This window comes from Fistularia commersonii, chromosome 22 (assembly GCF_037954325.1).
Source record: "Fistularia commersonii isolate RoL2024-O1a breed Wild chromosome 22, RoL_Fcom_v1.0, whole genome shotgun sequence".
Lineage (NCBI taxonomy): Eukaryota > Metazoa > Chordata > Actinopteri > Syngnathiformes > Fistulariidae > Fistularia > Fistularia commersonii.
In genome coordinates this window covers 10,968,995-11,075,000 of record NC_141305.1, presented here as the reverse complement: position 1 = coordinate 11,075,000, position 106,006 = coordinate 10,968,995, and the positions used below count along the sequence as shown (strand labels likewise).

Below are 106,006 nucleotides of genomic sequence, written 5' to 3'. Positions count from 1 at the left end.
GGGCTGATCCTGCCCTCAGGCCTTGAGTTTGACACCCCTGGTCAAGAGCAATGGAGAAGTTGTAAAATAGGTGAAGAAATATGTGCAAGCAGGTTGGTACGGGTGAAGAAAAGTGTAAGTTGGGATGTGCAGTCAATGAGTATCAACCATAATGAAAAAACGGGTGTACAAGATGGTGGTGAGACTATCGATTTTGTATGGGTTAGAGAGAGTGGTACTACATAGTAAAGTGAAGACGAAGTAAAAGGTAGGAGGCAGAGCTGGAGGTAGAGGAGATGAAAATGTTTAAGTTCTCTTTTGGAGTGAGGACATTTGATAGGACCACAAATTAGTCAATCAGAGGGACAGCACATATTAGCTCTTTTGGAAATAAAGTCAGAGAGGCCAGATTGTGACGGTTTGGACACATACAGAGGAGGGATAGTGAATATACTGGTAGAAAGATACTGAGTTTGGAATTGTCAGGCAGGAGCCCTAGAGGAAGACTGAAGAGGAGATTTATGGACCGAATGAAAGAGGACATGAAGTTAGTTGCTGTGAGAGAAGAGGGCGTTCCATGGTGGGAGGTGATTTACTGTGGCGACTCCCTACGGCCTCACCCAAAATGAAAAGTGATAATGTACCGGTGTATGTGTTGCATTTGTGAGTGTGTGTGTTTTTGTGTGTCTTTTTGAATTATTGGTTAGTTTCTTGTACTGTCAAATACTGACAATTATATTTTCTTTTATTACCTTATAACCCAGATCTGGGCATTTCACGGCCCACGGGCCACATTGGGTGTCCCAGTCCGCCCCGTGTTCCGCAGTCATAAATAAACAAGAATTTTGGTGGCGATGTGACGCAACATTCTTTTATTTTGAGAAGGCTTAAGGCATTGTTTATGAGTGCACATATGTTGATAGTACTATCTGCACAGTGGCAGTTTATGCAAGCATCCAAAAGTCCCTGATCCACTATGATGTTGGCTCATGGTAAAAAAAGAAAAGTTGATTCTTAATGCCGCGTTTTCACCAAGGCAATGACAGAGAAATATTTGTTTACAGAAGTCAAAAGTAAAGGCGTGTGTTTAGGTCGTTTACCAAGTGGAATGTTAAAGGATCACAATCTTCACCCTCACTACAAAATACAAGAACTTTTCAGATAAAGAGTGCACCACTGAGTCGTCTGTATTGCTAGGCAAGTTGCAAACTCAACAGTTTTTACAAAACGCTTGGCATCCAGAGATGCAGCACTCAAGACAAGAAAGAGCAAACCATTTTATGATGGGGAGTTTTTAAGGAGTATTTGGTGGACTCGTCTGCGCTAATATGTCACAAAAAAAGGGACTTTTGAGAAGGTCTCCCTTTCCCTCTGCAATGTAACTCGCACTGTTGCATAATACACACTATTACACTTACGAAGAAATTAACAAGATAAAAATAAAATTAAAATATGATGGTATGATTGTGTTTGTTTTATTTAAACTGTTACTTTTATAGGGTTCTCAGTAATTCCCCCTTCAACCTAAATGGCATTTTATACATATTTACAGAACAGTCTTATTTCTTTTTACCAAAAGAATCTGTTTTAAATGGTGCATGAAAAATTAATGAGAAAATGTGTTTTGAGCAGTATTAAATTGTTAAAGGTTATAGTTGGTTCAGCCCTCCCAACACATTTCAGATTTTTCGGAAAATGGCACTGAACCCTGGGCCATTAGGTTACAACCCACCTGCAATATATAAACCCACAGTCCTCACTTAAAAGTCCTCAATCCAATGTAAATTACCTTCAGGTATAAAGTTAAGGTTTTTAATTAAGAAAACAACAAAGCACCAAAAAGAATAATTCTGTAAACATTATCCTTAGTAAAGAATTTTACAAGTACTTAAGAGGCTTTAACACCATTGCCCTGAAACGTACCAGCAGCATGTGGGTGTAACAAGTAAGAAAGACAGACAACACACCTGAGCAAGTTTTCAAATTCATTCCTCTTAACCTTTTGCATGTTTTTGGACTGTGGGAGAAAAAGATTCTGGAGGCCAATTTGGGGATGAAGCCACAGCAGCCCCATGTCAGATCTTTTGAAAAACAAATTCAACTCGCCAGCCCCATCCAACTCACCCTTCAGCCCCTCTGTCATTGGATCCGGTGATGATCCTCAAGCCACTTCACTTGTTTCTTGAAACACACAAATTCAAGTGTGGAAGTACTTCCAAGGCCGTGGGTCCTTCGCATCAGCGGAACATATGGCCAATTGCTGACATAGTGGCGGGCCATCTTCCTGCACCTGCAATCCTTTTGTCAGGGTTGAAATGTAGCATTGAAATTTGCATTATAGATGCTCAGATTTAATTTTATTAGAGCCTTGACCTTCTGCAAACAGTGAAACGACAAAAGACTAAAAGAACCTCATATTCCGACTATGCATGGAACTGAAACACATCCCTCCTTGTAAACGTCACGTCTCAGAGCATTTTTCTATCATCCTTTCAACCCCATGTCTTTTTGAAGGCACCTGAATACAGTGCCAATGCTACAATTGACAGCTCATAAGCACACGCAAAAATGAATAGTTGGCTGCAATCTTTGACGCAAACTGTATCACATCTTTTGTCCAAGAATGTCAAACTTAATAAATAGTAGACTTTGATGAACTTTATTCAAGAGCAGATAGATTTATTACCAAATAACATTTTGCCCACCACTTTTCTTTTTTCTCTCTTTCATAGAGGGAATCAAAGTGATTTTATAAAAGTTTTTAAATCCCTCACAAGGTAAAGTAAAGCTTGTGCTGATGAGAAAATACAGCTGTAGTATATTTCCCTGTATGATTTAAAAATGCAGCTTGGGAAAGTATGAGATTTTGGAAAATGTGGTCTAATTGCTCTGTAAACAACATTACATCTCTGCAGTGTAATGCTTGTTTTATTAATATCAGTGGCCATGAGATCTCAGTGCAATGTTGCAATGAATCAACAGATGATATATTCATTTTAAATAAATGACAGGGGTCACATCACATAAATCTTCAGATGTCATCAGATGTCATGTTGGGAGGTCTCCTGTCTCCAGTGGGCTCATGTTCTATTCTCAAAACAACAATTATAGTTTTAGATTTTTAACATTCCATATCTGAAGTCCTGTTTTGAATTTTTTTATTATCATTTAAGCAAGTTAAACAGAAGATCTGACCACCAGAGCAAAATTCGGATTGGTATTGTAAATATTATTGTTATCATCATTTTTATTATTGTTGTTGTTGTTGTTGTTGTTGTCGTCATCATTATTATTCCCTTACCATGTTATTATCATTGTCACAATTTCGTTAAATTAATTACATAACTCTTCATTAGAGCTATCAATAGAAAAATCAAGCATAATTAGCACACAGTAATATGCTATATAAATGAAGTAAATTATTACCATTAAAGATGTCATTCATTCATTCATTCATTCATTCATGTGGGGATACTTGAGCCTGATGCCAGCTGGTATTGGGAGCAATTTTAGAAGGTCCACCTTGGACCGCTCGCCGGTTGATCACATAGAGACATATAACCATTCAATCTCTCATTCACAAGTCTAAAATAGAATAATAGAATCTCCACTTGACCTACATGTTTGCATGTAGGTCAAATGAAGATTCTATTGTTTTTTGACTGTGAGAAGCTCCACACAGAAAGTCCCTATTACTGCTATTTGACTAATGACACATGGCTTCTTGTCATCTTTTACTCCTATTTTGCATGATTACTTTGCACTTTGATACTTTGATAATGAAGCCAAACAGAGCAGTTCTCATTTTCCAAATGTTCTTTAATTGGATTCTGTTGAACATGACTGATGCAGAATACTAAATGCATCCAGCAAACCACTCTGACCTAGTGCATTATCAGTTATCTAAAAGTCTCCTAGTTGTAAGAGAAATATCAGCACAACATAAAATGTTCTTCCCTTTTTGAAAAAAATCAAAAAAGTATTTAATAAGAGAGATTTCATTTGATAAGGAAAGCTATTTACTTCGTAGTAATGGTTGTTCCTTTTACTCAGAAGACAAATTGATTATCATTCTTGTCTCTTAGAATGTCATTGTACTGCTTCCATTGAATTTACAATGCATTTAAAAAAATCAAAAAATCTTTCACTGCTACATCAGGCCCGAGTGGGCTGGCCACGCCCGCTCACCAGCCACAGGCCAGGTCCCATACTCCAGCCAAGTAGGACTCATTGTTCAATTGTGTTTTGCTAATTTAATTCCCCTGTTTGGCTCCCTTTAAAAGAACTCCTTCGACGCCACATAAAGTTGTCTGGTCTCCTTGATTCATGTGAGCCATAACACAACACAACACAACACAACACAACACAACACAACACAGGCCTGCAAACAACAAAGGAGAGGACTCAACCATAAAAACCTATCTTTAACCTAAAAACAAACAAGAATGTGCAATATCTCATTTCTGTGCAATATTCAGAAACTGTGCAATATTTCATCTCATAACAGCTACACTGTGCAATATTTCATCTCATCTCATAACAGCTACACTACAACGTGCCCTTCTATCATACTATTGTGCACTCCTTACCTCACTTGTTACTAAGACACTTATAGTTTTATCACTGCTTACTAAGACACTTTATAGTTTCACTGAGACACTTTATAGTTTATAGTTTCTTGTTATTTCTAATTCTGCCTTTCTTTTATTATTTATCACTGTTATATTTTTCTGTAACTCTGGCACAGCAATTTCCTTCGGGATTAATAAAGTTGTTCTTATTCTTATTCTTATTCTTATTCTTATTCTTATTCAAGCTTATAACCCAGATTCATCGGTGAACTGGGGATTAAATTTCGTCGTGCCCTGCTGCCGTCTTTCAATTCGATGAGCCCAATAAGTTGCCCCTCGCCATATTCTGGATCACCCCCAAGTTATAACAGATTTTTACAGCAGTGTTAACTGGTGATTGAGTCGGCCCTGGTCGCACTTGTGTGTGGGACCCAGGTCAAATGGTAACACCGTCATCCTTGTTGTGGTACACCGGTTCACCAAGGCTTGCAAGTTGTTTCCCCTATCGGGACTTCCAGTGGGCTACCCACACCCACTCAACAGCTACAACCCGGGTCCCACTCTCCTGCCAATTCGGACTCATTGTTCAACTGCCCCCACCCATCCTGTGGTTTCCCAAATTAATTTCACCTGTTTTGCTCCCTGTAAAAAGAACACCTTCGACCAGCCATAAGTTGTCTAGTCTCTTTAGTGTCGGGACTCCTTTTATTGTAACAAAACCAACGAGCCTCGAACGACCTTGAGAAGCTTTACTCTCATTAACAACCTCTATGAGTGGATTTTTTTTTTCGCTTTTGGATCAATATTGACACGGGAGAGGAAGGAAGGGTATCCAGTTCGCTGCCAGTGGCTGGTGCTTAAGAAAAAGGTAACTTTGCAGAATAGATCTTAGTAGTGAGACCAGCAGGTTGCGGTAAAAGTAATAATGATATACAACTTGAGCAGGGAATTATGTCACAGACCCAGATATTTCATTTCAATGTTTTTATTTATCGCGCAACATAAAACAATATTGTGGAGTTTTTAACCACATACACTATGTATTCACATAATACACCATACAGCTACAAAGAGAGAGACTGAACAAAAACACTTTTTTACATACTGCATCCTTGACATGAAAAATAAAGAACCAAGAACAATCCTAAAACTCAAAAAGTAATGTAGCTGCCAGTTGTGTAATTTCATTTTTTTCATTTTTTTTTTCTTTTTTTTGTATTGGCCAGGGTCCAAGTCTCCGTCACAAAATTGAAGAGTGTTCATTAAATTACATTTTCAATAGACTTCCAGAGGTGGGCCATACAAAGTGAGATGTATCTATGTGTGTGTGTCAGCAAAAGACAAAATATACAAGGTGTTCAGGAGATAATGTAGGCAGTACACAGTCACTATTCTTATATTGTTCAAATATCATAGCATTCACAACATGAACATGTACAACTTAATCCAAAACAATAATAGTTTTCAAATTCAAATTTAAAAAGCCACTGGTGCCTGCGCTCTACCACAGGTTAAACCCAGATAACAGTCTTTATATAGTACAACTTTATATCCAATCATATAATTAACTTCAAGTACAATACAATGGAATGAATGTTGATAAAGAATGTATTCAATGGTTTTGTTTGCCCTCGTGCTATGAATTATTATGTAATTATTATGTGTAGCATTGTAACAACAGACTTTCCATAATGTCAGCACCAGGGCAGCTTCTGTTCCTGTGAAGCCGCTGCAATCAAAAGTAAAATTATCTTGACATTCTAAAAGCTCAGAAAAATATTTGTAGTTGTCGTTTATCCCCAATATGTTTTTTTTTTCTTTTTTGTTTCGTTTTTTACACAGTGAATTTAAAATGTAGCATTGTAGCACCAGCTTGGCGCTTCTCATGAGAAACATCCACCAAACTTATGAAAATTTACAAGGTACAAGGTTAACCAGATGTCATTTTGTCAGCACCCATTCTTTAGCGTGTGCGCATTTGTGTGTGTGTGTGTGTGTGTGTGTGTGTAAGTGTGTGTGTTTGTGTGTGTGTGTGTGTGTGTGTGTGTGTGTGTGTGTGTGTGTGTGTGTGTGTGTGTGTGTGCATGCGCATGTGTGTTTCATTATGGCAAAAATTAAAATGTGCTCACATGGATATGAAATTGTGTTCAAAAATCGAATAAAAGGCCGTGTTTGGAGGAACTGTACCGGTGCCAGCCACATCAGGTCAGTTACTGTTGGCCATTTGTGTATTGACTAAAATATAATTACAATGAAACTTGGTGTCATACTTTTTTTGCCAAGTGCATATTTACTTCTATGTGAACTAGAGTACATAATAATGACAGAAACATTAAACAAACAGGGAGGCTGCCTCTTGCCCGACAGTCCAAAAAACCACTGACAAAGATTGTTGGGCTAGCACTCACTAAACATCTCCCACTGACTCACTTCAGACTGGACCTGCAAAATACATCATCTTTGTGGAAACACTTCTGCACATAATTAATTTTAAAGGAATCTGTAAGTTGCATATTTGCTCACTTACCACTCAAGATTGAATTTAATCACTTATCCTTAAAAGGGTACTGTTCTCATGTCTATTATGAAGCTACGACAACAGGCAGTTAGTATAGTGTACATGACAGAAAACTGAAAGAAACAGCACCTCAAAACCTCTGTAATTAATATGTTATTGTTGAATCCATAACCAAAAGTAAAAAACAATTTTGCTCAGCACTTAGATTCAACATGTTATTAGTGAGCTCTAGTAAGGGTACTAGCTGGGTTTTAGAAGCTTAAACAAGCAGGCTTCTGTTGGTCAAGTTAAAATAAGCTGATTAAAGCTTTGGAGAAGAACTGTCATGGAAGTGATTTGCAGATAAAGGGTTTGCAAGTTAAGAACGGGTATTCTTCAGGTGTGTTGATGGTCGAAAGTTTGCCACCTGTGGTTATGGGATATATAATCAGGCAAAAGAATTTGGGGAAGCGACAGGAGTCTGTCAGTCACATGCTGACAGGGGGTACAGTACTGATGAGAGCAAAACAGCACACAGGTACACACAACACACCATGACCAAGTGTTGTTTACTGTCTCCATAATACCCCCTAGTCTTCCATGGTTCATCTATTATCCTCACCAGTTAAATAATCTTATCTAAATATTTTAATATTTACACTTTTTAATTTCTCTCTTCAGAAAATAATAAAAGAAAACAAAAAAAAAAACCCTAACCTTCAAGTTGTCAATAATCAGCTAATCAGCTCTCTTTTTGTCCTTTAATCAAGATTAAAAGTGCTTTTATAAATCTTTTCTTCTCTATGTACAATTTGTATTAGCTATATAAAAAGATGAAAAAACAAACATCAAAAGACAATCATTATCATCACCATGTAGTAATAAATAAGAGTAAAAAAAAAAAAAAAAAGATTCAAAAAAAGTTAAAATGACTGTGGAGATCTTGAGCACAAAAGGGACATATGCATGATTCTCTGCCCTCAGTAGCAAGTTGTGATTGTGACCAGTGTCTCTACAACATGAGGTAGAGAGCTGGAGACCCTTTGGGAGAGGTTACAAGTTCTTTCACAGATGAGCAGTGCCTCGACCCAAATATCCCGCCTGCGTCCAGGAGTCCGCCCGTATCCGAGTCAAATGATTCACTCATTTTCATTTTCGCTCTTTTTTTTTTTTTTTTCTGCCACAGAAACATGCTGTCATTTGAATTGTGTGACTAAAATAGCTTGATAGAAAATTGCAATGAGTGATTCAAGAGACTCCGTCAAATAGTCTCTCTCTTTGGCTCTTTTCTCTTTGCACACGCATGCAGTTGTGACACTCACAGACACACACCCGTACACACATTAAGTGAGAGATTCATTGATTAAGTGCGTCTCTGCTTGATGCCGACTCCCAGAGGCAGCTGCAATTTTCCAAGATTTATCATCATTTCTCAGTACAATATTTTCTGTCAAAAGCAGTGCTTCAGAGGAACCGATAACATGATGAACGAAATTTCTGCTCAATACAACGTACTGTGTGTACGAGACTAAAGAATTGCAGCAAGGACTGCGTTTACGCCTCAGTAGGAGCCTCAGTTTTAGAGTCAGCTGACTCTGTGGTGACAAGGTGCACGCAGAAGGGAGCGCTTCGCTCTGCTTGAAGATGACAGCACCATGCGGAGGAAGTGGGCCCTTCAAGTGTAAATCAAGTGTAATAGGAGAGCACCAGAGTGTGTAGGATCACCAAAAGCACCAACACTGTCTCTTCTGCTCTAACCTGGGATGGGATTGCAAAAAGCGTCTCTCGACTTACTTCACATTTGTGCCTCAATTAGACAATGATCAGCTTTGACTTAAACTGCTTCGGCAAGCCGTCCATAATCAGCAAACGGAGTGCACTACCTCCCCCCGCTGGCCATGGATGGGTAAAGCAGCAAGGCAAGACAACCGATTTCTGTATTTTTGTCACGTTAGTGCTTGCAGGTCTGGTTGAACACAGTACAATGAAACAGATGTCTGCTCTGCCCTCCAGAGTTCACACCGGGAAGCGCTCACCCCTACGCAAATGTTACATGAAGATGAGAGTCACCTGTTCCATCTCTGTTAATAGCAAATCTGAGTCTGGATTAGATAGAATTTGTACAGTGCACCTTGTTCTATCCTCTGTGGAGCAAGAGATACATAAACCACAGGAAAATTCAATGAGCAAGGACTAAATTACAAACATTTGTAACATGTTGCTTTGAAAATGACTTCACTCGGTTACTCCACAGAAGTCACATGAGAACTACTTACTCACAAATACTATGAAACCCAGATCAGAAGAAGAGCACCTAAGCACGGAACCAAGTGCCATGAGGAGGAGCAGAATGGAAATTGATCAGATCTGGAAGTTGAGCACCAGTCAAATGCTGCAGGGGTGTAGAAGATGAGGAGGAGGAGCACATTAATGAATGCCAAAAGAAACAGCAAAAGTTTGCTCCTTGAAAAGTTTAAAGGGCATTAACAATGATTTTGAACCAGGGCCTTATTTTCCTTTTGTCTTGTTATGGCTTTTTTTTTTTTTTTTGGTAAAAAACTGAAACTGTCTTAGAGGTCAGTTTTTCTCTCGTGCATCCACGGCGAATTAACACAGCAGCTGAGAAACAAACGGTTTTCAATTATCTCCTTAGTACATTTGAACTTAATTTGTTTAATATGCTCTACTTGAGAAAGTAGCCACATCAAACAAGATAAAGTCTATTGTATCAGAGAAAATTCAAGGGGACATTTTTACATCAAACTTGGATGTCTTTCATCATAATTAACCTTTTCCTAAAATGTCAAAGATTTATATTGAACTTATTAGCCAATAGACAAATCGTGCTAAATCAATAAAAAGAGGATGAAGAGTAAAAATCATTTGGAAGCAAAATATTATAAGAACATTATAATTTAAATTTCAATATTTTCAATGCATGAAGTATTCTTAAATTGTTGATGCATACAAATTCCTTTTTTTTTTGTTAATTCTTTCTGTCGTCTTTTCATTCTTTTTTTCTTGATATCTTTCTTTGTTTTTTTTACTCTTCACACACAGTTTACTTAATGGGATTCATTTAAAATCGATCGTCCCGGCTTCTGGAAAACATCTCACATAACAAATAATCTTACATCTCACGCAACAAAAAGACCAAACCCAGACAATCCCAAAGCAGGTCAATGAGCAGACAATCTGTACTGTGTTACAGAACAGCTGCTGGTAACCTATACAAATGTCCACCTTAAATTAATTTGACTATTTGAGCTCATAATAATTGAAAAAAAATGACTAAGCGAAGCCTGGGTTGATGCAGTTTGAACTGTTCTTCATGACAGGAAAAATAATCAAAAAAACTTTGTTTTTGTTTTTGCTTTTTTAAATAAAACATAAATATCTGTATATTGCCAATATAGAGATGGATATCTAAGGCAAGCTTACAATAAATATATTTTGTATTTATTTGCTGTCTTGCAAGGCAAACAATGGCTCCTCCTCTAATTACAGTTGGAACATTAACAAAAAACAAAGAAAAATATGGTACACATTTCCCAAACATGGAAAAAGGAAATGTCTGAGCGACTCAGACCGATTGATTTAAAAAATATATATATATAACCAAAAACAATCACATCATTAATAACATTAATGAAAACAGCAATAAAAAAAAAAAACGAGTCTTCATTATAATACCTGTAATAACAACATTGACTGTAACGATAGCAATCATAATAATATTGATAATAATAGCAATAATTAGAATCAATAAAATTCTATAAACAAGAAAAAAAGCAATGGAGTTCCTCTCCAGTGACAAGAGAGGAAGAGCACCACAGGCAGTGTGTCTGAAGCCCAAACCACTGCCTGACATGAGGTAAAAAACAATAAAAATATACCCTCCCTCAGGCAGACTGCAGAGGGGGCAGCATGGAGAGATGCCAGACCGCGCGATGGCTGAGAGACATTCATCGTCAGTCTCTGCAGTCCGACCACTGCACCGCTCCCTAGCTATTGGTCTGTTTGTCTGTCTGACCTCACACAAAGTGGCTGTAGGGCCCGGTGAGGCGCGTGAAGGCATAGGGAGACACAGAAACTGTGGAGGTGGTGTGTAAAGTAGGGGCTAGCCGCGTCACCGGCCCCTCCCTCTTGTCTTTAGATTGTCCAGGTCCTGGAATAGCCCCTGCCACCGTAGCTCCCCATTTCCGTTTCTTGCCAAGAGCCTTGATGTCTTCTTGAGAGAGGCCGAGCAGAGCCGCCTCCTGCTGCCTCTGGAGCGCTCGCTCGGCCAAGAGCTTCATTTTTGCCTCCCACAGAGCCAGGCCATGCATGGGCTGGTTGAGGTTCTTGTGCTGGTAGAAGACCAGGGAGATACGAGTGGGGTGGGAGCGATCGGGCCTCTTGAGTGGGGTGGTAGCGTGTAGTTCCCGACGGGCACATTCGATCAGGATAGAGCCATGGGCTGGTGCTACTGCCACACCACCAATGTTGGGATCCAGGAAGTTGTGCTCGCTGTCGGACCACTCCTCGTACTCATCCTCGTCACGATCCTTCGTGCTTTCGACGTCGCTCTCGGCACTCTGGGGTCCCATCATTCTGGGGTCCCAGCAGACCTGACCCGACTGCTGTAGGGATTCGGGGAAGAGTCGGCCCTCGGGGGCTGGGGACGGGGTGCTGCCTGCAACTGAACCTCCACAAGACTTCCACACTTTCTCTTGAAGTCCAAGAGGAGTGGAACAGCGACTCTCGCCAGTTTTGGACCAAATCTTTTCAGGATAGGCTCCTGCGGGGTTGCTGTGCTTCAAACCAGGACTATATGCAGCATGTCCTATGGCCCAAGTGTTGGGTTGGGGACTCGGTGCAGGGCTGGCCCAGTGCCTGGGGTTGCCTGGCTGTGGTGTAAGTGAGCCTGAGTGAGAAGTGCCAGACTGTGGAGTACCAGGGTGAGGGCTGCTCGGACATGAGGCGGGATGGCGCGTTGAGCCTTGGTTTAGGTTACCAGGGAGCACTGTGCCTTGGTGAGGAGAGGTAGATGGAGGGGGAGGTACCTGGAGTGATGGTGATGGGGCAGGGGATGCCATTGCAGTATTTGAGCCGGGATAGGAGGTCCATGGTTGAGGGTAGGGTGAAGGCTGCCGCTGCTGGTGATGCTGGTGCTTGTCTGGATTCACTGATACAGATTCAGAGCCTTGTTTGGGATTTAGATGGCTGTCCCAGTTAATGGACCCAATACCTCCATTGAACTTTTGCCCTGGCCAGGCAGCAGGCTGGGGTGAGGCGCTTGGTGGGGTTTCACAAGCCTGGCCGGGCACCGTTCCTTCAAAAACTGGCACGGCCATGGGTTCCTGTTTGATGACTGGAGTGCCTCTGTTGGAGAGCTCCGAGGAGACGGAGGAGGGACGGGATTGGTCGTAATCTGAAGGCTGGCTGTATATGCTGGGATTGATTTGGTTGTTTGGGTCTGCGAGGCCGGGATAGGACTGAACCAGCCTTGCCTGAAGGGTTTGAATATCAGACTTCTTGTCTAACTGGACAGCCTTACTGCCCGCTTTGGCCAAAGACCCATTCCGACCCTCGTAGGTCCTCATCTTCGGGGGGAAAAGTGCATTGGAAGGGTAGTTATAGAAACCATAGTGCATTGCCTGCAGATTGTGGTTGTAACCATTTACTGGGTCTGCTGCAGAGGGCAGGCCAGCTGTGGGGAGGCCTCCCCTTGCATAGTAAGCAGGATGTGGATAGATGTTGTTTAATGCATCTGCTGCTTGCACTGAGTATCCATCGATTGATCCATTGAGGGGCTCCTTCTTTATGTTAGGTTTAACCTCTTGTTTTATGAATGCTGAATATTTGAAAGAAGAAAAAAACACAGTTAAATTGGGCACAAAATTCAAATTCCATTAGAAGAAGCAGGAAAACAGTGATATAAGAAGCTTTCATTTAGTGTAGTGCTCATTTGTAGAAAGTGAATAGAAGCATATAGTGAGCAAAATTTATGATAACAAAATAAAGACAGACCTTTATTGCCTTCAGGTTGAGGGGAACTAGCCATGCAGACCTCAGTCTTGACTCCTATTTTCTCTGGCGTCTCCCCTGTCTGGTGCAGAAGTTTATTCTTTTTCTTTTCCGAGGCAGCCTTCTTAGCCTCCAGGCGGCGCTGTCGGCAAGATTTGGCCGGTTCAGGCAACTTCCGCACTTCACGTCGGAAGGACTGAAGCACCTGGATGGCTCCGGTTTGCATCTTGAGACGCTGTGCCTCTTCGCTGCCAAACTCATCAGTGACTGCAACCTTATAAAGAGGCAACACGTGGAGCTGTTCATCCTCGGGAATTTCTCCGACTGCGCGGTTGTCCTCCTTGGTCAAAGTACACACCTGACAAAACACACAGACAGAAGAGGAGTTAAAGCTTCACTTGTCCAAGCTTGCTCACAAGTATTTAAACCAGGGGTGTCAAACTCATTTTGGTCCGGGGGCCACATGTGGCCTAATTTGATGTCAAGGGGGCTGGACCAGTAGAATCATTACCAAGAAGTAACACTAAGTTCGATTTTTTCCTTTGTTTTAGTGTAAAGGAAGTAAACAGGTAAATTATAAAAATCTTTGTATGTCATGAACTGTTCCTCTAAAAAAATACATGAAAAATTAATATAAAAAATGAATATTAAAAAAGGAATTGATGAAGTTACATCCTAAAAATAATTGTTGAGTTGAAAGAAAAAAATCTTGTCACTGTGGGAAAATGTGCCACTAGAATTTGTTCAAAAATTGATTGGTAGCATGTATAAGACGAGGTAAATGTTTACAAGGCTAATTTTGGCTATTCTGGTTATTATTAAATCAATCTTTTTTTAATTTTGCCGTTTTTTTTGCTGTCGCTTTTGCGGTTTTTATAGAAATGAGAAAAGAAGAGATCGTTTTAACAATGTCACTCGATGTTTTTTCCCTCTAAAAAATAATTTTGTTTTCAAATTTTGAGGCAAAACATACATTGTAAAGTTACTTTTTCATTCTGTCCTTGCCCATTTTTCTTGGAAACCACTGTATAAAACCCCAGATGCATGTGAGAAAAAATACATGGGCCGCACTAACACAAAGATTTGGTTTCAAGCAGGGGGCCACAAAATATTGTTACATGGGCTGCAATTGGCCCACGGGTCTGAGACCCCAGATTTTAACATTTTCCTACGGTTTGTAAAATTTTAAGAATTGTTATTAGTTTCGCCATGTGTAATCTTACCACTGTGCAACCGTTATAAAGGTTGTGCTGGTCCTTATGAGCGTGGGCACAGAAGTCCATGCAAGCTGTGACTCCAGAGAAAGGCCGGCCCTCGTTCAAACCCAGCCGACAGTCAAGAGCCTTAGACTCTGACTGGCACTGAGGATACAGACAGAGAAAAAGAAAAACCTTAAAAAGGCTTCCGGGAAAGTGATATTCAAAAGCACTTGTATATCTACGGCTTTTGTCAGTATGTTGGGAGACTATATTTCGGTCATATGACAAGTGACTGTCACTGTTTTGAGTGCCGATTTTAAATACAAAATGACAATGAGATCTCGATCAACACTTCACTGATCTCTCATGAGGAAGGAGACACTTTATAAATGGTGGTTGGTGAGTGTCCGTGCACATACCTGGTTAGTATAGGCCTGTGGGGCCAGCTGCTTGTAGAGAGGAGCCACCTCTGTTGCCAGTTGCTGGAAGTTATTCCTGAGTTTTTCCTCCTAGCGTGAAAAAAAACAAAGATTCACACAGATTTGAATAAAACACAGAGCACCTCAGCACCATGTACTCAAGCCTACATGGAGTGAAATGATTGTTGTGAAAATACCGAACAGTTCAGAATAAAAATGTCTTTCAGAGAAGAGAAACAGAAATTGATCGTCAAGGCTGATAAATGGTGTTGAAGAGTATAATAAGTGCTTGAATACATTGTTGTAGAATTATGAAATGATGGTGATAAGAAGGATACCTCTTCAGGGTGCTCTCCTTGTAGCCTGAATTTGCGCGGCATTTTGCTTCGGGCGTACTTGCAGCCATTAAAGTACATACTCCAGGAGCAGCCAAAGGAGAAGGAAGCACCACAAGTGTCAGGGTCTTTGCCTTGGCACGCACAAGTACGACTGCAGGGGGACACAGTGAGCACAACCGTAGACAATTCATTACTTGGGACACAAATGATGAACACCACCCGTTTAATTAAAATTCTGTGTATACTACAAATTGACTGGGACATAGCAAAGGGAACTGTGAATGCAGAGCATTGATAAAGCTATTTGTAACAGTTTAACATATCCGTTTTCACAAGAGAGAAAGGAGGAACATGAGGCAAAATTGTGAGTTTTACAGCACATGACTGTATCTGCTTAGATACATTACAGAACATTGTTAAAATGTTCATTGTAAATGTATAATGCAAAAAATAAGCTTAAAATATTGGACAAATGAAAAATATAAATAAAACAATGTTTTTTTTGTGCATACACAGCACATCAAATCTAGGGCTCCTTTACAAGTGTTTGTTCTATAGACCAGTAGGGGGCAACAATACTGGTCGGAATAACAAATTTAATTGTACATGAGCTGTGAGGAAATGGCCCTACTCCCTAATTATCCCATCAAACTTTTGCCAAGAGAATTTAGATTTAAAGTTCCCTGTCAAAGTCTTTTTCAGCATGACGGTTAGTTATTTTTTTGTCTTGGTTTTTTCCATTCAGTCACATTAAAGTTAAACCCCTGATTAACTATGATCTACTACATCCAGTGGCTGATTTGTGAGAGGCTCATACCCTGTCATAGAATATGGCTTCAGTTGGAAAAATTGCAGAAATAGCAACAGTGATTAGCTTGAGAAAATGACGTGTTTAATTTCGTCTGCATTTGCAAGAAATTATAACCAGTCAACTGTTACTTACTCATCATTGAGCCCACAGCGTCTACTGGTTGGGTTGCCGTATTTCGTGAGGATGTCACTAAGATCACTGTACAGTTTGTCAGCCAGGAGCTTCGGAACACCTTCCCATGCCATGATGAGGATGATGATGACAGCGTTGGCACAGTGGTGACCTGCACGGTGACGCACCAGACACAGCAGCTTCTCTTTCACACTACCGCGGCGAATTACCTGACAGGAAGCAGAGGAGGAAGGGGGAATAAATCCACTGTATTTGACTCAGTGTTTAAAAAGTTGTGAGCGGCTACCAGCAGCATGTTGTGACATTTTAACGGCCACAATCCTTTGCAGAGTTTAAAAACATGCACAAACGCACCCACACGCCCAAACCCTCTTGTGATTCATGGTGTCGTCAGATGAGACAACCACCATAATCACAACAACAGACTTTTTTAAGGATGGGATCTTACTCACCCACTTAGCGATGGGACATCCTCGAGAACTTTTCCCCTCCTTGCCTGTGTACACCACCTTCTCAATCCGGATGGCATCACCTTTTTCTCCATACCTTCAGGGGACATAAACAGCACATTTAGTGAATCTGAAAATTGACAATCTTAGTAGCTTCCAAATCAATTTAAAGGAGTTTTGGCAATCACTGAACAATTTGGCTTTCAGGCCACGCTGCGATATATATCCAGTAAATACAATACCATTTTTTAAAGTATGACTGCTAAGGGTTAGGTCTAAAGACGGCAAGGTAAGATAGCAATGGCATGGATAAGAGAAAAGGAGGCGAAAAAGTGAAATAATTACACTCAAAATCAGCACAAATCCCGATACCAGTACAGGGTCTATAGAGCAGACTTGTTGCACCAACATTTACCATCTAACTGCAATAAGAATTACAAGGAATCGTGGACACCAATAGATACATATATGCACTGAAATACAAATGCTGAGTTACTATACCTATCATACTGGTATTAGCACACTAAACCAAAATTAGAATTACCGGTAGAAAGAATATTCCTCAACATTGCACCACACATTAACATTAGTATATCTATCCTCAGTGACTACTCAGATCCCACTTCCCTGCTCTACACGTGCCTACATTTCATATGAATATATGCATATACACCTATGGTTACAAAATATTTTACGTCAAACGTAAATACACGCTTTAATACATTCTAATAAACAGTTTTGCTTTGTTTTACTACAAAAGCAAACACCAGTTAGACTTAATGTCACTTTTACAAACACCAGCCAACCTCCAAAGTAGTGGCTGGAAAGGTTGGAGGAGTGTTCACAGGCCGCTGCTGAGATTCACACAAGCACGGGAGTGTGAACCATAAACAGTTTACCTCCAGCCAATGCCAGGCTCAGGACTCGTGTCTTGATGATATTTCTATATCACTGTTTGTCACATGTGTGAGAGTCAGAGCAAATTTTGGTTATACATTATTTTTTTTATTTTTTGTTTTGAGTATTTGACATTTTGTTGTTGTGGAATTGAGTGAAAAGCTGTTTGTCTTTCTACAAATTAATTAGAAAAGGTGGGGGTCAGGAACAGGAGACAGTTGGGATTAGAGGTCAGATTAGGTCGGGGGTGGGGTCATTAGAAGATGTGAGTCATTGCTTGATGGCTCAAATAATTTCTCCTGATGGCTTGATGCCTGCCATTGTGAAAACTTCAGCCTTGAGCAAAGTTGACATCATGGTACACATGAGGGGTTCGTGCTGAATAGGAATGTCCCTGAGGTGGCTGACAGTTTGAGGGGGGAGACCTTTCGTCACCACAGGGTGGCCCGCCAGGGTCAGGGGTGGGTCTAAGGTCATCCAGGGACAATGGAGTTGCATCATCTCTTAAACAACAAAAAGGGGGTTGGCCCTTACAACCCCCACTGAACCAATCCTCTTCGGGAACTAATGAGTCATTGGTCCTATTTAAGAGGAGCAGCTCAGTGGGTAGAAGCAAACATAAATCTCTCGGTAATGTGTACTGCTGTACACAGCAAAACATGATACAATCTGTATTATTGTGATTATCATTATCATTATCATTGTTATTATTATTAATAGCAGTAGTAGTAGTAGTAGCAGCAGCAGTAGTAGTAGTAGTAGTATTAGTAGAATTGTTATTGTTGTAATTCATTTGGGATCATTTGTAAAATTGTAAAATAAAACAGCCAGCAGGTTTATTTCCGGTATTTTTTGCTTCTCACAATTGCTCACTTCTCAGGTGCTCTATCTTGTCGAATCGGTATTTATAGATTTCTATCCTTCCACCATTGTTGTAAGATATTTTAGCTGAAGTTGTACCTGTGCTTCACGCTTTGCCCCAGAAATGCTGATTATGCTAGTTCGAGTTAAACCCCAACATGATTCTGGGTCGCTGTCACCCTGAGGACAAATTATAAGGAAGAGAAGAGGCAAGGAGAGGAGAAGAGAGCAGAGGAGCTAACCTTGTCTCCATCAGTTCTCTTATGGCGGCAACAGTGGGTCCAGATCCCAAGTGATTGTAGTAAGGTCCTTCATCTTTCTCCAGGATTTGTTCTAGAAATTATAGGAAGGAAACTCAATTAACAAACAAATAAAAATCACCAGAAATTTCCTGTGGAAATATGTTAGTCTGCATCTATTTCCTGTGTATTTTAGATTAAAGTTTGAATAGCTCTGTAATCTTGACAATGGAAGTTGCACTGACAGGGAGTAATCTCAGACGAGGCTAAAAACACAACGGACGAAAGTCTATATATAAATACATGAAAGAGGGTTCATTCAGATTTACATACAATTTTTACCAATGTCAGAAAAAGACCAAAAATGACAGTGCATTTCTAAATGCAAAGTTGAAATTGGGGGAAAAAAATGAATGAATAAATAAATAAATAAATGAAATCAATTGACTAAAATAAGATTACAAGGACACACACACACACACACACGTAACCAGCAGTGTATTTACTCCATTAGAGTCAAATATTGATAGAAATTTGAGTTTTCCTGTCACCTTTGACTGGTGAACTAAAATAATAACAATAAATAATACAAAAACTAACAATAAATAAAACATTATTTATAATAAAAACTGCCATGTTGTTTTAACGTACAAATTAGAATTAATTTTTACTTGATGAATTTGCTTCCATGCAGATGCATGGAAGTAAATTTATAGCATTATAGAACCTCCTGCGTTGCTCATGGGTCTCAATGCGGCTGAGGCAGCATTTTCACTCCAAATGAGCCTCTTCAAGGTGAATGTAAGCACAGAGCACTTTCTAGGACTGCAGGGATAGTTGCTAGCGAGAAAGTTTATGGAATCCGGCTTAAAATAAATAAATACATACATTAAAAAAAAAAAAAAACTGCTCCAATGACGCGGAAGTAAGAACTTGTAGAGGAAAGAAGCTCTGTTCTTCCGTGTAAAAACATTTTATGAGGAATTCGGTGGTGTGGTGTTTTTTCGATATATTTTTAGGTATTGTCAGTGGAGTCTGTGAATATAACAATTTTCAAGATTCATTTGACACAAACATAAACACATACCCTTAACAAAATGGTCTGTGACTGGAGAGTGTTTATGTGTGTGTGATACACCCATGCATGCTTAAAAATGAAAGATTTAATGTCACAAAAATTAGAGTCATGTCAATAACTCAAAATGAGTGGTGTCTCTTTGTGCACAACATAGATAGACCATTATCCCCATTCATCTGTGGCTGTTAACCATGTCCTATGCCTTCATAGCTTATCTTTGTGATACAGTAACATACAGCCAAATAGACTCTAAAATGAAGTTCTGTCTTTTTTATGTTTCACTAACAATCAAGGCATGATACGCTCAAGGATTTTTTGATTTAAATGCTTGGATTGTAAAATTTCTCAAGCATCACCTGATTATTCTAGTGTGGAGAGCTATAAACTGTTGTTTTTGTGTGTATATGTGAGCCTCCGTCTGGTTTAGAGGCAATAGGGGTTGGTGTAGGGAACCACCGGGTGTGGCTCAGAGCAGGAAGTGAGGGAGTCTGAAGAAAGTCAAGCATAGTAGTTTTGTGTGTGCACCCACATCATTGCGTACTGTCTGTAATAATGGCAATATTCATTCCAAAGCTTTGATATATAAGATGTTGACAGAGAAAGGTTTCTTGGCTGACTTTAACTCTCGTTAACAGCAAAAAAAAAACGGAATCGTTTTGGTGTATAAACTGTGTATCCTATCCAATGTTTGAAGGCAGTGTCAGTTTGTTTACAAGTAATTTAACCTCTATAGGCTTAATTCTCCCCTACAAAAAACAAACCAACTGCAAAGTCTGGAACACCTCACGGAGTCGTTGTCCCATGTCACAGTACATCTGCTAAAAGCACTTAGAATGGTTATGTTGTGACTTTCTAGGTTGGTAGATAAATACTTAAATGGACTTGTACTGCAGCGGGATGGTCATTCTGCTCATAGATACTAAAGGTACTAAATCTGCCACCTCGACTGATGTTAGCAAAATGTCAACTAATCATTTATTGTATTTTAGGGAATAAGCTGACTCCAGCATGAAAATCAATAATTACCAATTAAGCACATAGTAAACAAATAAACCATTTGTAAAGAAATAAAAATGAGCAGTGCATTGAAAAACAACACCGTAAACAGAACAGAAATCCTGCTCTGGTTGCCTGGTGAACTGAAACCCAGACAAAAGGCACCCACTGCAACTGGTGGTATTGTTCTTGCCCACTGACTGTTGTGCCTGACACTAACAGTCTGGATGGTTACAAAGACAAAGTGTTGCAACACTGACTCTTAAAGAGCCTGTAGAAATATCCGCAAAGGCAACTGGAGCAGAGGCAGCTGATAAACTTCACACTGACACCCAGAACTGGTAACTGGTAGTGCTTCACTTTTTAAGATAGAGGTGTCTTCCATAAAATATACACACTCAATGACAACACTTGAGAATATAAGAAAATTAAAGCACAAGGTCTGATGGGAATTCCTTGATACAATTGTCTGTAATAACTGATTAATTTTTTGCTAAGGTTTCTGGGGCGTTTCCTGTAGCATAAACACAGTATCTGTGGATAGTGCTTTTATTCTCTAGATTACAAACTAGCAAACGCAGGAACCGAGACACTGACTTACCCACACAGGTGCAGGTAGGAAACTGGGCCTGTAGATCCTTAGAAGGAGTACCCAACAAACTCTTGGTGGGACTCTCTAGGTAGCGCAATGGGGATTCTAAGAAGCCTCTGAGAGACGGAGAAGAGGGCAGACTCTCTTTGGTGGGCGTATCCTCCTCAGAAAAGCATGTGGTGGACAGCACTGCTACATCACCTGTGGTTTCAATCTTCATGCGTTTGGGTAGTGGGGAAGATGGAATGCTGAATGTGGGCTCCAGTGGACTGTTTTGTAGTTTGTCAAGGAAGGCCGCCTGAGGCTGAGAGAGAGGGCCATGGGTCTCTTGCTGCTCCTCCAGCGGGCTTTCTGTGGGTGCCTCGTTCAGCGTAACTTCACTGTTAGCCCCTGACTCATCATGGGTGACATCAGTTGCTTCATCATTTGTATGAAGGGAGGAGTCGGATTGACAGGCGGGAATTGAGGAAGCAGACTGAGAGGCGAGTGATGATACGTGACTTAGGTCCTTAGGACTGGTCTGGGACTGACTACTCTGTTGGGGAGCAGTAGCTGTCTCTTCCTTGGGTTCAGTGGCAGATACGTCTGCAGCTGAGTCCCCAAATTCAGCCTCAAACTGGCGAATCAGCTCTTCGTACTTCGGGTCTATGTTGATGAGACTCGGTATTTGAGAGGTGCCGGATGGAGATGTGGAGGTCAGATGTGTGGTAGTGCTGGTGTCACTGGAGCCCAGACTGCCCACACCCTCTGACTTAGCACAAGTTACAGAGGTCACAGGTGCAGGCAGAGGACCCATAAGGGCTGGAGTGTTTTCTGACAGAGCAGAACTAGTGGAAGAGGGAGACCTTAAGGGGCTCGAAATGGATACCTGAGATTGGGCTGGAGCAGGGAGGCCTGCAGCCTGAGGGGGGTTACTGTGGATGGACAGAGGGGAAAGAGAACCTGGATGTAGGCTGGTCAGGGGTGAGGCTCTGTCTATCATGAGGACTGGTGTTTTTTGTACGGTGATCTGAGTCTGAGGCAGGAAGGTTGGCACAGAAGCTTTCTGCTTGGTCTTCTTGATAATTATTTGTTTGGGTTTGGGTACGGGGGGCACTGTAAGCATCCCACTCATAGCTTTTATGATGGGGGATCCTTGGGTGCTTTTTTTCTTCTTGGGTTCCTTGGGCTCCTGTTTAATGGACAGATGAGGCAAAACTTCTGCCTCCATTTGTGGCCACCATTTTTTCAGGTTTTGGCAAGCCACAGGGGGATGCGAGCCAGATGGGCCAAATCCAGAGGAGTGGTTAGAGAAGAGGTTCCGCTTGTACTGAAGGTGCTGTTGCAGAGCTGCCTGAGTGGAGTGGCTGATGGCGGCTTGGCCAGGAGAGAGGGGAGTACTAGGGTAGTGCTGACCCTGTTGCTGGCCATTAGCCATGCTGCAATGTCCAATGGAGGCAGTGTGACGGGAATGCTCACCAGAGTCTGGCTCTTGCTTTATCCTGGCAATTGCTGGGTTTCCATGTACCTGAATACCTCCATTCTGGTTGAAGCTGAGCTGCTGCGTGGCTGGAAGCTTGAATGAAGCATTGCGGAACTTGCCACTTGTGTCACCAAGCAGCTGTTTGAGCTCTGACATTGGATCTAAGTTACCGTGAGGGGCAGCAGGGTAGTGGGACTGGGGCTCAGACTTCATACACATCCATGATTTCCGGTGTTCAGAGCCTCTGCCTGACCCCAGCTGCCAAGGTTGGGGATTGTGACTGATGCCTGGATGTTTTCCCTGACTTGGGAAGGGAGAGGTAGAAGAATGGAGAGGGGTAGCATGAGGTGGCTGACCCTGTGACTGGGGCCTGTGGTGCACAGAGGGAATTGGATCTTGCTGGCCTGTGAATAGTCCTGGAGGGACGGATTGCGAGCGGGAGGAAGATGCGTAGTTGTCAGTAGAGGACGGAATTAAGCTTGCTCTGTTTTGGGGCTGGGAAGGAGAGTTTTGGGCGTATCGGTGATGGAGATTACTGTTACCTAGGGCTTGACCTGGTGAGCCAGAACCTTGTGGACCCGTACCAGATAGCTGGGTAAGTGCTTCGATTGCAATGGCAGTCTGAAGACTGACGTTCTTTTCCTTGGCTATAGAGAGCACCTGGGGTGAACAGGGAATTGGGGGTTTGGGACAGGGCAGTTGGTCTGGGTGCGAGTTGGGAATTTTTTGCTGCTCCTGAGAATATGAAACAGATGGGTAGTGGCCACCATTCATCTGGGAATAGGGCTGAGGGTGATGCTGCAGATGTGGTTGCTGATGCTGAGGCTGTGACGGCATCTTAGGGATACCTTGATCCTCACTTGTTGCCATCTTAATCTTCTTTTCAAGCCATTCAAGGTAGTCTGGACAATCAGGCCCATCACAGTTACAGTTTGGAGGCTTATGTCCATGTTTTGCTTGGTTAAGCGCTGTCTGTAGGGTGTTCACATCTTCTGTAGGTTGGCAGCTTCCGTCGGGAGCTCCTGTAGAGTGTCTAGCTAGCGCCCCCTCAGCACCCATTTCCAATGTGAATTTCTCATACAGCTTAGCTGTGTCTGGTTGCACAAGGGGGCAAGAAGAGGAGGAAGTTGGAGGCAAGGAGCCAGCAAGAGCAGAAAATGCCACCAAGTTGTGGGCGTCCTCCATGTTGACATGGCGAACAGGTTCACTCAGAGTTGTATGACTGCTTTTGTTCCAACATGTTTGCTGTTGTTGGGTCTCACTGATCTTCTCATGTCCTGGTGCCCAGCACTGCCCCGAAGGCCCACTTCCTGCCTTCTTCTGCTCTGTTTCCATAGATGCCTCATCATCATTGGGGTAGTGATTCACCCCATTGTCCAGTTCCAGGCTCAGCACGCCTTCCTGGAGGCGGTCATGTGACCCAATTTCCATCTGGCCTCCACTTCTGGGGCCATCCACTGAAGTGACTTTGTGAACAGTCTGAAAGATAAGCAAATAAACAAGTTAGTGGGGTTTTCAAAAAAAAACCATTACGTTATGTCTAGTACAGAAACCAAATCATGCATGAGCTCTCATGACCACTCCAGCATTCTTCTGTCACTGACAAATCCTTTACTGAAATACATAATTCTATAATATTCATTTGAAATACTGATGAATGATAGTCATCCTAGAAATATCCAACGTTCTTCTCTTATTGTCCAGGGATTTCTCTTCCAGCTCTCACACATACAGCGCTGCAAGGTCATAATTGTTAATTAGTAGGGATGATGATGACTGATGTAAATATTACTACAATACGACAAGTTAGGTGCCAGCAGAAATTGTTTTACACAAGTCTTATGAGTGGATTGTGTTTCAGATCAATTTGGTTATGCAACACAAACAGATGGATGTAAACATTTCTCCATGGTTTAATGAAAAATCCAAAACACAACGTTCATGTAAGGTACAAAAATAACCATCTCTACATTTAATCAAAATACCTAACTATTTTAAGAATGTTCTATTACATAATTCTGATATGGCTCACATATCCATTTAAGAAGCTATATTTTGTATCTGATTACCACGTGTATAATTTATTCCACAAAATGAAAAGCTTTCATCTTCTATCATACTATAACCAAAAGAGATTTAAAGTTTCAAAGCGCTCTCTGTAATAATTAGCATAAGCCAAACATATCATGTGTACAATTACTTATAAATGGAATTTAAATGTGTTGGTTTTTTTCGTGTCTAATGTGAAAAAAGGTTTTGTTGGTCAGGACCTATCTTGTTCTTATTCCATGCTGCACTGTATACTGATATCGGCATTCTAGCCTGACATGTGTTTCTACTGATCGTGGAAAAACAACTTTTGGCCATTCTCATCAAAGATTTTGATTCTAAGCTGTGTGTAAACAACGTCAAAATGGTTGACATTTCCCCATCATGGACCAACACTTCTGCTGCTTCAACTGTTTTTTCAGAATGCTGACGAGGGAAATACAGCATGTCACCATTACTTTTTTGAGTATTACTTCATTTCACAGTATCCCGATAAACCACAGAAGAAAATTTAGCATTACTGTCTTATGTGCATGCTCAATCCTCAAATATGCAAGGGCTCACTGGTTTTCGGTTTTTAACTGCAAAACACTTCCTTATCAGTCCACTATCAGTCTAGTCAGAAGGCTTTGCTTCATAGCTCACTTCCTCTGTAATGTTATCACACGGGAGGTTATACTGTAAACATGTCACTTGACTCTGTATCAAATTACATTAACAAAGCAAAGTGTGTATTTCAGTTTTCTTGCTGTACCAGTTGGGTGAGTTTGGACACAAGGTATGCACAAGGTGTGTACAGTTCAAGTTATTTGCTTCATTTGTCTATGGGACTAGTAAACTGCACTATCTGATAAGTACTACTATGATGACCAAATTTACCAAAATCCTCTGACATTAAGATATTTATAATACAAGCAGGCTTAATTAAGCCACTCCTGGATTTTAATGAAATGTGCTTTGAGAGTAAAAGCAAACAACAATATTTCAAGGGCAGACGTAGAAATCATTGACAGAGTTCACACTGTGGCTGAACAGCATAGTCCAAAACATTTACTATCACTAGTCACTTGGGAAAGAAAGCTATGGCAAATTCAATGTCTTTTTTTTTTTGGGGAGTGGGGGGTTACTTAATAAAACTGTATTAAAGTCAAGTATCTGTCTGATGCTGTAGTTGTATTTATGAGAGCCATACATGATAAATGGAAACTCTAGGCAAAAACCTTATTGTGGTACATGGTTTGGAAAATACATTGCCGTACAGAATAACAGAGGAAAAAAATTATGGTCAGCATTAATATCTAACCAAAGTTTGGGGATTCAGGATGAGTAAGAACAACAAACATGAGATTTTAAAATTTACTTTGCGGTTGTATAAGAAATATTATTTTAATTTTGACCAAAATTATAATCCCAGTATTGAAACAGGATGTCCAACAAAGAGCTTTCAACAGTCCAATCTCCAGGAACTGTTCTAGCCTAAACACTTGATTGGCAGCAGCAAAAGAGACATACATTTGTCATTTCGTAATAACAAAACCAGACTAACCTCGAGCAACAGTCCAACATTCATGTGAGCGAGTTAAAACTTTGGTGGCACAAAACCGTACACTATTCTATTATCTCGTGTCATATAAAAGGACGACTTGTAGCACTATCGTTATGATAGTGGAAGTAAGCCTCGTGTCCAACTTCCCAATTATTTGAATATGATTTAAATGAGACTTTGAACTGGCTAATTACTGGACAGGCAGTATGCTCAGGGCCTTTGAATCCACCTTCTGTGCTGTGTGTCTGGTGAAGGTCCCTGGGGGTGTCGGTGGTATTGGAAAGGGGTGGTTTGGGGTTGGAGAAGGGTTGGGGTGGCAGCGAACAGCCGGCAGGCAATACATGAGAGGCCCCATGTCTGCACTATCAGTGGCATCAGACAGGGTTAGGGGGTGGGGGGCGGGGGCACAGCAGTTATGAGAACTGCAGTGTGTTGAAATAGAATGACTGCAACTCCGCACAAACTAAAAAATCCACAATCACAGCACTTGGACACTTTCTTTTCCTCTTTTTGTCACATTAGCTACATACATGTAAAAACTCAACGTGAATGAAACCATTTGTACATGTAAAAAAAAAAAAAAAAAAGGACTGGCTTGATTAAGCTTTGCATATGCACCATCTTTCAAATACTGCAGCATACATAAGGTGGCATCCTTCATATCAAGGGGCCGATTCACCTTGAATGACACTTTTGTGAAATATTGTCCGCCCGGGCCAAAAATGCTGGGTTGCTCAAGTACGAGCCCCACGCTTCGATAGATATTTACACCATGACATCCCTTTGCCATATACTGTATATGAAGAGAGCGAGCGAGCGAGGGAGAGAGAGAGAGAGAGACAGAGAGAGAGAGAGAGAGAGACATAGACAGAGTAGAGGGAGAGCGAGACAGATAGACAGACACAGAGAAATCTGTCTTCAATCTAAGTCCAACAAAAAGTATAACCAAAAGCATCAACCCGGCTAAGCAGTTCAGAGCTTCAAAAAACTGGTGGATCCTGACCCCGTGTAAATCTTTTGTAACAAGCAAGTGGTGTTTAACATTGAAACTGAAAAAAAGAGGGAGGAGACTCTCTCTCTTTTTTTTTTGTTGCTGAGGTGTTTAAGTTCGGCTCGTGAGTAGACAGCTGAAACCAAATTCCCTGATACACAACACTCCCCGTCCTGCTTTTTGTCCGTCTCCGACCCCCCCTCTCTCCCCACATCTTCCTACGCCGATCTGCTGAGCAGGAACATTAAGCAGAGACCATGGCAATATGAAGCCGGTCGAGACCCTCGCCCCCTGTGTCGCATACTTACATGGCCCTAGATGTCCAGACAGAGCTGCCGGTCAGAAAGCAAAGAACAGAAGAGGCCGTGGAGCGGAGCATGAGAATTGTTTGCCGGCAAAGAACCCACAAGCAATCCGGCCTTGTCGGGTTGTATTCCTTTCTTGTTAGTTCTTCCAGCCTGTGCGGTGCACAGACAGAGCGAGCGGCAAAATACACATGCATGCAGTCATGCACATACATAGAGCCAGCCACACGTACACAACACACCTCCCCCCAAAATAGCACACACGTTCCTCATTCTGGTAGCTCCTCTTATGGCCGACCCTTTCTGTTCACCGCTTTTTCCTTTCTCATTATCTCTGTCTGCTCCTCCCTTCCCTTTTTCAATATCCTCTTTCTTTCTCTCGACTGCACATGCAGTCGGCTTCTCTTCGCAGCCCCCACCTCCCCCAAGCGTGCTCCCTCCCTCTATTCCCCTCCCTCTCATGCAGCCTCTCCCTCCATCTCCTCTCCTCTCTCTCTTCAGTGTGTGCAGAGTGAGAGGCCATTATCTGAGCCACAGCGGGCACGTACGTTGGAATGGAGGAGTGTGCACTGAGCAGAAACAGAGGGAGCTGTGGGGGATAGTCGCTGGTAGTGGCAGCCTAGGAAACAGCACAATGCAGCAGAGCCCTCACCAATGAGAGAGCCTCTCTCTGTCTTTATTCACACCCTCAACACCACTTTCTCATCGACTTAAAAATTGCAAAATATGAGGCCGTGTTTTGTTAATTCACGATAACCCGCTATTTCTAATTTTAGCGATGACGGCGATTCTCTGATTTCCGACACAGACGCGTCCGGGGACTGCCGTGCGAATACGTCGCTTCAGCCAGCATCGTGCTCGATGGAAAAGAGGGGAAATGGAACGAAGAAAAAAAAACAACGTTTAAACTGCTTGGTTATGCCTTCAGTTGCCGTCGTCCAATTTCCGTGCCGTTCGACAGCGTCTAGTCTCGGCGTAGCTCCGAGCCAAAGATGAAGACAACACTGGTGATGGTTCCTCCAGCTCCATCTTCCTCATCCATGATGCCTCTTCTTCAAGCACAACAAAAAGGTCCAGTGCTACACCTGTGACTTGAAGTGTCCCCTTATAGCAAGGCATCCCGAACAAAGACGTCGACTTGGTGCAAGGAGAGGTCGCCGGGCTGCTGGTAGTATCGTTGGCACCCCGAACCCCCAACGGGTTAAAAAGATCCAGACAAGGTGGGATTCTTTTAATACAATACGTATAAATTTACCTTAAGAGGAAAGGAGAAGAGGGAGGGGGGAGCTCCAATTGGAAAAACATGAACGTAAGACTTGGTGGTGGAGAGGGAGAGTACGTTCAACGCCAGCAAGTAGAAGCAGGATAAGGAGAATGCAATGAAGGCGGACACTGAGGAATGAGACAACACAAACACGGAAAAAGGAGAAACGGAAGAGAGGACACGTTTATCGAATCTCTCGTTTTAAAACGGCGAAAACCAAGAGCGACTCACTTGGCGGTCGTCGTGACTGATTGGTCGACTTGATGAGACGTACTAAAGAGGAGGTTAAGGGTATTCACGGGAAGAGGACTGTCAGGTAGTTTCCAAACGAAGACAGCAACCACAAGTAATCAACCTGGTACAGTTAGCTTAAAATGCATGTTATTGCCCTCTGTCCTTTCTGCCAGCATAAGATCACATCCACTTGCTCTATCCTCACCATTTTTCGGCCTCGGCATCACTGTCATTATCATCATCGTGATCATCGCAATCGCTGAACGTTCCCTCTCGCCCGCTCGCTGGTTGTTCGGCCTTGTGGAGTCTCTTTTCTTCTCTTCAACATTGCTGGAGTTTGGAGCGGATTTGACAAGGAGGAGGAGGGAAAAACATGGCCGTCTCCCCCATGCAGATCGCTGTCAGCTGCTGCTGCGTAGTAATATTCTCTTATATTACCGAGCATTTGCCGACTTCACTGCGCTATGGCTGGATTAACTTCAGCAGCCTCTCCTGCTTCTTCTACTTTGTCGTTCTCTGCTTCCCTTGGTCGCTCTCGATGTCTCATTTTCTTGGGATTTCTCTATCTGCGTCTGACTCCCTCCCTGTATTTATCTTTCTGTTTTGTTTCCTGAGCATTTTCTCCTTTCGCACATAGCTTATTGCGTTACCGATACAACACTTTCTAACACACACACACACTCTGGCCCTGTCAACTGCGTGCTGTCCGTCTCTCTGTTACCACACGTTTTCGTATATATTTATATATCCACACACACACACACACACACAGATGAGCGTCGCTCGCAAAGAGAAACACAGCGCAGCCAGAGCTGTCTAAGGCAAGGAGAAGAGAAGTAGTCCATTAGGTCACATGACCAGGGAGTGCCAATAAGCAAGAGGGAGAGCAGAGAGTAAGAGAGGTAAGAAGCACATGTGGTGATGACATAGCTGTGTCGTCATTGTTGTCATCATCCTTGTCGTCTGTCACGAGCTCGTGTGGTCGTCAAGAGCTTTTGTCAAAAGTCGCCGGCACCGCCTGCCAATGGCCACGCACAGTCGCCCACGATCCGGGGGCTTCAGTGACACAGCGTTTTCTTGATGAAAGCTTAACCCGGCGATCATATGCTTTCCTCCCAGAAAACGTCATTTTGAAAGCCTATGAAGCCAACCTGCTGAATCACACTCGCAAAAAAGTGTGAAATCCCCTCTCTGAGTCAAACTTTCCACGATACCTTATTCTGACTGAACGTCACATGGCTCTGGGGGATGATACCCTCAGCTTACATTTCCGATAGGGCCATTTTTTTTTTTTTTTATCTAATCGTTATGTCATTTCTTGTGTTTTATTTCTGACTCCCCCCTTAAACAATTTTTCACTGTTTCTTTTTCTCAACTGATTCATTCAGAGCCAGCAGATTAAACATGTGAACTCCGATGTTTCTGAGCCAGACAGAAAAATGGATGTCCCCTCGTGAGTAGAGGGACATGTATTCTTATTCCTCGCCACTAATTGTCAACATAATTACTGGCTTATACTTGGTCTTTTTTTCCAGTGTCCTCCTACGGATGACATTGAGGCTATTATGTTGATTATATACTAGATTCAGCACCAGGTAAATGATGGGTATTTATCCTTTTCACTCCATTACAGGCAGTACTTTGAATATGTTCAGATATGATTTTTGGCACTGATTGCTTGTGTAATTTCAATAATTCGCACAAGCACAAAAATACAACAAAATAAGACAAGTCTTACTTCTTGTTTCAAAAATTCAAAATGAGAGTTAGAAGAAGGAGACAAAGTCACTATTACATTCATATCAGCCCTTACAATAATGTCATTATAGCCTGAACTGCTAAAGAGAAGGTAGATATATAAATAGTAATGACACAGTACCGACAAAATCTAGAAATAGCAGGATGTATAAGCATTAACTACAAACTACTAAAAACCATTTTAGTGAAAATTGATTATCTAGAGGATTTAGGGTCTCTAACTGTCATGTGTTCAGTGACCGCTACAATACGATCATGTGGCAGTAGGCAAACAGAAAGTAACACTGGCTGCAGCACGTTTGCCTAATTTCAGTCATATTAGAGGCGATAACAAATATTGGAAATAGACATTTGTTCTGTACTTTAAGTAAAACCAAGGACTGTGGTTAAATGAAAATAATAATAATAAATATGAGATAGAGAGACCAATATTAGAAGTATAAGATGTATGAGATACAGGCTCTTCACAGTAATCTTTCTTTTTACAATTAGTGTATGTGACTGGATATGGTAAGCAGGCAGATTACAGTTGGACTTTGTTAAAAAAGGAACGATAAAAGAGAATAGGTACTTACAGTTAACCGGCTGTAGCCCGGCATCACTCAAGAGAAAAAGCAGAGACTATAGAGTATCCAACGTTTACAACAGTCCCTTCATCTCTTAATCTTTTCAAATTATCCAAATTAGCTGCTGGCTGACCTCAACTCGTTCATTTTCTCTCCATTTCACTGACTTCTTTGTCTCTCTTGTTTCTCAGCAACTCGGAGGAAAGTTCTTGGTTGTAGGAGGGATGACTGACAATAAAAGTCCATCCTCAGCAGTGAGTGTTGTTTTTACATGCATATGACTAAGACTGAGTCATTTTTGTCTTTTCTTTTCAGCAAGTCCTCACATCCGGGCCTCACACACAAAACCTGAAACGTATTTATATTTTAACCTCATCGGTGCTCATAGATTTCTATATTTTAATACTCCTGTTTTCTCAGCCTGTGATAACCCTTCAAGTAAAAAATTCCATAACTGTAAGTCTGATGATTTGGTTTGAGTTGTATTTCATTGTCATAATACGGCTAATTTCCAGTAATGACACATCATAGCAGTCCGTAACAATAACCTGCACTCATTTAAAATAGAATGGAAGAAAAAAAACACAACCGTTTTCAAAGAAAGTCAATGTGAAAGAAGCATTGTTCAGGCTTTAGCACGTCAGTGTCGAAATCAGACTGTTGATACGAGATGTCTTGACAACAGTATCACAGCCTGCATTCAAGCAAATAACAATGTCTAAACACTGTTGGGTGTCCAGCTGGGGGTCTGCTTGACCTCAATATACCATCAACACACACCACACACACACACACACACACACACACATATACATGGATATATGTATATCATTTTTTGTAATATTTTTAGTATTTAACCATAAATAAAGGTTTCATATTGTAATTACTGTTGGCATATGTGATATGCGTTTAATGTATGATAAAATCAGCTGACTGAAACCGTTCAAGCTCTAGGAAATGGGTTACACAGAACAGAAAATAAGAATCGAGTACATTGTTCTGTCTCGAGGTTGAGATAGGAGGATAAACTTACAAATGACCTATATGATTTCACTATATTTGCATCGATGGCTTTTGGTTAAAAGCATAAAATACGTGTTTTCTCCATCAAGCTTCTCACATGACCAAAAGCGTCACATTCATGTAACAAGGGTCCTCGCCCCTCCTCCAATCTCATCCTGTCAGCTGATTCCCTTCCCTCTGATGCTGATCCTATCGACCTCAATGCACCCCCACCCACATTGCCCCGCAGTCTAATGGTATCAAGGTCATCTGAGCCATTTTTTTTTCCCTTCCCCCTCTTCTTGTCTTTTATGCTGCTGCTTTTTCACTGTCTTCCTCACTTCTAGCACCTGTTTTTCATTACAGACACATGGGTTGAAGCAAAACACACAAAAAGCATCCGAAACTGCAAACAAGACACCAAATGCAGGGGACTTTAAAGATGCACGCACATGACTGCACACACACACGCAAACGCACACACACACGCACACACATATGCACGCTCTTAGTATTCTTACAGTATTGGATTGTTCACTGAGGGTCAGCGGGTTTATTGGTGGGCGGGACAAGAGGCGGCAGTGTTGCACTGAGCACATAATATTTAACAGAATGGAAGCAATACAGTGTTTCCAGTGGTTGAACAAATAAGAGACCATTTCTTCAATCGTTTTGAGAATAATTTCTGGAGCTTTTGCCTGATTTTATCCTTTGTACTCTGCTTGAGATGCCTCTGACAAATTAATGCTGGTGTCCGGTTTCAAATGGGATGTGTCAACTCCTTTTCTATTTCCATATTTAAACCATAGAGCTGTATTAGCCTTTTATTCATCCCTTTCAGAGTCTGTTTTTGTTTTTATGTCTTAACAGCCATCTGACCCACATCCCGATTCAGCAACGAGGCAGAGCGGTGTCATTTTCAGGGTGTGTTTGGGTGTGGATCATAGTATTGAGTGTATGGTATCCAGTCTGAGTCATACCTCCTGACATTCAGCACGTGCAAGTCAGCACGAATAGCCCAGCTGGGGAAGGCCTAACCCACCCTCAACCCACCCCCCACCCCTCGTCACTGCTCCTCACAAAGAGGAAGGCAGAAGTGGTTTGAGAGGGAGGAGAGTGAAAATGGTAAGGGGGTGGAGGGTGAGGGGCTTTTGGGCTGGGTGAAGCCGCTAAAAAATAATGATGAGGGAGGAGAAGGTGGGGAGGAGGGAGCCTGTAAGAGGAACCTCTTTGTGGTCGAGGTACAAAGACACAATGTAAAGAACACAGCGTTTCAAAATATGGCCTGAAAATTTTAGGTTTCAGACAAAGAAATGGATAGCAGACAAAAAAAGAACGCAGTGTACTACCACCCAAGGTGTGTAAAGTCATAAAAGCAAATGATATATTTATTAACAGCGCACGATGGGTTTTTATGCAAAAGGCGTCAGAGATACATCCAGCGAGAGGATTTAGGGGTCAGATCAGAAACTGCTCTAACTTGAAAGACAAAAAAAAACAGAGAGAAACCTTCCTCAGTACTGCAAAGTGGCTGGTTGCCATCCTTGTGTCTCGCAGGACTGAGTCTAAGATTAGCTTTCCATATGTTCAAGTCAAGCGTGGCCAGGCTTAAAGGGCCAGTGCTCTTCTGTGGCGACAGAAAAACACATGCTGTGGTTTCAGACGGGTCCCAAACATACAAAAAAATCGCCTAATTCCGCCAAGATTGACAAGATTTCAGTGAACATGTCTGGTATATTAAAGATGATTTCTGAATAACATTTGGCATTTAACATTTGGCGCATTGGGATTTACTGCCGTACCTCTTATAACACATGTCATACCTTGCCCTGTATACCCAGTGAATGAATAAGAATATACTTTTCTTGCTCTACAAATCAGTATTTTAAGTGTGTTTCAATCAGCTCGTGTGTGATGGAAACTCCAACAGCTGTGGCGCTGCGTTACATAAAACCTGGCTGTAGCATCTGGCAGAAGGAGGATTCAGGACCGTACAAACTGCACGCCCAGTGGGAGTAACTGAGCAGCCGCCAGTGATGTGAGAGTTAAAGAGCTTGAGCAACAGCTGAGGGATCCTCCCCTTTCTCTTTCCATTCATTTTTTATTAACTGCGGCACCAAGCAGCTGAAGCCTCCCTGCAACATCAAACACAGATACCCCCAACGACGACGTCGCACATGCGCATGCACACACACACACACACACACACACACAACTCCTGCCATCCGGGCACACGTGACGTCCAGCCATGTTCACCTGCACAACACGAGCATCAGCGCAGTTGATCAGAGGTTTCAATCTGCCGATCGACATTAATCGTTGATAAATGCCCTAAAAAAAAGTAAAGAGGTCCAAAAAAACCTGATGTATTAATAACTTGAATTCATAAATGAGGCATAGTTGATGGTGATAATTGATAATTCATCTTCAAGGGTCCAAATCCTTGGAGAGCTTGTCATTTTCATGGGAAATGTACATTAAATATTCATGATATTCTGGAGACATCTGCTCATGTGTACCTGAACGAGTTTGACTGCTCAGTATTTTTCAGAAAATGTCTACGTTTGTGTTCTGATTTTTTAAAGCCTGTCCAATACAGTCAAAATGGGGTGCAGATCGGCCAGCTGATGAGTCAGCTGATCTGCACCCAAATCTCATGGATAAATATATACAGTATTTATATAGCATTCAGTGTAAACACTTTCCAGATCAGCATTTAATATGTAAAAGGTTGCATCATCCCACAGGATGTTTTTTTAAAGGACCAATGCAGGCTGTAAAATGTCATATTAATTTTCATTTCCAGGTATGCAGAAGAATCTGTCCTGTGGCTTGGTATATTTTAACATAAATAAATCCTGTGCAATGTGACAAAAATGATTGATTGAAAAATGATTGATTTCAGAGATACAGCTAATATCGGTATTGATAAAAGCTACAGAAATCCGGTATTACTGTCCACTGGTGGCTTTTGAATGTAGTAGAAAAAAAATTATACATATCAATGGTCATAGTACGCTGAAACATGGAGGATAAATATCATTACGAAGGTGAAGTTAAACAATCTGAAGTAGTACTATGAGAAAACCGAATGATGACAAGAGGCACAGTTGCAGTACATAGCGAACAGAGCGGTTTTTCTTTCCTCAGCGGAAACCTTACACGGTGGTAAAGACATCGAGAGCGTTCTGAATGGAACAGGTGATGTCAAATCCTCCACTTCCTGAGTACATATAATATACAAAAACCACTTACTACACCTAATACACACAACTGGTCACGTGACCAACGTCGGACGCTGGACTCAATCTAAAATTAACGCAATGATGTCATCAGACATTCAGTGTTGCCACGGAAACTAGGTCAGCGTTAACCCTTTAAGTACTAGGCTGGGGATTCCACACCAGTGCAAACACATGATTAAGAAGCTTCTGTTCCATCTGCTGTCACGCAGTGGTTTGAATGTCTTTCCCATCAGTTCACCAACTGGAATTCATCAGAAGAAGAAAGAGGAAATCTGGTTTAGAGGCGCGGAAACAAAGTCACACAATGCAATCAAGCCGTCTGGTAACCTGTTGTGTAAACTGAGGAGGGCTTATTTTCAGTTTCCCCTGTTTTGATAAGAAACAAAAAAACTTTGAACATGTGAGAACTAATCTACATTAATAACTCCCTTCTCTGTTATCTTCTGCTGCTGGTTTAGAGAAGGTTTCCAAAAATAGCGTTTGGAAATTAGAACCCCGAAGCTTCGAAACCCACTTTCTCTGGCAAATGGGGGGCTCAAAAGATTTCTATGAGAAAATTTTAATTGAATCTTCATAAGAAATCTCATGGGTTTTTACCTTTAATCAACATAACCATCTATCTTACTGTAATTTAGCACATTTTCATCGCTGTTGCTACTAATTTCAAATTGGTTTAATTCTTTATTCAACATCAGTTTACCAATCATGTTTTATCGATTTAATTAGTCATCTAAAGAGGGGTTTGTACAGAAATATCGTTTTTCATTTCAGTTTATATAATGTGTGTCTCTCTTTATTGTAAAACACAGAGAACCGCAGATAGAACTACAACAAATAAATATCCATGTAATACCATTTTCATTCATGTCTTAGAAATAACAGTGGGACTTGAGAAATCCAAGCCTATCACATGTGATTCATTTGTAATGACATTGCTATGACAATGGGGTTATGAACATCTGGTGATGTTTTTCACATCATTGTTGGACTAAGAACAAAATGTTGCCGCTTTTTACCGACCATCCAAACATCACCAGATGACGGATCAGGAAACGAACCTTTGTTGTGAGCAAAGGGAGCTTCAGCCGATCAAAGCTGACACTGACATTGTCATGAGAACGCTTGGACTTTCTGTCTGAGTAAGTGTAACTGTTATTATTAATCAGTGATTAATTAATATTAATGAATAATCTAATTAACTGGTTTCCTGAGTACACAACGGTCTTCTGTAAATCTTCTCAAGAAAATTTTTCAGGGTCTAAAATTCAAAAGCATCCCCCAAAATGTGTGTGTACATTTTGTACATTGTGCATGTGCTGTATGAGTTTCCTCTGTCAGATATAGGACCTTCGGTTGGTTGTAGACTGTTTGACTTTGCGTCACCGGGGAAATGTTTAACAACAAAGCTGCTCTTCATGAGATAAAGACGATACTAAGACTAGTCTAGCAGCTGTGACCCTCCGTAAAGTGGCACTCCAAGGAGACATAGCACAAACGTGAAAAACAAAGACGACATAGCTTTCAGCTGTAATTTCCCCGCAAAATAGTACGGTTGTGTACTTTGGAAGATAAAATGACAATTTCATCAAGAAAGATTAGTGGGGCTTTAAGAGTAAAGCTGAAGCGTGTCGGCAGTGCCTAATTTTAACCTCCGTTTATTAATAACAATTCAGTGTATCGTCAATTTTATTGTCCTTTGGCCATCGCTATGGCTATCAAGAGTCCTCCTTGAAAACACTTCCAATGGATGGCAGCAGAATCAAAGTAAATGGTTCGCTGCCACTAAAGGAGATCACAAGATTTGTTGGTGTTTAATTTCTGAATGAAGGCTCGCCGCTCCAACTTCCTTTCCACGTAAACACGAGCGTGCCATGATTCTGAACAGCGCGCTCTCAGCGGCTACACGCCACAGGTTACTACACTTGACAGTCGAATGCGTACGCATGCGTGACCCACTAACTTTTACTCCCGTTACCTCATTTGACTCCAGAACCGATGAGACGAAGGACGGCCCCCCAACTCCTGAGCCAGTGCGTACGATTCCTCCTCCTTCTCCCTCCTTCCCTCCCTGATCTCTTGTATCTACACATGCCGGGCTCTGGCACCAATCAGCGGGCAGCGTGGGACGCTTTAAACTGAGGACGCTGCCACTTTTTCCGCTAAGGTGCTCCGCTCATTCTGGCTTCAAGGTACAATTGCAAAAGCGGGTCTAACGCGTCACCCTTTGAGCGGGACGGTTCCGTGAGTGGTATAATTCCGGGACCAAGATGGAACAACGACCGACACATGGAGCTCGTGCGATTGTCGGGTGATATCAGCAAAACGGATAACGGCCGTCACGCCGCGAAGCAACCGTAGTTTTGCATCCCAATCATAGTTTGTAAATGGATACCAATGAGCAACGCAACACGTACACAACTGAATGGGTACAGTCGCAAACAGAGTCACTACTAGTCACGTTTATCAGGTTCTAACTAACCACGAGCACGTTACAGCACCACGGATGGTCCACAAATTCATACACGATGACCAAAAACATGGTGGCAGAAGCCTAATGCCCTCTTACCTCAGCTGCCAGTTCAGGGTTTCCCAAACAGTGTCGGCTGTTGTCTTCAAAATGCTCCACCTTTACAGCAAGCGAGGGGGTGGAGGGTTGGGTGAAGAGAGAATAACAATCAATAGAATAATGCGACAAGGACTTGTCATTAGAGACAGCAGGTGCAGCAAATGCTGCACAAAATCCGAGTATTGTTCCTGTCAACTTCAAAAAGCACAAATCTCTTTTCTTTGATTTTCGTTCAAACAGTAAGCCGCCACTTCCCTCTACTGCCGGGGTCGAGAATGAAAGCGCGAGGATTCAATTTCAATTACGGAATTATGTAATGTCTGTATCTCAAACTAGCGCAGCCTTCCCAATCCATGCATTTGGCAAGTCTGTACGATTCAGGTTTTTGCATGCATTACAGGGAGGAGAATAGCAGAGACAAAGATGGAAGTCTCCATCAATGCCAGGCTGTTCATTTAGAAACAATAGCATCCTCTGATATGGCATGCAGGACATCTACATGGCGCTTGTTGTAGACGTTAAACGGTGTGTTTTGTCACAAGCATTTCCCTGGTCCCACACATTTCCCACCCCCCTCCGTTCCCACCCACACACTTATCAATCTTAAAATAGTCTGGACTCTGTGGTGATGAATATTTACCCTCCAAGTCTCTCAGCTTCCTTGGTTTGTACTCCTCCGTCCGCTGGCCAAAACCCCATCAGAAGACACCGGCTCCCTTTCGTCTCCACCTCTACCCCCCTATCCCTTTCTTCTTGCTCAGTCTCTCCGCTCTCCTTTCTCAGCCCCTCTTTCGTCCAACAACCCATTCAGGAAGCCATCTTGTGTTTTTAATCTGGTTTTACAGAAGCCCTCGTACGCACGTTCTCTCTCTCACTCTCTCTCTCTCTCTCTCTCTCGCTTGCTCTTTCACTCTACCCCCTCCCTCTCTCTCATTCCCTAGTGATAGTACGTCAATAGGTCCACTGCACACACGCTCATACACACAGACACCACACACACACACACACACACACACAAGGGATTTTTTTCAAATCTGTGATCACTATCATGGCTTCCTCCCACTTGCTGTGTTTTTTCCCCCCTCCTTTCTGTGCAAACATGATGTGAAAGCTGCCTGGGCCACTTCCCGCCCTCCTTTCTCTCTCTCTCTCTGTTTTCTAACATATATACACAAAAATAAATGTACACATAGGCACTAATACACACAAGGCACACGGCACACGAGAGACGTCACGCTAGCGACAGCACACAAAGGCAGCCCGTCCGCCAATCACAGAGCGAGCCTGGTCCTGCTGCTAGGGTGAAACTGAAGGGGAGCAAGTGAGGGCAGCAACAGTGAGAGAAGAATTGAAGCTGGTATATTGAAAAAAAAAAAAAAAAAAGGGAAAAGGGTTTGCTGGATGTGTGATCATGTGAATGTGTGCGGCACCGTGAATGAGACGCTGACATAATGAGCATGACTGAAGGTGGATGGGAAGTGCGAGTGTGTATGTGTCTGCGTGCACGCAGGCTGAGCGGAGGGGTGGAGGGTCTGGGGGTGGGGGCGTCTCTATGCCTGTCAATTATCTCTTCCAGCTCGCCTTCCACTAACAATGCCTCTGGTATGTGGTATCACTGAGCACCATCTGTGTCAAGGCTGCCTGCAATAACTGGACTGGACTGGACTGCACAGCACACACACACACACACACACACACACGCACACACACACACATGCACACACACTCATTCAGCTCTTACACAGGAAGCCGGACAGTCCCCCCTGTCTGACAGGCAAAACACACAATTACACAGCAAAATCCAACACGCTGACACAAAGCACGTGAAGGGAGTAACGGAGCAATCACATGGTAAACACTACTGCAACCGTTTAAAAAAAATATATTGTTCTAAGATCATAAATCAGGTGTAATCGGAGGTATGCTTACAAATTGGTGATCAGCAAAGCGTCATCGTGCAGTATCAATATTTCCCATGAGGGAAATCGTTGCATTTCCCTTAAACTGTCAGCCAGGATTACATACCGTGCACATTTCGGAGGCCCGAGTTCATAACATTTGGGCAATTATCCCCAGCGTGTACCTTTTTTAATTGCAACCCTCCGCGGTCCTTAAAATGCACAAAAAAGCCAAAGACAAACCGCCGAGTGCATGTCTGTAACAAGGCATCGCTACCTGGACTCGCATTTCTAATTTTGCAAGCAAACCTTCTTGCAACCATCACCCGACCGCTTTCGCTGAACGGAAAGCCCAAAGCGTCAGCCGTACGGTCTATTTAGATATGAAAAACAGCAGACCGTGTGAAAACGGCTGCTAAATTGGAAAACGTCATGCGACGAGACAGAGTCAGAGAAAGTTCACACGGGCTAGCGACGGCACAGCGAGACTCATCGAGGCGCAATGCAAGACAGCGAAAGGCAGAGGATCGAAAAGAGAGTGTACTGAACTGTGGCGAAGCAAGGCGGCTACACAGTGACACAGCATTTGTAGTGTCTGATGCTCTCATATGGCATGGGAAATCCCCTCTGCTGACGTCACATGGGTCACGTGCGCGTATGAATGTGTGTGAATCCGCGTGTTTACGTGTGAGCAGAGGCGGGTTTTGTGGTAAGCTGGACAGAGAGTGCTGCTCCTGTTGCTGGGCTTCCAGCGGGCATCATTTCAGGTGGCCACCATCCTAGTTGCAGCGCAATATTTGAGGAGGTGGGGAAAGTTAAGCATTAAGGTTTTATAGCAAGCGCCTGGCCGGCTCCGCCGATCCCCTGTTCGTTATCAATTGGTCTGTTCTTAAAATAGCAGTTTTGTTAGTACCTAATAATAACACCAAATTCAGGAGCTGCATGTCCTTTTATCCAATATAACCACTCATTTCATTATCCAACCACCATGAGACGTTTGAACACACCTAATCGAATTTTTTTTTCATATGAAACTTGTTAGGGTTACTTAAATCTGAGTATTTTAAAACTTCACAGATGTTATTACCATTTCCAATGGTTGACTGCTGACATTACATGACATACGTCCAATACTCAACCATCTCCTCCATTAATAAATACATATATGTCTGATAATTTACTATGTGTAATTTTTTAAATATTGGAATATTATATATTTGAAAAAATTGGGGGAAAAAAAAAAAAGTTTTGGGAAAATTTTTCCTGTAACTTTTGTTCATGCTTTTTGATTCTTCTTCACTTTCAGATGATACATCTGCAAATACACAAAGATATATGTTTTTTGGAGCAAATAATGGATGGTTTCTGCATGGCAATCAACCAAATTCTGGTTCATTGCTTTATCTGGGGAGCCTCACAAATACTTCTGTGTCAAATCCAATTACAAATACAGTGAAGAGCAACAGAACTGACAGTGGTCTCAAACTTGCTATCATCAAATGGAGTCAAACTTGAAATATGATAGTTTAAGTTACAGACTTGTAAGCAAGACTAAAGGTGGTCCTAACTTAACGACGTATTCGATTAACATCTCGGGAGTGATGACGGGCTATGTGATAATATTAAAATATGCACGGAATGCACTGGCAGCAGAGTTGTGCGTGAGTCTGTATTGTAGGTGCTTACACACACTTAGAATTGGCTTATATTCATGCAAATATAAACATTAAATAAAAAAAGAGGTAAAACAGCAAAATTCAAATGGCCTATTCTTCTTTTCTTTCGGCTTTTCCCTTCAGGGGTCACCACGGTGAATCAGCCTTCTCCATCTAACCCTATTCTCTGTATCCTCCTCTCTCACATCAACTACTGTCATATCCTCTCTCACCACGTCCATAAATCGTCTCTTTTGTCTTCCTCTAGACCTCCTGCCTGGCAGCTCCAATTTTGCATCAGTCTACCAATATATTCACTATTCCTCCTCTGTACATGACTGAACCAATCTCAGTCTGGCTTCTCTGACCTTCTCTCCAAAACATCTAACATGTGTTGTCCCTCTGATGGACTCATTCCTGATCCTATCCATCCTGGTCACTCCCAAAGAGAACCTCAACATCTTCATCTCTGCGACCTCCAGTTCTGCCTCCTGTCTTTTCGTTACTGTAACTATTTCTAGTCTATACAGCATCGCGGGTCTCATCACTGTCTTGTACACCTTTCCTTTCATTCTGACTGGTAATCTTCTGTGGCATTGTACTCTTGACACTTTTCCACCCATTCGAACCTGCTTGAGCTCATTTCTTTTCCTCTTTTCCACACATTTTTCACACTCTAATTGCAATCATCCAACTTCTTGATCCCCACTCCCTGTAAATGGCCGATATGAGTGCTAACACTATACGGTAGTACTATAGAAATGAGATGAGACACCAGATTCTTCAGTTTCATCCTGTCAATCCCCTACTGCAGACCAGGGCATTTTACATTTTTCCAATGAGTATTTTGGCTTCCGTCCATTCAGTCATGCATCCATCGATCATCTATCTATCTATCTATCTATCTATCTATCTATCTATCTATCTATCTATCTATCTATCTATCTATCTATCTATCCATCCATCCATCCATCCATCCATCCATCCATCCATCCATCCATCCATCCATCCATCCATCCATCCATACATACATACATACATACATACATCAATTTGCTTTTTTTTATCCAGCCTGCCAAACTATTTTCGTTGAATATTTTAATAAGTATTTTCAATCAACATTGAATTTGGAAACTCCTTATTTTTCCTTTTGTTAAATTTTGTATGGATGATTACATACAAAATAATGTCAGTAAATTTATCATCATTAATGACTTCAAGGTTGAAATAAAATGCCAAAAAAATTCAACTATTTAAATTGCAATTTTCATTTTGTTCAATTTACATGATACCTAGTTGGCCCACGCGTAAAAATTAAATATGAAATGTGGCCCGCCAGCCAAAATAATTGCCCACCCCTGCCCATCTGCCACCACCATTATCCAGGAGTCAGTATAGAATCATATCATTGGTGAAACAAACGTCACTCACCACTTTTTGGCCAGACAGGTGTCTACCTGACACAACGCTGTTAATGTGGCGTTATTGTATTGTTGCAGTGTGTCCCTCTGGCTCAGGGCATATCTTTTGAGGATAAATGTGAAACCGTAGTATTGTGTTCTTTTGACGAAGAATGTCTTAGTTGTTATTTTTTTTACAGTCTCCCAGCAATTATAACTGATTAACTTGTGACTCTGTACTGGAAGAACCTCTGCAGTCGCCTATCTGCCTCTGTCTCATCGTGCCACAGTGACCTTTAAGCACGTTTATGTTCTATAGTCAGATGAACACAGATAATGGGAGCAATGATCATGAGATCTAATGTCGGGTCTGTCGTAAAGTTCCCACAGGTACAATGCACAACATCAATTGTGCCCCTGATCCAGTGACTCTGTTGCTTTGGCAATGATCGCTCATTATATGTATGTTTGTACATGATACTAATTCTAGTAAGACAAGTTTCATGAGAACGTGGTGATGAATGATAGGCGCATATTGTTACGGCCTTTAGTAAACAAGTTTACCTCCAGTGTCGACTTACAGGTAGTCTGCCTCCCATCTGTTAGGAAAGCCCTGGTCCTTCTGAATGCGATTTACCTCGTTATTATTTTGCCCGTTAGACATTAGTAGTAGACATAAGGAATGATCACATAGTCCAAACATATTTGTGTCAGGGGCCTTGAGTTTGACAATTCTGCTTTTTAATGGTTCCTTATCTCCTTGTTGCGTCTAGCAGTTGTTCACCATTGCATGGCAGTTGAATGTTGACTTGTGACTTTTTCCCTTCATATCATTGTGAATATTCTCAATATTCAGGACTTGCAGCACAGAAAGTGCGGGACTGTTCTTAGACAACTCACTCAGCCGCTACATCACATTCGGGTCGACATGGAGAAATACTGACCAATGACTGTATACCAAACATCCCGTTATGTCAACACTAACTTTACCTTCTTTAGTGGCCCTTTTAACAGCATGGTGGTATGAGGTAGTTATGCAGGGTGCGCATCATAAAAAAGACAGACACTATTATGAATTTTTGGAAGCATTTTGCAAATGATACTTTTGTTGGTGAGAGTGTGTGAATTGCTAATAAGCCTCCACATTACACACAAGGCTGTAAGGATTCAAATGGTAAGTCATTAGCCAAAGTATTAAAAAAATCAAGTTTCTGCAAAATGTCCTTTAGAGAATGTCAAAGTTAGCATTGAATCGCAGCACAATCTGCCAACACCAGTGCGAAATATGCAATAAACTGAGACGATCTAGCCATACAGTCCATAAAACATTCATGATATAGTGCAGATACTGAATGACAAATGGAGGGGAAAACGATTGGCTGAATGGAGGCAGGGTTCCCTGAGAGGTCAAGAGTTTTGAAATATGGAGGTAGTAAACCTCTATTACCCCTTAACAAGAGAACTTCTGAAAAAGACAATAGCTCCAATTAGGATGTCTGCTGTTTGGCTCCCAGCCGCTGAACTCACATGACATAGACGCTGTGCAGGATAAGCAAGTTCAACCGCATAACGTGACTGTGCGTTTATCTACTTCCAAAATAAATGAAAGAAACGAAAAAAAAACTATTCCTATTTCCAAAGGACATCCTTTGATGTTGCAAGACAACTTGTAAACCCAGAATAACCGACATGTCAGGACAGGTCTGAGTGTTGCTGATAGAGAACCCTGTTTCCTGTTTGTGGCCAAACAATCCTCAAGTTGTCTGCTTTACAATGAAGTTACTTATTTCTACTGACATTCTCATGTACTTGAGTAACTGCAGAGCAACATTGGAATAGCCAGGATAAGAAATTACAATTCTGATGGACTTAACATGGTGTTTTATAGTACAACCATATCATATCAAGACCTGTTTTAATATATTCAGTATATTTGGTGACAAAAAGAAAGATAAACTCGATCAACGCATTAATAGATTTACTGTTCATGGCATCAAGAAATAAATGGAGTTAAAGTACAAATGTGGTGCTATTAAAAAGTGCTGTTGTAAACCATGTAAACCAAAGTGCTGTTGTAAACCATGTGACAAACAAAAATAACATGATGTACAGCACGCAGTTATAAACAACAGATACACACACACACACACACACACACACACACACACACACACACACACACACACACACACTCACACACACACACACACATTGCTGCTAGACCCCACCTTGTAACCCCTGGGTGTTCCTAGACACCTTGTAAAGTTCTAGCAGACAGGACGGGACAGGACAGGTCTAAACAGTGCTACCGACTAAAATCCTGATTTACACTTTGCTGTTTAACAAGCCTGCCTTTTTCTTTATGCTTCAGCTTTGTGTTCTTCCACACATGCGCGGGGCTCCTGTGCACAAATCTTTCTAGACACGCTCAAAATCCACATATATTTTGTGCTTCTACTGAAAGGCTTCATTATTCGGAATTAATTTAATCAATATGTGTCAAAGTGTGATCAACTGTCCAATACAGTTTATCATCTGGATCCCAGTCAGTGATAGTGCTATGATAAAGTATTCTCAATTTGATACTTTGACATCTTTTATACAAGGAAATCTAAAATTACCATCGCGCTCTAATACGCACTGTTTTGCGAAACAGTTGGTTTGGGCTTTCCTAAGATACGTACAGATTTCTAAGATATCCTCGCCGTCTCCTGACACAGCGTCACCAAAAGGACATCGTGTTAGAGAGCTGCTTGTGATCATACAAAAAAAAAAAGATCGAGACTCGCTTGCAAGGATAACGTACTTTATCTCTTTCTGTTACTTAAAATGAATGATGCAGGGCAGCACTAATGTTGAAAAGAGATTTACTTTGAAAGCCAAAAATGCAACAGTAAATTGTGCACCGAAGCAAGACAACTATTTTCACAATAAACTCTGCTTTATTTGAATTTAAGAGGAGAAACTTGCTTTCTAGAAGGAAGTTACACATCTGACGGGAATGTATAACTCTAATCTTGATATTTTGACACAATTCAGAAAGTCTTTATTAATATTACTAAAGTAATCTGGCTTTATTCGAATTTTAAAAAAGGATCGTTTTATTTCTGCACAGCAATTTAGTGTCCGTTGACGGTCGCCATGGTTTCATCCAAACATTAGACACTGATTATTTTTTCTGTTGGTTTGCTGTTAACTTTTAGTCCCGGGAGGAGCCGTCATAGCCGCCTCCTTGACCATACCTTTGTAGCCTAGTCTGGTTTTTCCTGCTTCTCCTCCAACCGTTGAACATTTACTGCATCTTCCTGTTCTTCTTAACTTCAAATCCCATCCCCCTATTTTAAGACCCAGATGCACATACAAACACATATAGCCACACACACTGACACTTGCAAACAGGCAGTCGCTCTCTTTCTTCACACACCCACACACAAACACTAAATAGCCCGAGGTTAACCCCCACTCTCATTCGAAGCCTACGAGGTCAAAGGACAAAGAACCAGGCAACAACAGAGGTCCTCTGCTGCTCTTTGGTTCCCTCCACATTCCCGCAACTATGCACGCACAAGCACAGTGCTCACACACGATGTTAACAGAGGGTGGACTGAAGGTTTTTCAGTAGACTCTTCTAATTATCTGCGGATTCCAATTCGGTTAACCACATCTATGGCCACGATGGCTCTAGATGACATGTTTGTCGGTGTCGCCCTGCTACTTATAGCAGGTGTGGCACTGTGTTTTTCTGGCTATTATGGATGTCACTGGAGAAAAAGATTAAGATTGTTAGGCAAGCGCTCATTATACTGATACAGCTGCAGCTTGCTTGGATGTGAACCATTACAGCCTGGAGACAGACCTCTCACAGGGAGTTGAATCAAGTCTTGATGTACTTGAGGCACTTATGGAGATGGAGACTTTAGAGATCTGATTGGCACTGAGCGCGAATAATCGAGGAAAATCTCCTTTCGAGTCCGGATACGTGTAAAGATGAGAGGGCTGAACTGCTGCCCGAGGCTACTGCCGCGGTTTCTTTGGAGGATTTTTTTCCAGGGTTGGGGAGCGATTATTACAATTTTATTTTGTAAACTTAATTAGCTCAGCAAGCAACTCTGGGAGAGTTGTTCAACACGTCACCGCAGCTTGGAACAACCATCCGCGCAAACACATTAGCAATCACAAGCCTGTCGGGCTGACAGGAGTCGGCTGGAAAATATCAGCCAGTTCCGATTAGGATGCCGTACACGCTTCCACATGAACGTAAGCTGGCTTCTTATGAAGCTACATGGTTATCCTCCGGTAAACACAGACACATCTGGACCAGATTGTTAAAATCTCCTCTGATGTAACTTAAACTATATCAGTCCATCTTTATTCCCTTCATCTAGCATGCATATAATACAGTAATAGCCATTTTAACCATTAAATGAGTCTATACGTCTATAAGTAACAGCATTTTTACAAAAACATGTTTTTAACTTGCTTTGTGCAATTTACTCTTCGATTTTAAGTTAGCATATAAACAGAAATAGTTAAATCCCATTTGCAAAGCACACTACTGTGTCATTGAATCTAGAGTACCACCGGATTTGGTTCTGATAATTGGTATAAGTTCACAAACAGGAGCTGACAGTTTTTGAGCTTGGAGTAATGTTGATTATACTAAACAAACATGACATTTCCCATCCAACCTCTCGCATCGGTAGGACATCATTTCATATTTCAGTGTTATTCACGATAGAGTGTCAGACAATCCCTCTAAGGTAGTCTTTAAAATGAAAAACAGGTCCTGACTTGATAAATGCCAGGACAGCAAAGCTACAGACAATGATTCTGGATGATCACCTCCGACAAAATGCTTGCAAACCCTGTTGTGGTGTGAAATAAAAGTAGTTCAGCAGGTGGATAGATACGTCCCCAAGCTAATCTCAATTATGAGCTCTCACTCAAGTATGTAGAGCAAGAGTCTGTAACAAAACAAGAACTTACTCTAGTTGAAAAGACGCATGTGCAAAATTTTCAGATCCATCAGGTAAGACATCAATGCAAGGCATTGTGTCTCGTTCTAGTAGAAAACTTCACACCAGATTCAATAAACATCAGACAAACATTGACTTCCTGAGGGACACTTGAGGGTTGTGGAGTCATGTTTTTTGAGACGTGAGCAGTTAAAACTATGCAATCAAAGATGTGTGGGTAGATTTTTTTTCTCACTGGTTAATCTAAGTCAGTTCACATCTGAAGAAATGCAATAAACAATGCATACCAGATTCATAACCATACCTGAACTTGGCTTACCTCCCAGTCACTAAGTCTCTTCTTCAATTCTTCACATTTGCGCAACTTGCAAATCTGTTTACCAGTCTTGCGGTTAAGGCAGTTTGCACAGGTACCACAGTTGTCCTTGCGTAGGCAAGGAACACAGACGCCGCATTTCTTCCTTCTCTTCTTCTGGACCTCAATACTGGCCTCCAGCGACGATTCATTGGGAGAAAAAGAGAAAAGTTGCGCTTGTTGGTATTCAATCTTGATGTGCTTGCTGAGGGGACATGTCTCCAAAGACTCTCCATACACGGGAAAGGAGTGAGCATCTTCCATGGCTGTGGAAAAATCGTGAATGTGCTGAAAGGGTGGACGGGGCCCTGCCCGTGGCTTGGCCATTCTGGTCGTCCCTACTTTGACCTGCGCTGTTTCTGAACGAGGAACTATGTTTTGGCTGCTCTTGGGAAAAAAAGTCTCCATAAACACAGATCACTTGATGATGTTCGGTCAATGCCTTGTACTATGGGGAGTATTGGAAAACCAAGTTTTCGGTGATAAAGGGTCTTCTACAATACTTGGCTGCCTGGTTGTATTGTTTTTTGGGGGGGTCACCAGAAGTTCACAGTGAATCCAGAACAAAAAACTTAATGGTGAGTCCATTTTTTCAGCTACCCCGAGGGTCTGGTGGTCCGCCGCAGGCTGGGCAGAGAGGGTGATACATGGGAAGACATCAGACTATCTGGCCTTCCTGGACACCGTCTGGACGGGAAGTGCATGGAGAAAAGACAAATGAGAGATTGTTTGAAACAGGTACCAATGGAAGAGACAATTCCCTTCCCAGCATTCCTTAACAATAAAATCGTGAATACAGATTGTGGCTCATCAAAATTCCAAGTAAATAAATTGCTTTCATTAACACTCAGAGGGGTGGAAGCAGTCATGAGCCAGACACGCCTTGTGGTGAACCGCAAGAGAAGAAAAGGCTCTGCAACAGACAAAATACCAGATCAGACCGATGGTTGAAGATGAGCACCCCAGATGTGCGGTGTCTTCTATCAAATTTAATTATTTCAAAGTTTGTTTGAGGCTAAATTAAAAGTTTGCATAACAGGGGCAAAAGCCTGCCTCCATACTCAATGATTGTTTTGAGGTCTGTTTTTGAGATGCCTGCTTCACTTACAGCAGCAAAACATGGGAAACGGAATCTTGGTAGATTTTCAGTAAAATAGAGTCAGGAAATACAAACATTAAACATGTGTTTTTTTTTCCTTTTAAATCAAACACAGATTTTCTAAACATGCTATTGCTATGTTAGCACACATTGGGATCAGTGCCACTTGGCTGATGGTTCAGCTTCCTCCACTCCATGAACAAAATGGTTTGAATCTCTTAAGCATGAGTCGGACTGAGACGATTATTAACCCCCTACCTGTCAAGCACTGAGGTTGCCAATTGTTTGTTATTTTTCCCCAGAAAACTTTATTGGTTTAGGTTGCATATTTCCACTTTTTTCTAAAAAAAAAAAAAATCACAGTAAGACAATAACATTTTTTGATATACCGTTATGATTGACACCTGTTTTATCATCATTATTATAATTTTTTTTTTTGCAGCTTTACTTTTTTGACCTGCCATATTACTACCTAGCCACAAGACAATGCAGAAAAGGTAATTTGCAAAAAAAAAAAAAAAGATATTTAAACGGGGAAGAGCTGGATAGAAAATATCTCTAACTTTCTGCGACATCCACTGAGTGTTAGTGATGGAGAGGCTTCAAGGTTTGCATCTGCTGAATATTTAACAGAACTATCTTCTGAAGTATTTTTGATATCACCAGTCTTGTTTGTAGGCAAAAATCAGACTTTTAGTGCTTACCGTTTGATCAGTGAACATGAAAAGAGGACGATGTCAATGACGGATGGAGCTCAAACATTCAATGGTTAGGACAAGCGGAAGGACATTTTGAGAAAAGCATAGAAAAAGCAGTCCCTATATTGTTTAAATCTTTACACAGCTTTATTAAACCAGCAGTTTACTGACTGAAAATTAATATTTTATCAGATAGCTGCATCAGGAGCGTTTGAAAGCGCATTCACTAATGTTTAATTACAGTTTAAATTAGAGAATTCAGACGGCTGTCTGGAAACTGTCTGGTTTTCAAACACAGCTGTCAGTACTGTGAATCTAGTTGGCTCATAACCTCCAGGCCTACGTGAGCAGTTTGAGAACATGCAAGCTTTTACAGGCCGGTTCCTCGCGGACATTGGCTTGCGTCTCCCCCGACTAAATGGAGGGGGTTGATAGGTTGATGCCGTGCACGTCCTCTTTGTTTTGCGGTCACACACTCCAGACAACCGTCCATAAAAAAAAAACAATCGTTTGGAAAAAAAAGGTGTTTCTTTTTGCTGCAGCCACTTTCACGGCCAGCATTAAACGTGTTTAAACACTCGTCGCCAACAATGCAGACAGAGGGCAAAAGTCACCGAAATGACATTCCAAGGAAAACATGTAGAATTTTGTTGAACAATATTATGAGCCTTCACGAGCCAGTCGGTCTGGAGATTCACTCGCGAAAAAATATCAATTGGGACCAGAGACATGTTAATTCACTACGTTAGTTTTGACTTTCTGTGCAGAGTTTGCGTGCTCTCTGGCAAACCTGGAGGAAACCTGTTCTCCGGTTTCCTCCCACAGCCCAAAAACATGCAGCTGGTTCATTAGTGAACCTAAATTGTGGGAGAGAGTGAACGGTAGTTTGGTTATATATGTGGCCTTATGATCGACCGGTGACTGGTCAGCGGTAGTGCCGCCTCTCACCCAAATTATCTGAGTGCAAGATAAGCATAATGAGAAAAATAATGAGAAAAATGAATGAATGAATGGAAGTTCGGTTTGGTTAAATTGTAACAGCAAATTAAAAAAGGTAGTTGTTAGAAGTTTGCGAAAATAAAGATTCAACTTCACTAACGCTTGATAGTATTTGTTGTTGTTTTTTTTTTTTTCCAGTAATTTAAACACATACTAATACCAGTCACCACTCATCTGACAGAAAAAGCTGTTCCTGAAAAGCTTCACTCATTTTTACTTTTTTTTTCTTCCTTTTTTGGTTGAATTATTCCGTGCATGTGGGCGTGTCTCCCTCACACTTTGCATGCTGCACGTAGAAAGAGCGCGAAGGGATTAAACAGTCCAGCGTACACGGCGGAAGGACTGCACGCGTTTTTTCTGCAAATTGACTACGTGACACATTCGGGGAAATTGTTTAACACTGTCAATCATATGAACCAACTCCTCCTCCTCCCCTCCTCCGTGTCACTGTACGTCCACGTGGTCATCCGCCCCGCCACCCCACGGCGATCACAGCGATCAGATAAACAGCCGCGCGTTTCCACGCACGTCGCCCGTGTTATCTGTTTACATTAGGATTCTCCAATACGCGTCCATTAGCGCAGTGAGGGAGATAATTGTTCTGGGTGGGAAAACACACACACACACACACACACACACACACACACACACACACACACATACATACATACACATACCACTTTCTCCCAGCGTGAATACACAACCATTTAAATGCTACTGGATCCCCTGAGTTCAATCGACGTAAATAGGCGGAAATCCGAGTAATACTTGGTAAATAGGTAGTGATCAAGTATCTGCGTGGAGCATGTGGCTTTTAAATGATTGACAAGTGCTCCAAACTAACGTTGCGTTATTTCCGTGTCGTTACATATATTTGTTATTTGCAAGCACAAAATAAAACCAGAGCATACAAACACGAAATTACAATTTAGGAATGGATGTAAATGGATAAAATTAAAAAAAAAAAAGAAAATACTCACCGCACTGACTGCGTGGGCCCGGTCTCTAAATTGGCCGATATAATTTCACTTCGGTTTACCATGCATCTTTGACGAATTAAGAAAATAAAAGATCGAGAAAAAGTTGAGCAAAGTAGCGAGGCGGCACGAAAACGTTGTATATTACCGAGATCTACAGAATTCTAAAGAAAAATAATAACAGATAAGACAAGCTTTCGCACAATTGCACGAAATTGGAGAAACGCTCATCCAGAAGTGGAGGGGGGGGAGGGAAAAGTTGGGAGTGACATCACTGACTCCAAACCGCTGGTTGGAAGGTGTGTGTGTGTGTGTGTGGTGGTGGGGTCTTTGAAAGGGTTAAAGCCATCCGTAAATTATGGAGTGGAGTCCACGTATGTAAAGCAAGTCATGACATATTATTTTAATATTCGAATGATGGAGTTGTAGATTCACTTGCATCAGGTCTTCATGGAGTCACAAGGATAACACGTGGAATTAAACCTCTATTGTCAATTTATAATATTAAGTATATATACATTATATAAGTATTTCCAAGTTATAATTGGTATCTTGTACCGCTTTATTATTTACAGAGGGACACGATTTTCTTTACATGCGGTCCATCCTGTCTGCTTAAATGTATGTCAAAAAGGTCCTATTAAATAATGACATTTTTATTGCCCGCCCGCCGCTGGATACGAGTGACCCTGTTGTTTGGTCACGTGACCACGGGGCCACCGTGACGTCACATGGACGGCGTCGGATGAGGGGAAGCAGCGGCCCCACCTGACAGACTGAAAAGGCCTCACTTTACACAGATTACACAGATTAAACAGATACATCAGGGATGTGCAATTATTTTGGTTGGCGGGCCACATTTCTTGTTTAATTTTTATGCGCCGGCCAAAAAGGTATCATGTAAATTGGACAAAATGGAAATTGCTATTTAAATATTTAATTTTTTGGGCATTTTATTTCTACTTTAACATCATTAGTGATCATATAAATGTATTGACATTATTTTGTATGTAATCATCCATACAAAATTAAACAAAAGGGAAAAAATGTTTGTTTTTTTTAATTCAATATTGATTGAAAACGTATTAAAATATTCAACAAAATAGTTTGGCGCGCTGGAAAAAAAAAGCTAATTGGGCCAGATGTGGCCCGCGGGCCGTGAAATGGTCTGAGTGTAGATAGATAGATAGATAGATAGATAGATAGATAGATAGATAGATAGATAGATAGATAGATAGATAGATAGATAGATAGATGCATGACTGAATGGACAGAAGCCAAATTACTCATTGGAACAAGTAAAAATAAAAACCATATGTGTGCCAATAGCTGATTAGCCAACTTACTGTTGGTCATTTCGAAACAGATTACATGTCAACTGCGTGGTTATTACACACTACTGTTTTGGGATGATGGGGAAATTTACCACTTGTACCACATGCTCTCTCTATCCATTTTGTTATATCAATTCTCATCAATTCATGGAGATCCAGACTCACCAATGAGTGGCTGCATGGTGATCCTGATCAAGATGATACATCAACTTATATTGTTGCTGTATATGACACCATAATATGAAAGAGGGAAAGTCAAGAACTTAATAACCATAGCACTGAATACCTTGCACAAAGACTTTGTAGCATTTTTAAAATTCTGAGAATTTCATTATTCATGCCAAATATGATGTTATCATACATATCCTTCTCCAGGCAGATGTTGCAGATTTGCGACAGCCAAATATCAGATTTTTCCTGCAACTACAACTTAATTTGAGCCTGAGAGGGTTAAAATACTAATGATAACTAACTTGTATAGAAAGTCCAAAATGTACTTTCTGTTGTTTTAGAACATGGGCTCATTGTGAACATGATGCCCATTTGATTAAGGAATTTTATGTATGTATGGATGAATGGATAGATAGAGTCCATTCTAAATGGTAAAAAACAAGAAAAAAAAAACTTATATGAACTTCAATAAACCAAACAATTTTCATCCGATGTTTACCTTGGTTTGTGTAGAAAAATGCACTTTTTCTTTGTAAGAATTTGATTTTTTTTTCTTCTCAATTTTACTGTTGCATTATCATTCTTAGTATTTTCCCGATATCTTGAGTCAACTTGAGTTTGTGACCTCATTGCCTCTACGACATGAAAACAGATCATCCCGTTTGGAGTGTATGGGTTTCTCTCAAGCCGTTCATTTGTTTGCAACCAAGATCAGAAATCCAACCATCACAAAACAAACACATCTAAACCTAGAACCATTATACACTTTACTGTTCTGTTGTGATGGCAGAACTGATGTATTCAATTCCAAAGACTTATATATCATGTTACAAAATAGTCATTTAGAATTATCACTCAATTGTAACACACCAAATCTTTATTTTTTACACCATTATCACACTCCATTGGAGGCTGCTTAACAAACACAAATCGACTGCAGTGAACAGAAAATGCAAACCGTTGTCTTCTTCTCCTGAGGTAGCTCGCCATCGCACCACAGAATCGCGCTCGTTTTTCCAGCTCAGAATACCCATTAGTCGCCACGGCGACTGCAGGATTCCGGAGTATGGTGGTGTGACCCAGAGGCATGTATGTATTACGTTAACTGTTCATCTGGTTCATCCAGATCAGTTCAGTTGCCATGGTGACATTCATAAGGTTACGCTTGGATGATTTTTGATAAAAAAACATTGGGATGTACTGATCGTCATTCAGTGTTTTGATGTGCCCAGCAAATATTTTAGATAATTTGGACCAGTTTAACTTCCTGATTGGCCTTGATGAATATAACTACTTTGAAAACTTTAAAATGCCATGACTATGTGCAAGAAAAACATATTGTACATGTTTTCATCTGCACACTATCATTAACTATTATCAAAGTTTAATAAATAATAATTTATGCTTAAGAAATGAGGCACATATTTTATATTTTAAATCATAATGGTGATTAACAACTTAAAAAACACATGCAGCTTGCAAAATATCAAGATGTGAAAGTGCTTAACAGAGGACGGCTTCAGTGTACTGACTGACTCCAGTGCTGCACAAAAATCAACCTTGCAGTCAACAATAGGCAAAGAGAGAAAAAATAGCTTTAAAAATAATTTTAAAAATAAAGAACGGAGAACCAACAAGGGATAGAATATCACAGGTAAGCTACAACACCTTGTTTGTATATGGAGTGTTAAAAGGCTAAGTTGTAGTTTCTTGAACTAAATTGAGACATAATTAATTCATATGCAGCAGGAATTATTTGAAATGAAAAATGTTTTGTGTGCGGGTTTACTTTTTTCAGTAACAATATTGTGATATATAATTTCTCTATCTAGATCCAGGCATGGATCACTTTTCTATTTAACAACTTGTTTTTGACCTTTTATTTTGCTGATTTACATGGAGGTTGAGTGTTTCTATTCTGCATATTACTTTTTACACTCCAGTTGACAGCACATACATTTAGAAAATCTATTAATGTATTGGTTGGGGATAGCTCTATAATCCTAAGGAAATTGCATTGAAACTATGACAATAATCTCAAAAATATTTCAGAACTTAACAGAACTTTGTTAAAAACAAGTCAGATGGAAAAAAATGCTGTTTTCCTTTCCAAAGTGAGGTTTTGTATTTAAACAGCTAAGATTAACAATGCTGTGTCACATTTATTCATATACTTGTGAATATAGTATTTGAATAAAATGCAAAGTAATGAGTAAGAAATACTAATGACATTTATCTGTTGTCATGTAGAAATTTTTTTCTTAATACCTAGGCCTATATTGTGATGTTAAAAAGCAGGTTTCTGAATACTGTGAGACACACTTCTTGTTTGTTGTTATTTTCCCATATTTCCCTGCCCTAATATAGCTCGTACTATCATGATGTAGGACTGGTTCAAGTACCTGATTCCTACTGTAAGTAACACAAATTTGCAAATCTGACCTATTGAAAGTAGAACACTACTGCAACTGGTGAGGTAAGACTAAATCTTTCACCTACAGTATCAGGAAGGAGGGTGTAAATTTCTTGGGCATCAATTTTTCTTGTGTCTACTGGGGTTTGGGTCACCATAAGATGGAGATTTACTGACTGAGCGGAAACTGTTGTGTGAGGTCAAGCTAAGTCTGCACTTGATCAAAGCCCAAACCCGTTTAAGAGGTTAACTTCAGCAGAGCTTCCTCTGTGAGGTGGCCCACTCTAATCTGCTACAAGGAACCTCACATTTGTGAATGCTAATCCTGAAAATGCATATAAATAGGGAATGTACCAACTCCCCTTCAACCTCCCCTCACATCACCCAACAGTCTCTTGATGGTTTGGTCCAGTCATTACAGGGGGAAATCTTCATGTCCGGACCTGGAACTTCCCAGCCTTGGTCATGTACTTGATGCCTTTGAATGGTTTATACTTTTCGCCATACATGTCCAGACGATTGACCTTCAGCCCTGTTGAAGGACATAATTATCAGTAATCCACCAAGACACAGTGTATTTACAATTTATAAATATACAATGGTGGCCAGAGACTATTAGTAGTTTCCTCTTTATCAAAGAAGATAAAAAAGGCATGAAAAATCCAACAGTACACTAACTGCTATAATTAAGACACATCTGTTATAGGCATCTCTAATTGGAAAAAAAATCTTAGATTTAGGGTAATTCATTAATAATGACTTGGTGCATTAACAATCACATCTGTATAAAAGCCATTTGTGAACATAAAATAAAGTAATACTTTCAGCTAAGGATGCAGCTAGGGATGCTAGGGATTCTGTTAAAAGGATATGAGAAGGGTGAAGTTATTCTAAATTATTCAGGACAACATAATATTTTCCAGAACACTTAGCTTTTTCCTGTATTTTGGTAATTTTTCCTTTGCTTTCCATAACTCGAAAAGGACCAACTCCTGATTACCTTGGTTGATGGGAACTTACATATTCAATCCGAGGGTAAGGAGGGCATTTTATTGTACAACCTGACAACCAGGTTTATCAACTTCAATAACAGTTCCTTATTTGGACAGTTTTTGCATATCTCTACTGCAGGGAAAAGTCTAACTGCATCTTATCACGTCTCTTAAGAATTTTAATACCAACATGCACACCTCTTTCTCTGTATTTCTCCCTCTGCTATCATATTGCAGCATCATCTAAGTTTCCTCAAAAAGAATGAAAGGTTGAGGGGGAAAAAAACAATGTCTGTGTAATTGGACACAACCCACCACAGAAAGTAAAAGTATAAAAGTAGTCATGCTGTGTGATGTGTATGCAATATATCCGCATTGACCACAGGGCCTGTTTAAAGAATTGTATTGAGTTTTTGGAAGTAGACAACTTAGTGCTGCATAAGCCACAGGGAACTTGGAAGGGAGCGTAACAGAAAAGGCATGTGGTAACTTGAAAAATGCCAGGTGAAAAGTCACACCCAATCCTGTCATCTGTGATCTGATTGCACAGGACAAGCATTGTTGCTTGGTACAAACACGACACGAGTCAAGCTGAACAAAGCATCCAGAAAACTGAGCTCCTGAAATTATCTGGCAAAATCGTTTGAAAATTTGCAGTTTGTGTTTGGCGCCATCTATTGACATGTTGTGCCGCCAGAGAACGTGTCAGGAGGTTGTCAGCTGAGTGGACTTTGTGATGGAGGCTGGACAGTTTCATGCTGTTTGCATTGAGAGAATAACCTAGTTAGTCAGAGCAGGAATGCAATTCTTCCCTAAACATGGTTGTAATAATACGTACTCACGTTTCAGTGATGTTTTTGTGTATATGTGTGTATACCTGAGATAGCCATCTGTTGGATCTTGAATTGGATGTTGATGGTGGGATTCTCATCGGGTTTGGAAGCCCCAGCCTGCAGACTCATGGTGCCTTTCAGACTAGGAAGCTTCTGAGGGTTGATCTTCCCAACATCCCAAGACAGCAGCTAGTTTTAAAAAAGTCAAAGAGAGATCACAACCGGGCTTGTTGTGCTTATAACAACACAAAGCAATAGCAAACATCAATATTTCATCAAAGATTGTCCCTCATATTCTTGTGTACACCTTCAGATTGAGCAACGTACAGTGGATATGATATACCGCTCACATAGTTTGCTTAACAACAAAAAAAAGTCACGTCTGATACACAACACAAATTGTGTATAATTTGGGGATATTAAAAAACATGAACAATTTTGAAATAAACCAACACTTTTTGGCCCCTTTTATTTATAGGCACACAAGTACACACAGACTTTTCTTAGATACCTTTGTGACTGGGTCAAAAGTGTACGTGCCCTGGGATGGGTTAAGGTTGGCGTTGAGAACGCCCCGTGGCAGCTGGCTGCTGACAAGGACTGATTCCACTGCCTTGCCCATTGTCTGTTTTGGGCCCAGTGTCAAGTCAAATCGACCCTGGGAGCTTCCCTCACGGAAGGTGATGTTGTGTTTGACATACACAGGTATGGCCACCAGGCTAGAGTAGGAAGACAACAAAGACTCTTGAGTCATCGAAGAAACTTTTCATGATTTCCGCATTAAAAAGTGAGGTCTATAATAAAGGAAAATGTTCTACATACCTACATGGAAAGCCCCTTTTAAAAAGTGCATGTCACATTCAGACTGGCATGTACAAAGCTGGTGTATATATAAAATAAACTAACTTTTGAGAGCTGACATGATAGGAGAGAAGCCGGAAGTTTCCATCAGGGGGGATGAAGGACAGGATCCGCTCGGCCTCCCAGCGCTTGAATCGAACACATGGGTGGAAACTGACATCATCTAGCAACCGAGGATTCTGGAAGAACGGACCATTGGGGTGGAGTTAGCCAGGGGAAATGTAAATATGTTAACTTTTGATTCCACCTGTATATTCAGCAATGTTTCCTCCTTTTTTTGATTTGTTCATTTATCACTTTAGTATTGTTGTGTACTTAAAGGGCAGCCAAACAGTTCATGTAAACCCTGGTTTTGGTGTATGGCAGAACGTTGATGTTCATCCAATATTTTGATTACAAAAAAAAACCTTACCATGAATGACAGAGTGAGGTCAGGCATGCCAGTCAATTTAACACAGGCATCGATGACTCCCTGAATTTCTGCAGTAATGGTGGAGCCTGAAGAGAAAAGAAGTTATATCAACCCATCCTGAATCACTGTTATTTTTGTTATTGAATGACACTTTTATTAAGTCAATGTCTGGAGTGATGTACCTGATTTATCAATAATAGCATCAATCTCTTCCACCACATCAAAATAGGCTTCATTGTTGGTGTATTTGACCCCGGTGCGTCTCCATGGCACCACTGAAAGCTGACCCGTTGGTAGCTGCTCCCCTACATTGGTGCTGCCTTGTAACCAAAAGTGAAACAGCATCATATGACCTTTTCAACATAATTTCAATAGTTAAAAAGTCTATAATAAAGCTCCAACCCCCAATTTTCTGATTCTTTCTTCATCATATATTACTTTTTTCTTACTTATTTTGTAGGCCAGTACTTGAGGACTTTTGGAATTTGTAGCAGATACATTAGATAAATTATCTATAATGAGTTATTTAGAAGACAATTTAGTGATTATTTTAGGTTTTTTTTTGCAATAACATGACTTAATGGCTAATTTCCAATGCTAATTATCCATGCTTGAGAAACCAGCAACTTAAATTAAAAATTTGGTACCAATCAATGTCTGGATGTTTTTTTTTTTTTTTATAAAATTTTACACAGCTAAAAACTCCACAACAAAATACTGGACTTTACACTAATTTACATCACATTAAAAAGCTGTGCAATAAGGGATAATTATACTAGTACTGATGTGGATATGAATGTCAGTGCACTGGGGTGGTCTTTGTCTGTATATAAGTTCATGTTCACGTTTGATATATAAAGGCATCAAGTAATATTTCATTGTTTGTACCTGTGATGGTGTTGACCATTGTACGAAGAATGGTGGGAGGCTTGATAAGCTCTTTTAGGATGTTGGACTCTGTAGCCAGAGGGAAACCATTGTCCAGCATCTCTTCCAGTAGTTCATACACCACAACCACATTGTCCTTGATGGCAGCCTCTGTACACACACCAAAATAGTCCTAATAACACAGAGAAGCCAAAAGAAATCATACATGGGTTACAGGGGCAGGGTTGAAGATGTACTGACATATCATCAATTTAAAAGTAGGATGGGAAAATGGAAGGCAACATGCTGAAAGGTGAGGACCTGGAATGTGTCGACGACCCTGTGCAGAAACTCAATGACGAAAAGTGGCGGGACTTCGCTCTGGATGACAGCCACAAAATAGATACGATGTCTGAGAACACTGATCAGGTAATGGTGCGGTGTGGGAATCACAGGTGGGACATTCTCTGGTTCGGTGGCACGCTCCTGTGCTTCAAAGAAATAGTCACACACAGAGCGGCTGACCACACTCTTCCAGTGTTTCTCCAGGAAAATGTCCCCCGAAGCGTTGACTAGGAACAGGCTATGGATCATTTTGGTTGGAGGCTGAGATGAAGAAAACATAAAATGATTAATTTCTGGAAATTATGATATTTAAGACGACCCTAAGGTGAAGATGTATGCTGTGCCTTGCAACAAAGGCCTTTGCCAAGTCCATAGTTCTATTACTAATCCAGTCAATATCTTAATTTTAAATGCTGTTATAAATATACAAGTTCATCTTTAAAGTTCTTTTCTTATTCAGATCATTTTCATGCCTGAATACTTTTAAATACAGTTTTGCTCTTTTTTGTAGCTGTGTAAACTGTCTTTTTTTGTCCATTTTCTAGCTGTGTTTTTCCACATTTATAGGTAGTTTAGACCTACAATCTTGAACCAGACAGAGAAAGCAACAAATATATATAATAAACTTGTTACTTTTAATCCTATGGTAACTCGGGTGGCTGTATGATCTCCCCCATCAGCTCTCACATGACACAGTTCTTGGCAGATAAGAGCCAGCTGTGCCTAGGACAAGCCCTCAAAGAGACCACTGATACAGTGTCCCAGGATAAAATGGGCGTTTTGCTTTTTTTTTTAAGAATAATGCTAATTTATTTGTGGTTTTCTTAATATGTAACATAACTTTGTCCTCACCACAAATGAGGTCCAAAGTGAAGCTAACATTCCAGGTCATGGTGAGCTTATATGTAAATGAGTCCATCCGTATCGATCTCATCATTGTGATGAAATTCACATTAGAAACAAGACAACCCCCATCCTATTCAGCTAGATGGTGTAGCCCAGGAGCTGTTTTGATACAAAGCCGGAATATTTTAGACTAATAAATTTACATGTTGTTAAGTTTTCATCGGCAGCACCGGCTCCTCCATGGATAACTTACTGAAAGTGGGAAAGATGACACCAGAATATTAATTAAATATGCGACAAAGATACTGCGTTCGACCTGGAATTGACTATTTACAAGCGACGAAAAGACTTGAAAAAGGGTTAAATTAAAAACAGCTTTTCACTGAGCTCTGGCTTATACATGCATATATGCACAACCCAAAGTGTTACCCTTGTAGCTAGCAGTTTCGAGGCCTACTTCTCCATCTCAAACAGACGCTTTGCCGAGTCCCATGACAGAGACGCCCTGTCATCCGAAATGCGAATTAAATTGCAAAAGGTTTCCGAACAGAAAGCCAGTTCTTAAAATGAAGTTTAAGGTTTTAGAAAATTACGACAAACGTACCGAAGTCAATTTCGACTGTGTGTTAATTCCGTTTGCCTTGCGCCTTAGTCTCAATGAAAGATGAAGCTGTTTTCTGTGCTTCCCGTTAGGTAGCTCAGATCCTGGAGTCAGGCAGCAAGACCATAGAGGACAGCGAACAAATCACAAGTCGGGAAGAGCAAATAAGTCCCGCCCATGGAGCGAGGCATAGGTGAATGATGCGGAAGCTTGGACTAAACACCTAATTGTGATTGGCCTAGACAGGCAGAGAGACAGTAAACACCAGTAGAGCTGTGCTTTGATTGGTCCAGTTAGGAAGACGGTCTGACATTTTGTTTCTAGTATCAGATTTCATCTTGCGTTTCTCTATTACCACTGTCATCAATGGATGCCGGCCATAGAGAAAAAAAAAGAAAAAAAAAAAAAGAGAATAAAGTGCAACCCGGTCACTGCAACAGAATATTTACAAAACATGACAGTGAATTCTTAAATGCAACAAAAGCAGAATCAAAAAAACTTCATCTGTTCCCGAGGGGCAATTGGGGGGCACATGGGGTAGCAGCATCAAAATTGTGATCAAGAATAAAATAAAAAAGAAAAAGAACAATAAATTCAAAAAAAGAGAATAATATATGATATATGAAAAGAATAGAATAATATAAGAAAATAAAAATAAATAAAAAAAGAGAATAATATATGATATTAAAGAAGAATAGAATGATATAAGAATAGAGCATATATATAGAAAGGCAGAAAAAAACAATTTGTCCCCGAAGAGCAATTGGGGGACACATGGGGTAGCAGCATTAAAGTTGTATATGTGTGAACATTAAGAGTAAAGTCTATATTAATGGTACCAAATCGCTCTGCATTTAAATAATAAATATAACATGACAGGCTTTAATTACACTCAGCAAAGTGGTCATCAAAGTGCTGTACAGGTAAGATGAATGAATGGATAAATATATAAACAAATGATGAATTATATAATTTGTCTGCTTCAGTCTCTCTGTGGGATATGAACTTCACGATTGTATGTGTCAACCCTGCTACCAGAATCATGAGATGCGTTTTTATAAACCAAAAACAAACTCTTGGCATTTCACACATTTCCCAATTGGTTGTATTCACTGTCGTGAAGAAATTCTTCAAAACTGAGTTTTCAAATTTTCCTCTTCCCTTTAAGTGCAATTGGCACCCATCACGTTCGTGACCTTGTCTATTGTGATTCATCAGATCCTCAGGTAATTGTCCATGCTGGTCTTTTTACACAAGGCGTGTTCATAGCCCCAAACGGAGACATCTAGTGGACATTAGTAATCAATGCAGCACCAGCATCTTTACATCCATTCAGTGGGATAGACAAATCTGAATATTAGAATAAAGGTAATGTCAACGTGTTGCGACGCCATCCCATCCCCAGCTGCAGATTTAATAATGTTTATGTATTTTTTTGTTCTGGAAACAGAAAATGCTGAGAGCGAGATGGAAATGCACAAAGTTTAGTAAAAATGTTTTTTACATGATTAGTATTACCTTTGGAAATCCATCTTTTCCTTGTGGTGTGAACTGCGCCAATACAATAATTATAAAATCCAGACTGACCTCTGATACTGGCATACTGCACAAAAATTTGGACAAATATTTAAAATAATATTTCACCGCTTTGGAACAGCTTGAAACACATAAAATAACATTTGATGGATTTATTATGGGTTATTATTGAATATTTGGTTCCTGCAGAGACTATTTTGTCTTACCTTTGTTTTTGAAAACAGGAAATAAAGCAGATTTTTTTGTGGTTCTGGATTTCAATTTTCCAAGGATTCAGCTCTAATTCAAATGCTCTCCATTTTCAAAATTGCTTTATCCTTTGGTTCCCCTTACATGCTGGTGTCCACTGCCTCCATCTTATAAATACACTACACGTGTAATGTTATTTTAAATTGGCAAATGTTGACACAAAATACTGAGTATGTAGTCACACCTTTAAAAAGCTCAAGAGAAACATGAATGGCTCAACATAATTTATTTTCATTTTATGTTAAAATGTACAGAGTTCTTTGAAAGTACTTGCTAAGAAAGGGGGGGGGGGACAATAAATGGAAATACATACAGGGACAGAGTTGAGTCGAGGCTGCTGAGCGCATATCAACCTTCACTGTGTGCCCAGCTGTCACGCTATTTATTTTGCGCTCTCTCTTAGCATACAACGCAACATGTACAATTACAAAGGATACAAAAAGGGAAGCGATATAAACAGACAGAAATATACTGAGCTCATTTTTACATGCCTCTTAAATGTAAGGAAGTCATCCTATACACACACAAGTAAAAAAAAAAACTTAAAAAAAAAAAGAAAAAGAAAAAAAGAATGCCAGGTGACCTTTAGATATTTGTAGTCTTTCTGTTTAAAATAGCATTAATATACTACACAAAGATAGAAAAACTCTAGAGATGAGATGGAATGAAGAGGTTAAAGGCATCTTAAAGTCACTAAAAGTGAGTGGTAATTTTTTTAAATTTTGAATTTCTTATTAATTATTATCCAAGAGGCGAGCTAAAAAATATGTATTGTTCTTTTTTTCCTGAAACAGAAGTGGAAAAAAATGACAGTACCAATATCAATGTCAGAATTTCCTTTTATATTATAGAAAAACATTTTCTCTACAATAGGTTTTCTAAAGTCAAAAAGAGTCAGCTCGTGTCATAAAAGAAAGCTGCCCAGTCTGATAAAATTCAGAAAGAAACAAAACAAAAATAATGGGTTCAGAACAGAACAATACACACAAATAAAGTATGCAATGTCAGGTCTGTAGGAAAATGAAAACTCCTCTTTTGACTTTGAATACGGGTACATGGAGCAACAAGGCGAGCTGCTTCACCTCTGTGGCTTGAACGCCATAACCAAACACGTACTCACCTTCGACCCTGCTTTCAAATGTGTGCGCCCCTGTGGGGAGGCGGGGGGGCGAAACATGCACTACACCAGGCATTCAGGTGCACCTTTTTACAAAGGCTAACTGTCTACTACCGTATTTCTAACCAATGCAGGATGTTAGCAGAAATAATAATAATAAAAAAAAACAATTAAACAGAATACACAGCTCATAAGCAGACTCCTCGGGCTATAACACTTAAGGAGAGGAGATCAGTTAATTCACTGACTTTCCTTAAAGCAGCTAAATGGAAATCCCACTGTTTGTTCTGCATTTTGTAAAACGCTTAAAAAAGGCTGACATGATACACTGTCAGTGGAGTGTGGACAAGAAGAGCTGAATGTTGTAGTTTCCAGGTCTAGCCACCAGTTGGCAACAGCTAGCCAATGAGTGTCTGTGTGTCTGAGTGCTGCTGGACATTGGGAAGTACCAGAGTATTTACATCTATACTTATACTTAAGTGTCGGAAAACTGGAAAAATAATGCTACTCATTGAATTTATGGACATGAAATAAGAAGACTGTAACACACTTGTCTGCTCTGTGTCTTTGCTGGGTTTTTGGTATGACACCGTCCATCTGGGAAGACAGAGACATTGGAAATGGCTCAACACCTCAAACGTAGGAGGCCCTGCTCCTTTGCTTTTCTGGAACCAAGCAAAAAGCTGTTCGGTCAAGTGGCCGCAGGGATGTTAGGATAGTTTGGAGTAAACTAGAGGTTGTGTCAACATTTCAGAATGCCACACATATAAAGACCAAAGCATATGAGAGGTCGGTCGGACTGCACACAGTTATTTGAAAATGATCAACAAAAACAACAAAAATAAGTTTAAACATGATGTTTAACAAAACAAAACAAGAGTCCGTTTACAATGTTTCATTGTCACTTATTTAAGGTAAGGCTTCCTATGTCAATTAAAAAGATTGTGTGCATGGTTGAATAGTATCAGTTAACCATTGTTTTTTCAGTACAGTCTGACAAAGCAAGGTACTCCTGTGGATCTTCCTTGTCATTCTTGTCATCCCCCAGCTCTCCTCCCGCACATCAAGAGGAAGAGGAGACTTTTGGGCCCATATAGAGCAGACTGTGTAGGCCTGGCCTGGAGCTGTACCTCATGGCCAAGGTCCATGTACACACCCCAACCCCGAATCCTACTGAATTGCCTCCAGCGGGGAGGGAAAATGAGCCCAAATATAAAAAATGGACAAAATGATCACATAGATAAACAGGAAACCCAAAGAACCACTCTGTCTCCATTCACCTCCACTCTGCAGTGCCTTCAGTAGCACTCAAGAGTGACGATAGGAGTAATGGAGATTTTGAACACAGCCAGTATCAGCTCTGGACCCATGTCTCGTTTTTGAGTTCACTGCTGCTCATCTGCTCATGTATGGAGACTGTTTTGGAACACCAGCATAGCTGTGATGGGAGGGCCCAGTGTACATCATGTTGCCATGGTGATTAGGTTGCATAGGCTGCTGTGGATAACCCTGCCCTCCCATCATGCCCATCTGCATCTGCATCGGGTACTGAGCTGGCTGATTCATGTAAGGGGGGTTGCCATGGTAACCACTGTTCATCATTGGTTGGGGCATTCTGTAGCTGGCTGACATAGCATTGAGAGGTGGCATGTTCATGGAATTGTATGGTGCCGGTGTAGGCATGAGGTTTGGCATCATACCGCGCTGAACGGCCAAGGTGCGAGGTGTGCCCTGCATGGCCACAGCCCCTGTGCTGCGGCCATAGAGTTGCTGCTGGTGAGGGGCAGGAGCCAGCTGCTGTGTTGCTTTGGAGCGAATGGATATATGGCCTTTGACTGTCGCCATTTGGCCCTGCAGACGTTGCGTGTGTGGCGGGGGGCCCAAACCAATGTTGGTGGTGGGCATGTTGCATTGCAGCTGCAGGGAACCCAGGTTCATGGAACCAGAACTAAGGTTTGGAGGAGGGGTCATAGTGGGTTGGCCCTGGGGTAGGGGAGTGTGGGGAGAAGGGGCCAGCCCAGGGTTGGAGAGAGAAACACTGGTAGCATAGGAGGTGACTGAGGCAGAGTGAGAGTAGGGCATGGCGTGTGGGTCCATGATGGTGTTCGTGAGCTGCTGGAGTTTGGCCAGGCTGAAAGTTGCAGATGGCTGGGGGTATCCGCCAGTGCCAAAGTCCTGACCCATACGCTCATACAGGGTCCGGCCTCCTCCTCCACCTCCACTCTCAGGAATCTCCATAATCATGGGTGTTGAGGCAAAGCCATTACCCATACTACACTGTGACAGGGGCTGCTGCTGTTGCTGTGCTGGTTGCTGGGGGGCTGAAGGGGGAGGCTGAGAGTTGGGTACCTGTTGCTGCTGCTGGGGAGGCTGCTGTTGAACCTTTTTTTGGGTCTGCTGCTGATTAGTGCTCGGGGGCCTCTCTATCACACCACAGCTCTGGGGAGACTTAATGCCACAGCTGGGGGTATTGGACGGTGGAGGTGGAGGAGGGGGTGGCTGGGGGACAGAATTACCTACATTACTGGCACCTGGACCACTGTTCGGACCAGGCCCAGTTTGTTGAATGAGGCTACAGCTGCCCATCCCAAGCTGGGACCCACCACTCCCTGTTGAAGATGTGAGGCTGGGCGCCGGCACGAACGAGCAGCTATTGGATTGAGTCGATGAGGATGGGGTGGCTGAGCTGGAAGATGAAGAGACCGATGACGACGAAGCTGCAGATGCTCCAGCAACCACAGTTGCTGACATTCCCCCTCCATTTCCACCATTCCCTGTTCCGCTGCCTCCTCCACCCATAGTGGAATCATAGCTGCTAGGGTTGTCATAGTTCTCTGTAGTGCTCTCTATACTGCCAAGGTCACTGAAGCCACTGTCCACCACTTGCTGCGAGTGATCTGACACAGATGGGACATCCATCATCGGGGAAGTCTCCATGTTCTGCTGAGATGGTGCAGACAGTGAACTGGGATGCTCTGGGGTGATCTGTGTGTAGCCCCCTCCAGCACCTCCACTACTTCCCCCTGCTCCAGTCGGGCCAGGCGTCCCACCCCTCTGAACTGCTGGTGTTGTGTCCATGATGGCAGAGGGCAACCCTGGGCTGTTCACTGATCGCACAGATTGACTGGCCAAAGGGGGAATTGGGGGATTTGGGAGGGGGCCGCTGTGCTGGGAGGCCCCACACTCCTCTACTAAAGCTAAGGCCTCCTCTTCAGCCTCCCCCGTGTGGCTGTAACTCTGAAGTGTCCGGCATGCAGCCAAGGTCTCCTCACAATCTTGGTATGCCCCGTGGTGTGGGTGAGACTCAGTCTCTTCATCCTGAGCTTCGCCTTGTGTCAGGGACTGGACTGCCTGGACAGTCTCCAGGTCCAGCTCGTTGGAGTGATGATGGTGGTGTTGTGAGCTGTGGTGGCCCAGTTCCTCTTTGAAGTCAGAGTGCTGATGCGGATGGGAGTGTGTGTGTGTGTGCTGGGGTTCCATTAGTAGCGCAACATCTTTGTCCTCTGTGTGCAAAGGCTGGAGATCCATGGGTTCAGGGGGAACAGACATGGCCGTAACTGTTTCCACTGCAGCGGCAGCCGCAGCAGATTCCTCCTGCTCTCTGCGGCGCCGCTCTTCCTGCTGTGGGTCAGCTGAGGGAGGTCGGCACTTTGACTCCTGCACTCCCTCCTCAGCCTCCTCCTCCTCTTCTTCCTCCTCCTGTTTGCTGACATAGTCCCGGGCCACGCTGTTCTCCATGGCTAAAAAAGCTTCTCCGCCTTGGGGTTCTTCCTTTACAGGTGGGGAACCTGCACGGGAGGCTGGCTCCTCCTCCTCATCTTCATCCTCCTCCTCCTCTTCAGACTCGTGACTTTTTCTTTTCTTACTGCTATTGCTGCTGCTGTTGCTCTTTTCCTCTAAGTGTCCATCACCTTCATCATCTGCATCGTGGTCCTCACTCCGCCTGCATCCTGAGCCTGGTGTGGTAGCTGCTCTTCTGTTGATGGTCGCGCTACCACTACCCTGGTTGACAAATTCCTCTTCTTCCCTTTCCTCTTCTTCATCATCCTCTTCCCTGTCACCCATATCTGTGTCCTGAGGGTGAAACTGTGAGGCCCTGGGCCCTGAGTTGGAGGATGACGAAGGGGACAGTAGGGGACGGGACAGTGGACGGCTTGGTTTGTCCTCCTCCCAGGTTCTTTCTGTCTCCTCCTCCTCCTCTTCCTCTTCTTCTTCATCTTCCTCCTCTGGTTCAGAGGTGGGAGGTGCTTTTGTAACAGCCTGAGGTTGCCGGCAGGGGTTAGAGTTCTTGGGTGGTCTCCCTCGCCTCCTTGGGGCCTTCTGCTCAACTGGCTTGGGGAGAAAATCGTCTTCTTCAGAGTCTTTTTGTTTGTTGTTCATACTGGTTCTACAGACTCGTTTGCTGGTTCGATCCTCTAGTGAGACCAACTGTGAATCTTTGTCTAGCTGCTCCAGCAGCTTTTGCCTTTCCTGTCCCTGCCTCTCTGCTTCCTCTTGTGCCCGCTGCAGGTACCAGCTCCGAGGCTTGCGGCCTGGTTTCATCTTGATTTTTGTGGGTGGAGAATCTGTGTTCTGAGTCTGGTTGTCTGCAGTCGCTCGAGGGCTCGGTCCACTACCAGGCGGTCTTCCAGGCCCGCGCTTTTTCCAGTGAAGTGGTTTACGACTCTTTCCTTTGGGCCAGCCTTTCTTCTTTTTGACAGGGACCTCAGGGTTGGTGGCTAGAGTCTCTGGAGGACCTGCTGGCAATTTAGCCACAGGCTTCAGTAGAGGAGTTAACTCTGGGGAGGAAAGGTTGATACATGTATTAGAACGAAGCTCTCGACATATATGCGCGTCATCAAACACTGCAAAGTTTGCCACCAATTTTTTTTTTTTTTTTTACCCACCGTCTTCATCTGAATCTGTATCATTGGAAGGCCGGCCTCTTTTGGCAACGGGGTCTGACAACCTAAGAGTCGAACGGGATGGAGGGTAGCGGCGCAGAGAATGGCTCAGCCGCGTCTCCTCCTCTAGTCTGGGCATGGGTCTCTCAGAGTCAGAGTCGACAAAAGCCTCGTCTAAAACCTCTGTAGTCTCGGAAATGGTCTCTGTTACCACACTGCTGTGAACACGTTGACGTACTCTGCGCTTCCTCCATGGCTTCTATATATGCAAATGCAGAAATTAAAATAAGGTTCCTTTGATTTCATTTCATGTTCTGGAACTTTCCACTTTTATGAATATTTTATTTTTTCTTACCTTGCATTTGAGACCCATGGCAGGCTTTGTAAGGATTGGTGGCGAGCACTCCCTCCCATCTTCATCATCATCATCATCGTCGTCATCATCGTCGTCGTCATCGTCCTCTTCCTCTTCACTGCTTTCGCTGAAACAGCTCTTCCTGATTGGTGGAGCATCACTCAACCGGGAAACCCCGGGTAGCTGGGCAAGCCCCTCTCCAGGCCCTTCTAATCGTCTGGGCTTGGGACCTCTCTTTTTTCTTGGAGGGCGACCTCTTCGAGTGGGAGTTATGGAGGGGTGTGTAACCATGTCCAATGTGTGAAATCCTGTGGATTCTGCTTGTCTCTCCAAGCAGAAAAGGGAGGGAGGGCTGCTGCCCGAACCTGACGCTTTTCCTCCCTCTGTCCCCTCTTCATCCTCGTCGTCTTCATCCTCCATTTGGTGGATCTTAGATGTCCGTCCAAGTCTCTGGCTGTCCTTCACCTTTCCCCAAGGCCAGTTTTTGGGTGGACGCCCCCGGGTTCTGCGTTCTCCATTTGTCGAGGGAGGTTGCCGTGGTGGTTCGGAGATAGGTGGAATACGGATTGGCGGGGATGTTGGGGAGCTTTGACTAATGGGAAACCCCAGAAAGCCTTTTCTCTCCACTTCATCTCCATCATCATCATCATCATCATCATCGTCATCATCCTCCTCCTCCTCTTCATCGTCCTCTCTTTTCTTTCCATGATGCATGTGCCAAGACATTGGTTGGCCCTTGTGACTGGGTTTGATCTATTTCCAAACAATTGAAATAATGTGAATAAATGACTCTTTCAAACTAAATGCACATATGAGACATTCTGTCATTTCGGATCAGTGAAAGCAATTTTACTCATTTACCTCCTTGTGGTCTTCTTCAACTGGTTCTTCATCCTCTTCTTCATTATCATCATCTCCATCCGCGTCAGAGACTACTGTGTTGGTGACGATGACAGGAGTCCAGCGGAGACACTCTGGGTCCACCTCCAGCAATCGTGGTCGGGCCTTAAGACGGGCCATATGATTAGCCACCAACTTCTCCCTTCTCACAAGGACCATCCTGAAAAAAAGGAGGCATAATGGGAAAAGATTAAAAAAAAAAAAAAAATCAGCATTACAACACTGCATTCAGGTAGCCTTGAAGTTCTGCTATTTCCCCTTATTATTTCTTAATTGGGAGCAGAAAAACTAGTTTTAAGCAGATCCAAGCTTGTATTCACACTGGTGCTGCAGTTGAATTTGATATTTGAAAGGCTCTTTCAATCAGTGCCATTGTGTCAACACTTATGATATTACTCATGATATTACGTTACAGTAGAATAGGGTCGTGATACTATGTGTCCAGTCTACTTTAATGTCGTCACTGGCCATTTCTTTTGGAAAATGGTTACACGGTTACATTTACTATCAGCAGGGAGTACAGAGACTATTGACATATTGTTGGACAGAGAATCTGAAGATGTCCTACAGTGCAGAGAAAAGTGTGATTCATTAGCATCTGTCACATCTCTCTCTCTCTCTCTGTCTCTCTCTTGCTCGCTCTCTCACTCTCTCTCTCGCTCCCATTCTCTCAGATTGTGTGTCTATGGTATCAGTTATCTTACCTGTCTCCACGCTGCTCCAGCATGTTGAGGCTGTGCAATGTGGTGGTGATGTCTTGCGGGCAAATCCCAGTAAGTTTGCTAAGTTGTCTGATGGTGATCTGTCGGTCACGGACCTCATGGAGACATTCTAGCACTTCACTGCGCCAGTAGGCCATGTAGGACAGTCGGCCCAAGTCTGAGAGAGGCTTCTCTGGCGAGCCTGGCTGGCCCTCACGTTTGGATAACAGGTAGCCTGTAGGAAGGAGAAGGTACAGATAAAATGAGCTCTACTAAAATATAAATAACTTATCTTGGAATTATATGATTTTCTTTCTTTAAGAGAGACTGTAGATGTACAGTCATTCCAAATAGCTACACTGTCACTGTGCATCTTGTATACACTTGTATTGTTGTTCAAGGATAAGGTTCTTACTGAAGTCAATAAGGAAGCGCCCATAACCCTTGCGCTGGTACTGCGGAAGAATCATGATGCATGACACATTGTATTTCTGTTGGCAGTGCTTCTCCTGAAAAAGGACACAAAGACATTAATTCTTCAATTACAAAACAACAAAGCTATATCGTGGACCAGCTCAGGGGTCGGGGGGGGGGCAGCCAGGAGATTATGGCAATGCATCCACTCACTAAATGCACTGACAGCATGAGAGTACTTGAATGGAAGCACCTGCAACTGTAATTGTGCTCAAGTGAAGAAGTTTTATCTGGGCCACAATAAAACAGCAACAGCAGACTTGCTGGAATTCACAAGCATGAGATAATTCTAATAAAACTGTTTTCAACTGATTAGACATTTATGAAGAGATGTTTCAGGTGTTTCTAGATGGGGTTTCATTACAAACCAACAAATCACACTTAACACAATTGTCAAATGGTGGCGCAAGATGTTTAAACATCCTCGAGAAATACAAAGAAAAAATAAATACAAAGCTGAGAATGCACCTATGGCCATACCTTGGAAAAGTAGCCGACAAGATGACATCCTTTGCTGTCATTCTGGGTCAGGACGTAAAAAAGGAATGGCTCCACATCATAGTAGAGAGTCTTGTGGTCTAGGAAAAGCTTGGCCAGCAGGCACAAGTTCTGACAGTAGATTGTGCTCACGTTCCCGTCAACCTTTTGGAAGGATAAGAGAAAAAAAGGAAATCAGTGCAACAACTTGATAGCAAACGCCCTAATTCATGGCTGTTCACTTAAAGGAAAAATAGGTGATAAGGGAAGTCTCTCAGCTGGTGTTAGAAGCAGTGGAGCATGGTTTAATTGAATGGAGTATAAGTTAGAGTCCAGCAATGATCTCGGATAACTCTCCAGAGACCTCAAGTGACAGATGGAGGTGCAGGAAAGAAAAAAAGACTAGGAAAGAGGTGGTTCAGGCCGGCCCCTCACTAATGATAACACTTCCCTGACTGAGGATGGACTGCAGGGCTCTGAAGCTGAAGCCACAGTGGCAGTTGATTGCGGACAACTGCTCCACTCAACTAATAATATATTTTGCTACCAGATCTATTTAAAAGTGTTAAAAAGTTTAAAGTAATCATCCTTAATTTTTCTGTTGATACCAACATCCTTTCCTGCCATAACAGTTTCCTCTAGCAGTACCAATGTTTTAATCTTGAATAATTTATGAGTATAAATAATGGCAAACTGAGAACCATATCAGGTTTAGAATGTATCATCAGAATGTCTCTGTTTCTTTTTCTATAATTAGAGCAATCTTTCCGTAGCAAATACTGTAATTTCCTTACTATTAGCTGCTACTTTTTCACATGCTTTGAACACTGCAACTTAAACAATGATGCAGCTAATTTATGGATTTTTATGGGCTAATGAGCTTCATCCCGCCTAAATATTTAGCCTTGTCACAGTCACATCAGATCAATGAAATTACACACAGAACACCACAGAACACACATTTGTGGCTTACATAAGGAACATAAAGAGCGACAACGAGAGATAGACAAGGAATTGTGTTAATTCTGTTTAATTCTGATTTTGTGATTTTAGTGCGCAGGATAAAGATGGAGATAGCAATCAGCAACTTTACCTGGTATACTACTGAATATTTAATTTTTCTTAACCAGAAGTGTTACAGGGACTGTTCAGAAAAAAGCATTTACTGTAAGTATTTGATTAAAAATTAAAAAAAAAAACAAAAAAAAAACACTTTCTGTGTAGCATTTTTCTTTGTAAAAAAAAATTGCAGTTTAGAAAAGTGCAGCCTATATAGGTACATTTTTTTTTTAATTTTCTAATTTAGTGGGTGCAGCTTATATTCAGGTGTGCTTAATTGTCGGATTTACCTCGAAAACAGAGACATCATCCTTCCTGTAGATCTCGTTGGCAGGGGGGTGAAACCAGTTGCACTTCTTCATGTGCTGGTAAAGGATGCTGCGACTCTTCATGTAGCGCAGACAGAACTCACACAGGTAGAGCTTGGGTAATCTGAAGAAAGCCAGAGATAGAGATTGTAGAGCTGGAAATTTTGCAAAGCTATCTTGATTTGCCCAGCATTCAATAGGACCTTCCCTGGTCCACACATAATTTTAAATCTTCAGCTTTAATTTTGAACCAATGACATTAAATTACCTTGATTAAAGTTACATAGTGAAGATCGCCCATCAATGTCAAAAGTTTATGAAGATTTCATGAAAATGCCTTTCATTATTTTGGTTACCTGCTGTACTCTTGTGGGTAGGGAGAGGAGTACCATGTCTGGATTTCAAACTTTCCAAATTCAATGACTGATGGACAGCGCATCTGAGGGTCTGGTGGCCCCGTCACCCCAACTTTCTGTTTTATGGAACGAAAGAGAGTCAAAGCTTAATGAAGTAAATAAGGAATACAGCAAGGTCTTGCAAAGGCTGACAAATGAAGGATGTGGTAGATCTGAACTGGGAAAAATATCACACTTCAGCACCCAAGGATATCAAAAACACAACTAAATTAACCTATTAAATCAAAGCATAACACTTCATGATCTTCACTCTTTTGTTATTAAAGAGTAACTAAAATATCTTCATGGTCAAACACTCATAGACCAATCTCGAATTTGAATCCCTAATTGGTAAATGGTCAACATACATAGTCTCTTTCACACTAGATTTTTACACAATTTACACTGCATGTAATTCAATATTTTTGAGCTTCAAATGCCCCCCCCCACACACACAAACACACACCTAACCAGGCCATTTAGATCAACTTGGGGTTCAGTGTCTTGCCCAAGGACACCTTCAGCATGCAGACAGAAGGAGATGGGAGTCAAACTGCCAGCCTTGAGTAGGAGGGATGCCCTCTCTACCGAGCTGCAACTGCCCCAATACGAGAACCATTACCAGTAAAAAGAGGATCAGAAATGTGAAGCAATCTAAATCAGCTCCTTCTGTTTGATGAAAAATGCAATACTTAAGTAGGGGGGTATCCAGTGTGGAGGTGTTTAAACGTTAATAACCTGCTTCTCTTTTTATCAGATCTTTCACAAATTTATACACCTAAGTGGATATTACTGTAGGCCAACCTGAAGATTTCCATGAGATCAATGAACTATTCTAACCTTGAATGGAAAATGCAAAAAAGAGGAAAAAAAAAAAAAAAAAAAAAAGAGTACAAAATAAAAAACTATTTGACTTTCCTTGACTCAATATCCATACCCTATAAATTGGCCAAATATTTTTTTGCATTATTCTGCTGACTGACATAAATGTGCACCAGCATACAATTGTGGCGCAAAGAAGAGGACCTGGCTATATGCATTCCTTACAAATTTCAAAACATGCACCGGCAGTCTCGAGTCACCGTTCTTACCAAATTGACTTAATGTGCTTGGCACTGCCTCATTCGCTCAACTCTGTCATGTCTGCTTATAATGACACTGACCAGGCACAGCCCTGGAAAGTGAGTTACAGACTGTCCAGTCTCTATAATGTTCCTACATTAACGTTGACATTCCTTAATTATAGAAGCTTGTTCTCTTTCTGTTGTCCCTTCACTAAAGACACCATCCCAATTGTGTTCTGTATTTTGGCTTGGTGCCTGGGTACCTGTAATGCAAGCTCCTGTATGTGTCTGAACAGCTCAATGTCTTTTTCTGTCAGGTTCTCATGGCCAGGCAGTCTGTCGTCCTCATCCCGCCAGTCACTGCCTTCCTGATTGTCTGAGGATGGAAACATAATAAAAAAAATGAGCAACGGGGGGGAAAATATGTGCTGTTTTGTGTTGTGTTGTATTCCTTATTGTAAATCTTTTATCGATCCAAAGAGGTAAAATTACAAGATGTATTCTACCATTAAAAAAATTACCACAATTGAAAAAAAGCTGTTTATAACACGCTGAAGAGTGTGGCTAAGATCATATTTGATGAAGGCAGTATTTGCAACGCTTTATTTATGCAATGGCTGAATGAGTTTAGATGAATGTTAAAAGGTGTGGGGTGTCCTTTTCAAAAATTTGAGATCCCCAGTATGTTTTGAATTTTTTTGTACTTGAAATGACACTCATATTTATTACTTTATCACACTTGTGTAGCCCAGTTTGAGGTCTGATTTCTGCATCTGTCACTTTTAATGAAAATGCCCAGCAGCTTGGCAGGGACCAGTCAGTAAATGTAGAAAGCTTTTGGCTTCTGCTTCCAAGTACTTTCTAAATCTATATGCAGTTCGAGGATTAATGTGTCACCAAATAAATTCCAACACACAAGTTGGATGAGAACCTGCAACATTTTCATACTATACAGATAAGATGTGACTGGTGGTAATGTAATTTTCTTAAAGCACTTGAAGAGCTTCTTTTTTATATTTCATAAAGATAATAAAGAGAAGTCTTGTGTAGTTTTGCAGGGAGATGAGCTTGTGATGATGTACAAATGCATCAGGATTCGTTATGCATCTGAACTGGTGGCAGGTCAATTGCAATAAAATCAAATTATGAGACTTGTGAATATTCATACAGGAGACCCATTAATACTCTGGTTAATCTACTAATCCAGTAGTTGAAACAATCCTTTTTAGTAATTTGGCTTCTCAGGAAGGTTTTATTGAAAAAACTCAGAGTAAGTGCCAATGAAACTTCAAGTACTAAATATATATCGGCATTTTTTTCTCCTCTGTCGAGAAGCGCTTCACACTGTGAAGTTACTTCATGTTGAAAAAGGAACTGTAGATGGCCACGTCAAGTCAAAATCAATTTTCAACTGAAGCATAAACAACTACTCTCTGGGTCTGATACTGCCAAGTCAATTTCACACTATTTTAATTTTGGTCACCAAAAATAAATAAAAGGGCTTATCTTCTGAAAACCAAATAAGCCACAAAATTTAATACATGACAGTATATTTAATTTAAACATGGCGGCATTTGCATATTTCCTCCTATTAAGTTAATGATTTTCAAACAAACTAATTAAGTACCATGAGATGGTTTAGATGTTTAATTTGGTATACTGTAGTATACATATAGCACAACTAATACATATCTTTTAACATGTTGAAATATTCAACATTTTGAAGGAATACTGATCTGCTGGTTGGTCTTGATACTGACAACTTTATCAAGATACTTATCTTTACACTTAGATTAAATCTGTATTTAATACTTGGGAGTTGTATGCACAAGCATAAAAGTGCTTTTCATACCCGCCCTGTCATCTCCATCTCCTTTTCGACTGGATTTCTTTCTGATACGGCACTGCTGTGAGTAGTCCACTACTTCTTGGCGTGCCTTGCGGCCCTCGGGTGACGGCGTGAAAAATTTGGTAAGGGCATCGATTAAGCCCTTGGTCTTGTTGTTGAAACGTAGGCTTCCCTGTGTCAGGTCATCATCATCTCGCATTGAAAAAAGCAGCCGGTCATCACCAGGGTAACCTTCGCAGGATGAGCTTGAGGAAGAATTGGGAGAGGCTGAACGCTTCCGCCTGGCTCGGCCACCCAGCTTCTTGAAAGGCCGCCCTGGCCTGAAGAGGAGATAAGAGTTGTGATAAAGATTTGGCAGGACAGCCCTGCCCATGGAAACACTTTCCATCAGCTGGGAAGATACTGAGTCCCATGAATCATCAAATGAAACATTTATTTGATTCATCATTATCTGCTTGCCTCTGAAATAGTCCAACTTAAAGCATTTCTTTACCTATTCTTGGGCCGTCCCAGCGGTGCATTGTAGCGCCGTTTGATTTGAGCTGCCTTTTCATGTAAAAGCTTCTTTCCCTTTTTCCTGGGTTGGCAGATTTGACAAATCCACATTCCTAAGAGAAAAAGAAAACACAAGAGCTTCACACATACGTTGGCAGGCTCTGGGGATTCATTTGATATACAGATGCAAAATTGATATGAATTAGCATCTTTAATTGTTAAATAGAAATTTATGTAAAGCCCAGTGTTTCAAATGCATTTGTCAAGGGGTGTGTTGAAGATGTATAATTTTAGGTTCTGATGATTTACCTTTGGGCATCCGCGTGAGGGGAGGGTCACAGCACTCCATGTGGAAGCCCCGGTCACAGGAGTCACAGAATAACATGTTGTCCTGAAACAGCACACATACAAATACTTTAAGTACTGATGGTTAAAAAGGGCAATGCATTTTTTATACTCTCAAAGATCAGACAGTTAAATCTAGAGTAATTTGCACATTACACATTTCCAAACAGAATCTGGATAAGTATATCCATAGCCAACAAAGGATGTGTGTATTAATGATGAGTAGGATGATTACCATATTTGATTTTCTACTTTAGAAAGTATGTCAGCCTATATGTTAAGTAATTCAATATTTTTAAGCTTCAAACACACACACACACACACACACACACACACACACACACACACACACACACACACACACACACACACACACACACGGCCTCTTTATGCTGGTTAGACATCACCCTCAGGATTCCATGTTTTGCTATTTTACTTACAGCAGCAGAGCGGGTTTGTGATGATACGATAATGTGTGAGTAATGTCCTGTTGTTATCTGTGCTGCTACTTTCTCGTTAAAAAGTTAACCCATACTAGGGAGAGAAAAAAAAAGCACTTTTTAATATGTCAATTTGGATCCGGTTTTTCAAAATCGTGATTGGTCTGTAGTGCCTCTGAGGAGAAAATATAAGTTGGGGTGTCTAGGTAGCAAAAACTGTAAAAACAAGGATTTTTAAGACCCCTTTCAATGACTTGAAAGTCCATGCATCTATGGCATTATTTTGAACACAACATCTTATTCTTTTACATGAACTGCAATAATAAAGCTAAGTAGTACATTCTGCCTTTACAGAGATGGGTTTTATACAGGAACGTGTTGATTGGCATGTAGTAGGAGTATCTGAACTTTGATGACATACATGTTAAGCGATAATATAGAGGCAGTTATAGATTCGGTAGGACATTTGAAGGTGCCTATGAAGAGAAATCTAGGATTTCAGATGATTCCGGCTCATTTTCATTAAAAGAAATAAAATAAATAATAATAATAATTTTTAGTTACCTTACTGAAATGATTTCACTCACAACAATGATGCATTTTTAATCACAATGCAGACAAAAAATGGAATTTAATTTGTTAATTCCAAATATTTGAACAGAGACCGAAAAAAAACAAAATGAAATCATGTTTAACAAGGCATTATTAATTTGAATTTGTGTTGAACAGTAAAATCCCATCAGTAACACTTAACAAATGTGTCAGTGCATGACAAGAGAACAACCATCTGAATGGCATCTCCAGGCACTTCAGCTAAGAGAAGAGCATTTCCAGACACTTTTTAACTGCAAGTCCACCATATTTGCTCATCAACTCACCGCATTCTTTCCTTGATCCTGACAGCTGCTGCACGTTTTGCATTCGATGCACTGCCACCAAAGAGCTTTGACTCGTGCAGTGAGCTCTGGGGAGAACTTGAGACAGGACGGGTGGCCTGCAGAAAAATAGGAAGTATACATAGACAGTCACTCTTCTTTTGTTTGGCTGCTGACTGACAGCAGTGACCCAATTACATCATGACAGACAGAGGGGGAAAATAATATTTTTTTTTGGAAGTGGAAGCATTCACTGAATCAAACCTGGCTGTGAAGAGGGTATTCAAACATAGATGACAATTAGTCAGAGCTTTGTTTTGGCTTTTTTTGAGATGCAGCAAGCAAAGAAAACATTCTGTAGAACAAAAACCCACTGGGGACCAAAGAGAAACAAAATCATGCCACCACTCTACTTAAGAATAGGTTCTTGGCAACAGTGCTACAAGTCTTAAGGGAGTAGTATAACAACAAGCACTATTACAACTTCTATCGATGTCTCTCACTCAGACAGAATACGGCCCCTGTAACACATGGAAAACAAGAACCACTCTTCTTTATCTAGAGAAATCTGTATTTTCCATTTTTCCAGAAAACTCTGCTGACACTGAACCTGGATTGGGTATCACTGGAATCTGAAGAAAGCACAGTGCATAGTATTAAGTTGTTTGAATAATCATTTCCTCCAAAACTTTGTGCTTTTCTGGTTAGGATTTTCAGCTTGAGCTGCTTTTGCCAAGTACAAAAAGAGTGGTGCTCATAGTAATAACATTTGTTATGGCATCACACTATGATGACATGAGTCTGTTGTTTAGATAGTTTTGATATCCTGTGTCATCACCAAGCTGATACCAATTAGTGAAAGAGGTTGAGCACAACTGAGCAATGAATTAGAATAGTACTGTTTAAGTATAAACCGCTTGGAGCTATGAAATTCAAGTGTGGTAAACTGAGTTGGGACTATAAACTAAAGTGTAATCAGGGAAAGCAGATTAACTTGCTGTTTTATAACAACCGATGAATGATGTGAAACATGCCAACGAACTTGATATGCTGGATTTCAATTGCTCAATGAAAAGCCAGTGGAAGACGGAGAAACACAATTAGTCTGAGTGCGAAGCGACCAAAAAACACTCATGGCAGTCTTTTATAGTAACAGCTGGAGGCGGCATAATGAAACTGAATGACAAAGGTGCATGCATTTGAACATCAATTTTCTGAAGGCTGCATTCAGCTTCTCTTCCTGTGTGATGGTTTTCATGCCAACGTCAGATAGATTCTAAACATCCCAGAGACACCCAGATCACTTCAATTCAAAGAGCTTTATGACAAAGGGAAAAATGTCATGAAATTCTGAAGCGTTCATTTTCTTTTTTAATTCTGATACATAAGATCACATCTAATTACTTGCCAGATGCATTGAACAGTTAAACATTAAAACCCACATAGTGAAGAGTTTTTTCTTAGTCGCAGCGAGAGAGAATATACAGTTGTGTTCAAAATAATAGCAGTGTTGTTACAAATGTGGGTAAAGCTTAAAGTCCCTCTAATATTTTTATTTCCATTCACTGGGAACACTGCGCATTATATTGTACATGAAAGCATCACAAAAAAGTAGCAATATTTGAATTAATTTACAGAAAATTAAGAAAAAGTGGTTGTGGGCTGTTCAAAAAAATAGCAGTGTCTGAATTTTTCATAACAAACTCAAATGTTTACTCAATTAACTGAAACAACATTAAGAACCAAGAAATGCAGAGGAATTGTGGAAGGTTGTCAAATCATCCTGGGATGTAATACCGGTTTCCAGGTGTCAAAAGTTGGTTGATTCCATGTAACAGATGTGAAGCAGTTCTCAAAAACAGTGGTTATGCAACTAAATATTAGTTTTGTGAATCACAGGAATGCTAAATTTTAATGTTGTTTCAGTTCATTGAGTAAACATTTGAGTTTATGAAAAATTCAGACACTGCTATTTTTTTGAACAGCCCACAAACACTTTTTCTTCATTTTCTGTAAATTAATTTGAATATTGCTACTTTTTTCTTGATGGTTTCAAGTAAAGTATAATGTGCAGTGTTCCCGGTGAATGGAAATAAAATATTAGAGGGATTTTGAGCTTTACCCACATTTTTAACAACACTCCTATTATTTTGAACACAACTGTAAGTGTGTGAATGAGAGGGACCCAAGTCAAGCGATAAGGCTACAGGTAGCGGAGATAAAGAAGGTAGAGGATTTTAAATACTTTGGCTCAATAGTCCAGAGCAACTGAGAGTGTGGAAAAGAGATGAAGAAACATGTTCAAGCAGGCTGGAACAGTTGGAGAAAAGTATTAGGGGCTAAGACAATTTATATTTCATTATATTTCTTATTCTTCCTCCTTTCCACTATTATCTATTACTGTTATGTTTTTACTTGAAACTCTGGCACAACAATTTCCTTCGGGATTAATAAAGTTGTTCTCGTCTCATCTCATCACAGGATAGAAGAATTTCAGCCAAAATTAAAGGAAAGGCATATAAGACAGTTGTGAGACCAGGGATGCTGTATGCTTTGGAGACAGTGGTATTGAAGAGATGACAGGAAGAGGAGCTGGAGGTGGCAGAGATGAAGATGTTGAGGTTCCCCTTGGGAATGACAAGCATGGATAGGACCAAGAATGAAAGAATGAGTCTATCAGAGGGACAGGACATGTTAGATGTTTTGGAGATAAGGTCAGAGAAGCCAGTCTGAGAGGGTTTGGTCAGAGGAGAGATAGTTAATATACTGGTAGAGGGATGCTGGGGTCAGAACTGCCAGGCAGGAGGTCTAGAGGAAGTTAAAAGAGAAGATTTATGGATGCAGTGGAAGAGGACGAAGTTATTTGGTTAGTTAGCCACTGTGGCAACCCCTGAAGGGCAAAAGCCAAGAGAAAAAAAGTTAATACTACACAATCAAACATTAAGCTGCACTCAGCGATGTTTTACAAACACTTTATGGACGAAGCATCAATAATATTTGAATGAATCGTTTCAAGAATTAGGTGTGTAAAATAAATAAAATTAATCTTAGTTTAAGGTTATCACTCGCTAACACAAGTTAATGCTCCTTTAAAGGTCACTAATTAGAATTTAGCTCAAAGCAGTTGGACATAATTTAAGACCAAACCAAGTTAGGGGGAAGATAACTATGATGTGAAAATTAGTATTGCTTTATATCAAAATTGCCATCAAGATTGTCACTTCAACTGTTTAATTTTATGGTTTTGTTGTTTTATTTAAGGATCATCTTTCACTTCTTTTCAATCAGTGCAAACAAAGTGGTAGAAAATGTGCCCTTTTTCCAGTTCTTCCACCATCAACACTCACCACTATTGCCACAGTCAGCACAGGAGATGAGCTCCTCCGGCTTCTTGTCGCGATTCTGCTCCTTGGTCCCCAAACAGAAGCTGCAGATCGGGATGGGCTCTGCCACCGGCTGGCAAAGAAGTGGAGGAGATGGAAGAAAGGGAAAAAAGTGGAGACTATCAGTCAAACGACATAGCTTCACCATGGAAATTAAAAAAAAAAAAGTACTCTTGTGTGTCCTATCTAATTGGATGTCGCCAATGCATGAATTAACAAGCTGTGGAATAAAAAGTCGTATAGAATCTAGAGTAATTTCTTGGATCACTGTGATTAGGACAAGCGTATGAGCCATGAATGAGCTTTAAAAGATTATGCGACATGTCATGTTGGAGGCTTCCATTATGGGTCAATGCCCGTTGACTCCTTTCCCTTTGAGCAAATGCTCAGTTCCTTTGATAAGATTGCCAAAGCCTTAGCAGCTCAAAACAATGGCAAAATATTCCATTTTGAGTGTTTGCTATCAGACATTCAATTCTGAGTTTGTATAAAGTGTCCTCTAGTGAGAACTCTGTAAGGATAAATATATATTCATGCCACAGCAATATTTAAATCCTGAAAAAACTAATGTTTAACAAGTCTTCCCATTATAGAGGTCACCCCCCCCCCCCAGGACATTGGGGGGGATCTGGATAAACCCTGCGAAACACATTTTTTAAACAACACTTATACCATTTGAATGCTGTTAGGTTGGGAAACAAAACTCAGTTCCAAATATCAAAAAGTCATAATATGCCAGGTAAATGTCTATTCTACTTAATATTTTCTAAGACAATCCCTGGTATAAAAGCCACATGTCAGGACCTGTATGCAACTTGTCAGGCACCATCACAACTGCATGTTTAAATAAAGAATGACCACTGCGATGCTTGAAACAATTGTTTTTCCACACTAAAAAGAGTAATGACTGAGGGAAGCTAACTAGCTACCGATTGTTTTTTTTTTTATATCAATCACAATCAAACCTTTAAGCCTACTGGCTTAAAGGTTATGTCTTCTTGCCTCCAAGCCTAAGGGCACAATCAGCATGTCAAGTTAAGCAGGGAAGAACTAGACACAACACAGCTTTCTGGCCTCTGTTTGAGGTATGATACGAAGTGTGATGGATGACGTAAAAAAATATGACATTCATATCTATGTATCAAATGATATGAGTTGAAATGATGGAAATTATGAAACCAGACACATTTTTTTTATCAAAATTGTACATGAAATAGTCGATAGTGCATGCTGTGAGCACATACTTTCTAGTAAAAGCTAGTCACATACATACAGCAGTGTGCCAGAAAAAGTATTGCAAGGGAGAAAAAACATGCTTTATTTCAGTCCTGTGTGTGTGTATATTTACATATTTTTTTTTTTGACAATGAACAATTCTGACCATTTGCAGTAAAACAGTCAACTATTCTGAAGAAAACCATTAATGTCTTCTTTACGGTTGTAAAACAGTTTCAATTTAATTTTGACTGCATTGTGTACAGTTTCTACTTAATTTCAACTGCATTGTGTACAGGCATTTTAACTATTATCACACTGTGAAAACCTCGCCTTTACAACACCTGGGCCTGCTACAAAAATGCATTAGCTGATGTGCAGCCTTCTGTGTAGGAAAACAAAAACACTTTAGGTGTTTTCAAATATAAAATAAAACTAGTGTGTCCAATCAAGCTGAAAATCACATCCCTGAAGCACAGCAGCTGCCTTTCACAGAGGCACAGGCCAGACATGATTTCTCCTTGAAAGTTTCTGAAGCCTTTCATGCCCTGAGGGGAAGTGGTGGCTCACTGCTGCCTCTGAATAAACCGAAAGTAATTGCAGGCAAACATATTTTGTTTGCAAAACAACAAGATAGAATTTATTTGTCAAATGTTGTTATAGTCACAATCTAAAAAAAATAGAAACCTTCAGTCCCTAGAAAAGTTAATTTCTTTTGGACTGAATGGTCGAGAAATCGGTTTTGAGATTGTAAACACATATAGTAACTGGGGGTTCCTCAAAATCAAACAGAAATAAATTGGTGCAACCACAGAAAAGGTGTGGGAATGAGGAGTACTGATGATTGAGTAATCTATGTAAAACAAACAGCCATAGTTACTTGGCTTCATAATATCACTACCCTAGCCCTTTCACGTCATGTCCTAACTCTGCTGTCTCTCTCATCCTTGTTTGTCTCAGCCTGCACACATCTTGCCGATTTCTGTATATTTTATTCATTCCAATTTATTTTTGTCATTTTATTTATATTGATGTTTAATTGTGGTTGCGTATTTTTCACTATCACGTTCCTCGATGTTGCCCATTATCATCCCTGATGTTGTGGTTGTTTTCTGCTGTCTATTCATTCATGGCTATTTTTTGTCTTGCTATCTTCGGTCTATTTATATCCATATTTATTTCCTTTTTTTGACAGAACTGTTACGCTGCTGTGACAATGGAATTTCCCCTATGGGGATCAATACCGTTTTTCTTTATCTTTTATCTTTATGATGGGTCACAAGATTTTAAAAACACAATACATCCTGCCAACACTGCCTCAACATTTGCAGTGTGATGCCAGAGGAGCAAAGAGAAAAGATGAGGCTGAAAACAATTCGTATGACATCTAGGCTGGTGTTAACCAGCAACAATGTGGAGACTTTTCTTGAACTTAACAGTGCACTACAAACTTTGGTATCAAGACAGCGACCTTCACTCTGGATTAGATATTTTGACTTTCTTTTCACCTGAGCTTGTTTGGCCTGACAAAACACTGAAAGCATCACAATTCAATAAATATTAATGACATTCTGTATTGATATAATGTATTATGCTGATATTTCCTTGTTTATCCTTGTCTACTTGATCAGTAACCCAAGAGGCTTTGTAAATCTATGATTATGCAACAGGCCGTGAATAAACTGGTGATCGGTGGATTTTTAATGCAGGTGGTAAAAATAACGTTGTAAAAATATTGAAGACAAAATATGAACAGCTGATTTAAAGGACTTTAGCATTCTTACTTACAATACTGTAATTCATTTATTATCTACTGCTTACCCTACACTTAGTCACGGAGATAGTGGTGCCTATCCCAGCTGCCACTGGTCACCAGTCATTTGCAGGGCCACATATGACAAACAACTATTCACTCATTCTCTCTCATTCACACTTCTGGGCATTTTTTCCTTTTTCCCTCCAATTAGCCTTCTTTTGGCCTGTGGGAGGAAACACGGGGAGAACATGCCCAGATTGCCCCCTGTGGGAATTGAACTGGGGTCCTTGATGCTGTGAGGTGGAAGCACTAACTGTAGTCACTGTAGTGATGCCAGTCAGTACCGTAAGTCAGGCAACTGTTGATTTGAGTTCCTTCCCTCATTTTTGTACTGCGAATCTAAATGAACATTACCTTAACAAAGGTGTGTGGGCGCGCATTTGTTGGCAGTAATGATGGCCCTGGTCGAAGGGTTAATCTTGGCTGTGGTAGTATACAATAAAATTATAATATTTATTATATTAAGATACTTAGATTCTAAATACACTTTAATACCATAAGTAACACATAAAAAAAAAAAAAAAAACACTTTTTCCTTTCATGTCAGTTCCTGGTGATCGAACATTGAAAATTGTGTTTTACATTACTATTATTCCGGAACCACTAAACATTCCAAAGAGCTTCTTTCAAGGTCGCAACAATACTTTTGATGTAAATAGAATAACAACAAAATGGCATTGACTGAGGGTTTTCAGCTGAATCCTGGTGTATATATGCGTAGCTGCAGAGAGCTGGGAAGGCATCTGGTCCTGGCAGGGAAAAGACAGGGACAAGAGCTTGATTTATTGGGTTCATTTCCTTCTGACTCAGACTGTTTCCAACACTCTCCACTAACCCCACCACTTCACATCCACCCAACCTCACACACAGAGGAAACAAGAGACAAGAGGTAGGGAGCAAGAGAGTAAAGGGAAGGAGTAAACAAAGAGGGAAGATCTGACCCGCTGCAAAAAAAAAAAAAAAATGAAGCAGATAAGCAGACACATGGAGGGAATAGAGAACACAGTGGTGCATTGAAAACACTCAGGGTCTACACCACATTGTACTGAATACAATTTCAAGCAGATAGTTCATGGTGACCATATCGTGTGGACGCATATCATTTAATGGTGCCAAAATTGCTCATGAAGGAATTGCAACACCCCCCAAAAAATACACAACATGGAAAGAAGTTATTGACATGATTCTATGTGAGAAATAAGTGAAGACAAAACTAAAAATTCTGAAGATGGAATATGAAAGAGAATCTTCAACCGGTTCTGTGACCAATCTGCAACATCTCTAGCACCACTGCTGCTTAACCCTTTCCCCGCTGGATGAGGTCAACTGCCTCCACTTGTACAGCACACAGATGAGTAAACACAAGCTGAGCATGTCACTTGTCTCACACACACAAACACCATGGATGGAGGAGGCAAGAAGTACAGCGGGGCTTCAGTTACTAGTTGCTACTGTAAATTAATCCCTGACAGTTACTAAAAAATGTAAAGCTAATCCTCCTTCCATGATGGGGATATTAAAACAGTGAAACACAATCCTCAAATTCCTTTTGGGGGCTGTTTTTACTCCCTGTTTCAGCACTTTCTATCTCAGCCAGCACTTTCTGCCAGGACTACTCACACGTCACAGTGTTGCTCTAGAAATTTCTCGCATCAACTGGCTGGCTGAGTTAAGTGTCACAGATGCTTTTGACTGTTTTTTTTTATGTCTATTACAAGCCCTGTGTGGTCGTGCTTTGACATGTGCACTTATTTACTCCTTGAACTCAGAATTGCTTTAAATCGGCAAGTAATTTTACAGCGACAAAACAATTTGCTTTGGTGGGTGGTGTTAGACAGACATGTTACAGTCTTTAAATTAAAGAGTGAAATCAGGGTGATTGTAGTTGAACGTGCAAAGTGGTGGTGCAAACTCGACATGGACTCAAACACAAAATAATGTCCTAAGCCAGAGACACACACCTTGTGGCAACTGAATGCTGGCTTGACTGGGTGGACCTGAACTGGAAGAACTAAGTTCACACAGACAGGAACTGTATCACAGACCTATATGTTCAAGCATGCTGTGTGTCCTGTACCAATGCACTGTAATGTTCGCCTAGGTCTTACTTTAATGCTTTCACATGTTCTAAATTCCAACACCAAGCAACACATCACACTGTCAAAGACCCTGAATAGGAAGATAATAGATAACAGAAGTGGCCTGGTTTTCCCTTTGTACAACTGGCTGCTGTTTTTCAAACACAGAGGACAGTAGAGTGACACAGGAAGGGGAGAACAATGGTGGGAGGACGAAAGGAGAAATGGAGGGAGGAGGGGGAAAGGGATATAAGGCAATGAGAGAACAGGGAAAGAGGGTAAAGTGTTGCTGTTGTCCTTGTCTCGTCTCAAGTCAAGGATCTCATTAAAATGGGTACCGAATCTCTGCACTCACCCCCTCACCCACCCCCAAACACCATCCTCCCCACCACCACCACACTTCCTTCCCGCCCTCTGAACACAAACTCATTGATCATTGCTCCAGGACATGCCATGAAAGTGAAGAAAACAAACACAATATCACACACTAGCTCCACAAGTCATTTTAAAGCACAAAGATCTAGTAATCACAAGATGCACTTTGGCATGCTGTCACACTATTTTCATCAAAGAAGACACAAATATGATTCTCAAATGACCACTCACATGATATGTTGACAGTAAGAAATAAATCAAAAATACTTGTTACAAAGATTTTTTTAACCAAAAAAAGTATAAAATCTTAACCGTCTGAGCAAAGACCCTTTTCCTTCTTTTAGCCAAGCATCAGCCTTTTAAAACTAGGTTAACCAGAGAGTACAAATGGCTAGATAACTGCATTAAATGGAGCCGACTGGCTGTGCTCCAGCAACACTTCCACAGCTGCTCAACACATTGGTTCCATTTGTGGGGTGGTGAGGTTATCCATACGCAGGGCCTTGCAGAGCCTTCTGTGCCAAACGCCATTCACGTCACAGTCACTGGTGAGTTGGAGGTAACTGCTCCCTCTGGGCACTGACATGACTGCTAATGCTATTTCTATAGACTAGTGGCCAGCTGCTTCTGGTCCTGGGTGGTGGTGTGCTGCCAGCAGGGTCAAACTGAAACAACTTCACTAAAAGACAAATTGCCAATGCAAGTGCTTTCGAGACATTCATTAGCTCTGAAATTCCACTGTACTTTTTGTTTTTTTCTGACTATTTTCAGTTTCAGATGCATGGAGTATAGACCGGCTTTTGATCATTTTTTTCTGCTAAAGATACAACTTAAGACACATTGTGGACAGTGTGGAGAGGTAGTTATGTTGACTACCCTGGCTATTCAAGGACACCCTTTTTTCTTTGTCACATTTTCAATAATTTGCGCACAACATGCAACAAGTGGCAGAAGCCTGAAGAGTTTGAAAAAACAAACATGAAACAAAGAATTTATTATTGATCAAGATAACTAATGACTTTTAAAAAATATCATGCTTGCATGCCTCTCATTGGACTGCTCAAAATGTTTCAAAACAGTGGAATTATTTTGTGTCTTAATGTTACCAGCTTTCTCTGAACTAAATATGCCAGACTCGCTGAGTGTGAGCCTAGCCTTAAGCTTGATTTGTACTTGAGCGTCAGCTGAACACAGGCTCCCTGCTGCAGCCAATGCAAATATCCTGTGTTCTGAAATAACTGCATCACAGAAAAGAGCTGAAACAAGAGGAGTGTTGGATAATTAGTTTGGGAAAAAGAACATGGGAAAATGCAATGTTATGGAGGGGATCAGGCACAGCTGTTGAGAACTGCATCATCACATCAGTACCAAGGTAATAATGCAATTAGGCTCTGTACATTAAGTATGGTGTATATTTAAGTTATGCACTATAATCTATGCCTGACACTACAGCTATTTAGACAATATAGTGTCCTTCAAGTTATGTTTTGATTCTAAACTGATGAATGCTTACTCTGGAATTTCTTAACATTTTTAGTCTAATTAGACTGACTTTCATTTAATTTTGTTTGTCCATGTCACAGAATATTCAAGCAGTCATTCCATTTCTTTATAATGTAGTTGATCTGATCCGATTTTTTTTTTCATACTGCTGGTGGCCCAGAATTTGTTGTAAAATCATCATGGATTAAAAAAGTCTTCGGGTCATCTGACAAGAAATGATAGTTGCTTGCTGACCAAAGCAAAACAGGGATTTCTAAATGGGTTATGCCTTTCTTAAAAAATCTGATTGGACAAGAATTCAACTATACTGTCAAAGGTAGTCCCTTTCTGGCCCCCATTAAAAGCCATCTTCCCAGTATTAGCATGGTGTGGTGTCAGCCCACTCAATATTTCCATTCATCATACATAACACTCAAAATACACATCTCTGACTGTGTAACATGGTGTAGCAGCAATGCAGCAAATGAGGGAAAGAGAGAAAAAGAGGAAGAGGTAAGATGCACCAAAGGAATCTTCTGAGGAGGCATTTTGCTTTCACTGTCCTCCAAGACACCACATGTCTTCACCTTGAGCAAACACAAGCTGAAATAATGTGTTTGTGTGCGCATGAGGTCAAAATACAGACAAAATTCAGTCCAGTATGGACAGTTAAAAGAATTTTCTAGATGAATGTGTCAAGCAGGGTTTAAAGAAAGCATTATCTCAGGACAAAGCAGTGTTAAAACTACCAGCAAAATTAAGAGCTGTAGCATGGTAGCAAAAGCTGAACTAGTTCAGTGGTCAGTGGGAAATTATGGAGGGAAATCACCGTGTGTGTATGTTGTTCACAAGTGTCTTTTTTCACACGTCCTCACCATGACACTGCATGTCGGCATCAAGAACTCTGGTTCACCCCACTCCAGCTGTTGAGGAGAGGGCAATCGCAGGGCAGAGATTGCTCTTGCCTATTATGACAAGATGAACACACACACATACACACACACACACACAGACAGACACACAACTATGTAACCACACTTATATACACACACAAAGGTTCAGCATCAAGCCCATCCCACCTAATGGCCAAAGTCTCATACTGCTAACGGGTGCTCAGGGAGGCAATGAGGTTTGCCATCTATATATCCATGACCTCTAGATGACTTCGATCCTCATTCACCTCCCCCTTCATGACCTGGCAATGGCACCCTATTAGTACGAGGAGGGGGGGGGGGGGGGGGGGGCAGAGAAACAGAAATAGGGTCTGGGATCCTGTTTGAATGCTGCGCTCTGACACAAACATTAGGGAGCTGAGTACACAAATCTCTCAACAAATGGGGTCAAAGCTGGTGCTCAGCCATTTGTTTTGATTTTCCTCCCCCTTCTGCCATTCATAACCTATCTCCCTCTCTCTCCTCTTTGGGAGATCATAACGTAGCATTAATGTAGGACAATATGGCAACAGTATGTTGGCAAACAAAAGTTGATGATCACATGATCACTGATCATGTGATCATCAACTTTTGTTTTTGTAAACATAGATTATGACTTTCAAATAATGGTTAAATAACTCATGTATTACATGTGAAAAACTAAACCATGGATAAAAATTTTTTTACCAGCAATCAAAATATGAACTTTAAACATATGTCACAGCAACGCACATAAAAATACAGGAGGAACTCCTCCTAGATTCAGTTGCAAGTCTGTGCAGTCTAGTCTCCCATCCCTTCAGAATGGACCTTTTTTAATTTTTCTAAAAAAAAGGATAAAGCTTGGCCTTCAGACTGCTCTGAGCATTAGGTTCCAAATATTTTCTTGACAATGGCCTCTGCATTCTTCCAGCTTTTCTGGGCATAGCAAACCAAGGACTAGAAGTATGAACTCCAATTCAAATTATGAATTAATAAATAGTAATATCAATCAAGGTTGAGTATTTCAATCTAAATTCCGTAGTATTTTAACCACTCCCTATCTTTTTTCTTGACTGGATTGGGTGCTTACACTTAATAGAAACGACTGCTTAATAAAAAGAAAAATACAACCGCTTCAATAGCAACTGTGAATTAAGAAATGATGGAGCAACTCAATTAAACGATGATGGCGGTGCTGCTGTGATCAGGTACTGTACTTGCCAGATGGTGCAGCAATAATGGTCATGGCTTGAGCTTGGACAGGTCTTGCTACACTGCCATTGGCAGTCAAGTTAGTAGGTATTTGATGCTGATATGCAAATGTTAGACAAAGACTGCCGCGACATGTAAATTGCAGTTCAGTAATGTAAGAAACTGTTATTAACATCACTTAGCCTGTTTGTGGGGATGACAGACCCGAACTTAGATTAGCAAAAAACAATACTGTCATATAGAGGTGAACTGCGATGTTAGCTTGAGCTACTCCGTTAATATTTGAGGGTTATTACTTTGAACGAATGGTACTAGGAGGACAATCAATTTCAATCAATGTCAAGAAAGACACCTTCAAATAAAATGCATCATTATTGTGATTATTATTATTATTGTTATTATTATTATTATCACAGATACAATTATTTTCTCATCCACTGCTACTTGGGGCTGGATGGAGAATCTACTACTTTTACAATATTTGTTATGGACGGGGCATACTGTTACAGAATTATTAGTTCTTAATTTGTTTAAGAGAATGGGTCAAAATTGTAATTAACTTGTCAAATATGCTACATTTTACTTGGTGTCAGAGCCAGGAGCTCTGCAGTATAAAAGGATGTCTTAAAATGTGGCAAATTGTGATGTATTATAATCAATTAAGCTACAACTGACTACAAAAGTAAAAGCTCAACTATCTACAAAATGTATGTTGTGTAAATTTAAAAATCGCACACTATACGGAGAAGATACAGTCAGTTTCTATGCACTGTGATTAGTTGCATAATTTATGAACAATGTATCATTGTTAAATGGTTTATCAAGTTTGTTAAGTATTGTTTTTTTTTATTTTTGTAATTATGATTATGGATGATGGCAGTGTGCTGTTTTAATTATGATGTCTCATTTTCTATTGGTATGATCTAACATGAGAAAAAGTAGCCACCTTTTCCTTCTATTTCTAAATCTAATAAACCAGAACCAATTACTTCAGCTCATCTTTTGTTATAAAAGAGCAGTGCGAAAATATATGCCATAATGCTGCTTAGGTCTTAATTAAGGTTATGTACAATGGAAAGAACAAATATTGGAAGCTGTATGTTCGACTTCAGCCAATTTATAAATGCTAAAACTATTTTTGCAAGTATGACTTCATTTACAGAATCGAGTCATTAACTGTGGTCCAAAAATTAAATTACATCTAACTGACCAATAAAGATGTTCGACTTTTCTTCTTATATTAAGATTGAATGTGTTTGTAGTTCCATTTGATGGTGTACATGTGTGTATGTGTATGTGTGTGTGTGTGTGTGTGGCTTTGCAGGCAGATGACTAGCTGAGTCATAGAGGAGGCTGGTCTTAAGAGGTGGACCATCTGCAGCCAAGCAGGTCACTGTGTTAGGCAGACCCCGTGTGACTCCAGTCTGCTCTCTAGGCTAATCCTATTCTGTGTGTGTATGTGTGTGTATCCTTTCAAGCGATCCTGTGCCTGCACAGACATGTACACACTTACACAGGGACCAAATAAAGACAGGAGCCAGTCAAAACAGGAGTTAGAAACAAGACTGTTTTCTTCCAGATCTACTGTCTGACAAATGACTGTATAATAGGCTGGGAAAATAGGTGTTAACTTTATAAAGTATATTTACATGCTGTCTGTTCGAATGGGTGTTTATATGGCTGTGTAAATTATATGGAGTATGATTTGCTACTGATTTGTTTGTTGCACAGAATGCACTCAGTCAGTCTTTTCTTCACTTATCTGTAAGCATACATGTCCCTGGCTTGTAGAAGCAGAGGTTAGCAGCCGGCTGCACTTTCTGATCAGGTTACAAAAGTGGGTGTGTTCCCTCTCTACTCTGTCGCCTGCATGTCTGCCTCTGCCTCTCTCTCCAACTCTCTTGCTTTCTTCCCACTCCTCTTCCTCTCCCTTTCAGAGGCTTGTGGCTTGCATCACTCTGGCCTTTTCTTATTGTGACACAACAGACTATCTCTCACTTTTTCTGCACTGTATTCTTCCTGATTGCACCCATCTTTAGACAGGGAGGAACACCATCGCTGGTCCCAACTCTGCTGGAGGCTGGAAGCCATGTGACTCCCAACCTCCTGACCCACTCCTCCACGACCACCTCCCCTAATGCTAAAAAATAGTAGTGTTCCACTCAGCACCATTAAATTCATATCACTTGCATGGGCCATTATACACGTACCTGGGATACCCTCATGCAACCACTCGAGCAATATGAAGCTTACCAAGAGACCCTTAAACATTTATTCAGAGGAGACACCTGGCCACCCTGACCAAACACACAGTGAGCTCATTTGCTCTTGCCTGGTCTCACAACTGCTGCCCTGCCCTAGTCAACCACTTCTAAAATAACTTTGCAATGTGCTATCTGGAAACCACTAAACCATATGCTGGATGAGTACTCACAACTGACATTCACACAGTCAAAGACCTTCTGCTCATGTTGCAAACTGCAGCTTTGAAACCAGTTCAATTTGAACAAACAGAAACACCATCACTGATCTGTCGGGTATTACCATCAAACCGATCAGGACAATTTTGGATGTGCAGTAGCCTGTAAGTAAGTAAAGTAGATGTGCAGATTGAAAAAAGGGTTAGTCAATTGGTTCAACAAATAGCGCGTATTCCGTTTTTCGAAAGGTTTATCCGATGAGCACTAAAGAATCCATGACAGTTAAGGTCACCATTGCCTTACAAGTTGTTTCAGTAGCGTCTTTGCAACATTGCCAGGAAACTTGGGCTGTGAGACTGAAGCATTTAACATCCAAGTACCTAACAGTGACTTCTGACAGTTAACTCGTTTTTTAACATAAAAAAAGGCAATCAGAAATAACATGTCAACAGAATCTATAATACTTCTACAAGAAATAATGTTACGAATTGTTTCATAGTTACTTTCACTGTAAGCAATGTGTATCATTGTTATATGTATGACATGCTTGCTTACCTTGTCTTTCTCGTGGGGCAAGAGGCAAACAGGAGGCAACGATTCCAGAGACACCGTCCCTGTGCCGTCATCCTGGGAGCTGCTGCGGCTGACAAGTTGAAACAATGGACCATGCTTGGTCACACGTCCATGGGCCACAGCCCTCTTTAGGGCAACCCTTAGCTGCTGGTGGAAGAGGCCAGGCCCCATCGACCCACTGCCTGACAAATAAGCTGCTACATCAGCCTGGCACTTGAGAAAGCGCTCAATATTTTTTAAGCCAGAGCCACCTGGCTCATGGAGACCCTCGAGTGCCCGTTTGATCAACTTGTTCCAGTCAAGTCCTGGTTTCTTCACTGGATGGGATTGAGCGCCGCCACCACTGCTGCTGCTGCTACAGCTAACAGCTCCACCAACTCCTGCGCTTCCACCACCTTTGGGCTTTGGCAAAGCCAGGCGCCCTGGGTTGTCAGGGTCTTTGTAGGAGTTGAGGCCCTTGTTTGTGACCTTAAGGATGGTACCATCCTTCACACTAAGTTCCAACTGCTCCAGGATAGTTTTGCGGTCCAAGCCGTGGGACATCGAGACTGCATTGCAAATACGCTCCTCCGAAGGTCGCTGCTTCTGCTTTTTCACCTTTTTGATGGCCTCTAGGATCCACTGGGTGTACATTGGGTTGGCCAGCTTCACCATGGTTACAGTCTGGCAGGGTGTGGGGACCCTGGGGTCTTACCACAATGACCACACAAAAACAGGAACTATAAGCCAAGTACAAACACCTGGCCTGCGCCGCAGCGCCGCCACCTCCTTTTTTTAACCCTCTGTCTGGTTACTATCCCTTGTCCTGGGGCCGCACAGAGAGTCCCTCTGAAACTGAGTATGAACAGCACGGGAGTGAACAGCTGACCATAGCACAACCCCTATGATCCAACGTTCCACCCAGTAAAATCGGGTCCACCCACTCCCAACCAGGTGATGGTGCCTGGTGGAAAGCAGGGGGAATGGGCGATATGACAGGCTTATTAGCCCCTAAAATTATGATATACAAAGTACATTTTTTAAAATAGCACTGGCTTCACAAAACAAGGCGTTTCAAACTGTATCGCTAAAAACAATACCTAAATGATAAAATCAGTCAATCTGGCACGGCAAACTCCCCAACTCTCAAAGGGAGTTGGGAAAGACAACCATGCTCTTCAGGGGTTTAGTTTTTCAATGGCAAAGGTCTTGAGTAATTCAGTGAATGTGTTCCCCATGGTTTAAAACAATCCAATGAATTGGGACTTTTCTCTGCATACATGTTCCCTTTTCTTCACTTGTGCTCAAGCAGTACGGTCTTCTCAGCTCCAGGACGGAACAGATATCTCACCCCAGGGAGCAGCTAGGGCTGATCACCTTCATGCTTGTTGCACTTTGGCAGCAAATTGCCCCTGAAGAAATGGAGGGAAAAAACAGACATACCAGACAAAAGATTAGCAAATCATTGCACTAATTGTCAAAATAGTTTTTTTGATTGTTAAGAGTTTGGTAATTGAATTATGGATTTATCCTAAGGAGATGTGTACAACCCTACAAAAGTTTACACCTTAACTTGCGTACATAACTTTGTCACTGCACTCACACCTAAACAGAGCCATGCCCTCCTTAAAAACAATGAACATGAGAACGGGCGTCCTTCCACGCGAAACTCAAGAAGTACAAAGTTTTATGTTAAGCGCTCTGATTACTAAAACGTTATAAACAAATTCACTAGTAAAATGAGGGACAACAAAAAAAAAACCTATGCCAAAGAGCCACCAGATATAACACGCATACATCACGTTATGATTTAAAGTCGGCGGTATAAAAAAAGATGCAAAACGTCAAACTAAGAGTGGTAGTTGAATTCTGGGCTAGCTGCTAACGTAAACACGATGGGAGTCAAAACACAGACTGTTAGCAAACATTAGCCAATCGGGCTAACGAAAATCAAAGCCAAGTCAATGGCTGCATTGTCAAAGTGTTTCCTATGGCCCCGTTGGCGCTCATTGATACGGAAAAGTGCCAAGTGTGTGACAACAAGCCTTCCCGCTAACTGCTGTTGTGGAGCAAGCTAACCTTAACGGCTAGCCAGGGAGCTAGCGTTACGATTTTGTTACTAACGTTACTCGCTTGCCCAAAATGTAAACAGCGTGGGGAGAACGGCTAGCCAGCGCTCCCGAGGAAAAAAAAGACAACAATTTCATATTCGGCCGCTATCCCAGCCAACGTTATTCATTACACCACTGCAATCACATCCAATATTCACAGTTTGAATGTCATTCACATATTAACGTGAAATCGCGGCCTTGTAAAAGGCACAATGCAACTTGCAGACGGCCATCTCGGCTAGTGGGCAAGTGCAAAAATGAAGACCTCTTAGGCGCACATCCGTGCAGGATTGCGCCTTCCGCGACCCCGTTCTGAGCTTTCGATATGGCGAGGGTCCGTTGCCCGATGAGACGCGTCCGTACGAGCGGTCTCCACCTCGGCGACTTCCTCCCTCCACAACCGCCCTCCCACGTATCACTACAGCCTGCGGTGCAGTGAAGACAAGGCCGCTGGAGCGAAGTAGCTAGGCCTCGGCTCCCCCTCCGTACCCCCGCCCTCCTCCGCTAGTACAATCCCTTCGTACCCCTCTCGCTCTACCTCTCGAGGTTCCTCTGAAAGCCCGAGCTGGTCCGGTTCTGGTTTCCGAGGGAAGCTCGACTAAAGGTGGCCGGGTGAAAAAAAAAATCCCCTATCCCGCCGTCTGACTTCCGCGGCTACTCACCGGAATTTCGTGTCGAGCCGCTGAGAGGAAGGTGCCAAAACCGTGCGAAACGGAGACAACAACAAGCCTAAAAATGCAGCCAGAGACCAGAGGCTCTGGAGCCGACGCCATCTTTGAGTGAAACAGGAGCACGGCTGGTGGGGGAGGGGGGAACACTGAACCGTCAGGCAGGGCCAAGGGACCGTCTGCATGGTTCGGAGCGAAGATCCAGGGAAGGAAGGGAGGGAAAAAAAATGAACTGCAAGGCGATGGGGGCGGCAGCGGGCTGTTGCTATGAGAGGGGTGTGGATATTGCTCGGGCACATGAAATGGAAGACAGGGACAGATGGTGATGGTGTTGGAAGGAGGAGGAGGAGGAGGAATAGAAAAAAACAGCAGAGGTGTTCTTGCAGTCTCTGCCGTGCTACAGGCCACTGAGATGATTCAAGGGAACGTCTGCATTTTTTGCAAGGAGTTGTGGAAATCAAATCAAAACCAATGAGAGCTTTTCACGTTAGAGGGTATTTAAAGATCAAAGTGAGACCTCCCTCCACACTGCAGTCTATTGTAGCAGCTGTGTGTTTTTTTTTTTCAGATGAAGATGAGGAGGTAGCCTTGCAAATGCAGATGATCAAATGTCAGTGTGTGGTTATGTGGATTATTACTGCATATGATAAAGCATGATATTATCGTCTTGTCTGTGCAGAGTAGGGTGCAGATGAATTGCTCACCAGACTGTGCAACAGAGCATTATCTTTCTACAAATAAAATGATTATGTAAACCACTTTGTTGGGTTTCACTAAATGACAGCTGAGTCTAACACCTCCTTATAATTTACGTCTGGTGAGACTGGGGGTTTCTGGTGCACATAAATTGCAGCATCTGGTGACAGATGGTCGCAAACTAATGTAAAGATAACACTAACAATTTCATTCACATTGCAATGCGTGGCATTTCAATGAGAGAGGAATACAGAGCAGAAAAAACAGACTAAAACATGAGATAAAGCCTGTAACCTCCAATCAGTTCGAATGGTAGTGTCACATGTTGGCAGGTAAACGATGAACTTGTGGTGGATACATTTAGATGACCTCGGTAAAGCAGCTATCAACGGACAAAAAGTGATTTTTCTGCTTCAGTCTCCTGATCATAGCACTACGGAGGCACTTGTGTGGGAAATCTGGCAGCAATCTTCCTTTTCTATTACAGGCTGACGCTGAAAACTCCCCAGGTGGAAATTAAATCATCTGCAGCTTTGTGTAAAATGATGTGTACAGCACTCCTCAGAGATGAATTACACTGTGTCTTATTGGGAGCAATTAGACCTGAGGTTTTTCCCATGTTAGTGGTGCCTTGTGAGAGGGTGAACTCATGTCAGCAGAGTGGCAATCAAATAAAACTAGTGAGGTCACACTGTAATCGCTGTTTATCTTGCACTTCTTTGGGGATGAATAAATCACATTTCAATGACAAGGCACTAATTATAATTAACGGCAGTATTATTACAAAGATAAATAGTGTGAAGTGTTAACACGCGAGTGGCTATTAGTACACCACCCGAGGACACACTTATTACATTAGTGTGTACAGCTAGCCAGCCAGCAGATGGACAATACTCAGGAGAAGTAGCACCACATCTATCCCGGCCATGAATAAATAATGCAACACAGCATGATCCACAGCAGAGGCCGTGTCTACCAATAAACTACAGAAACAATTTAACCAGCGTGGAGGAGGTGAGTCGTTTCACTGTCATTTCTATAAGATTATATTGATTTTCAGTCAGATAAATGGAGGCGCCGCCACAACTTGACGAGTTTCACTTGCAGCAGATGAGCGCAATCAATTTCTACAGCAAATGGGAAACAGAGAACTCGGAGGAAGAGGACGGTGCGCTCAAAAAAATGGATCAGACAAATATTTTGGTATTCGTGGACCGTTGTACGAAGTTTTAAGCAAGATAAATATCGCACATTTAACCCACAATGATGCATCAAAGCGAAGCCAATAACTAAGATAAGTGGACCTAAAAGTCCAATTTGTAATCCTTTATCAACTGTCTGGATAATTCATCCATGAATGATAAAATATTTGTTTATGGTTTATTACTGTCATATAAATCTGTAATCAATAATTATCCCAGCATGTAAGACTGCCCACCTACTTTACCTGCTGAGAATATGTGTCATTTTTCACTGCTTTTGGTAATTTTACACATCCACTGAAATAGAACAGAATAGTATCTCCAATGTTTCAGGTCCAAACGGCAAAAATAGGGGTGCTTCGAATTTCTGATGCCAACTAGATTTTGATTTCTGTATGCATTTATTCATAACACCGAAAAGAATCTGGTGAATTTGGTGAAGACAAAAAAGTAATCAGGATGCTGAAAAAGTAATTTCTCTGGAGAATTTTTATGTTTATGGCACTTTGTAAGTATCAAAGACAAAGAGACATATTTTTAGATATTATTAGTATTTTTATTAGTATCAAAATGTTTGATTTCTGAAAATATAATGAATAAAGTCATGTGCTTTGGTACACTTTGGATCAGGGGTGTCAAACTTACGGGCCAAGGGCCAGCAAGATGGTTTTGCAAAGCATAAAAATGAGCTGCAATTTTTCTGTGAGAGAAACTGTTGTCATCATGCCATGATTTTAAATTTTCTTTCATGTGGCCCCCGAGCAAGAGTGAGTTTAGATAAAGCAATACGCAACATACCTGATGATACAAATCACTGTTTATAAAAATAAGTGAATACATTTGTAATTGCATGTATCCGTGTGTCTTGGCATACTTAGATACAACTAATAATAAGCAAGCAAATAAAAACAAGGCAGACACAAGGAGTGAAACATTTCACGGAGATAAACAATAATCAGAAATCACATACAACCTTGCTGCAGATGTTTTTTGAATTGTACAAGATATTTTTCTGATTATTACATTTATTACAGTGACCCATGCTTGATAGTGTTTCTACTCTTAAATATTTCGTTGGATGTGTGTGTGTGTGTGTGTGTGTTAGTGTGTGTGTGCACGCGTGCGTGCCTGTTTATGTTGTGAGTCTTTTAAGGTCCAGTCAGACATTATAGATGGGAATGGTCCATTTAATCATGAAATATGATGAAAATAATTGATATTTGATACAAAATCTGACTATGTCAGATTTTTGGTTGACCTAATTTTTTCAAATCTTATTATCAACTGTGTCAATGTTCTCATATCTATTTTCCCAACACAAACAGCTTTTAGTCATCTAACTGTTAAATGTGAACAATAAGCCCTTCGTATTTGATTTTACTACAGGTCACAAATAGCTGTTTGGATATACGACTGCTTTTTTCCTGGCAGCAGAGAAAAGGAGACAAGTAATCCTCTGCTTCCTTTCATTCTCTTAATCCCTCCTTTTTTAATGTCTGCTCTCTGTGCATCCACCTGCTCGGGGCCTTGAGCCCCCTGTAAACCACACCAGTGTCCACCTGCCCCCTGCAGCCATCCCTGCTCCTCTCCCTCTCTTACACACACACACACACACACACACACACACACACACACACACACACACACACACACACACACACACACACACACACACACACATGCATGCACACATTCATCCACCTGCTGCACAACAGCACCTCCTGGATCTTGTTCTGCTCCATTTCTTCCTGGCTGGACGTTTGCCAAGCCATCCTTCAGGCTAAAACCATTTCATGCTACAGTTACTGTGCATGTTTTGTCATTTTTTTATTTCTTTTTTTTTCCATGTGATGTGTAATTGAGAGTTGGCCAGTTTCCCCACTGCCTATAAATAACTTTTGTTGTAGCTTTTACTCCCCATCATTTAGTCACATATCAGCTGGTTTATTGAGAAAAGCACTTCAGGCTCAGTGAGAAAGAATGTCTACACAGTGAGTCCAACTGTGAACTCATTTCTTAAGGCTACTTCACATCACTATTTTTATATTAATCTGAATGTGAAAGCAGGTTTGATTATGTTTGTTAAGAGGAAAGGGAATGAGCCAACTTGCTAAAGGGGAAAAAAAGGAAAAGTTAAAAACATGTATTTTTATGTGTGGATGCCTCTAATGCAATATATGTATATGTGCATACATATATATATGCAGTGGGAAGAACAAGTATTTGATACACTGATTCACTGCTGATTTTTCAGCTTTTCCTACTTGCAAAGCATGGAGAGGTCTGAAACTTTTATCATAAGAACTTTTCAACTGTGAGTGACGGAATCTAAAACAAAAATCCAGAAAAACACATTGTGTGATTTTTACGTAATTAATTTGTATTTAATTGCAAACCAGTATTCAACCAGTAAGAATGGTGGCTCTCACAGACCTATTAGTTATTCTTTAAGAGGCCCTCCTGCTCTTCCCTCATTATCTGTATTATCTGCACCAGTTTGAACCCTAACCTGTATAAACGACACCTGTCCACACACTCAATCAAACAAATTCCAACCTCTCTACAATGGCCAAGACCAGGGAGCTGTGTTAGCTATGCTATCAGGGATTCAAATCCTGCAGCGCACGTAAGGTCATCCTGCTCAAGCCACCACGTGTCCAGGCCCGTCTGAAGTTTGCCAATGACCATCTGGATGATCCAGAGGAGGAATGGAAGAGGGTCATGTGGTCTGAAGACAAAAACAGAGCTTTTTGGTTTGAATACAAATCACTGTGTTTGGAGGAAGAAGAAGGATGAGTGCAACCTCAAGAACACCATCCCAACCGTGAAGCATTGAGGTGGAAAGATCATTCTTTGGGGATGCTTTTCTGCAAAAGGGACAGGACTGAACTGAGGGGAGGATGAATGGGGCCAGATCTCAGCCAACAACCTCCTTCCCTCAGTATGAGCCTTGAAGATGGGTTGTGGCTGTGTCTTCCAGCATGACTAAGGAGCGGCTCCAATAGAAGCATCTCAAGGTCCTGGAGTGGCCTAGCCAGAGTTCAGACCTGAACCCAATAGAAAACTTTGGAGGGAGCTGAAAGTCCATATTGCCCAGCGACTGCCCAGAAACCTGAAGGACCTGGAGACGATCTGTATGATCGGGGCCAGAACCCCTGCTGCAGTGTGCGCAAACCTGGTCAAGAACGGCAGGAATTGTCTGATCTCTGTAATTGCCAACAAAGGTTTCTGTGCCAAATATTAAGTTCTGTTTTTCTGATGTATCAACTACGTATGTCATACAATAAAAAGCAAAGTAATTACTTAAAAATCATACAATGTGTTTTTCTGGATTTTTCTTTCTGGATTCCATCACTCACAGTTGAAGAGTCCTTATGATGAAATTACAAACCTCTACAGGCTTTGCAAGTGGGAAAAGCTGAAAAATTGTACCAAATACTTGTTCTCCCCACTAAATATATATATATATATATATATATGTCTATATATGTAGACATATATATATATTTGTACACTTTGTTTAACATATCACTATGTTTGACATAGCCCTGGTGTCTTAACATTCTATGTTAAGACACCAGGGCTCTATATCAGTACAGTCATAATATTTGCTTATAAATATTTGCTTATAGAAAATGCAGCATGGTTTACTTACCATGAAATATTTAGATTGGCCCCAGTAGAACAGGGATGAGCTTAATTTAATTTTCATTTTTTGTTCAGAAACTTTTGAACACTAATGTAACATTAATGAACTGAACTCTGGATTATACAAGTGCTACTATAGCAACTTTTTTGCAACATACTTTATATTTCTTCCTCTTTCCTTACCCAATTCTCACATATATTAAGGTAATGTTGGATTTTTGCTCCGCAGATTGTTGAGCTATCTCTAATTAGCAATTTACTCATTGTATCCCGCTCTCTGTCTGGATATTAAAATCTGTATAAAAATAGACAATTTGCTTAAAAAAAAAAGCATGTTTTGATTTGGCTACTTTCTGATAGCCTGGATCCGTGACTGCAGGTTTTTTGTGTCTGTGAAACTAGCAAGCTTCCTGCTGTGGCTGGCCCTTTGACAAGTCCTCTAACCCCAACCAAACCAACCCCTCCTATCCTGAAAAGAGCTGAAACATACAACGGAAATTTCCAAGCCCTGTCCGCCCAAGAGTGTGCCCCCACCCGTCCAGTCACCCTCAAACACAACCAAAACCCCTCCTCCATCTCTTTCAGTGGCTCCCGCTCCCTCCCCTGCCTTGAATCCGCAGGGACAGAGAGCAGCTGGAAAGTAAAGTGCAGCTTGCTGGGCTAAAAGTCAGGACAGACGCCTCTCCAGCTCCTCTTGCTTTCAATCTCCCTGAAAACACCACCTCCTTCACTTGGGTGCCGAAGTGTTTAGGAGTACCACAGAGTACACTTGTGCAGGACACATAAGCAACGGAGACACAGGGGGAAATGTGGAGAACTACTTTGTTTGATAAATCAATGGTGCTGCTGTGGTTAACAGTTGTTAAAGTACATTTCTAACAGGAGGCCCTGACAAGGCTATTAACATGCACAAATCCCTCTGACTTAACACCATTAAACACAACGAAGGAGAAACGAGTCACAGTTAAAGAGCCGGAGAAGGAAAACCGCTGACACTTATTTTTCTCCTTGGTTTTAAAGATTGGAAAGGTTGCTTAAAACGCCCTCAAAGTCGATGAGCCGCGGGACCTCTACAAGAATGGTACAGACAAAATAATAAAAATGGGCAAATGTGGTCTTTGAGGGCAAATACTGTTCTCACTCTAACGTTATTCTATACAGTTCAAGATGTGTTTAATAGGTTGAAATTCTTCAAAAACCAAAACACAAAACCTCTTATTATAGATAATTATATATAGAATTATAGTTATAGACATTGATTCTCTATTGCAACAATGTGAGATTAGACGGAAATCACCATGGACTATGACATTTGCAGATGCCATTGTGATCTGGAGTGAGTGCAGTGGAGAAAAAGCTAGAGGTGGAGGTATGATCTGGAAAGGTGAGGAATGAACATTAACTGCAACAAGACGGAATACATGTTGGTGAATCAGGGGAACTCAAGTGGAATGGTGAGGCTACAGGAAGTGGAGATAAAGACGGTGGAGGATTTTAAGTACTTTGAGCCAAAAGTCCAAAGCATCGGAGAGCGTGAGAAAGAGGTTAATAAACATTCGAGCGTTCAAGCAGGTTGGAACAGGAGGAGAATATGTGGGGTAATGTGCAATAAGAGAGTATCAGCCAGATTGAAAGAAAAGGCGCTCAAGACAGTGATGATGTCAAGGTTAGAGACAGCGGCATTGGAGAAAAGACAGGAAGCAGCGCCGGCAGTTGGAGAGATGAAAATGTTGAGGTTCACTTTGAGAGAGAGGAGAATGGATAGGATCGGGAATGAGTCCATCAGAGGTGCAGCACATGTTAGATGTCTGGGAGAGAAGGTCAGAGTTTGGTCATGTACAGAGGAGGGATAGTGATTATATGTGTAGATGGATGCTGAGTTGGGAACTGCTGTATAGGAGGCCTGGAGGTCGACCGAAGAGATTTATGGATGAGTGAAAGAGGACATGACTATTTTTTATGTGGAAACACAATCAGTAACAGGTACAATGAGGAACATGTGATATTTATTGATTTGACAAATTTTCAAATAATGTTCTCAATATTAATTATGAGGTGAAACTGCTGAAGCCCCAAAGGGATATATAAAACTCTGTAAATATCAATTAAGTAACACACACCGATTAATGAGTTTATGTAAAAAAATGAACAGATTTCTCCTAGTAGAGAAATATTTTGCCACCCTTCTTTGGTTTGTCCTACATATTTCTCTAAGCCCTAAACCAGATGTTGGGAATGGAAGTCTGTAGTTCACTTGCTTTATGGGCCTCATAACACAGACTACAAGGAACTCTGACGTTTTTCTCCAAGTCTGACTGAGCAGCTTTACAACCCAATCCACTCTGTCCAGGTTTACCGTAAATCCGTGGATACAGCTTTGGCTGTATTGAAAAGCTGTAACATTTCCTAAATCTCAGCAAAGTGGTTCTTCTGTGACTGCTCCAATACAGAAGCGAGCAGTGACAGAGATTTTGGGGACAAAAACATAATATTCAAGGAACCTGTCTCTGGACACAACAGTGGTAGGGACAAACATAAGCATCTGTAACACTCAGAATGTAACTTTCATTTGCAGAAATTAAAGAAAGCCTATAAGCAAAAAAAAAATGTTTTTCCTTTTTAAGTTCATTCCCACAGGAGCCTGAGAAACTTCATATTTATATCATAGATTGCTGCAAACCTGGATAAAAAAAAACATACGTGACGCCCAGAGGGTGTAAGCCACTTTTCCGATAACAAAACCACAATTTGTATCAGCGGGTGTCAAAAAGATAAATGCATCAATCATGCAATCAAAAGGGTCCTCCGTGAAAGGTGTTTCTCTGTCCAGATCACGTATTTGTTGTGCACCTTGTTATTCTTATTTTTCGGCCTTTTACTCACAGTCTTCTGTGGCTGGCCTAGGCCAGGAGGAGCAGGTGTACA

The 106,006-nt window shown here is 41.2% G+C and overlaps 3 protein-coding genes across 7 annotated transcripts; all 3 read right to left on the bottom strand.

The window, feature by feature from the left end:
• Positions 1–5,519: 5,519 nt before the first annotated feature.
• On the bottom strand, positions 5,520–39,441 carry tet3 (tet methylcytosine dioxygenase 3). 3 transcript variants are annotated; one of them, XM_086169740.1, is made up of 11 exons: positions 38,696–39,441; positions 38,056–38,115; positions 21,077–24,008; positions 18,405–18,495; positions 16,408–16,501; positions 15,956–16,164; positions 15,013–15,163; positions 14,675–14,764; positions 14,280–14,417; positions 13,060–13,414; positions 5,520–12,883 (listed from the first exon to the last, which is right to left on the bottom strand). In XM_086169740.1, exons 3-11 carry the CDS (start codon positions 23,958–23,960, stop codon positions 11,082–11,084), a joined length of 5,814 nt encoding a protein of 1,937 aa, XP_086025866.1. In that variant the 5' UTR covers positions 23,961–24,008; positions 38,056–38,115; positions 38,696–39,441; the 3' UTR covers positions 5,520–11,081. The 3 variants fall into 3 exon arrangements, with proteins under 3 accessions (XP_086025866.1, XP_086025867.1, XP_086025865.1); XM_086169741.1 differs by lacking the exons at positions 38,056–38,115; positions 38,696–39,441 and adding an exon at positions 27,424–30,632; XM_086169739.1 differs by lacking the exons at positions 38,056–38,115; positions 38,696–39,441 and adding an exon at positions 29,124–30,632.
• A 16,429-nt stretch (positions 39,442–55,870) lies between these two features.
• ap3m2 (adaptor related protein complex 3 subunit mu 2) lies at positions 55,871–61,903 on the bottom strand. 2 transcript variants are annotated; one of them, XM_086169812.1, is made up of 9 exons: positions 61,791–61,903; positions 60,317–60,601; positions 60,017–60,188; positions 59,311–59,448; positions 59,129–59,214; positions 58,762–58,895; positions 58,367–58,574; positions 57,900–58,044; positions 55,871–56,562 (listed from the first exon to the last, which is right to left on the bottom strand). In XM_086169812.1, the coding sequence occupies exons 2-9, from the start codon at positions 60,587–60,589 to the stop codon at positions 56,462–56,464; spliced, it is 1,257 nt and encodes a 418-aa protein (XP_086025938.1). In that variant the 5' UTR covers positions 60,590–60,601; positions 61,791–61,903; the 3' UTR covers positions 55,871–56,461. The 2 variants fall into 2 exon arrangements, with proteins under 2 accessions (XP_086025938.1, XP_086025939.1); XM_086169813.1 differs by lacking the exon at positions 61,791–61,903 and adding an exon at positions 61,616–61,741.
• Positions 61,904–63,782: 1,879 nt separating this feature from the next.
• Positions 63,783–97,657, bottom strand: kat6a (K(lysine) acetyltransferase 6A). Of its 2 annotated transcripts, XM_086169256.1 has the most exons (17): positions 97,530–97,657; positions 94,760–96,168; positions 82,657–82,765; positions 79,313–79,428; positions 77,959–78,040; positions 77,648–77,762; positions 77,158–77,474; positions 75,569–75,681; positions 74,203–74,318; positions 73,829–73,970; positions 72,483–72,644; positions 71,944–72,037; positions 71,532–71,763; positions 70,789–70,987; positions 69,928–70,680; positions 69,576–69,831; positions 63,783–69,467 (listed from the first exon to the last, which is right to left on the bottom strand). In XM_086169256.1, the coding sequence occupies exons 2-17, from the start codon at positions 95,429–95,431 to the stop codon at positions 66,085–66,087; spliced, it is 6,861 nt and encodes a 2,286-aa protein (XP_086025382.1). In that variant the 5' UTR covers positions 95,432–96,168; positions 97,530–97,657; the 3' UTR covers positions 63,783–66,084. The 2 variants fall into 2 exon arrangements, with proteins under 2 accessions (XP_086025382.1, XP_086025383.1); XM_086169257.1 differs by lacking the exons at positions 94,760–96,168; positions 97,530–97,657 and adding an exon at positions 90,534–90,569.
• Between the last annotated feature and the right edge of the window lie 8,349 nt (positions 97,658–106,006).

Excerpts from the sequence above, each read along its gene's own strand:
- tet3 (XM_086169739.1), bottom strand. Across the intron at positions 18,496-21,076 it reads TCCTACCTGCACCTGTGTGG|AACAAATCCTGGAGAAAGAT; the intron begins GTAAGTCAGTGT and ends TATAATTTCTAG. Across the intron at positions 14,418-14,674 it reads CACAGGCCTATACTAACCAG|TGCCAGTCAGAGTCTAAGGC; the intron begins GTATGTGCACGG and ends CTGTATCCTCAG.
- ap3m2 (XM_086169812.1), bottom strand. The coding sequence starts at position 60,589 with ATGATCCATAGCCTGTTCCTAGTCAACGCTTCGGGGGACATTTTCCTG. Across the intron at positions 58,575-58,761 it reads TATCATGTCAGCTCTCAAAA|CCTGGTGGCCATACCTGTGT; the intron begins GTTAGTTTATTT and ends TTCCTACTCTAG. Across the intron at positions 58,045-58,366 it reads CTTTTGACCCAGTCACAAAG|CTGCTGTCTTGGGATGTTGG; the intron begins GTATCTAAGAAA and ends TTTTAAAACTAG.
- kat6a (XM_086169256.1), bottom strand. The coding sequence starts at position 95,431 with ATGGTGAAGCTGGCCAACCCAATGTACACCCAGTGGATCCTAGAGGCC. Across the intron at positions 79,429-82,656 it reads TGCTGACTGTGGCAATAGTG|GCCACCCGTCCTGTCTCAAG; the intron begins GTGAGTGTTGAT and ends ATTTTTCTGCAG. Across the intron at positions 69,832-69,927 it reads CCATGGGTCTCAAATGCAAG|AAGCCATGGAGGAAGCGCAG; the intron begins GTAAGAAAAAAT and ends TTGCATATATAG.